Source organism: Sus scrofa, chromosome 3 (genome assembly GCF_000003025.6).
Source record: "Sus scrofa isolate TJ Tabasco breed Duroc chromosome 3, Sscrofa11.1, whole genome shotgun sequence".
Lineage (NCBI taxonomy): Eukaryota > Metazoa > Chordata > Mammalia > Artiodactyla > Suidae > Sus > Sus scrofa.
Window position 1 is genome coordinate 18,528,502 of NC_010445.4, and position 126,820 is coordinate 18,655,321.

The window sequence follows — 126,820 nt, forward strand, 5'->3', positions numbered from 1 at the left end:
AACACTGGATCCTTAACCCACTGAGCGAGGCCAGGGATGGAACCCGAAACCTCACGGTTCCTAGTCAGACTCATTTCCGCTGCACCATGACGGGAACTCCCAGATCAATCCTTAAAATGTGGATCAGAAAAAAAATAAAATAAAAACAGAAACAACACAGCATTGCCATGAGCTGCAGTGTAGGTCGAAGACGTGGCTGGGATCTGGTGTTGCTGTGGCTGTGGTGTAGGCCGGCAGCTACAGCTCCAATTGGACCCCTAGCCTGGGAACCTCCATATGCCACAGGTGCAGCCCTAAAAGGCAAAAAAAAAGAAAAGAAAGAAAAGATAATCCAGGAGTTCCCAGGGTAGGAGAGTGGTAATGGACCTGACTAGTATCCATGAGGATGTGGGTTCCATCCCTGGCCTTGCTCAGTGGGTTGGGGATCCCGAGTTCCTGCAGCTGTGGTGTAGGCTGGCAGGTACAGCTCCGACTCGACCCCCAGCCTGGGAATGTCCATAGACCACCAGGGCACTCCCCCGCCCCCCCAAAAAAGACAAAAAAAGAATCCAAACGCCTCCCTGTGGTCCGCAAAGACCTGGCCCCTGCCTACCTCCTTGGCCCTCATCGAGGATGCTTCTCCTCCCTTCTCTCCCAGCCTCACTGTTGTACCTCAGGGTCTTTGCAGGTGTTCTTCCTTCTCCCTGGAATGCGCTTCCCTGGAGCTTTCCCCAGGCTTGTTCCTTCTCATCTTTCTGGTCCCACCTCAGACGTCACCTCTTCTATCACCCTCTTTTTTTTTTTTTTTTTTTTTTGCCTTTTCTAGGGCCACTCCCACAGCATATGGAGGTTCCCAGGCTAGGGGTCGAATCGGAGCTGTAGCCACCAGCCTACGCCAGAACCACAGCAACTCGGGGTCCGAGCCGCGTCTGCAACCTACACCACAGCTCACAGCAACACCAGATCCTTAACCCACTGAGCAAGGCCAGGGATCGAACCCGCAACTCATGGTTCCTAGTCAGATTCATTAACCACTGAGCCACGACGGGAACTCCCCATCACCCTCTTCTCAGTGGTCCTCCTTGATTTCTTTTTTCTTGCTGTGGCTGTGGTGCAGGCCAGCAGCTGTAGCTCCGATTCAACCCCTAGCCTGGGAACCTCCATGTGCCGTGAATGCAGCCCTAAAAAAGCAAAAAAAAAAAAAACCCAAAAAAGGTACGAAGTAAAAGGCAGTTGAGAGGCAGCCTACGTGCATTGGCCACACATGGCTTCCTACAACAGGCTACACTTTGAAGCCTGAAACCAGAGGGAGGAAGATTGGCAGACTCGGGGAAGGAGGTGTGTGTCGAGTCAGGCAGCACCTTGGTGAAGGTGGAGTACTTTAGCTGCCGGTGTTCTGACTGAGCGATGATGGAGCGAAGCGTGATTGAGAGGGGCAGGAGGTGTGGCCAGAGCACCAAGGGATGAATTTGACCTCCCAGAAAAGAGGACAAAATTAGGGAATCTCCAAATCTTGGGGCGGTGGAGGCTCCAGATGATCTCTAGAAAGAGAATCCCACGTGCAACCCTTCCGTCAGAGACCTGGGTTTTCCTTTGAAGGAAACCTGCCATGCTCAGCGCATCCCAACCTCAGAGGATGGGTCCGCAATCCAGTGTTTAGCAATCAGCCTAATCTATCCATCACAGTCATCATTGTCCATTCAGGGTTAGTTTTGTCTTTTAGGGCCACACCCACGGCACATGGAAGTTCCCAGGCTAGGGGTCCCATTGGAGCTATAGCTGCCAGCCACAGCCACAGCAGCTTGGGACCTGAGCCGCATTTGCGACCTACACCACAGCTCACGGCAATGCCAGATCCTTAACCCACTGAGCGAGGCCAGGGATCAAACCCACGTCCTCACGGATGATAGTTGGGTTCGTTAACCGCTGAGCCACGACGGGAACTCAGGGTGGGTATTCTGTCTCAACCTCCAGTGGTTTACTGAAGTTGAGTTCTGGCCCGGAGTTAGCAGAGACCCCACAAGTTAAGGACTCACTCCTCTGCCAGCTGCGAGTGAGGTCCCTCAGCCATCTGTACCTCAGGCCAACTGCCTACATCTGGGAGTTTCCCATAACCACCCTCAGGTTTGATAATTGGCTAGAACAACAGACGGAACTCTGGGAAAGCTTGTATACTTATGATGATGAATATGATTACATTTTATAATAAAGGATACAGCTCAGGAACAGCCAAATGAAGAGATAACAGGGTGAAGTCCACAATGAATCAGGACACATCACCTGACATATCAGTGTCTTCACCAACCAGGAAGCGCCACTGAGGGGCTTCAGAGTCCAAAGTTTTTATTGCAGTTTCATCACTTAAGTGGGATTGATCAAATCACTGCAATGTGATTGAGCTCAATTAAAGCCCCCTTCCTCCCTGGAGGGCAAACGGGCTCAAAATCCCAACTCTGTAATCACAAAATTGGCTTCTCTGCTGATCAGCTCCCATCTGAAGGACTTGCCATTAGTCACCGCATCAGCAAAAACTCAGGTGTGCTCAGAGGGGCTCGTGGCTAACAGACACTTCAGTCACTCGGGAAATTTCAAGTATGTGAAAAGCTCTGGGCCAGGAACCTGGGACAAAGACCAGACAAATTCTTTATTATACAAGAGATAGGCGGAGTTCCTGTCGTGGCTCAGCTGTTAACGAACCCGACTAGGAACCATGAGGTTGCAGGTTTGATCCCTGGCCTTGCTCAGTGGGTTAAGGATCCGGCGTTGCCATGAGCTGTGGTGTGGGTCACAGATGCGGCTGGGAGCTGGCATTGCTGTGGCTGTGGCATAGGCCAGCAGCTGTAGCTCTGATTAGACCCCTAGCCTGGGAATCTCCACATGCCGCACGTGTGGCCCTAAAAAGCCAAAAAAACCAAACAAACAAAAAAAAAAAACAGGCTTTAGGTGACCCAAGCTCAGCTGATGAGACACAGCCCTGTCATACCTGCTGAAATTACTGGGAAAGCTATGCTCTTTTTCTGCTAGGATTAGGAGGCTGGTAGGACGTAAGCTTGGAACTCTAACCCTAACCAGCTGGGAACCAGCCAGGTGGCTGTCTTGCTGCCTATGAGGAGCCGATCTGCCTGAGAAGAAAGTCCAGAGCAAAGCAGAGCTGAGAAACTGAGAGCAAGTTCAGGTGGACACTGTAAGCCTCTCCTCCAGCCATGCCTAATGTCATTGTATCTCTGCCTTTTAAATTCTGCAAGTCAATAAACGCCTCCTCTTTTAAACTACCTTAAATGGCCTATTACTTGCAGCTGAAAGCATCCTGCTTATCACAGGTCCCTCCCCACCCCACTCCCCCAGCCCTTTCCTAAGCAGGAAGACGTGTTTCTCCCTTTCTTATTAATACTGTGCCTTAACCAGGGTGCTGGATCCCAGCCATCTCACCTTCCCCAAACTTCCCTCCTTCAATTATCCTTTCTTTTTTTCTTTTTTGTTGTCATTTGTCCTTTTTAGGGCTGCACCCGAGGCATAAGAAAGTTCCCGGGTTAGGGGTCAAATCAGAGCTGCAGCTGCCAGCCCACACCACAGCCTCAGCAACTCCGGATCCGAGTGGCATCTGCAATCTACACCACAGCTCTCGGCAACGGTGGATACTTAACCCACTGATGGAGGCCAGGCATGGAACTCGAATCCTCATGGATACTACTCGGATTCCTAGCCACAATAGGAACTCCAGCATTTTTATTTACTTATTTTTTCCTTCTTTGGCTGCATTCTCTGGCATATGTAAGTTCCCCGGCCAGGGATCAAATCCGAGCCACCTCTGAAGATGTATGTTGTCCAGGCATATGTAAGTTCCCAAGCTAGGGGTTGAATCAGAGCTACAGTTACCTGCCTACGCCACTACCAGGTCCCAGCCGCCTGCGATCTACACCGCAGTTCGTAGCAATGCTGGATCCTAAACCTACGGAGCAGGGGCAAGGATCGAACCCACGTCCTCATGGATACTAGTTGGTGGTTCGTTACCACCGAGCCACAGCGGAAACTCTTCTTTTGGCGCTTTCATTCAGCTGTTGAAGAAGCTTGACCCAATGGCTAGAGCCAAGAGACTCCTTTATTGCTTAGGCCAGCTGAAGCTAGGTCACTGTGACTTGACTAGGATTTCATCGTGCTCATGATTTCAACAGCCCTTTACTACACCTTAATGAGTCTCCGTTTCTATATTTGGCCTTAATGTCTCTCCTGAGCTCCAGCCTATAGGTCCACCTGCCTCCTGATGTCCCACCGGCACACCCCAAACGGACCTCATTATTCCTGCGCCCATCTTCATCCCCCAGCTCAGAGACGGAACCTCCTAGAACCTCCAGGACTTTTCCTCAGAGAGGCAAGGTCGTAAGTTCAGACTCTGCCTCTCCACGGGGCCTCACCAAGGTCACCTGCATCTTTCCTCCCCCAGCTCCTTAGGGGCGGTGTCCGCGAATCCCTCTGCAGCCAGACCAGGCGCTCTAGGCTGCAATGGGCGCTTCAAACAGCGTCAACTCGCTGGTTTCCGGTACCGGCGGCTCCTCTAGCCTCCGTCAGGGCCTCGGGACTCTATTCCCCTAAGGTGCCTTGTCTACGGTTGACTGTTCCCCTTTGTCCCGACTTGTCCTTCAGAGGGCGCTCTTGTGGGAATCAACCCCTTCCTCGGGTTGCTTCTGCGATCCCTTTTAGGCACAGCTGGAGAAGTCACTGAGCCCGCCGAGAGTCACACCCTCGGAGCCCTGGAAGGGTGGCCGAGAGTGGGAGGATGGCGGAAGTGAGCGCGAAGGTGCCCTTCCCTCTCCCCGCTCTTCTCTATGGTCTCTTCCTTCGGTGACGGGGAAAAAAGGGGTCCCGGCGCCTGCGCAGAACCGGACTGGGAGCCCGTCGCGGAGGGGGGCGGGGGGCAGGGAGCGGGAGCCGCCGCCGCCGCCGCCGCCGCCGCCGCCGGAGCTAACCGCAGGGACCGAGATGCAGGTGGGACCGGAACCGGAACCCCCCTCTTCAAGTCCCTCTTCCCTCTCCGCGACTCGGGCCCGGCGCCTGCGGGGAGCCCTGGGTGGAGGCGGGCGCGGGGGGCTCGAGGCAGGAGGGGCGCCCGGCCCCGCAGAGTGCGGCAGACAGGGCTGCGGCCCCGGGGAATGGGCGGGTAGAGGGTGTCCAGGGTGAAGGGGGTCGGGTCGGAGTGGATTGATCACCGGCTCCGGAGGGTCCGAGCCTGGAGCGGAGCCTGCACCCTCCACCACCCGGCCTTCGGGAAATAGCACCACTGAGCCAAGAAGCAGGTGCACTGGGAAAATGTGTCTGAGTCCCGCTTGGCAGAAGAGAAACTGAGTCACCAGCTCAGGAGCCACAGGGTCAGCGGGCCTGAAGGGGGCTGGGTCTGCCTGTGGTGCAGAGGGTTGGGTGGGCAGTTGTGAGCTGAGGTGGCCTCTGCCTGGAGATCGGTCTCTGCACCTCTTGGCTCAGTTCCCCTGTGCTCCATGACTCTTGCATCTCCTGGCTTCTTCTCGTTGTTTTGGAACTGTCCCTACGGTTGGAGCCATCTGAGTGTGTAGGGTCTATAGGCCAAGGAGAAGGGGAGGGAACGCTGACCGTGGGTCTGAGCAGGCGTCTGAGGTTTGGGGAGATTTGCCTGAACTGCCTTCATCCCGTTGCCAGTCAGAGCTTCCAGTAGAGGAAGGGACACAAACAGAAGAGCCAGGGGTTGTAAATTCCATGCCCAGCTCTGCCACTTGGTAGGAGTTGTAAGATCTTGGGAAGGCTCTTCCTTGCACTGATTTCTCTTGTAGAAAATTGGAACCCATAAAGATAGTGATAACGGCAGTCATCTATTGTGTGCTTACTTTGTGTCAAGCAGGGACTTGTTATTTCATTTAATTCTCCCAGTAGTTCTGGGGGTTAGGGATCATTAGCTCTGTTTTATAGCTGTAACAGCAAAAGCTCAGAGAGGACATGTAATCTGTTGAAGATCACACAGCTCTTAGGCGGCCGAGATGGAATTTCATCCTAAGTCTAACTCCAGAAACTCTGGCCTTAACCCCAGGCTAACCAGTCTTTAGGGCATGCTCCCCTGCGAGAGAAGAGGAAGGCGAGAAATCCCAAGGCCCCAGCTCCCTGATATGTTGTATTTGCTTGTGGCCAGCCAAGACTTGCCCAGACCCAACCCACAGCCTGTCCTCGCCTGGTGCTGCTGCCTCTGGACCCCAGACTGAAAGGGCACCAAAGAAGTGGGATGTGGCCACTGCAGGCCTCCTTCAGGCAGTGCCTGGGTGCGGGCTCCTGGGGTCGGCTTTCCAGACGGTCGTTTTCACCATCCATCCATCCATCCTCCTTCATGAGCAAGCTCCCTCCTCAGAGATGGACCTTGGGCAGCGAAAGGCAGGGTCTCTGAGTTCTGGGACAGTGAGGGGTGGTGACTGAGACTGGGACAGTCAGGCCCCGGGGGACCAGGACTGCGCGCTGGGGAAAACTAGTCTTGGAGTTCTGAAACTTGTTCTGAGCTTCGGTTTCCTCATCTGTTATAGAGGTTGTTAAAACCCATCCCAGGGAAAGGTAAGAGGGGCGCAGGGGAGGCAATGGGATAAGCATTGAAGGGTCATTTCATTTAGAGAAGGGAGATGGGAGTTCCCATTGTGGCTCAGTGGTTAATGAATCTGACTAGCATCCATGAGGACGCAGGTTCGATCCCTGGCCTCGCTCAGTGGGTTAAGGATCCGGCGTTGCCCTGACCTGTGGTGTGGGTCGCAGACACGGCTCGGATGTGGCGTGGCTGTAGCTGTGGCAGAAGCCGGCCGCTACACCTCCGACTGGACCCCTAGCCTGGGAACCTCCCTATGCCGCAGGTGCGGCCCTAAAAAGCAAAGGAGAGAGAGAGAGAGAGAGAATTGACGTAGGAAAGATTCCCTTTTAGAGGAAGGCGCGGCCCCGCTGTCTATCACACCTGGGTAGTGGAGGGAGTGGATCCAGGAGGCAGCAGGATGGGTGCAGGCTAGACATTGGGGAGCCGGCGGATTGGCCGGGGCTTGGGGGGGGCGGGGGCGAGGCGAGGGTCCAGGGAAGGGATGGAAGTGTTGCCCTCGGAGGAGCAGGAGCGGAGATCCGAGGAGGGAGTCCGGCTCGGGGTGGGGCTCTGGCCCCTGTCCCACCTGGGCAGTGACTCAATGTATGTGCCTCTTCCTTCTGCAGCTGCTGCCGCTCACCCCGTGTCTTCTGGCCGCTTCCCTCTTTGCCGCCCCTCCCCACAGGCTCCCCCTCTCCACCTGCTGGGGGCCATCATGAATGGTGCCCCTTCCCCGGAGGACGGGGCCTCCCCCTCCCCTCCCCCTCTGCCCCCGCCCCCTCCTCCCAGTTGGCGGGAGTTCTGCGAGTCCCACGCCCGCGCCGCCGCCCTGGATTTCGCCCGCCGTTTCCGCCTCTACCTGGCCTCCCACCCTCAGTACGCGGGGCCCGGGGCCGAGGCCGCCTTCTCCCGCCGTTTTGCCGAGCTCTTCCTGCAGCACTTTGAAGCCGAGGTGGCCCGGGCCTCCGGCTCCCTGTCGCCACCCATCCTGGCTCCTCTGAGTCCTGGTGTGGAGCTCCCGCCACAGGACCTGTCCCTTGAGGGCTGCAGGGCGGGCGGGCCCCTGGCTGTGCTGGGCCCTTCTCGCTCATCTGAGGACCTGGCCGGCCCCCTCCCTTCCTCGGTCTCTTCCTCTTCTACGACCTCCTCGAAGCCGAAGCTCAAGAAACGCTTCTCCCTCCGCTCCGTGGGTCGCTCCGTCCGCGGCTCGGTGCGCGGCATCCTGCAGTGGCGGGGCACGGTTGACCCCCCGTCCCCGGCGGGGCCCCTCGAGACCTCCTCGGGCCCCCCCGTGTTAGGTGGCAACAGCAACTCCAACTCCTCCGGCGGGGCTGGGACCATTGGTCGGGGACTGGTTAGTGACGGCCCGTCCCCCGGGGACAGATGGACTCACCGCTTCGAGAGGCTGAGACTCAGTCGGGGCGGGGGGGCGGTGAAGGACGGAGGCGGCCTGGTGCAGAGGGAAGAGCTGCTGAGTTTCATGGGGGCCGAAGAGGCAGCCCCTGAGCCAGCCGGAGTGGGCCGGGGAGGAGGGGCCGCGGGGCCGACCTCAGGGGGAGGAGGGCAGCCTCAGTGGCAGAAGTGTCGCTTACTGCTTCGAAGTGAAGGAGAAGGAGGAGGAGGAAGCCGTCTGGAGTTCTTTGTCCCACCCAAGGTGAGGCCCGGAGGAGGGTGGGCGACTGGGAGCCTGGGGCTGAGCAGCCGGGGGCAGTGACTCAACCCTCACACGAACCGGGCTCACCTGGGCTTTGGAAGCCAGCCCAAGTCAGGAGTTCCCGTTGTGGCCCAGCGTGTGACGGCACGGACCCAACTAGTATCCATGGGGATGCGGGTTTGATTTCTGGCCTCGCTCAGCCGCTGGAGGATCCGGCCTTTGCCGTGAGCTGTGGTGTAGGTCACAGGTGTAGCTCGGATCCCGCACGGCTGTGGCTGTGGTGTAGGCCAGCAGCTGCAGCTCCAATTCGACCCCCAGCCTGGGAACCTCCCATGCCGCGGGTGCGGCTCTAGAAAGCAAAGCACAGCAAAAAAAACAAAACAAAACCCAGCTCCTGACTCTGGGCAGGACCCAGAAAGTAGCATTGTTTGTCTGACTCCCTTAGCGGGTGGGAAGAATGACGGCTCTCTGAGAGCAGGGAAGTGGGTCTCTGCACACCGGAAACCGGGATCTCGTTCCCTCTCCCCGACCTAGGCGTCTCGGCCTCGCCTCAGCATTCCCTGCTCCACCATCACCGACGTGCGGACCACCACTGCCCTGGAGATGCCTGACCGGGAGAACACGTTTGTGGTTAAGGTAGGGGCCCCGGCTCCCCTGCCCGCTCGGAGCACTTGTGCTGGGGAGAGAGCTCTTAGCACCTTGCTGGAGCAAGGGATGCTGGTGGAAGGGGGGCCACGTGTGCCAGATGCCTTGAGGGTGTGTCCCCGGGGCGGCAGGTTTTCAAGGGGCGCGCAGCAGGGTTGGGGGAGGTGTTCTGGTTGCTGTTAGGGGTGAATTAAGGCCTCGAGACCTGGAAGTGGCCTGTGGGCCTCCTCTCATCCCCGTAGGTGGAAGGCCCCTCGGAGTATATCCTGGAGACAGCTGACGCCCTGCACGTGAAGGCCTGGGTGTCTGACATCCAAGAATGCCTGAGCCCAGGGTGAGGAGCCCAACTTCTGTCAGTCGAGGGGCCCAGGCAGTGGGGGTGGGGACGTCCCTCCCCGCCTGGTGACTCTCCTCCCAGCGCCCTTCTCCCTGTCTCCGCAGGCCCTGCCCTGCAACCAGTCCCCGCCCCATGACCCTCCCCCTGGCCCCCGGGACCTCATTTCTGACAAGGGAGAACACAGACAGCCTGGAGCTGCCCTGCCTGAATCACCACTCAGAGAATCTGCCCAGCCAGGGGCTGCTGCTGGGGCCCAGCGAGAGCAGCGACCGCCTGTCGCAGGGTAAGGGTGGAGCCAGAGAGCGCTGCGAACCTCGGGACCCACCGCGCCAAGACCCCAGGCCTTCAGGCCCGGGCCCTCTCGGGCTCTCCTGTGCACCCCAGTCCTGCTCCTCAGCTACCGAATGGTTGACTTTTGTCCCTAAACATGCCAGGCCACAGCTTAGCGTTTAGAACCATCGCTGCCCTACACGAGCCCCAAGCCAACTCCTATCCAGCCTTCTGTGCCCAGCCTTGTCACTTTTTCCATCAGCCTTGGGCCAGCCACCATTCTGGCTAGAGATGATGGTTCTCTTGTCCAGGCTTCCAGGATGCTCCATACCCATCTTTGCTTTCCCCCTGCATCTCTGTGCACCTGTTGATGGTACTAGATTTTCTTTGGATTGCACTTTTATTTTTATTTATTTTTAATTTTTAATTTTTTTTTTATTTTTTGTCTTTTACCTTTTTATAGGGCCGCTCCCATGGCATATGGAAATTCCCAGGCTAGGGGTCTAATCGGAGCTGTAGCCACCGGCCTACGCCAGAGCCACAGCAGCTCGGGAGCCGAGCCGAGTCTGCAACCTACACCACAGCTCATGGCAACGCCAGATCCTCAACCCACTGAGGAAGGCCAGGGATCGAACCCACAACCTCATGGTTCCTAGTCAGATTTGTTAACCACTGTGCCATGATGGGAACTCCCCTGGATTCTACTTTTAAATATGCCACCCACATTCCTAAACACAGAAAGACATGTCTCCCTGGCCCCAGCTCACTTTTCTCACCTCTACTGCACCCTTTCCTTCCGATCCTCTGTTCTGAGCTTCAGTTTCACTGTGCCCAGCACACAGGCTGTGTTCCATGGGTAAACAAACGAATTAAAGAATCTTAGCGCCAGAATGGACCTTACAGGTCATCAGGGCCATCTCCTCACTTCTCAGGCAGCTAAGACCAAGAGGAGAAATGGCTTTTCTGAGGTCATCTGAGAGTCACTGACAAAAGACAGAGGCCATGCCAGCTTGATGCCTGAGCCACAGTTGGCATTCTACACTCCGTATTTACCTGTCATCTGAGCACTACCTATGCATCACCTACCAATAGGCTCAAGCCGACTGCTCAGCAGACATTCAGGAATTCTCTAGCGTATCCCTGGCCCTGTGCTAGGCCCTGGGGCGGGATGGGGAACCCAGGGTGGCCCCATGGGCTCACCATCTAGCTGAGTTGACAAGACATCACTCCCTCTAAAAAGCAGAGCCTGGGAGTTCCCATCATGGTTCAGCAGAAACAAATCTGACTAGCATCCATAAGGATGCAGGCTTGATCCCTGGTCTTGCTCAGTGGCTTAAGGATCGGCGTTGCTGTGAGCTGGGGTGTAGGTCGCAGACGCAGCTGAGATCTGGTGTGGCTGTGGCTGTGGCTGTGGCTTTGGCTGGCAGCTACAGCTCCCCTTGGACCCCTAGCCTGGGAACCTCCATGTGCCAAGAGTGCAGCCCTAGAAAACAAAAACAAAAAAGCAGAGCCTGTGCTTAGTGTGCTCAGAGCTGCACAAGCAAGAAGCCTGGGAGCTCAGGGAGGAAGAGAATTCGGGGAAGTGGGCTAGACCAGGAGTCTGCACAGGGGAGGTGAGAAGAGCATGGCTTGGAGGGAGCTGATGGCGAGAGCAGAGACTGGAGATGGGGGGAGCCCAGGAGATCTGGAAAGGTTAGGTGGGGTAAGTGGGCTGCAACAGAGGACACAGGAGAATACAGGTTAACATGAAGATCAGTTTCGTTAGGTGGAGGGGATTCTCGGAAGAAGGATCTTTGATGCCTCTGAGGGTTGGGGCTTTGTTCTGTAGGCCAAGAAAGGAGGCCTTTTTGTTTTGTTTTGCTTGCTTTTTTTTTTTTAGGGCCGCACCGGCGGCATATGGAGGTTCCCAGGCGAGGGGTCTGATCGGAGCTGCAGCTGCCAGCCTGCGCCACAGCCACAGCAACGTAGAATCCAAGCCGCGTCTGCAACCTACACCACAGTTCATGGCGACACCAGATCCCCAACCCACTGAGCAAGGCCAGGGATCAACCACATCCTCGTGGTTACTAATCAGATTCGTCTCCAAAGTACCACAACAGGAGCTCCGAAAGGATCCCTTTTTAACGTGAGAATATTTGAGGGATTTTTACCCTCCCCCTGCCCCACTTCAACAATGGCTGTAACTTCAGCTGTTGATTCAGAAAAGATACAGGCACATTTGGATTCTAGGACCTTGTCAGAATAACTGCAGTCCTTCTGCAGTGTGTGAAGCACAAGTTAGGAGCTATTGATAAAAAACCATCAGGGCAGAGTTCCCGTTGTGGCACAGTGGTTAACGAATCTGACTGGGAACCATGAGGTTGCAGGTTCGATCCCTGGCTTTGCTCAGTGGGTTAAGGATCCGGCATTGTGGTGCACTGTGGTGTAGGTCGCAGACATAGCTGGGATCTGGCATTGCTGTGGCTGTGGTGTAGGCCAGCAGCTACAGCTCCAATTCGACCCCTAGACTGGGAACCTCCATATGCACCAGAGCGGCCCTAGAAAAGGCAAAAACACCAAAAAAAAAAAAAAAAAAAAAAAAAAAAAAAATCAGGGCTCACTGCCTGAAGAAAGATCCAGCATTTCAGCCAGCTGACTGCCAGTGCACACAGGGTAGCCTGGCTGGGAGGGAAGTGGGCCCAGGCAAACCAGCCCTCCCCAAGAGTGGCCTTGAGTTCTCACCTTTGCCCTCCTCGTTCCTTTCCAGGGGCGTACGGGGGCCTCTCAGACCGCCCCTCGGCATCCATCTCCCCCAGTTCCACCTCCATCGCCGCCTCCCATTTTGATTCAATGGAACTGCTTCCCCCAGAGTTGCCCCCCCGATCCCCATTGAAGAGGGACCCCCAGCAGGGACGGTTCATCCCCTCTTGGCCCCCTACCCACCCCTGGACACTCCGGAAACAGCCACAGGTACCAGAGGTGTGAGTGTGTGTCTGCCTCCAGGCCTGTTCGCCCACTCCCCGACACTCTTGTCGAGGGATCTGAGCTGGGGGGCTTGGGGAGAACGGAGGGGGTGCGACCTATGACGGGAAGGCAAGGCTCTTCTTCTCCCAGGACGGGGGAGGCTTCCCTGACATCCCTTCCCTCTCTCCTTCCTGAAGGGTCATTCCTGTTCCAGGGGGAGCCAGAGGGAGGCGAGGGGGACCAGCCCCTCTCAGGGTATCCTTGGTTCCACGGGATGCTCTCTCGACTCAAGGCCGCACAGCTAGTGTTGGCTGGAGGCACCGGCTCCCACGGTGTTTTCCTGGTACGTCAGAGCGAGACGAGGCGGGGCGAATATGTCCTCACTTTCAACTTCCAGGGCAAGGCCAAGGTGAGTGACCGAGAAGGCTCCGTTGTGGGCAGCGAGCCCGCGGGTCGCGTGGGGGGATGCCACCGTCGTGTGACTGGTGGGGCCTGGGCTCCTACTTCAGCCCGCTCCTCCTGCCCTCAGCACCTGCGTCTGTCGCTGAACGAGGAAGGTCAGTGTCGGGTCCAGCACCTGTGGTTCCAGTCCATTTTCGATATGCTCGAGCATTTCCGGATGCACCCCATCCCTCTGGAGTCTGGAGGCTCCAGTGACGTTGTCCTTGTCAGCTATGTCGTGTCCTCCCAGCGACAGCAGGGTGAGCAGAGCAGGTCTGCAGGGGAGGAGGTGCCCGTGCACCCAAGAAGTGAGGAGGTGTGTGTGCCAGAAAGGCGGGCCAGGGGGGGCTGGAGGAGGAGGAGAGGCTTGGCCAGGGAGACTGGGGTAGACAAGGGCCCAGGGTGTTGGGGTTTCGCAGGAAAGGAGTCCATGGGGGACACAGGAAGGCAGAGCGCTCTGTGCTGGAGCCGGGAGGAAGTGGAGAGCTGGGCTGGTGCATTCCCATTCCATGGACCCCTCTGTTCCATCATGCGTCTGTCTCCTGGATCCATCCTCCCCGGCCTTGTCTCTGCCCTTCACACAACCTCGCCTTGGGCCTGCCCTTCCTGGGGATGCTCGGTCTGGTCCCCCTCCCTCCTCCCCTGGTGTCTGATGTCCCTGTCTGATCTCTCCCTTTTCCCCACCCCGACGTCCCATCTGTCCCCACGTTGCCCCTCCCCCCCCCAGGCCGGGAGCAGGCTGGGAGCCATGCAGGGGTGTGCGAGGGAGATCGATGCTACCCCGATGCCTCCTCCACCCTCATGCCCTTCGGAGCGAGTGACTGTGTGTAAGTGTGGTCCTCCTCTCACCGCCGCCCATGATCCATCTTCCATGGATGGGGGGTTGCTCAGGAGACGGGATCCGGGGGAGACAGCACACGGCTCCTGGGGGGACGAGTGAAGGGGAGGCTGCTACAAGAGCTTGCCTCCCTCCACAATCAGTCTGTCTTCTTACTCTTTCTATCCAGAACCGAGCACCTCCCATGACCCACCCCAGCCCCCTGAACCCCCTTCGTGGACAGATCCCTCACATCCTGGGGCAGAAGAGGCGTCGGGGGCGCCAGAAGTGGCGGCAGCAGCAGCCACCGCAGCCAAAGAGAGGCAAGAGAAAGAGAAAGCGGGCAGTGGAGGGGTCCAGGAAGAGCTGGTCCCCGTGGTTGAGCTGGTCCCCGTGGTTGAATTGGAAGAGGCCATAGCATCAGGCGCGGAGGCCCAGGGAGGCGCTGAATCTGGTGGGGCCCCGGGGGGGACCCTGATGGTGCAGCTCCAGCAGTTACCACTAGGGGGCGATGGAGAAGAAGGGGGCCATCCCAGAGCCATAAATAACCAGTACTCCTTCGTGTGAGACACCCTCCCCCACCCTTTCTGCACTCTTCTTGCTCCCCAGCCCTCAGTTCCTGAGACTGGAGCTGTGCAGGGCCATAGAGGAGCCGTAGGCATCCCCTCCCCACATGCTTCCTGACCCTTGACGGCCAAGGGCAAATATGTTGGTACAAAAAGGTTCAAGAGCCCTGATAACTCCCCGGTTCATACACTACAGGTGCCCCGGTCCCCTGGGCAGGGGATTCAGGCTCCATTACCTCCCCAAGGGGCTCTTATGGTCAGCCCCACCCCTGGGGGCCATTTCCCCATAACCACCCCTCAGCCCAAGGAAGGGTGAGGGGGAAGGGCTGTCAGTTATATTAAGGTGGTTGTTGTTGTTGTTTTAAACAAAATGGAGAAGCATAAATAAATAAAAGGGTTTATCTCAGTTCCATCACGATGGCCGTGGCCAGTGTTTGTCGTGGAGGCTGGGACAGGCGGGTCAGGAAGGCAGCCCACTTGGTGTTGTGAGCTCCAGTGCTGAGAGGCTGGCGGCCTTGGTTAGGTTGAGTCCCTGTTGCCCCCCCTCCCCAGGCTTGTAACTGTCCAGTTTTTGTTTGTTTGTTTTGGTTTTTTGTTTTTGTTTTTTTTTTGCTTTTTAGGGCCACACCCAGGGCATATGGATGTTGCCAAGCTAGGGGTCGAATTGGAGCTGCAGCCGCCAGCCTACGCCACAGCCACAGCAACACCAGATCCGAGCCATGTCTGCGACCTACACCACAGCTCATGGCCGCCAGGGATTGAACCCGAAACATCATGGTTCCTAGTCAGATTCGTTTCCGCTGCACCACAGTGGGAACGCCGACCGTTCAGTTTCTTGAGTGGCACCAGCAGAGTCAAACAGTGCTTCTTGGGTCTCCAACCAAGTTCTTTAATGGGACATGACAGTGAACAGCAGGATTGATGACCCACAAGGCCCCTTCCTGCTCGGAATTCTTCAATCAAGGGTCCCTATCCCACAGTAAAAGCAGGCGGAGAGAGGTGGGCGGTGGGGGGCGGGGGGCGGTGTGCTGAGTGTGGTGGTTGTGTTGGGAGAGGTGGGGTTTTTTTTGTCTTTTTAGGGCCACATCCGTGGCATAAGGAGACTCCCAGGCCAGGGGTCAAATGGGAGCCACAGCTGCCAACCTGCACCACAGCCACAGCAATGCCAGATCGGAGCCGCGTCGGCGATGTACACCACAGCTCACGGCAACGGCAGATCCTTAACCCACTGAGCGAGACCAGGGATGGAACCTGCGTCCCCATGGATGCTAGTCAGATTCGTTTCTGCTGAGCCACTATGGGAACTCCACCTGCTGGGAGAGTTTTAAGGTGGCAGTGGTAGCCTGGCTGCAGAAGGGCCCGGGGCAGGCTGTCTGTCCCCCTTTTCAGAGCCTAAGCTGGTGACTAGATGATAAGGAGCAGCGCCGCTGGCTTCGCCTCCTGCCTTTGTTTCTCATTTGCTTTGTGCCCGGGGCAAGGTGTGTAGTGCCTCCAGGTCTCGATATCCTTACCTGTAAAATGGGAAGCTTTGGAGTTTCCGTCGTGGCTCAGTGGTTAATGAATCTGGCTAGGAACCATGAGGTTGTGGGTTCAATCCCTGGTCTTGCTCAGTGGGTTAAGGATCTGGCATGAGCTGTGGTGTAGGTTGCAGACGATGCTCTGATCCCGTGTTGCTATGGCTGTGGTGTAGGCTGGTGGCTATGACTCTGATTGGACCCCTAGCCTGGGAACCTCCATATGTGCAGGAGCGGCCCTAGAAAAGGCAAAAAAAAAAAAGGGGGGGGGACCCTTCATCTAGGTTGGAGTGGCCGACATGATTTGGTTGGCCTGGCTAATGTTTCTATTGAAACGTCACTCAAAAGTTCAGATTACTGGTTTCTTTTCAAAATCAGAGGCTGGAGTCTCACATGGTACCCACTTTCCGCATCGGCTCCATCCCCACCAGCCCCGCTTGGCTGCGCCTAGCAAGGACTGTGGGCACTGGAGTTGGCAATGTCTCCCCATCCCCACCCCCCGTCCCCCTCCCCCATTAGACCCAGGCTCTGTTCTCTGAACTGAACTGGGGCTCTGCCCTCCCCTGACGGGAGGCACCCCTGGGCTTCCCATCTCTGGGGGGAGGCTCTAACAAGGGGGGGCGGGGTTCTGAAGAGCCCCACCTATCTTGTTGGCCCTCTGCCTTCTCCCCTCTGTCCAGCTCTGCCTCTTTCCCCCTCGCAGGCAGTCTGGAGTCTATATGCCCCTCAGCCTCTGCCCCCACCTCCAGGAGGCCCTACCCGTGCTCATGACCTTGCTATTCTGGGCCTTGCGTCCTGTTGGGAGATGGACAGGAGACAGCTGGGCTCACGGGCCACCCAGGCCGGGGGCTAGCCGGGGGAAGCCTGCCGTCTCTCCTGGTTCTGTCTAATCCCCGGGGCTCCCCCAAACCTTGGCCTCAGGGAGGGAATTGGCCTGGCAGAGGGCGGGGCGGAGGGCGGTGGTGGTTTGGGGATCTGGATGCTGTGTTCTCAGAGTGAGATGGCGAGTGAAGGCGTTGACGCCCCAGGGTAAGCAGGACCTGATCCTCTTCTAATCTAGCAGCAACTGGTGCAGCGAGGCTCCCTCCCGCCCCCAAAACCCTGCCACCCTTCAGGGACTTGGCTTCTGAAGATGGGTGCGGGAAGGGTACAAGGACCCAACCCCCCCACTCCACCCCCACCCCACCCCACCCCAAATTTGCATGAGTTGGCTGCAGAAGCCTAAGAGACAGTCTCCTGTAAGCCGGTCTTTATGGATGTTCAATTGAAGTTCAGAACCGGTCGGGGATTGGCCAGGCTCTAGCTGGGTGTCCTTCCTCTCCCATCCTCAGCCGGGGAAGGGCACCTTCCAACTCTGGGCCTGGAGACCCTAGAGGGAGGGCTTGCCTCCATCCCAGGTCACACCCCAGCCTCCCTGAGGATGAGCCTTTTGCAGCTTCTTGGCTGGTGGCTTTCCCTCTCAGGCGTCTCTCTCCCCTCTGGGAAGTTGAGGGAGGCAGAAGTGAATAACCTTAAAGGGCCCCGTTGGCAGCTCTATCCTGTAAAGCCTGCCCCCTTCCCTCGGCCTCAGGTTCTCAAGTCCCTTGAAGCCCAGATCTCTTCCGTCTTTCCGTCCTCTCCCCCTTCTCCATGTTTGGGCATTTCCTGCTCTTTTAAGACAGTGCCCCTGTCACTCCTCCAGGTGGTGGTGGGGAGAAGCCAGCCAGCACCCACAGGAGGCTTGGCAGATGCTGAGCCTGACTCTGGCCTGAGAAGGTGGGTGCCTGGCCAGGTGGAGTTTCTGTGGATGTGACCCCAACACGCCCACCCCATTGTCTGAGCCCCCACCCTGGTCACAGTCACCGCAGGACTCGGCTTCAGGGAGGGGGTTGTTGGAACCACAAAAAGGAGTGGGGGAGGAGCACCGTGTCCTCAACTCACCCCAGAGGCCGCCACCCCCCCATCCAGGCAGAAGAAAGGATGGCTATGGTGGGGGGGGGCTGAGTCCTTCAGTGCCATCCATCCTGCTGGCTCAGTCACCGTCCCCCCCCCCAAAAAAAGCGGGGCTTCCTTTTCCTTTGCCCCGCTGTCTCCTAGGCCATTGCCTACTTAGGAGCCTGAGCACCAGACAGAGAAGCAGCCTTGAGAACCCCGCGGTCCATCCGCCTCCCTGTTCATTTCAGGAAACCAAAGCCTAGACCAAGGAAGGACTTGAGGGCAGGGCCCCGAGGCCGCTGCTTCCCCTCACCTCTTCCCATTCTCTCCCTGACCCTTTCTCCTCTCTCTGCCCTCCTCCTCCCCTGCCCACACCCCGTGCTACCCTCCGTGTGCTCCTGCTCCTGCCGCAGCTGCCCTCGTTGCAAACCAAAAGATGCCCCGATGCTGCTGGAGCAGAGGTGGGGGTGGGGCTGGCGTTAGAGCAGCTGCTTCTCCGAGGAAGCTGATACCCAGGCCAGCCGTTCAGCAACAACTTGTGGCTTTGCACCCAGCCCTGGGCCCCCACCCACCTGGCTGCCACATGCCAGCTCCCTGCCGTCCCTTTTCCCCACCGCTCCTCAGACTTCCCTCTGACCCTCGCGGCCCCGTCTCTCTGCCCCCTGCTCTGTCTGTCCTTATTTCCCCTAGACCTGTCCCCATCAATCTGCCTGCCGGCCATTCCTCTAGTCTGGAGCCTCTGCTTTACCCCCTCCCCCAGGGGCCCCTTGCCATGATGCCCCTTTCCTCCGGCCTCTGCCCACGGGGTGTGCCCAGCACCTGAGCATGCAGCGCTGGTCCTCGCTCGCTGTCTGCTAGCACAGCTACGCCACCTGGGGTCTGCCACGTAAACCCCGCATTTCAAAGACTGCCTGGGGTGGGATGAGGTGACCCTCATTCTGTGACTTAGGGTGACCCCTGCCCCCATTCGGAAACATTGATCCCTCCCCCTCTGCCATCAGCACATTCTGTAGGCTCTTGGATTACCCGGCTGTCTGGGTATCCCATTTTCTTGGTAGGGGGGGGATTCCCTGTCAGGGATGGGGGGGCCCAAAGGCTCCGTTCCCAGAGGCTGACTTAGAGCAATGGGGCGTGGGGGGGGGGTTGGGGGAGAGACAGGCCGTCCTGGCTTTGGTCACCAGGGCCTGGACACTAAATCCCTTGTTGATGGCTGCAGCAAGCCCTCCCTAGGGTAGGGTTACCATCTTCTGCCCTGTCCCCTGACCCTCTCCCCTCCTTCCTTCCCCTGGTCCCTCTAGAGCCACTTCCTCTCACCCCCAAAGGATGTTCTCCCTCTTTTCAAGTCCTGGAGGGTTGGAGTATCTCTGCTGCCTTTTCCACAAACTAAGGAAGGAGGAGACTGTGGCTGTAGGAACAGGTTCAGAGAGGATGAGGCAGCGGGGTGGGGGTGGGGGGTTGAAGGAGGGAGCGCAGGAAAATGAGAGATGAAGGCCTGAGAGGAGACGTGGCCTTAAGAAGGGGAGAGGGGGAGGTTGGAATAGGAAGTTCAGTGCAGCTGAAGAAGTCGAGGCAATTTCAGGAGGGCTCACCCCTGAAGACAGAAAGCGAAGTCTCTCCCTACCCCCCCCCTTCCCTGGGGCTGGGGCCACCTTAGCTTCCCTCATGAGTGACATCTCAGGCTGCAGCCCCACTGTTCCCCCTCTGTCAGCAGAAATATCTCTCTCTTCTGACCCCTCCTGCTGGAGTCTCAGCCAGCCAATCCCTGATCTGGGGGAGGGGGGAGCCTGCCCCCCCCACTCCCTCATAAGGACCAGCTGGGGGCTGGGGGGGGTGGCCGGCTGCTGCAAGTGGGACTGGGGTCAGAGCTTCGTGGAGGGAAGAATAAGCTGGGGGGGGTAGGAGAGAGAGAGGAAGAAACCCAGACGGACAGGCAGGTGGACACACTGAGGAAGGCCCCCCACGCGTGAGGAAACCCCCCCAGAAGGAACAGACCGCCCCCTGGCCCCCAGGAAGGGAGCACCATGGAGGCTGCACACTCCAAGACCACAGAAGAATGTTTGGCCTATTTTGGGGTGAGCGAGACCACAGGCCTCACCCCGGACCAAGTTAAGCGGCATCTGGAGAAATACGGCCACAATGGTAAGTGTCCCTTGCAGGAGAGGCCGGTCGTGCCCTCCCGCATCTGCACAACACACACATGGACTCACACTCACACACCAGGGCCTTGCGCTCCAGGGGATCCTAGGGAGGAGACAGGTCATGGACCAATGACTGCAGGGGAGGGGAGGATACTGAGAAAACAGGGTCCCTGAGACCCAGAGATTGGAGAAGTTCTATGGATAACCTTGGTGAACCTCAGCTGCCCTTTTGGTGGCCTGATTCTCTTACCTTAGCCACAAAGTCCTGGGTGCGGGCGGCATTGCACTGAATGCCAAATGAATGTGTCCTTTTCTTCTTTCTCTCTGGGCAGAGCTCCCTGCTGAGGAAGGTAAGTTCCACCTCTTCCCCTCTGTGCCCCACTCCCTTCTTCCTGCCCTCTCCTTCTGACTCCTGGGACAAATGTTCCTCCCCAAAGGTTAGAGCCTGGCCCGGGGCAGAAGTTTCCGGGCACTTTCTCCTTGAGGCATCCAGCCCTTGAACAACTGCCCACTCCTTGGAGGAGCCTGTTTTTGGACTCCTGGCCTGTTCCCTCAGCCCTTTTCTCAGCATCAAATGGCCTGCCCATCACCACAGACCCTTTCTGCTCCAGGCTGGATCCCAGCCTGCACCCAGAGTCCCAGCCGGTCATCTGTTAGACCTTAACCCCGAGGGCTCCCTCCCCTTGCTTCTTCCCCCAGGGAAGTCCCTGTGGGAGCTGGTGATAGAGCAGTTTGAAGACCTCCTAGTGCGGATCCTTCTCCTGGCCGCCTGCATTTCCTTTGTAAGTGTGGGAGGGCCTCTGGGGGCTGGCTGGGGCTGTGGGTTGGGGGGATCTGGAGAGTCTGCTGGCGACCGGCTCCAAATCATGGGTTCCTCTAGTCCGAGCCTTCAGCATCCTATTCTCCAGACCAGAACCGAGAGAGGTGGGGTGACGCTGATTTGCATATTCCTCTGTCCTCCCCCACACCCCACAGGCAGGTTTTATTTTAAGCTTTAGGGTGTTCTCAGCCAAAACATTGAAGCTAAGCCGCCCCCGGAGCTTCAAGGGCTCCGAGGTCTCGGGTTACCCCCCTAAGCGCTCCGCGGCTGGGCTCCACGGCTCACACGCCGCCGCTGAGGTTCCCAGGCCACCACTGCTCCCGGCATGCCGCGGGACGCACAAACCGCTCCACCAATCCCTGAGCATCCTGACACCCCGGCCCCGCCCTCCTGGCGCTGATTGGTTGAAGCAAAGACTCCCTCCCAGAGGCGGGAAAAAGCGGCTGGTGCCAGGGTGACTCCAAAAGCACCTAATGGCCCAGACCCCTCATCTGTCTCTGAGCTTCGCCTCCCAACTCCCCCCATCGGGGCTGGAACTCCGGGATCCCCCTCCTCACCCACCTGACCTGACCTGACCCTTCCCCCTCACAGCCTCAGGGCCGCCCCCACCGCCCTCTTAAGGCCCTGGCACCTCTCCTGCCCTGGAGCTCCCCTCAGCACCCACCATCCCAGCATCCAGCCTGCATTTGAGAGTTTCTTCCTTAACATCTTAGTTCTCAAAGACAAGACTCTGGAGGCCCCAAAGTCCCCGTGTCCCCTGGTCTCTATAGTGGAGGCCCCGTGGGCCCCTGAGTACTAGCTGGCAGGGCCTCCCTTCTCCTTCTCAGATTTGCTCCTTGACATTTGCCTGGGGCTGTTGCCTGGCAGTGGCAACAGCTGGGGTGGGGTGTGTACAGGAGGCCCCGTAACACTATCCCCCCCTCCTGCTCCCTCTTGAAATTGGAGCTTCCCTGCCTCGTCTTGCTGTGGGGGAGGGCCATGGGTGGGCCCAGCGCCTGCAGGGACCACAGGGTCTTGCCTAGCGCGTTTTGGCTCCTGTGGGATGGATGTGGCTCAGGGGGCAGTTGGCCTGGGTGTCCCCGGAGCTTCGTTTACAAGCCAACTACTTGGTCAGGGAAACCTGAAAGCATTCCCAGCTAATCCCTGAGCTGTGCATGTCTGTGCCCGCCTGTGCCCGCTGAATATCAGCAACCGCCGGGCTCGTGTGAGTCTGGGCCATGGAGCGTGTCGGCCCTCAAAGCGACGTGGGGCGGCGGTGCTCCTGTGATGCCCCGTCCCATTTGCTCCTGTGCAGGTTCTCACCTCCATTTCTTCTCCTCACCCCTGTGGGGGGGGGGAAGAGTGTGGGGGGGCTTAATTACCCATTCTCCTCCCTTCCCTTGTTCCCAGGTGCTGGCCTGGTTTGAGGAAGGCGAAGAGACAGTCACTGCCTTTGTCGAGCCCTTTGTCATCCTCTTGATCCTCATTGCCAACGCCATTGTGGGAGTTTGGCAGGTTAGCTTTGACGCTGCCTCATTCCTTCACATCCTGACACTGAACACTGAACGTGAGGCCAGCCTCCGTCCCCGTCTCCTCCTCCTCCTCCTCCTCCATCACCTCCCCTGGGCTTGCCTTGTTCTCTGGTCCTTTTGCTCAGTTTGGAAAAGGAACAGAACATTGGAAGGACGGGGGGGGGGGGGGGACTGGTCCCTACTGTCACTTGCTGGCTGTACAACCCTGGGCAAGTTCCTTCATCTCTCTGAATCTCAGTTTCCTTGTCTATAAAATGAGGCTCATCATCCCGGCCCTCAGAATTGTGGTGACACGTAACAAGACAATGAGTGTGAACGTGCCCAGCCCTGTGTGTGGCCTATGGGAGGATTTCTGCAAATGCTAGTTTGATGTCCTTTTTTCTCTTACCTTATACCATCCTCTGCTTTTCCTATCCCCTGCTTTCTGATTTTTTTTAAATTCTCCTTCCAAACTCCTCTGCCTGTTCTAGGCTGTGAGTCAGTTTCCTGAACACACACATGCACACACACACCCCTTCATGTTGGGTCGGGGGTGGGGGGGGGATTGTCTTCTTCCCTGGGCCAGGAGCCAGGACTGCATAACCTGCCTCCTTCCCTGTGATGCCCCCACTTCCCCCGGGGACTCCGGTCCCTACTCTTCTGAACCTACACCACTTGCATCCTCCAGGACCAGTGCCCTCTCATCCCACCACCTCCCTTCCTCTGCCAACCCTCCTCTCCTCAACCCTGTCCCCCCAGGAGCGGAATGCAGAGAATGCCATTGAGGCTCTGAAGGAATATGAGCCCGAGATGGGGAAGGTCTACCGGGCTGACCGCAAGGCAGTACAAAGGATCAAGGCCCGAGACATTGTCCCCGGAGACATCGTGGAGGTGGCGGGTAAGTGATGGGGACGAGTGGTCCAGGATGGGTCCGAGGCCAAGAAGATGTGTATGTGGAGAGTGGGGGCTGGTTGGCCCTTGATCGTGGTGTCCAGAAGGTAGCCGGGATGGTGGACTTTCTGCTTCTCCTTCCCAGACTCCTCAGGAGGTCACCCCAGGGCACGGTGGCCAGAGCACCCCCCCTCTCCGTCAGCGTCTCAGCAGGAACAGCCAGTCCTGTCCCTGAAGCTGCAGGCAGACCCCCTGCTCCCCCTCCTCTCCCCGAGCACTTGCAGGCAACAGGTGGAACCCAGGCCCTGCCAATGGCCCCGTCTCCACCCCCACCCTCCTGAGGCCTGGCTTCCCTCTCCTTCCACCCACCCCCAAGCTTGGTCAGCTTTAAATCTTGACCTCTCGGTGCCCTTGAGGCCTCTTGAAGGGGAAGGAGCGAGGGGAGAAGGGAGGAGGGGGGCCAGAGGCTCAAGCCCCCGACCATGTAAGGGAAACTCAGGCCCCGGGCAGAGAGCACGGGACCTGGGAGGAGGGGAGCGCAAGGAGGGCCCCGCCTCTCCGGTGAGGGACACTTAATGCCTGACCAGGGAGGGGTGGGGGCCGGGTGGCTAAGATTACTGGGATTCTGCCCCCTTCAGCGGTTTTTATATTTGCCCCGTGCAGGCCTTCCCACGTCTCCAGGCCCCTGGCATAGGGAGATGTCTCTTTCTAGGCCTGCTTCCCTCCACCGGACACCCAAGTCGCCACTCTTGGGAAGCTTGGAGTCAGGGAGGGAGGGCGGGCTGAAGACCCCGGTGCCCCATCCCAGGGCGGTCCTGCCGCGGTGATAGTTTGGAGTCAGCGCCATGCATGTCTATAAATATCATTTGAGCTTTGGTGACGGTGTCCCGCCCAGCTCCCTTGCCGCCTCCTCCCTCCTCTGTCAGCTTCCTCTGGCACAGGAGGAGCAACCTTAGGAACAGGGAAAGGAAAGCAGCCAAACCCCATCCCCAGCACCATCCTGGGGACCAGGCGGGACCAGGCGGGGAGGTGCTTAGCTCCGCAGGGGCATCTGAGTGGAGGGGGCGGGCATCCGCCATGTCCCCCAGGCGCTCGGGTTCCTGGTCTGACCCCCTCCTTCTGTGCATGTCCCTTGGCCTGCCCCCACCTTTCTCAGCTCTCTGGCCTGTGGGGCCTCCCCTGCCCCCCATTGCCCTGTTTCCTGCAGACTCCCCTTCTCTCCAGCCCATCTCCCCAGCTCGCTGACCATGGAGTCGTGCCGTCCCCCAGATGCTCAGCCCGGGGCGCCAGGCTTCTGATAGGCATCCTGGGTCCTCCGTGCGGACCTGCCCAGCCCGTGCCCTCTGCCTCCATCCGCTCCTGCTGTGTCTTCCCTTCCCCCGCTTTCCTCTCCTGCTTCTCAGCTTTTGCCTTGGTTAAGTGTCCCATATTTTCCCCTGTTTCTTGCTGCCTTCTCCTGCTCGTCTGTCTGGCTCAGTCTGTTTCCTCCGGTTCTCTCCCTGCCTGTCCCTCCTTATCTTTCTCGCTCGTGTTTCCCTCTGCTTTGCTGTCTCATCCTCAGTTTTTAGTTTCCCCTTAGATGACAGGATTGTCCCCAGTGTTGCCTGTAGTCATGCAGTGGACATTTATTGAGCACCTACTGTGTGCCCCAGCACCCCACCCCTGCCCTCAGCAGGCTCACAGGTTAGTGGGGAGAAAAATATTCAGCAGGAGGGGCCAACCATGGAATGAGTGTTAGAGGGAGATGCTGGCTGGGACGACAGGAGCACAGCCCAGGTGACACCCCCCCACCCCGCCCCCTCTCCCGCGAGGCCTGAAGGATGAGGTGAGGTCATCAAAGACTGGGTTTTTCTTAGGGAGGAAGAAAACTCCCTTCTCAACTGGTTTCGCTCTCTTGTCCTCTCTCCACAGTGGGGGACAAAGTCCCCGCGGACATCCGCATTCTCACCATCAAGTCCACCACCCTCCGGGTCGACCAGTCCATCCTGACAGGTCTGTTGGCCGGGTGGGAGGGTGCATCGCGGGGGCATGAGGACGAGGATGGGATGAGGGAAGAGCTGAGCGGACAGACAGGGACGAGAGAGGACCCCGGGCAGGGCAGTAGGGCCCCCTCCTGGCTCCATGGCGGTGGCAACGGCACTCCTCAGCTTTATTCGCTGCCTAAGCCTGGAACACAAGGGGTCAGGGACACGGCGGGACATTGGTGCCCATTTCAGATGGCCGTCAGCCCATCCCTTCCGCTAAGACATACGGACACCTCACCTAGACCACTGTCCTGTCTGCTCCAAAGCCCCCAGGAGAGGGAGCAGAGATCCTAGGATAAGGGTGGGTTCAGATGCACCTAAAACCGCAGCTTCTTGAGAGGTCCCATCGTGGCTCAGTGGTTAACAACCCTGACTAGGATCCGTGAGGATGCAGGTTCCATCCCTGGCCCCCTCAGTGGGGTTAAGGATCCGGCGTTGCCATGAGCTGCAGTGTAGGTCGGAGATTCCGCTCGGATCTGGCATCGCCATGGCTGTGGGGTAGGTCAGTAGCTGTAACTCCGATTCGACCCCTAGCCTGGGAACCTCCATATGCCATGGTGTGACCCTAAAAAAAAAAAGAAAAAAGAAAAAAGGTCCGTTCAGTTTAAGTGCAGCGGGTTTCCCATCTGCCTCTGCTGGCTTCTTCCAGAGTCCAGACTTTCTCCAGGGTTGTCTCGGGATCCTTCCCAGGCCCCATACCGCCGAGCGAGGAGAGAGTTGGAGTGGGAGGTGTGGGAGACGGACGCAAGGTCATCTGAAACCCCCTTGGTCTCCCCTTCTCCACAGGCGAGTCTGTCTCTGTCATCAAGCACACAGAGCCTGTTCCCGACCCCCGGGCTGTCAACCAAGATAAGAAGAATATGCTCTTCTCGGTGAGTGGTCTGGGACCAGCATCCAGGGTCAGCCGTCCGGGGCCAGCCGTCCAGAGTCAGCCATCCGGGGCCAGCTGTCCAGGGTCAGCCGTCCAGGGTCAGCCATCCAGGGCCAGCCATCCAGGGTCAGCTGTCCGGGGTCAGCCATCCAGGGTCAGCCATCCACGGTCAGCTGTCCGGGACCAGCTATGGTGCACCCGCGTCAGGGGCCCTGGTCTGGGAGAGATGTGGTGGCGTGGCGAGAGATGGTGCCCACAGCTGGGGTGGGGATGCAGCCCAAGGGGCATCACCCGACTCCTGGCTTCTCCTCCCCCTTCCCAGGGCACCAACATTGCCGCCGGCAAGGCCATAGGCATCGTGGCCACCACTGGGGTGAGCACCGAGATCGGGAAGATCCGTGACCAAATGGCCGCCACAGAGCAGGACAAGACCCCTCTGCAGCAGAAGCTGGATGAGTTTGGGGAGCAGCTGTCCAAGGTCATCTCCCTCATCTGCGTGGCCGTCTGGCTCATCAACATCGGCCACTTCAACGATCCTGTCCACGGGGGCTCCTGGATCCGGGGCGCCATCTACTACTTTAAGATCGCCGTGGCCCTGGCTGTGGCTGCAATTCCAGAAGGTAGGGCCATCTCTCTCTCTCTCTCCCCTCCCGTGTGCTCGTCTCATCTGCAAAGACCCATTACCTACAGAAAGTAACATTTACAGAGTTCCCACTGTGGCTCTGTGGTAATGAACCTGACGAGCATCCATGAGCACCCAGGTTCAATCCCTGGCCTCTCTCAGCGGGTTAAGGATCCAGCGTTGCCATGAGCTGTGGTGTAGGTCACAGACGAGGCTCGGATCTGGCGGTGTTGCTGTGGCTCTGGCGTAGGCCGGCGGCTGCAGCTCTGATTCAACTCCTATCCTGGAAACTTCCATGTGCTGTGGGTGTGGCCCTAAATAAAAAGACAATTAAAAAAAAAAAAGTGAAAGAGGAGTTCATGTCTTGGCACAGCGGAAACAAATCTGACCAGGAACTATGAAGATGCTGGTTCGATCCCTGGCCTCGCTCAGTGGGTTAAGGATCCGGCATTGCTGTGAGCTGTGGTGTAGGTCGCAGACGTGGCTCAGATCTGGCATTGCTGTGGCTGTGGTGTAGGCCAGCAGCTGTAGCTCCGATTCAATCCCTAGCCTGGGAACCTCCATATGCCTCGGGTGTGGCCCTAAAAAGACAAAAGACAAAAAAAAAAAAAAAAAGAGAGAGAAGAAAGTAACATTTACGAGTTCCACGGATCAGGACCTGCTATCTTTGGGGACCACTCTTCAGTACCCCTCTAGGTCTCCCTCCCTCCCCCAGGACCAAGCCCTCGCCCATATGCTCTCCTTCTCCCCACAGGCCTTCCTGCCGTCATCACCACCTGCCTGGCCCTGGGCACCCGCCGGATGGCAAAGAAGAACGCAATTGTCAGGAGCTTGCCCTCCGTAGAGACTCTGGGCTGCACCTCTGTCATTTGTTCCGATAAAACGGGCACCCTTACCACCAACCAGATGTCTGTCTGCAAGGTTAGGAAAGGGTGGCAGCTCCCACCCAGTTGATGGCCTTTGGGGCCAGATGAGCCCCGCCCCCCCAAAGATGGGGCTACCCCTTCATCCCTGGCAGCATCTTTTTTTGGGGTGTGCTGCACCCGAGGCATGTGGAGTTTCCAAGGTTAGGAGTCTAATCGGAGCTACAACCGCCGGCCTACACCACAGCCACAGCAACTCAGGATCTGAGCCACATCTGTGACCTACACTGTGGCTCACAGCAACACCGGATCCTTAACCCATTGAGTGAGGCCAAGGCTCGAACCCGCATCCTCATGGATCCTAGTCGGATTTATTACCGCTGAGCCACGACGGGAACTCCAACTGGCAGCTTCTCATTTGGGCCTGAGAAAGAAATGCCCAGAAGGCACAGAGAGTGTTGTCCTGCCAGAGGGAGCAGAGCAGCGCCCTGTCCCAGGCAGAGAGCTCCCTGCAGCCACCATCCGTGTGCCAGACGCAGCTGTGTGTGGTCCCTAAGGCCCTGCAGTGGCCCTGTCTGGGGAGGAAACTGAAGCTCTGGGAGATTCAATGCACACCTAATAAGGAGCAGAACTGAGTTTCAAACCCAAGTCTGTCTGGCCCCAGAGCACCTACCGATTCACTGGACTGCCCCCTCATTCATGATGGGGCCTGGGGAGCCTGGCCACTCTAATCCCAAACAGCATTTCCTAAACCAGGGCATCCCCCCTGCTTAAAAAAACTTATTTGTTTATTTATTTATTTATTTATTATTTTTTTTTTTAGGGCTACACTGTGGCATATGGAGGTTCCCAGGCTAGGGGTCGAATCAAAGCTGCAGCTGGAGCCTCCACCACAGCCAGGGCAATGCCGGATCCAAGCTGTCTCTGCAACCTACGCTGCACTTGGCGGCAACGCCAGATCCTTAACCCCCTGAGCAAGGCAAGGGATGGAACCTGCATCCTCATGGATACCAGTCTGATTCTTAGCCCACTGAGCCACAACGGGAACTCCTTAACCAGGGCTGTTCATCTTTCAGTGCTTTGGCGCCTTTGGCCATCCGGACCTCTACATTTCATATATTTAATGTATAACCTAAAACTCTCAGGATTCTCTTTTTAAATGACATCAGAAACCCATGATCGAAATACCAGCCATTGGAGTTCCTGTCGTGGCGCAGTGGTTAACGAATCCAACTAGGAACCATAAGGTTGCAGGTTCGATCCCTGCCCTTGCTCAATGGGTTAATGATCCAGCGTTGCCATGAGCTGTGGTGTAGGTTGCAGACGCGGCTCGGATCCCGCGTTGCTGTGGCTCGGGCGTAGGCTGGTGGCTACAGCTCCGATTCGACCCCTAGCCTGGGAACTCCATATGCCATGAGAGCGGCCCAAGAAAATGGCAAAAAGACAAAAAAAAAAAAAAGAAAAGAAAGAAATACCAGCCATCGAAATAATTTAAAAAGAGACCTGTGACTTGTGCGTTATGCTTCTTTATTAATGCAGTAAGTGGCAAGTCCAGCCGTGGAGCTCAGAATTGCCATAACGCTAAAGCTGCGATGAGCGTAAATGCTATTTTGAGAGCTCTGCAACCATGCAACGTGAGAGGAGACTATGTGTGATTATATTGGTGGCCAAGTCACAGGTTTTGCTAATACTAATGTGGTCCATTGTCCACATTCATAAAGTGGGAGGAAATGTTTACTGTCAGAGAGAAAAGACAAGGTGTCATTTTTTTTTTTTTTTTTTTTTTTTGTCTTTTGTCCTTTTAGGCCCGCCCCTGCAGCATATGGAGGTTCCCAGGTTAGGGGTCGAATTGGAGCTACAGCTGCCGGCCTACAGCACAGCCACAGCCCAATGCCAGATCCAAGCCGTGTCTTCGACCTACACCACAGCTCACGGCAACCCCGGATCCTTAACCCACTGAGCGAGGCCAGGGATCGAACCTGCCACCTCATGGTTCCTAATTGGATTCGTTTCCACTGCGCCACGACAGGAACTCCTCATTTTTGTTTGGCCGTCAAAGTTTACAGATCCCTTGGTCCAGTGCGGGGAGGGGGTGGGGGATCCTCCATGGACCCCAGGCAAAGAGCCTTGCCCTAAACAGACTTTGGGGGACTTTTATCCGATGAATAGAAACTGCTGTTCTGAGAATCAGGGGCTGTGCTGTCAGATCAGGCCAAGAAAGGATGTACCCCTGGGGAGACCCCCATGCCTCTTGGCATTTGAAAGCCTCAGGGAAGGCTGACCCTTCATAGAGAGGGTGGATTTCACTTTGTTTAACCCAGAGTTTCCCCAAATGACCTGGCCGCAGAAGCCTTTTGTCTTGGAACACGTCCTAAGGCCCCACACCTGCTCTGGTTCAGAGGGCTGCTCCCCTCTGCGTGGTGCGATCAACATCCCTCCAAAGCATTGGCTTCAAAGCCAGACTCCTAGGCTCCTGTCATGTTTCATAGGAATCAATGAATCACCCACATTTGAAACGTCAAGTGATTGCATAGGAAAATAACCAGAATTTCTAGTTCTTCCTACAAAACTGGAAGATCTGGGCACAGAGGCTGGGGCTGTAGATGGGCCATGTGCTCACAGGTGGACTGGTGGCCACAGTCCCCACTACGCCTTATGGTGCACGTCTTACTTTACCAGCTGACCTGATGGAACCTCCAGCAGGACCTGCAGTAACATTTTTTTGTGTGTGTGTATCTGTGTGTGTCTTTTTACGGCCATGCCCACGGCATATGGCAGTTCCCAGGATAGAGGTCCAATCGGTGAGGTAACCGCTGGCCTACACCACAGCCACAGCTACTCAGGATCTGAGCTGGGTTTGTGACCTACACCGCAGCTCATGGCAACACCGGATCCTTAACCCACTTAGCAAGGCCAGGGATTGAACCCACATTGTTACGGATGCTAGTCAGATTTGTTTCCACTGAGCCATGACAGGAACTCTGAAATAGGTCTTCCTTTTTTTTTTTTTTTTTTTTTTTTTTTAGGGCTGTACCCGAGGCCTGTGGAAGTTCCCAGGCCACAGCTGCCAGCCTATGCCACAGCCACAGCAACGCCAGATCCTTGACCCACTGAGCGAGGCCAGGGCTCGAACCTTGACCTGCAGTAACTTTTGAGGCCACTCGCACAGGGGAGACTAATTGCAGGGGTGCGGTGGGAAAGGGGAGGGTGCAGGAGGAAAAGGGAAGGACCAGTGGGGGGATGAGGGTGGGAAGTTGGCTAAGTCCGCGCAGAGGGCCGGACAGAGGCGCGCTCGGGGCTCGGGCCTCCCCAGGCTGCAGCCTGCCTTCAAGGATGGGCACAGTTAGACCTCCGCGTGCCTGCCCTTCTCTTCTGCAGATGTTTGTCATCGACAAGGTGGAAGGGGACATCTGCCTTCTGAACGAGTTCTCCATCACCGGCTCCACTTACGCTCCAGAAGGAGAGGTGTAAGTGCCCCCAGAGTCATCATCCTCATCCCAGTTCCTCGTGCCCCTCCCCCTCACACATACACCTCCTCTTTGTTGGGGGTTGGGGGGCGCCTCCCTCTAGTTTGTTTGGTTTTTTTTTTTTTTTTTGGTTTTTTAGGGCCGCATCCGCGGCCTATGGAGATTCCCAGGCTAGGGGTTGAATCGGAGCTGTAGCCACCAGCCTACAGCACAGCCACAGGCACACGGGATCCAAGCTGTGTCTGCGACCTACCCCACAGCTCACGGCAACGCCGGATCCTTAACCCACTGAGCGAGGCCGGGGATCGAACCCGCAACCTCATGGTTCCTAGTCAGATTCGTTTCCATGGCGCCCCCATGAGAACGCCCAGACTCCCTCTAGTTTGCCTTCCTGTTTCTCTCCTGTTCCTTCCCTGACCTCCTTCTCTCTCCCACTTATCTCCCAATGGGTGGCCATCTCCCGCACCGTCCCTGGTGGCGCTCCCTGGGTTCTCTCTGCATCTCATTCCCTCTCTTCTCCACCTGTCTCTTTCCCTTCCTTCCCCCGGCCCTGCCGCCAGCTTGAAGAATGATAAGCCAGTCCGGGCAGGGCAGTATGATGGCCTGGTGGAGCTGGCCACCATTTGTGCCCTCTGCAATGACTCCTCCTTGGACTTCAACGAGGTAACCTCTCCTCTCTGCTCCCGAGGCCGCCCCTCCTTCCCCCTCCAGCTGCCTCCGCATCCAGGCCTCCTCCGCAGGCCACAAGGCAGGGGGCAGGGGAAAGGTGTCCTTTGCACCAAGCCCTCTCCTGGGTGTCAGGGGACGACGGCGGCTGGCTCCCTTCCCCTTCTAGGTGGAAGGCGGGCGATGGGGTGGGATCGAGGGGCCAGGAGGACCCCGGGCATTTACATCCTCTTCTTCCTCTGCCCTCTCCAGGCCAAAGGTGTGTATGAGAAGGTGGGTGAGGCCACTGAGACAGCGCTCACCACCCTGGTGGAGAAGATGAACGTATTCAATACCGACGTGAGAAACCTCTCGAAGGTGGAGAGGGCCAACGCCTGCAACTCGGTGAGTCTGGGCTCCCTCCTCCCTGCAGGCCTTCTCCACCCCCACGCTGCCCAGGCCAGGACCTAAGGAACTTCAGGAAACACCACCCCTTTCCCCTGCACCCATCTGGCCCCAGCATAGGCAGGCGGCCTCTCCAGTGTGCTCCTTGGCTGACTTTGTGTTGGCTCCTACCCCTGCACCTGTACTGCTCTTCCTGGGGCCCAGCTGCAGCAGCCCTGAATGAATGGAAGATGACTTTTCCAGGAGTTCCCGTTGTGGCTCAGTGGGTTAAAAACCCGACTAGTATCCATGAGGCAGGTTCAGTCCCTGGCCTCACTCAATAGGTTAAGGATGCAGCATGGGCGCAAGCTGCAGCGTAGGTTACAAATGCGTCTTGGGAGTTCCCGGCAAGGCTCATGGGTTAGCAAACCCAACGAGCATCCATGAGGACGCAGGTTCAATCCCTGGCCTTGCTCAGTGGGTTAAGGATCCAATGTTGCCATGAGCTGTGGTGTAGGTCAGAGGCGTAGCTCGGATCTGGCGTTGCTGTGGCTGTGGTGTAAGTTGGCGGCTTCAGCTCCCATTGGACCCCTAGCCTGGGAACTTCCATATGCCGCAGGTGCAGCCCTCAAAAGACAAAAGACAAAAAAAAAAAACAAAAAACAAAAAACAAAAACAACCAAATGTGTCTTGAATCTGGTGTTGCAATGGCTGTGGTGTAGGCTAGCAGCTGCAGCCCTAATTCAATCCCTAGCCTGGCAACTTCCATATGCTGGGCATGTGTGGCCCTAAAAAAAAAATAAATAAAAAAGAGTATTCCTATCTGGCGTTGCCGTGAGCTGTGGTGTAGATTGCACGTGCAGCTCGGATCCTGCATTGCTGTGGCTCTGGCATAGGCTGGCGGCTACAGCTCTGATCAGACCCCTAGCCTGGAACCTCCAAATGCCATGGGTGTGGCCCTAGAAAAGGCCAAAAAAAAAAAAAAAAGGAGTATTCCTGTTGGTTCCCTCATTGAAAGGGATGGAGGATGGAGCTGGACACAGAAACCACAAGTGACCCATCCTGGAGCAGCCCCAGTTTCAACTCTGACCCGTAGAAACACACTTGAAACTAGAAATACACTTGTGTTTGGTGTTTTTTTTTTGACTTTTTTGCAATTTCTCTGGCCGCTCCTGTGGCATATGGAAGTTCCCAGGCTAGGGGTCGAATGGGAGCCGTAACCACCGGCCTACACCAGAGAAAACACACTTGTTTTGATCAGATCTCAAGACCTGATGTGGGATTTGGGAAATGTGACTGTTGCACATGCCTCTGCGTTCCCTTATTCCGATGAACAAGCTCAGTTCTGAATGTGACTATCTCCCTAAGTTTTTGCTACTAATATTTTTGAATGTCCATACTAAACCCCTTTGGGGTTTACCTTATATTCTCCACATTGCTCATTCCTTTTTCTTTTTGGTATATGCAAGATGCTCATTGCTGCTTTGTTTAATGAAACAAAAACAATGAAAATAACTTAAATATCTATCACTAAAGGATTCTTTTTTTTTTTTTTGTCTTTTTGCCATTTCTTGGGCCGCTCCCACGGCATATGGAGGTTCCCAGGCTAGGGGTCGAATCAGAGCTGTAGCCGCAGGCCTACGCCAGAACCATAGCAATGCAGATCCGAGCTGCGTCTGCAAACCTACACCTCAGCTCACGGCAACGCCGGATCCTTAACCCACTGAGCAAGGCCAAGGATCGAACCCTCAACCTCATGGTTCCTAGTCGGATTCGTTAACCACTGTGTCACGACGGGAACTCCAAGGATTCATTTTTAAAATTTACAAATAATATAAACATTACCTTATTTTTTAATTTTTATTTTTTTTGCACCTGTGGCATATGGAAGTTCCCAGGCCAGGGGTTGTGTCAAAGCTTCAGGTACAGGCCTGCACCACAGCCACAGCACCATGGCTTCGAGCTGCATCTGTGACCTACCCTGGGGCTGTGGCCACAGAGGATCCTTAACCTATTGAGCGAGGCCAGGGATCGAATCTGCATCCTCATGGATCCTAGTGAAGTTCTTAATCTGCTGAGCCACAGTGGGAACTCCCACCTTATTTTTATTTATTGTTTTTGTTTTATTTTGTGGAGAAACATCCAGCATACATTTGGTACATTCATCTTTATGGAGTGTTTATTACTGCGTACCAGGCACCAGGTCCATGGTTTAACAACCCCCGTCTGTAGAAGCATACCCGTGATTGTTTACATTTAAGTTATTTAATAAAAGTAAAAACTCACTTTTCCTGGGCTCCATACACCATATTGGACCATCCAGAATATTAAAACATCCCACCACGGATGGTTCTACTGGACAGTACCATGTTACATCATCCTGTTTCTTTCTTTCTTTCTTTTGCTTTTGAGGGCCATACTCACAGCATATGGAGGCTGGGGTCAAATCAGTTACAGCCGCCAGCCTACACCACAGCCACAGCAATGCAGGATCCGAACCACAACTGTGACCCACACCACAGCTCACAGTAACGCCGGATCCTTAACCCACTGAGCAAGGCCAGGGATCGAACCTGCGTCCTCATGGATCCTAGTCAGATTCGCTTCCACTGAGCCACGACAGGAACTCCACATCCTTCTGTTTCTATTGTGCTTTTAATTGGACACCGTAAGACAGTGACAGCCAGCCCTAGCCTTGGAATGTTCTTCATTTCTGCTGTAGGTGCCAGACTTAGCTTTATCTCAGACTTAACTTGGGGTCCACTCTGACCTCCGGATCCTTTTCGACTGTGTTTGAAGGGGTCTGGAACTCTTCCCTTCCAACACAGCATCATTGCTCTTTCCCCACCGGTCTCATGTCTCATGTCTGGCCTCTCCCTCCCTGTCTCCACTCTCCCAGGTGATTCGCCAGCTAATGAAGAAGGAATTCACACTGGAGTTCTCCCGGGACAGAAAGTCCATGTCCGTCTATTGCTCTCCAGCTAAATCCCGGGCTGCTGTGGGCAACAAGATGTTTGTCAAGGTCAGAAATCCGAGCGTGCCTCGGACCCCCCCTTCCTCCTAACCCCAAACCCCTGTCTTATCCCTGCTCCCCCGACACTGTGCGCTCGAAGGCACGTAGTCTCTGAGGACTGTGTCCCGTTCTCCCAGGGCGCTCCCGAGGGGGTCATCGAGCGCTGTAACTACGTGCGGGTTGGTACCACCCGGGTGCCGATGACAGGGCCGGTGAAGGAGAGGATTCTGTCGGTGATCAAGGAGTGGGGCACTGGCCGGGACACCCTGCGCTGCCTGGCCCTGGCCACCCGCGACACCCCCCCAAAGCGAGAGGACATGGTCCTGGATGACTCTGCCAGGTTCATGGAGTACGAGGTGAGCACATGGAAGCCTCCCGAGGCCTCCGAGGCACCCGCCTCACCCCCTCCACCAGCACCCCTGTCATTTCCTCCTTTGAGTCACAGGCCGTTTGAGTTTGAAAGAACTTTAGGCATCACCTAGTCCAGGGCTACTTTGTGTGTGGTCCGTAGACCTGTCTGAGATGAAGGGAGGTGCTCGTGCCAGGATGGAAGTCAGCCATGTGACTAGGTGCCGCTGCTGTGTTTCCACAGTGAGGTTTTCTCTTTTTTGTCTTTTTTTTTTTTTTTTTTTTGCCTTTTCTAGGGCAGCACCCGCGGCATATGGAGGTTCCCGGGCTAGGGGTCTAATTGGAACTGTAGCCACCGGCCTACACCACAACCACAGCAACAAGGGATCCGAGCTGTGTCTGTGACCTACACCACAGCTCACGGCAATGCCGGATCCTTAACCCACTGAGCAAGGCCAGGGATCGAACCCAAAACCTCATGGTTCCTAATCGGATTCGTTAACCACTGCACCACGACGGGAACTCTGACAGTGAGGTTTTCTTAAGACACGCATTGGGGAGTTCCCCTTGTGGCTCAGCGGTAATGAACCCAGATTAGCATCCATGAGGACACGGGTTATCTTTGGCCTGGCTCAATGGGTTAAGGATCTAACATTGCCGTGAGCTGTGATATCGGTCGCAGATGTGGCTTGGATGCCACATTGCTGTGGCTGTGGGGTAGGCTGGGCACCTCCTAGCCTGGGCACCTCCATATGCCTCGGGTACAGCCCTAAAAAAAAGCCAAAAAAAGGAAAGAAATAGTTGCATCGACCTTCTGGCACCAGCTCTTTATCTCGTAGTGGACCTGCTCTCTGCAGAGCACCAAAGTCCACATTTTATAGAAGCAGCAGTATGGCCTGACAGTGACATAGATTGGCTCAAAGGTGTAGACCAAGGGAGTGGCCTTGTTGGAAGCAGAAACCACCTCCCCCACTTCCAGCTCGAGTTCTTTCTATGAAAGACCCGCTCTGCCACCTGTGACGGGCCTGGTGCCGCCAGGCCTGCAGGTCTATCTGTGAACAAGGCACATTTGCTGCCCTCGTTCGAAGCCCCACTGAAGCTTGAACACCTGGCCCAGGGACAGCTTCCCCCCCACCCACCCCCGCTGCCCCAGCTCCCCCAGCCTTCCTCCCCCACCCTGTCGCTCTCCGCTCCCTCCCCAGACGGACCTGACATTCGTGGGTGTGGTGGGCATGCTGGACCCGCCCCGCAAGGAGGTCACGGGCTCCATCCAGCTGTGCCGCGATGCTGGCATCCGGGTGATCATGATCACAGGGGACAACAAGGGCACGGCCATTGCCATCTGCCGACGAATTGGCATCTTTGGGGAGAACGAGGATGTGGCCGACCGAGCCTACACTGGACGGGAGTTCGACGACCTGCCCCTGCCTGAGCAGCGGGAGGCCTGCCGGCGCGCCTGCTGCTTCGCCCGCGTGGAGCCCTCCCACAAGTCCAAGATCGTGGAGTATCTGCAGTCCTATGATGAGATCACGGCCATGGTGAGAAAACCGGAGTACATGGGGGTCTGGCGTGGGGTGGTCTGCTTAGTGTCCGGAGAGCTGACCGCCTTGGGGAGCTGGGGACCCCGGGAGGACAGGCCTGAGCAGGGGCCTTAGCAAGGGGCACAGAGAGGAAGGATTCGGTTCTGATGAAAAGTCTCGGGAGTTCCCATCATGACTCAGTGGTTAATGAATCCGACTAGGAACCATGAAGTTGCGGGTTCGATCTCTGGCCTTGCTCAGTGGGTGAAGGATCTGGCATTGCCGTGAGCTGTGGTGTGGGTCACAGACATGGCTCGGATCCCACGTTGCTGTGGCTCTGGCATAGGCCGGCGGCTACAGATCCGATTAGACCCTAGCCTGGGAATCTCCATATGCTGTGGGAGCAGCCCTAGAAAAGGCAAAAAGACAAAAAAAGAAGCGTCTTAAGTGGGATTTGCGGAAGGGGCTGCGTCCCACCTTCTCTCTCTCCCCACAGACAGGTGACGGTGTCAATGACGCCCCCGCCCTGAAGAAGGCCGAGATCGGCATTGCCATGGGATCCGGCACTGCCGTGGCCAAGACAGCCTCCGAGATGGTGCTGGCGGACGACAACTTCTCCACCATCGTGGCCGCGGTGGAGGAGGGCCGCGCCATCTACAACAACATGAAGCAGTTCATCCGCTACCTCATCTCTTCCAACGTGGGCGAGGTGGTCTGGTGAGCAGCTGGGCCGGCCATCCAGGAGGAACCCGGGGCTGGTGGAGGGAGGGGTGACCGCAGGCCCGGGATCCAGGACAGACATGTGACCGCCTCCTTCTGGCAGCATCTTCCTGACAGCTGCCCTGGGGCTGCCTGAGGCCTTGATCCCCGTGCAGCTGCTGTGGGTGAACCTGGTGACGGACGGGCTCCCGGCCACAGCCTTGGGCTTCAACCCTCCAGACCTCGACATCATGGACCGGCCCCCCCGGAGCCCCAAAGAGCCCCTCATCAGTGGCTGGCTCTTCTTCCGCTACATGGCAATTGGGGGTGAGCCGGATGGGACCCCACGCTCCTTCCCAGCCCTGGGGACGATCGCCTCTGTGGGACACCAGCCTGTCCACCGCAGCCACCTTGGCAGGGGGGGGGGCTCTTCCTCCACCAGCTGTCCACGAGGCCCTCTCGACTCCTCCCATCCCCCCAGCCCTGCCCCCCCAACTCCCATCTTCTCTCCACCACAGGCTACGTGGGTGCAGCCACTGTGGGGGCAGCAGCCTGGTGGTTCCTGTACGCTGACGATGGCCCTCATGTCACCTACAGCCAGCTGGTAGGGCAGGGCAGAGGAGGGAGTGGGGGGAGCGGGGGGGGGGGTGGTTGGGAGGCTCCTGCAAGGACCCCAGCTCACCCTCCCTCCCCCTGCAGACTCACTTCATGAAGTGCGGAGAGCACAACCCCGACTTTGAGGGTGTGGACTGTGAGGTCTTCGAGGCCCCCCAGCCCATGACCATGGCCTTGTCTGTGCTGGTCACCATCGAGATGTGCAATGCTCTCAACAGGTGGGCCCCCACCCCCTCGCCTCCTGAAGGCCACGCCCTCTGTCCTGCGGGGGCCCTCCTCTCCCTGCTCACCCCATCTCTCTCCTCGTGTCTCCACCCCCGGCCCCATCCCACCTCCCCTCCGACCCCGCAGCCTGTCTGAGAACCAGTCCCTCATGCGGATGCCGCCCTGGGTCAACATCTGGCTGGTGGGCTCCATCGGCCTCTCCATGTCCCTCCACTTCCTCATCCTGTACGTGGACCCTCTGCCGGTGAGCCTCCTTCCAGCCAGGGTGGCCTGCTCCCCACCCACACGGGCCCCTCCGCAGGGGTCCGCGCCCAGAGGTGCTGCCCGAGGGGGGGGGCTGGGGGTCCTCCGGCTCCTCCTCACTGGCTCCTTCCCGCCTCCTCCCAGATGATCTTCAAGCTCCAGGCCCTGGACCTGGCCCACTGGCTCATGGTTCTTAAGATTTCCTTACCAGTCATCGGGCTCGACGAGATCCTCAAGTTCGTTGCGCGGAACTATCTAGAGGGTGAGAGACTCCCCTCCTGGGAACCCTGGCAGCCGCCCCCCCCATCCCAACCCAGGCCCTGAGCACAGCCCCCACCCCCACTCTGCGCTGCGAAGGCGCCTGCCCCCCCTTGCTTTTCAGGTGGGCGAGTTTCCGCCCAGCAGGCCCACCCAGGTCCCCCCGACCTCCCTCCGAGCCCAGGGCAGACCTGGTCTCCTTGGCGCTCCCACCGCCTCCTCCCCTGGGTAACCGGCTGTCTCTCTGTCCTCTCTGGCCATAGGATAACCCGTTCCCCCTCCTCCACCTCTTTGAACCGTGTCACAGGTATCGCGCCCCTTTCTGCCCTCGCCCAGCTGCTGTGCCCCCGCCCGCCCCCTCTGCCCCTCGGGTGGCACTGAGGCCACTTGCCCTTGCAGCTCCACCTGGAGCCAATGCCGCCGCCACTGCCACGCTTCCGAGTGGGGGCGGGCTGCTGCTCTTACTCTATGAGGCCAGCACTGCCCGCCCCCGGGCGCCACCGTGTCTGCTGCGCTGCGCTGCGTTGCGCTGGCTGGGCGCTGAGCTGTCTGCTGCTGGGGCTGCGGTGGTTGGTTGGGAGGAGTGGGGGTCTGGGGACACAGGTGAGTTGGGGGGGTGGCTGGCTGGTGGAGGGGGCTCCAGGTGAGTATTCCAGGGGCCAGAGACAGCGGGGACGGTTCCTCTCCTGTCCTGCCCCGCCACCTGTCTCATCCTTCCCTTTGTCTTTCCAGATCCAGAAGATGAAAGAAGAAAGTGACCAGTCCTACTGCCCCCTCCACCCTCATAGTGATGCATCTTCAGCCAGAGCTGTGGCACAGACCCCTCCCCGTCCCCACCCCCACCCCCACATTCTTGTTTATAAACACGACGTCCCCTTCTCTTCTCCTCTCCCCTTCAGCGTCCCACACCCCCCTCCCCCGCCCCCGGTAACACCTCCCTCCCCAACCCCATGGGGCTTGCAGGGACAAGGCGACCGATTGAGCTGAGCTGCTTATTTATTGAAAATAAATGACAGAAAACTCTGGCCTCCTTGTCTCCGCACACATCTTGGGGCTTGGCTTGGGCCCCTGGGGACAAGCATCTTAGTGTCATGCAGTCCACGGAGCAGCCACTTGTCTGGGGTTGCATGTGTGGCGGGACCCGGGGACATGACCTGAGCCTCCCAGCCACCAACTCAGCTCGATGGTGGCTCGGGAAAGGGGACGAGTGGTAACAGGCGTGGCTGTTAGTGTGGCTGGGGTGGGGCCGGGGCGGGAGGGTCAGGACCCAGGAGGCAGCATAGCAGCCAGAAAGCTAAAGGCCTGAGCCTGCCCTTGGGCTCCCGCAGGGGTTGGGGACCCCCACCTAGGGGTCATCTTTGGAAGCAGAAGGCTCGGCCTCCCCAGGGAGGCGGCACACGAGGGACAGGACAGCGGTGGCTCTGTCACCTCAACCCCAGGCTTGGAGAGGGTGAAGACTCCATTCTGAGACACCCCCCCCAAAAGCCTCGGCCTCACAGTTCAGGAGTGGAGAAAGGCGATCTCCCCCACGGGTGGGCAGGTGCTGGCCCCTCAGGTGTCCTTGATGTCCCTGATGTCCCTGAGGGGCGCCTCGTCCATGATGCTGCGCACTTGCTCCAGACTCTCTGCCTGGCGGATCCGCTCCAGGCGCACCTGGGGGGCGGATGAGGGAGGCAGAGCGCCCCTGGTGGGAAAAGGCAGGCTCACCCCACCCGCCAGCTCCCTGAGGGGCAAGGGCCTTGGCACCAGCACCCAGGGCCCCCACCTCCCCCAACCCCCAGTGAGACTGGTTCAAGGGAAGAAACAGTGTCCAAAGACAGCAGCCTGAGGAAGGCTGGGCAGGGGCAGATGGGGCCACGGGCTTCGCGTGACCGACAAAGATGGACACACAAGATCGTCAACCTTTTTTTGGGGTTTTTTTGGTTTGTTTTTGTTTTGTCTTTTGAAGCCTGCACCCGCGGCATATGGAGGTTCCAAGGCTAGGGATGTAATCGGAGCTGTTGCTGCCGGCCTATGCCACAGTCACAGCCACGCCAGATCTGAGCCACGTCTGTAACCTACACCACAGCTCACGGCAACACTGAATCCTTAACCTACTGAGCGAGGCCAGGGATCGAACCCACAACCTCATGGTTCCTAGTCGGATTTCTTTCTGCTGCGCCACAATGGGAACTTCCCATCAACGTTTTTTTGACCAGGAGCTCAGAGGAAAGGACCGGGCCACGCTAGAGGGAGGAAGGGAGGAAGCCCTCCTCTGACTAGGGGACTGTCCTTGCCAGACCTGAGACAAGTCACCCGGAGTCAGCCTGGTGGGGCTGGCGGGTGGACACGCCATACCTGCAGGGCCTGGGACAGCCGTACGAAATCCCTCTGCACCTGCTCACTGGTCTCCAGCTCAGCCTGCAGCCGCAGCATCTTTGCCCTCTGTTCCGAGAGGAGGTCTGTGAGCTGGACCTGGGGACATAGGACACAGAGTGTGGCAGGGGGTGGGGTAGGTCTTGGGCCACCGAAGCAGGAGGTTTGGACGGGGGAACCCCTTCCATGCCACCCCTGACCCTGACCTCTTCTGTGCGGCCTGAGCCCGGAGGCTGCCCCAGGACTTCATGCCGCCTGGCCTGAGGGAGGCAGAAAGGGCCGCAGGGGCCGGCGAGGGTCTTCTCCACGCTGCCGCCCCCCCAGCCACCGCGATCCTGGCCCGGGTCCTGCCTCACCTTGCTCTGCTCCTGCTGGACCCGCTCCATCTCCATCCTCAGGCTGCACAGGGAGGCTGGGAAGTCAGGCAGGGCCAAGCCGTCAGGCCCACACCCCCTTCTTCCCCGCCCGCCGCCGCCAGGGTCAGGCTGCAGCCCAAACTCACCCTCTAACACCTCTGTGCGGAAAGGAGAGAAAGAGGCGGTCAAGACTCATCATCCCGGCACCACGTCCTCTCCCTCCCCTCCCGGCACCCAGGCCGTCTCCTGTGGGCTGGGGAGTCCGCCTGGGGTGGGGCGGGGTGGTGGCTCCCTCACCTGTCTCCTCCCGCTGCACCCTCAGCTGCCCCTCCAGGCTGGCCCTCGCCGCCGTCTCCTCCTCCAGCGCCTCCCGCAGCGTCACAATCTCGATCCGCAGCCGCTCCGCCTCGTGCTCCCGGGCCTGCTGCTGGGCCCGAGCCTCCTGCTGTGTGCGGAGCACCAGCTGCTGCAGCTCCTGGAAGGAGACAAGTCACTGGCTGGGGGGGTCAGCAGCTGGATGGGGATGCTGGAGGGGAGGGCAAGGGAAGCAGGGAGGAAGAAAACATAAAAGCGGAAACAACTCAAGACTGTCTATCACACGACAGTGGACAAACGCCTTGGGATGGGGGGTTCCTGTCGGGGCTCAGCGGAAACGAACCCGACTAGGATCCAGGAGGATGCAGGCTTGATCCCTGGCCTCGCTCAGCGGGTTAAGGATCTGGCGTTGCCGTGAGCTGTGGGGTAGGTCCCAGACGTGGCTCGGATCCCACGTTGCTGGGGCTGTGGTGTGGGCCGGCAGTTATAGCTCCGATTGGACCCCTAGCCTGGGAACCTCCATATGCCGCAGGGGCGGCCCTAAAAAGCAAAAGCAAAGCCAACCCCTTGGGATGGTAGTGAATATTTTCCCCCAGCACGACTCCCAGGGTGGAGGACCCTCAGAAGTGGTGCTGAGGGAAAGTTCCAGGAGATCGCCCAGAGCAAGATGCTGAGCTATTCTTTTCTTTATATGTGTTTATTTTTTGCTTTATAGGGTGGCACCTGTGGCATATGGAGGTTCCCAGGCTTGGGGTCAAATCAGAGCTGCAGCTGCCAGTCTACACCACAGACACAGCCACAACAATGCGGGATCCAAGCCACATCTGTGACCTACACCACAGCTCATGTCAACACCGGATCCTTAACCCACTGAGCGAGGCTAGGGATCAAACCCAGATGCTCCTAGACACTAGCTGGGTTCATTTCTGCTGAGCCATGACGAAAACTCCATTGAGGTGGGTTTTTTGGTTTTGTTTTGTTTTTACGTTTTAGGGCCGCGCCCGTGGCATAAGGAGGTTCCCAGGCTAGGGGTCTAATCGGAGCTACAGCTGCCCAGCCTATGCCACAGCCACAGCAACCCAGGATCCGAGGCATGTCTGCAACCCACACCACAGCTCACGACCTACACCACAGTTCATGGCAACACCGGATCCTTAACACACTGAGCGGGGCCAGGTATCGAACCCACAACCTTATGGTTCCTAGTCAGATTCGTTTCTGCTGCACCACAATGGGAACGCCTCTACTGAGTTTTTATAATGCTAAAGAACAATTAAAGTTAGCACTCCTTGGTTCAGGCAGACGTGTGTGTAGTAAAAAGGATGCCAGGGGTTCTTGTGTGGCTCAGCGGGTTATGGATCTGGTGCTGTCACTGCAGAGGCCTGGGTCACTGCTGTGACGTGGGTTTGATCCCTGGCCCCAGAACTTCCACATGCCACAGGTGCAGCAAAAAAAAAAAAAAAAAAAAAAAAAAAAAGAAAAGAAAAAAGAAAAAGGATACCAAAGAAAGGGACAGGAAAGATAAATCACAGGATGGCAGGAACAGAAGCAAGGAACAAGAGGGTTGTTGCACAGAAGGGCAGATAAGCTGTAGCAAGGGTGCCAGGTGATCACTTTTTTTTTTTTTTTTTGTCTTTCTGTGGTTTCTAGGGCCAATCCCGTAGCATATGGAGGTTCCCAGGCTAGGGTTCTAATCAGAGCTGAAGCCGCCAGCCTACACCAGAGGCACAGCAACGCGGGATCCAAGCCGCGTCTGCGACCTACACCACAGCTCACGGCAACGCCGGATCGTTAACCCACTGAGCAAGGCCAGGGATCAAACCCGCAACCTCATGGTTCCTAGTCAGATTCGTTAACCACTGAGCCACGATGGGAACTCCATGAGCTTTACATTTTTAATAAAGCCAGTCACAAAGACGATGAGCAAAACAATGATGACAGTTTGTTATGAACCAAAGACAGTGATGAATTCAATCTTGTGGATCGCATGTCACTTAAAATCACAAGCTGTGGAGTTCCCATTGTGGCACAGTGGAAACCATGAGGTTGTGGGTTCCATCCCTGGCCTCCCTCCGTGGGTTAAGGATCTGGCGTTGCCATGAGCTGTGGTGTGGGTCACAGACAAGGCTCGGATCCTGCATTGCTGTGGCTCTGGTGTAGGCCGGCAGCTGTAGCTCCAATTGGACCCCTAGCCTGGGAACCTCCATATGCCACAGGTGCGGCCCTAAAAAGCAATAAATAAATAAATAACAAGCTGGATGACGGCTTCCTTCGCACTAAGCGTCCTGTTTTCTCTCAGTACAGTGCTGGGAGGGGGTATGGTCCCATTTGGCAGTGGAGAAAACTGAACCTTAGAAAGTCAAATAGGGGAGTTCACTTTGTGGCTCAGCCATAAACGAACTAGACTCTGATCTGTGAGGATGAGGGTTCGAGAGGATTCAGAGAGCTCCAGACAAATCAAGAAAGGGCCGGGAGTTCCCATCGTGGCACAGCGGTTAACGAATCCAACTAGGAACCATGAGGTTGCGGGTTCGATCCCTGGCCTTGCTCAGTGGGTTAAGGATCTGGCGTTGCCATGAGCTGTGGTGTAGGTTGCAAACACGGCTCGGATCCCGTGTTGCTGTGGCTGCGGTGTAGGCCAGCGGCCACAGCTCCAATTGGACCCCTGGCCTGGGAACCTCCATATGCCGTGGGAGCGGCCCTAGAAAAGGCACAAAGACCAAAAAAAAAAAAAGAAAAGAAAAGAAAAAAAGAAAGGGCCGAATAGGACTGGAGCTCAACTTCTCTCCTAGAAACAACAAAATTCACAACTAAGGCTGAGCATTCTTCACCCAAATGGACCGGAAACCTTAAAAAAAGATCTCCTACTCCCGAAGACAAAGAGGAGGCCACATCAAGAGGTAGGAGGGGCGATTTCGAGATATAAACAACCCCATCCCTACCGGGTGGGAGGCCCCACAGACTGGAAACTAACTGGTTCACAGAGACTCACCTACAGGAGTGAGAGTTCTGAGCCCCACATCAGACCCTCACGTGTGGGGATCTGGCACGGGGAGAAAGAGCCCCGGAGCATCTGGCAGTGAAGGCCAGTGGGGCTTGTGCGCAGGAGCTCCGCGGGACTGGGGGAAAAAGGAGACCCCATTCTTAAAAGGTGCACACGGACTTTCACATGCACTGGGTCCCAGGGCAGAGCAAAGTCTCCATGGGAATCTGGGTCAAAGCTGACTGCAGTTCTTGGAGGACATCCTGGGAATGTGAACAGGGGTGAATGTGGCTTGTGGTGAGGGAAGGACATTGCAGGCACAGCTCTTGGGGGGAATATTCAGCAGGTGCCTTTCTCTGCAGGGCGCCATTTTGGGAAAATCTGGCCCCACCCACCAGTCAGCTGCTGAGAAGCCCCAGGGCAAACAACAATCCAGGTGGGATCACAGCCCTGGCCCCTCACTAAGCAGGCTGCCTAAAGACCCCTCAGGCACACAGCTGCCTCTAATCCCACCCAGAGACGAAGCCCCACCCACCAGAGGGAGTAGAATCGGCTCCACCTACCAGGGGGCAGGCATCAGCCCCTCCCATCAGGAAGCCTACAGCAAGCCCCCCATACCGACCTCAGCCACAGGGGGGCAGACATCAGAAGTAAGAGAGGCTACAACTCTATTATCTGTAAAAAGGTCACCACACCAAAAACCTATAAAAATGATCCATGAGGATGAGGGTTCGATCCCTGGCCTCGCTCGGTGGACAAGGATTGCTGTGGCTGGGGTGTGGGCTGGTGGCTATAGCTCTGATTCGACCCCTAGCCTGGCAACTTCTATATGCTGCAGGTGTGGCCCTAAAAAAAAAAAAAAAGGTCAAATGAGGAGTTCCTGTTGTGGCTCAGGAGGTTAAGAACCTGACTAGTATCCAAGAGGACACAGGTTCCATCCCTGGCCCCCCATGGATCAAGGACCCAGGGCTGCCGTGAGCTGCGATATAGGTCGCAGCCACAGCTCAGATCCCATGTTGCTGCGGCTGTGGTGTTCGACCCCTAGCCTAGGAACTTCCATATGCCATGGGTGTGGCCCTAAAAAGCAAAGGAAAAAAAAAAAAGAAAAGAAAAGTAAGAAAACACAGCTGGAGGTCCTGTTGTGGCTCAGTGGTTAACGAATCCGACTAGGAACCATGAGGTTGAGGGTTCGATCCCTGGCCTTGCTCAGTGGGTTAAGGATCCAGCGTTGCTGTGAGCTGTGGTGTAGGTTGCAGACGCGGCTCGGATCCCACGTTGCTGTGGCTCTGGCGTAGGCTGGTGGCTACAGCTCCAAATAGACCCCTAGCCTGGGAACCTCCATATGCTGTGGGGTGTGGCCCTAGAAAAGACAAAAAAAAAAAGGACAAAAAAAAACACAGCAAATACACAGCAGCCTGGGTCTGTCCCCAAGTGCCATGGCCCCAGGCCAGTGATCGCTGCGTGAGGAGAGGAAGGGCCCGCAGTGAGCTTACCGGCAGTGATTTGGGCAGCGTCTCCTCCTGGCCCTCGTCCGGCTCCAGGCCCCGGGCGGCTAAAGACGGCGGCTGCTCGGCCCGGAGCCCTTGGTTTTCCTCGGTCAGTCGCTTGACCTCGTGGCGCAGGCACTTGTGGGAGGTGGCCAGCTCTGCCTAGGGATGGACAGTGAGTGCAAAGCGATAAGGGGACTGGGGGCGTCCAGTTTCCCATGAGGCCAAACCTGGAACACTCCTCCCAGACTCTGGAAGGAGGGCCAGGAAGCCCACACCCTCCTCCTGGGCTGAGAAAGGAAGAAACACCCTTCAGTAAGCGTCCTTGGCTCCCAAGCTCTTTCTAGGCCCTCCTTGATGACTAGGGGGTCATACAGTGGCAGCCACAGGCTACATCAAGTGTTTATTTGGTTGATATGGGTGGGTTTTTTTTTTTTTTTCCTCTCTCTTTTATGGCCACTCTGAAGCATATGGCGTTCCCAGGCTAGGGATCAGATCTGAGCCACAGCTGTGACCCAAGCCATAGCTGCGGCAATGCTGGATCCTTAACCCACTGTGCCAGGATAGGGATCAAACCTGTGTCCCAGCACTCCCAAGACGCTTCTGATCCTGTTGCGCCACAGGAAGAACTGAGTGCTTTTATGTTTTTCGTCTTTTTAGGGCCACGCCTGCAGTATATGGAAGTTTCCAGGCTAGGGGTCAAATCAGACCTGCAGCTGCTGGCCTATGCCCCAGCCACATCTGTGACCTATGCTGCAGCTGGTGGCAACATTGGATCCTTAACCCACTGAGTGGGGCCAGGAATTGAACCTATATACTCATGGATACTAGTCAGGTTCTGCAGAGCCACAGCCGGAACTCCTATATGGGTGTTTTCAAACCTTAAGTGAATGCCAATTTTAAAAACTGGAAGACGGAGTTCCCGTCGTGGCACGGTGGAAACGAATCCGACTAGGAACCATGAGGTTGCAGGTTCCATCTCTGGTCTCGCTCTGTGGGTTAAGGATCCAGTGTTGCCATGAGCTGTGGTGTAGGTCACAGACATGGCTTGGATCCGGCATTGCTGTGGCTGTGGCGTAGGCCAGAGGCTGTAGCTCCGACTAGACCCCCTAGGCTTAGAACCTCCATATGCTGCAGGTACGGCCCTAAAAAGACAAAATAAAATAAAAACTGGAAGACTACACACACACACATTCAGGTCTCTGGCTATTCTCGACAAATGAAACTGGGCAGCATCAGGCCTACACTCCCACGCACTGCTGTCAGCGGAGTCGAAGGGGCACTAGCCCCCTTTTCCAGGGCTCTCGGTTTGCACTGCTGCTCCTTCCTGCCTCACACCTTGCCCAATTCAATGATTTTTCTCTCCTGTCTCATCTCAGGAAGGATCTGATTTTGCAAGACCTGCTTTTAATCCTCACGACTTGGAAGCGAGGTCCCGTGATCTCAATTGCAAGGCGACAAGGCTGAGGTTCTGAGCTTGTGGGATTAGCTCCAGATCACAGAGCCAGAGCATGGTGGGCTCTGTCTGAATGCAGTACCTGGTGCCTTTGAAACCCTTTTGCCCACCTGGCACCAACTCCAGAGTGAGGCCAGAGTGGCTGGTTGGGGGCGGGGGATGCTGGACAGGTGCCTCCACCTTCCACGCGTCCCCCCTCAACCACCTCCGGTCTCACTCCTCTCCCGCCCACCTGTCCGGGTTCCCAGTCCTCACCATCTGCAGCTGAACCCGCTCCTGGGCCTGGCTCACGGTCCCCTGCAGGGTCCTCAGCAGCTGCTCTGAGTTCTGGACCTGGGCCAGGAGCACCTGCATCTGTGGGTGGACGGGGGCCAGGGGTGAGACCAGGGTGGGGAGGAGGCAGGCAGCCCAAGTCCTCCGGGACTGGAGCCCAAGCCAAACCCACCTGCTTGGCGCAGTCCTCGTTGCTCCGTCTCAGGCCCTCCTGCAGCTCGTCCCGCTCCCGGCTGATGCTCTCCAGGTCCTTCTGCAGCTGCCGCCCCTGCCAGGGAGGCCAGCCTCAGCCTCGACCTCCAAGGAGAGGCCTTGCCTCCTCACCAGGCCTTGCGTGCCTCGCCTCCTGCCCCTCAGTGGGCAGTGCCATCATTCGCATGATCATTCAAGCCAGACGCCCAGGAATGGATTCTGGGCCTTCTCTTTCCTCCGCCCCCCAGGTCCAACCCACCAGCTAACCCTGCCCCGGCAGCCTCCAAAGTGGATTCCAATCCACTCACTTCTTTCCACCTCTGCTGCCATCTCCCGGTCCTGGCCACTACCTTCCTCTAAGCTATGTCAAGCATCGCCCTCCCAACCGGTCACCCTGTATCTTCTGCCGTCCCTTCCCCCGACTACAGTCCAATCCAAAACAGAGCCCCAGTGACCTGTTAAAAGCCTAAAGCAATCTTAAAAAAAAAAAAAAAAAAAAAAAAGCAGAAACAAATCCAACCAATATCTATGAGGATGTGGGTTCAACCCCTGGCTTCACTAAGTGGGTTAAGGATCTGGTGTTGCTGTGAGCTACGGTGTAGGTCGCAGATGCAGCTCGGATCTGATTGCTATGGCTCTGGCGTAGGCCAGCAGCTGTAGCTCCAATTTTACCCCTAGCCTGGGAACTTCCACACACCACACCTGCAGCCCTTAAAAAAAAAAAAAGGTCTCAAGCAGGAGTTCCCACTGTGATTCAGCAGATTAAGAACCCAGCACCGTGTCCGTGAGGATGCAGGTTCGATCCCAGGCCTCCCTCAGTGACTGAAGGATCTGGCGCTGTTGCAAGCTGCGTCGTTGGTCACAGACGTGGCTCGGATCTGGCATTGCTGTGACTGTGGCGTAGGCCAGCAGCTATTTGACCTCTAGCCTGGGAACCTCATTGGCTGCCAGTATGGCCGTAAAATACAGTAAATTAACTTTTTTAAGAGCCTAAAGTAGAGCAGGCCTCTCCCTGCCTTCAACACCACAGAGGCTTTCTGTAGCTCCTCGTCTAAAATGCCAACTCCATGGATGGCCCCAAAGCCAAGGCCGAACTCCTGCCTTTTTTTTTTTTTTTTGGTCTTTTCTAGGGCTGCACCCACAGCATATGGAAGTTCCCAGGCTAGGGGTCTAATTGGACCTGTAGCCACTGGCCTACACCGCAGCCACAGCAACACGGGATCCGAGCCGCTTCTGCAACCTACACCACAGCTCACGGCAATGCCAGATCCTTCATCCACTGAGCAAGGCCAGGGATCGAACCTGCAACCTCATGGTTCCTAGTCCGGATTCGTTAACCACTGAGCCACGACGGGAACTCCCCTGCCTGCCTTTCTGATCTCATCTGTCTTCCGATCCTTGGAGGCCTTCCTGCTCCCCAGACACACTGTGGTCTGTCTATCCTCTGGGCCTTAGAACCTGCGGTTCCTCTGGCCCCTGGTCTTCAAAGAGCACCTCTTTTTCACCAGCCAGGTCTGTCTCCCGCATCACCAGTCTCTACTGAGTTTCCTTCCGGGGGTCTCATCTTCCTCACGTGCCCCTGAGTCTGGCTCCCTGGCTAGGAGGAAGCTCCAAGAGAGCAGGCCGCTCTGTTTTCACTGCAGAATCCCTGGCTCTAGCTCAGGGCCCAGACACAGCTTGTAACTACTCAGTGCTCAGTAACTACTTGAAGGGGAGGCAGATTCGTGCCCGGCGGCAAGCCCCTCTGCCCGCTCCACTCACCTCCATCTGCAGCTGCTCCCACTGGTTGTCTGGGACGAGCTGGTACCCAGGAGGGGGCAGGTAGATGCCCTCAGGGACCAGGGTGCCCGTGGACACCAGAGAGGCTGTCTCCTCCTGCTCGGGGCTCAGGCCCTGGCGGCTACAGGGCAGGGAGGCGCTGCCGCTGGCCCCACCGCCCAGGGAGAAGGAGGAGATGGAGGCGCTGTCGTCGCAGTTGTGGGCGAAGGCTTCGGCCGCCGTGCCCCCGTCCCCACTCAGCTCCTCGAGAGGCTCCAGTGGCGGAGAAGGGTCCCGGGACAGGAGCAGCTCTGTGGAGCCTTGCAGGGAAGGAGGGGCCTGGGGCCGTCTCTAGGGAAAGGGGGCACGGAAGAGGCTGGGGGGCCAGGGTCCTGCGGCGCCCCTTCCTCCCGCAGCGCCCCCTGGCCACCCCCTCACCTGGATCTCCTGAATCAGTTCCTCTGCCCTCAGCAGTTTGGCCTTCAGCTCCTCAATCTCCTGCTCCATGGGCAGCACGATCTCCCGCAGCTTCTCCGAGTCCTCATGAGCCTGAGGAAGGGAGGTGGGTGGTGACAGCCCTCTCCCAACTACGGGACCCTCAGGGCTGATGAGAGCTTTACCTCCAAGCAATTAACTCTTCCAATCCTCCCAAGAAGGCGCTATCCACCCCCATTCATTCATTTTGCTTTTTAGGGCTGCACCTGCGACACATGGAAGTTCCCAGGCTAGGGGTCGAATCAGAGCTGCAGCTGCCAGCCTACATCACAGCTACAGCCACACTAGATCCGAGGCGCATATGTGACCTACACCACAGCTCACGGTAACGTCGAATCCTCAACCCACTGAGCAAGGCCAGGGATTGAACCCGAAACCTCATGGTTCCTAGTCGGATTTGTTTCCGCTGCGCCACAAACAGAACTCCAATGTCAGGTTCTTAACAATGGGAACACAGAGGCTCTGAGAGCTTACACGACTCGCCCCACCCAATGCTCCTAATACCTCCCTCCTGATACTCCCAGAGGCAATCTGAATGCAAGTAAGTAGCAGCCTCTGCTGGCAAACTAGGGGTTGGGAGCCTTCCTTTCTTGGGCTCCTGTTTCAATCTCTGCCCTTCTAACCAGGTGATTTACTCCATCTCCTAACTCACAGGGCTGCTGTGACGCTCAAATGAGGTAATGATGGGAGTTCCCCCCATGGCTCAGCAGAAAGGAACCCGACTAGGATCCATGAGGATGCGGGTTCGACCTCTGGCCTCACTCAGTGGGTCAGGGATCCGGCGTTGCTGTGAGCTGTGGTGTAGGTCGCAGACACAGCTCGGATCCTGTGTTGCTGTGGCTGTGGTAACAGCTCTAATTTGACTCCTAGCCCAGGAACTTACTTCCATGTGCCACAGGTGTGGCCCTAAAAAGCAAAAAAAGGAAAACCTGGAGTTCCTTTGGCTCAGCGGAAACAAATCTGACTAGTATCCGTGAGGACACAGGTTTCATCCCCGGCCTTGCTTAGCGGGTTAAAGATCCGGCGTTGCCATGAGTGATGGTGCAGGTCGCAGATGCGACTTGGATCTGGCATGGCTGTGGCTGTGGTGTAGACTGGTGGCTACAGCCCCAATCCAACCCCTTTCCTGGGAACGTCCATATGCTGCGGGTGTGGGCCTAAAAGACAAAAAAAACAAAAACAAAAAATGAAAACATATCTCTGCATTGACCAAATGGAAAAAGAAAAAAAAAGCTTTAAACACAACTTTGTAAGGCAGCTACATTCTAATAAAATTTTTTTAAAAGAAAAAATTTAAAAAAAGAACAAAGCTTTAGCACAAGTTCCCATGTGGTGCAGTGGGTTAAGGATCCGCCATGGCCACAGCTATGGCGCAGGTCACAACGGCAGTGCGGGTTCGATCCCTGGCCCGGGACACTTCATGTGCCGTGGCGAAAGCAAAGCTTTTAGGACCAGAGGGCCTAGATTTTAGAATTCCAGATCTGCTCCTTTGTATGTGCATTAACCTGGGGAGAAGTACTCAACTTCTCTGAGGCTCATCTTACTCATCTGCTGAATGGATCTAATGGACCTCTTTCAGGGGAAAGACTGGGGAGACGGAGTCGGTCAAGCAGGTGTCACAGTGCATGAGAGGTATCCTTAAGCGTTAGCTCCCCTCCCCCGGCAGGACTTTCCTTGATTTTGGAGGTAAATGCACTTGGCATCCCATTAGTAAGTGGCAAGCCAGGACTGTGCTGAGCACGGGGTTAGCAGGTGCTACACCTAGAACTATTACCGCGTGCCCTGTTGCCAGTGATACAGCTCTTATTTAAGCCAGACCGACAATCCCTCTGCTCCACTGTCACTGGCTCAACATCTTTCCAACCCCTCGGGGGCGGGGGCGGGGTGGGGGGTGGGGGTGGCCATCTCAACCCCAACCTTTTCCATCTGCTTCTCCAAGGAGTCCAGGGGGTGGGCCCGGGACAGCAGCTGCTTCAGGCGCCCCAGCTCCCGCTCCTTCTCCTCACAGTCCTGCTGCTGCTGCTGCCGCTCCTGCTTCAGAGCCGTGATCTGGGCTTCATAGCTGCTGATGGAGTCTGGTGAGGCAGGAAGGGCGGGGGAAAGGGAGCATCAGTGCGCTGGTCCTGCCTTGGGGGGCCGATGGGGGACTCTCCATCACTGCCACTCTCTGCAAGGCAATTCACTACAGCGGTGGCAGGGACAGTGATGACGCTGGGCTCTGCGGTGGGATGGTCCTGGGCTATGGGCTAGCCTTTCTGCATAATGTCCTCAGCTAACGATTATCCCACTGGCTTGTTAGAGGATCAAATGACATGAAACCTGGAAGGGGTTCAGCTCTCTTCCTGGTACCCATTAAGTGCTAAAGATAGGCTATCTGGGAGCTCCCTTTGTGGCTCAGTGGGTTAAGAACCCGACTAGGATCCATGAGGATGCGGGTTCAATCCCTGGCCTCGCTCACTGGGTTAAAGATCCGGTGTTGCCATGAGCTGTGGCGTAGGTCACGATGTGGCTCAGATCCGGCACTGCTGTGACTGGCCGACAGCTGGAGCTCTGATTGGACCCCTGGCCTGGGAACTTCCATATGCTTCAGGAGCAGCCCTAAAAAAAAAAAGAAAAAAAAAGAAAAGAAATGAAAATAGGAATTCCTGTTGTGCTCCATGGAAGACACAGGGTCGATCCCTGGCCTTGCTCAGTGGATTAAGGATCTGGTGTTGCTGTGAGCTGTGGTGTGGGTCCCAGACACGGCTCCGATCTGGCGTTGCTGTGGCTGTAGCATAGGCCGGTGGCTACAGCTCCGATTCAACCCCTAGCCTGGGAACCTCCATATGCCATGGGTGTGGCCCTAAAAAGACAAAAGACCAAAAAGAAAATAGGCTATCTGTTGCTATTAATACATACCAATAACAATCAGTATCAAATGACAGTCATAAATATTGATGATCCTGAGCTAGGCTCCGGAAATAGAGAAACGAATCCAACAGAAACCCTGACACCAGGAGCCCACAGTCCAGTGCGGAAGATGACGGTGGAAAAAAGCAGTGTGAGAAGAGCTCATGAGAGGACCATTCCTGGGCTTGTGGATCCCAGAGGAAGGAGCCCCTTGCTCTGCCTGGCTGGCCAGGAGAGACTCCAGCAAGGGGCGAAGGAGGGAAAGGACACATTAAGTAACAGGAGCAGAGACTCAGGGGTGGGAAAGTGGCTGGTGTGGCCAGGGCATGGTGGGCTTGTTGGAAGAACTGGGGTAAAGGTGCAGGAGGAGATGCTGGGAAGGGTGGCCGGGGATGGCTCCCAAGGCCTTGCAGGCCACATCAAGGAATTTGGCATTTATCCTACAGGTCCGTGGGAGGTTAAGGTGATGCTGGCTGGAACATGGTCATTTTTCACTCGCACAGTTATTTCTCTTAGCACGTGCTCACATTAGACGTAAAGCTTCCACTGCCAGACTGTCTGGGTTCAGATCTTCTGCTACCTTCTAGCTGTACTTTCTAAGGTCGTTAGGCAAGTTATCTGACCTCTCCGGGCCTCAGAGCTTCCTCTGTAAGATGGAGATGGATAGTAGTTCCTACTCCATGGGAACTGCTATGACGACTTAAAGCATTTAATTTTTAAAATTTATTTATTTATTTACTTTAGGGCTGCACCTGCGGCATATGGAAGTTTCCAGGCTAGGGGTCGAATCGGAGCTACAGCTACAGGCCTACAATGCAGCCACAGCAACGCCAGGTCCAAGCCGCATCTGCAGCCTATACCACAGCTCATGGCAATGCCGGATCCATAACCCACTGAGCTAGACCAGGGATTCAGCCCCACATGCTTGTGGATTCTAGTCAGATTTGTTTCCGCTGAGCCACAAGGAAACTCCCTAAAGCATTTATTTAAAAAATTTTTTTTTTCTTTTTACAGCTGCACCTGTAGCATATGGAAGTTTCCCAGGCTAGGAGTCATATCAGAGCTGCAGCTTCAGGCCCACACCACAGCAACACCAGATCCTTAACCCACTGAGCCAGGCCAGGGATCGAACCCACATCCTCACAGAGACTATGTCGGGTTCTTAACCCACTCAGCCACAGTGGGAACCCCTCATAAAGCATTTAGTTCACTGCCTGGCATATAGTAGGTGCTCAACAAATGTTAGTTATTATCACTATTAGCAATATTATTAATATATTATTAAATAATAATATTATTATTATTTAGGATATAGTTTCACATAGGGACAGAAAGTTCCCTTTAAAATAAATGTATGAGTTCCCTGGTGGCTTAGTGGGTTAAGGACCTGGCATTGTCACTGCTGTGGCTGGGGTCACTGCTGTGGTGCAGGTTTGATCCCTGGCCCAGGAATTTCTGCGTGCTGTGGGCATGGCCAAAAAAATTAAAACTCTACTTAGAGAACAAATATTAAGTAGGTAACAGGGTAAGTCACACAAGGAGACACCCATGTTACACAGGTGGTTCCTGGATGCCCAAAACGTGGGAAATAGGGCCCAGGGAAGTATGGAGCCAAGTGCGGTTGTTAGGGAAATGACATGGTGGGACAGGAATTGTAGGAAGTTTACTCTGGAAGTCAATGTCATGGCCAGACTCTAGAGGGAGACTGAGGAGAGCTTCCCTACAGCAGTGGCAGGGGAAGCAGAGGGGTGAGACGGGACTGGAAGCTATTACAGAGACTCTGGCCTCTGGCTAGAGGAGAAGGGGGACATAGGAGAAGCAGCTGGGGGATCTGGGGCAAGGGGAGCTGATGAATCCCAAGTATGAAGGATGTGAGGGAGGGAAGTCAGTGCGAGGGTGTGGTGGGAGGAGGGTATCTGCGGCCGGAGTGGTGCTTGGAGAAGAAAGGAAATAAGATGATGAGACTTACAGAGCCTAGTCCCAGGGCTGAGTCTGAAGGCCAGAAGCTTAAATGTGTTCTCAGGGAACTGAGAAGTTGGTCACTTTCAGGGTTGATCAGTCATCAGTGAGGGACAAGAAATGACACAGGGCCAGGGAACAGGTAGCAACTCAGAGCTAAACTTAGCTGGAACTGACAGAGCTGCTTGCTAGCACAGGCAGCGCCTCTATGCAAATGAGAAAAGGAAGCCTCTTCCTCTGAGTCCTTGGGCCGGCCCTGTGCTAGGCGGCCCTGCTAACCTACCCCATAAGTTATCTGTGCCCCCTGACCCTTTCTTGTCATGCACTACTACCCCTTACAGGGCTGAAAGAGTCTGGGAGGAGTGCCTGCCTCACCTTTCAGGATAGCCTGCAGCGAGGCCACCTCCTCTTGGCATTGCCTCTGCACTGCAGCCACAGCCTCGGCCTTCGTGCTCTCGCTCACCTCTGCCACAGCCTTCATGGTTTCCATTTCTGCCAGGGCGCCTGCCAGCTCAGCCCGGAGCCGGTCGAGCTCCCCTGACTCGGCCTCAAGCTTTGCCCCTTCTTGGAGTTGCGGGTCCAGCGCTGTGGAGGACAGGAATCAGCCTCCCTTCGCATCACTCTCGGATCCCCAACAATCCCAAATCTGCAAGTCCTGCAACTTACTATTGCAGCCGTGGCCCTGGCACCTTCACTCTAGCCCCGCCCCGCCCACCTGGCCCCGCCTTCTTCTCACCTACCACTGCCTCGTGTTGTCTAGAACCCCGCCTCTTCCTCCCTCGGTTCACCCAATCCCCTTTTCTCTGACACGACCCCCGAGCTCTCTCCCAGAGGCTCCGCCCCCTGTCCACCTGGCCCCTCCCCTCCCCCTCTTGGCCCCACCTCTAACCTGCCACTGGCCCTCCCCCTTGAGCCGCTAGGCCACGCCCCCTCCACCTCTTTCCTGGCGGCGTGGTCCCGCCCCTTTCTCCAGGCTCCCCTCAGCACCCCCCCATCCACCCGCGCGGAGCTCGGCCCCGCCTCTAGCCTCATCGCCCCTCGCGTGCATGGACGCACCCTCACGTACCGGTCCCCGGCTGTCGCCGCCGGCCATCCTCGCCCGCGGCCGCCGGCGCAGCTGCCGCCATCGCCTCAGCGCAAACGGCGGGTTCCCGCACTGCCTGGTGACGGCGCTCACAGCTTCCGGGTCCTCTCGGCTGTTTCCGGATCCGCTCGGCTGTTTCCGGATCGGTCCTGGGCTCGAGGCAGAGGCCGGAGTTGGGGGGGGGATGGCGAGCCTCGGCCGAAGATTTCCGAGTCGAAGCCGAAGCCGGACAGCGGCCCAGGCCCCGCCCCTTCTCGCTCTCTTTCCTGAGCCGCGCTGTTGAAGAAGGACACCTGTCCTTCAAACCCCGAAGAAGTTCTTTCATCGAAGGCTTTGTGGCGTCTCCGCGTGACCTTGGAAGCTGGGCTTAAATTACACCTCCTCTGAAACGCCCGCTGGCCTCGGCTTAAGGAGGGCGAAGTTCCTGTGGTTTCTCCTGCGCTCGGGAACCGGCCCCTTTGATCCGTCCCTGGCCACCCTTCCGCCGGAGCTTGGATCACGTTACAGCCAATTGTGGTCGGACCTTCCTGCACCTCTGCTCTGGTGGAGCGTTCTTCGGGGCAGGGCTGCTGGATCGTCTTCACTTTTTCTGGGCGCCTGGGTCCCCGCGTTGTCAGTCGTAGAAGTCAGAAACTTCCATGTCCCCACCCCCACTTTGATATTCAGCCAGTCACCGCTTCCTGCTAATCCTCCTCCCCTCCCAGTGCCTTTCAAATCCCTCCTTTCCTCTCTCGGCCACTGCCCTGGGTCAAGCTCTCATTATATATGTGACCTCTCCCTCCAACAGCCGGCCCGACATCTCTCCTTGGCTGGTGACAAGCAGCTCAGACTTACGTCTCAAGCCTTGATTCCCCTTCTCCCAAACCTGTTTCTTCCTCTGTTAAGTACACACCAGGCGGTTTTTCGTGTCCTCCTGCAAGCCGTGTAAACTGTACCTCCAAAGCACTAAATATTCCAGAATGGACTCCTTTGTCTTCATCCCCAGCGCTAACACCCAACCCCAGTACCCATCATCTCTCTCCTGAACTTCCACACTGCCTCTGCTCCCCTTGTGTCCCCTTTCGGCCCCATTAGTTAATTATCAAAGCAATTAGAGTGATCTTTGTAAAGCAGATCACGTCTCATCCCCGCTTAAAATCTGGTTCAATCCAATTTGAAAATGGGCACAGTACACAAATAGTCGTTTCTCTGATGTTGCAGATGGCAAATGTGTGCCTGAGAAGACATTCAACATCTTAGCCATTAGGAAGAGCAAAGTTCCTTTGCACACCTAGCATGATGGCTAACATTTTAAGAGGCATGATACCAAATGCTGGTGAATTGATGAAACTGGGTTTCTCATGTATTCTTGATGGGGATGTCAAATCAGATAGCCTCTGTAGAAAAGGGTATGATGGGGAGTTCCCGTTGTGGCTCAGCAGAGATGAATCCGACTAGGAACCATGAGGTTGCGGGTTCAAACCCTGGCCTTGCTCAGTGGGTTAAGGACTCGGTGTTGCCGTGAGCTGTGGTGTAGGTCGCAGACACGGCTCGGATCCTGCATGGCTGCGGCTGTGGCTGTGGCGTAGGCCAGCGGCCACAGCTCCGATTCGACCCCTAGGCTGGGAACCTCCACATGCCATGGGTGCGGCCCTAAAAAAAAAAAAAAGAGAGAGAGAAGAAAAGGGTGTGACAGAATCTTAAAAACTAAACATGAGCTTACTTGAACACACCAAGTTTTGCTCCACCCCAGGCCTTGGCTCAGAAGTCACCTGCTCAACGAAGCCTTCCCTGCCCACCCTCTCTAAAGCAGCCACCTCTATCACCTGTCCACAATTTGATCACATTAAAGATTTCTCATCACCTGAAATTGCTTGATTGTTTGCTTACTTTTTAAAGCCACACCTGTGGCATATGGAAATTCCTTGGCTAGGGGTTGAACCGGAGCTGCAGCTGCCAGCCTACACCATAGCCATAGCGATGCTGGATCCAAGCCGGGTCTGCAACCTACCCTATAGCTCACGGCAATGCCAGATCCTTTAACCCAGTGAACAAGGCCAGGGATTGAACTCGAATCCTCATGGATACTAGTGGGGTTTGTAACCTACTGAGCCACAACGGGAACTCCCCTGAAATTGTTGGTTAACTTGTTTATTATCTGTCCCCCTTTAGCCTTGTGTGGCCCCAGGGTTTGAATGGAAGCTCCATGAGATTAGGAATCTTGGCTTTCTAGTCCCCTATTATTTCCCCAGCACCCCACAGAGTGCCCAGCAGATAAACAGTAGTAAACATTTGGTGAATGAATGAATGAACACTTTCCTTACTGATCTCTCTGGCCTCCCTCCAGCCCCCCTACTTCCCCACCACATGGCAGCCAGGGGGGATTTTATTTTATATATTTTTAAATTTTTTTTTTTGTCTATTTTTATTTTGTCTATTTAGGGCCGTACCTACGGCATATGCAGTTTCCCAGGCTAGGGGTCAAATTGGAGCTGTAGCCATCACAGTCACAGCAATGGGGGATCCAAGCCACATCTGTGACCTACACCACAGCAGGATCCTTAACCCACTGAGCAAGGCCAGGGATCAAACCTTCATCCTCATGGATACTAGTCAGATTAATTTCCGCTGAGCCATGACAGGAACTCCGGGGGGCGGGGGGGGGGGGAGATTTTAGAAAATGCAAATCTGCCCATGTCTATTGATGGCTTACAAATCCCCTAGAGCTTCTTGCCCTCAGAATAAAGTTCAGGCTCCTGTGTATATAGTAAGATTTATGGGGGAGGGGAGAAAATGATGTCTGTAAATCAGGCTCCAGTCAGCAATGAGGCTTGGTATCCTGAGGCCCTGGGAGTCACTGAAGGCTGTAGAGCAGGGGAAGCACAGGGAAACCCTCTGTGTGGAATGCAGATGGGAAGTAAAAGAGATAGAAGACAGAAAGTTGGAGTTCCCGTCGTGGCGCAGTGGAAACAAATCCAACTGAGAACCATGAGGTTCAGGGTTCTATCCCTGGCCTCGCTCAGTGCATTAAGGATCTGGCGTTGCTGTGATCTGTTGTGTAGTTTGCAGACCTGGCTTGGATCTGGCGTTGCTGTGGCTGTGGCATAGACCAGCGGCTACTACAGCTCACATTTGACCCCTAGCCTGGGAAGCTCAATATGCCTTGGGTGGGCCCTAAAAAGCAAAAAAAGAGAATCCACAAAAGAAGCTGTTAAAATGGTTCTGGTTGAGAAGGAAGGAGTCCAAAAAGAGGAGAAAATTGATTCTAGAAATATCGAGGATAGAAAATGGACTAACTTTGGTGACTAAGTGCATAGGGGAAAGAGAAAAGAAAGTTTTCTTTCATTCTTCTTAACTTCTTTCTTTTTTAAAAAATTGAGGTATAGTTGGAGTTCCTGCTGTTGCACAGTGGGTTAGGAATCCCACTGCAGCTGCTCGGGTCGCTATGGAGGTGTGGTTTGGATCCCTGGCCCAGGAGCTTCCATGCTTGGCTATAAAAAAATAAAATAAAACAGGAGTTCCCATTGTGGATCAGCAGGTTAAGAACCAAACATAGTATCCATCAGGATGCAGGTTTGATACCTGGCCTCGCTCAGTGGGTTAAAGGCCCGGCATTGCTGCAAGCTGTGGCAGAGGTTGCAGAGGCAGCTCGGATCTGGTGTTGCATGGCTGTGGTGTAGGCCGGCAGCTGCAGCTCGGATTTGACCCCTAGCCCGGAATTTCCACATGCTGTTGGTGCAGCCCTAGAAAGAATAGAAAACACATAAAATAAAATTGAAGTATTGTTGATTTACAATATTGTGTTCGTTTCAGGTGTACAGCAAAGTGATTCGGTTTTATTTTTATTTTTTCAGATTATTTCTCTTATAGGTTATGACAAGATATCGACTATAGTTCTACGTTATACAGTAAATCCTCGTTGCTTATCTATTTTATGTACAGTAGTTCATACCTGTTAATCCCATATGCCTAGTTTATCCCCCCCTTCCGCCTTTGGTAACCATAACTAACTTCCTTCCTTTATACAACAAATACTTATTGAGCACCTACTGAATGCCACTGAACACAGTAAGACCTCTGTTGTAGCAGAGTGAATATTCTAGGACAGGAGGCCAATGAAAAGACTGAAAAATAAACAAGCGGACTTTGGGATTGGGGTAAATGCTGGGAAGGAAATAAAACAGTCATGTGAAATTCAAAGTACTTGGCGGGGGGGTGGAGTTCCCGTCGTGGCTCAGTGGTTAATGAATCCGACCAGGAACCATGAGGTTGCCGGTTCGATTCCTGGCCTTGCTCTGTGGGTTAAGGATCCGGCGTTGCCCTGAGCTGTGGTGTAGGTTGCAGATGCGACTCGGATCCCTGCTGGCTGTGGCTCTGGCATAGGCCAGTGCCTACAGCTCCAATTCAACCCCTAGCCTGGGAACCTCCATATGCCGCGGGAGCAGCCCAAGAAATGGCAAAAAAAAAAAAAGACAAAAACAAACAAAAACAAAGTACTTGAGGGGGTTAAGAAAGGCCTCTCTGAGGAAGTGACATTTGAACTGACTCTTGAGTGATGGACAGAAGCCAGTGGAGCGAAGAGCCGAGGGGAGATCCAGGAAGAAGAGCAGCCAGTGCAAAGGCCCTGGGTCAGGGGCAGCGTGGCGGAGGGTGGGTGGGGGGGACATGTCATCAGGGGCAGCCTCCCTCAGGCCTTTGGAGGCCATGGTTTGGAGTGTTTTCTTTAGGCAGAGGAAAGTCAAGGGATGTTCTAAGCAGGAGCCGACGTGCTTTAGCAAGAAGATGCTGCCTGTGAGGCAGCTGGGAAGTTAGGGAAGGGATCAGAGAGATTCTGTTGAATGAAAGGCAGGTGGGTCTTGTCCCCTCAGCCATCCATGTCCCCACACCCTACTCTTTCCCCTCCCAGCCACCCCAACCTGACCGAAGGGAAATGGGGGCCCTGACAGCTGGAGGGTCCCCTGGGGTTTGCCTGAGGCAAACAGGAAGCCACAGCCCAGCAAGATGGGCCTGGGAACCGGCAACAGAGAAAGCATGTCTCCTGGGTCCCTGGCCCTTTTCCCTGGGTGACTGCAGCAGTGACAGACACAGAGAGTCACATGCACAGAGGAAGAGAGAGAGAGAGAGGTGTTGCAGAAGAATAGATTTAAGAGACAGACAACAAGAAGTGGCATGATGAACAGTACAAAAAAGTCCTGTTGGGGGACAGCCCGGAAGGCCCACCCTTTTGGAGGCATGAGAAGGGAACTGTCTTTGAAAAAGTAGGGAATAGGAGTTCCCGTCGTGGCTCAGTGGTTGATGAATCCGACTAGGAACCATGAGGTTGCGGGTTCGATCCCTGGCCTTACACAGTGGGTTAGGGATCCAGTGTTGCCGTGAGCTGTGATGTAGGTTGCAGATGCGGCTCGGATCCCACGTTGCTGTGGCTCTGGCATAGGCTGGCAGCTACAGCTCCGATTAGACCCCTAGCCTGGGAACCTCCATATGCCGCGGGAGTGGCCCAAGAAATGGCAAAAAGACAAAAAAAAAAAAAAAAAAAAAAAAAAAGGAAGAAAGAAAAAAAGAAAAGAAAGAAAAAGTAGGGAATGGAGTTCCCATTGTGGCACAACGGAGACAAATCCGACTAGTAGCCATAAGGATGCTGGTTGGATCCCTGGCCTCGCTCAGTAGTTTAAAGGATCCAGCATTGCCATGAGCTGTGGTATAGACACAGCTTGGATCCCAAGTTGCTGTGGCTGTGGCTGTGGCCTGCAGGTGCAGCTCCTATTCAACACCTAACCTGGAACTTCCATGTGCCACGGGTGCCACCCTAAAAAAACCCAAAAAAAAAAAAAAAAAAAGGAAGGAAGGGAGAAGGAAAGAAAGAAAAAGGAAGAAAGGAAGGAAGGAAGGACAAAAGAAAGAAAGAAAGAAAGAAAGAAAGAAAGAAAGAAAGAAAGAAAGAAAGAAAGAAAAGAAAGAAAGAAAGAAAGAAAGAAAGAAAGAAAGAAAGAAAGAAAGAAAAAGTAGGGGTTGAAGACAAACAGCCAAATTTTGCCATCAGGAAGTGTGTCAGGGTTCAGTTAATCAAGAAGGGAAAAAAACAAAAACAAAAACAAAAACAAAACAAAACCAAAAAACCCACTTTGTACCTAAAGATGGTGGCTTGAAACTTATTGAAAAAAATGATGAAGTTCTGGTTGCTGGATTTGGTCACAAAGTTCATGCTGTTGGTGACAGTCTTGGAGTCTGCTTTAAGGTTGTCACAGTAGCCGGTGTCTCTCTTTTGACCTTATACAAAAGCAAGAAGGAAAGACCGAGAACATAAGTTTTGATGGTAAAAGCACAATAGTAATTAATATTCATATGCCAAAAATTATTTTTAAAATAGGGAGTTCCCTGGTGGCTCAGTGGGTTGAAGATCTGGCATTGTCACTGCTGTGGCTCTGGTCACGGTTGTGGCGTGGGTTTGATTCCTGGCCTGGGAACTTCTGCCTGCACGGGCGTGGTGAGAAAAGAAGAGAAAAAAAGAACAAATAAAATAAGATAAAATAACACTGTAAAAAAAAGTCAGGACCCTGGGTTCTGGTGCTCAATTATACCATCAGCCTGATCTGTGATCTCAGGCAACACCCTGCCCTTCAGGGGAGGGGGAACCCCAATTTTCCCATTTCTAGATGGGTTCTTTCCATAACCGAAGCAGGGGCTTCGAACTCACCTTCTCATGGATACCAGTCAGGTTCTTAACCTGCTGAGCCACAACGGGAACTCTTCCATGAACAATATTTTGATAGTACTATCATTATCCCCAGTTTACAGAGAAAGAAACTCAGGCTTTTTTTTTTTTTTTTTTTTTTTGGTCTTTTTAGGGCCACACCTGTGGGGTTAAGTTCCCAGGCTAGGGGTCAAGTTGGAGCTGCAGTTACCAGTTTATGCTGCAGCCATAGCCACACCAGATCCGAGCTGCGTCTGTGACCTACACCACAGCTCAGGGCAACGTCGGATGCTTTAACCCCCTGAGGGAGGCTAGGGATTGAACCTGCATCCTCATGGATACTTGTTGGATTTGTTTCTGCTGAGCCATAATGGGAACTCCTGAGGCTTAGAGAGATGAAGACATTTAGCCAAGCGACGGAGGTGCAGGATTCCAATTCAGGTCTGCCAGATCTTGCTCTGTGTGTGTGTGTGTCTGTGTGTGTGTGTGATGAGCTGGTTCTATGGAGGCGGAAGAAGGCCCAGGAGATGTTGGTTGAATGAAGGGTGTGTGTGTGTGTGTGTGTGTGTGTGTCTGTGTGTGTGTGTCTGTGTGTCTGTGTGTCTGTGTGTGTGTCTGTGTGTGATGAGCTGGTTCTATGGAGGTGGAAGAAGGCCCAGGAGATGTTGGTTGAATGAAGGGTGTGTGTGTGTGTGTGTGTGTGTGTGTGTGTGTGTGTGTGTGTGTCTGTGTGTCTGTGTGTCTGTGTGTGTGTCTGTGTGTGATGAGCTGGTTCTATGGAGGTGGAAGAAGGCCCAGGAGATGTTGGTTGAATGAAGGGTGTATGTGTGTGTGTGTGTGTGATGAGCTGGTTCTATGGAGGTGGAAGAAGGCCCAGGAGATGTTGGTTGAATGAAGGGTGTGTGTGTGTGTGTGTAAGGGAAATGAATTCAGAGCCTGAGTCTGAAGGAGGGCGGAGCGGGGGAAGGAGGGACGCCTAGACTCCCTCACTCAACAATTATTTCTTGGGCACCTGCAAATGCCAAGTTCCGTTCCCATGCAGTGTGTGTACAGTCATGAACAAGACAAAGTCTTTGCCACAAAGGGCTTACGTTCTAGTCGGGGGACGGGGGAGGGAGGGACAGAAATTGATCAAGTAACTAGACACGCAAATATGAACATTTCACATGGTGCTGGGTGCTGGGATGAAAATAAAACCCGGTAGCAGGGAGGAGGCGAGTATTGTGGTTCTAGAGGGTTGCCTGGAGAAAGGGCTTGAGGCGTGACCACCCCTTCCTCTCTGGGGGGACTGCCCGCCCGCCCCCACAGACGCCCATGGTTCAGTGCCCACCAGGTCCCCGCCTGCCCCAGCATCCCCTGCGCGGCGGAGCTGGGTGCCACGGGGAGTCTGGCCACCATGCCACCTCCTCTCCTCCTCTTCTCCCTCCTCTTCTCCTTCTTCTTCCTTACCCCTGTGGAAGCCCGGCCCCAGGAACCATACCTAGTAGAGGCTCAAGGTATGTCCAGAGGGTAGTGATGGATGGAAGGGCGGGGGACCTGGGTTCCGGCTGGGCGCCCTCGGCCAAGTGGCTTACCCTCTCTGAGCCTCCATTTTCTCATTTGTAACATTCAGGGAGGGACTGGAAGGGCTCTGAGGATTCATCCACTCCCAGCTGGCAGGGTCGCTGGGTCTATAACCCAGGGAGCGGAGTGAAGGGGGCTGGGTCTCCCCCCACCTCATCCCTCTCTCTCTCCGCAGAGGGAGGCAATGCTGTACTACCGTGCCTCGAAGGTCCCTCAGAAGGCCCCCCTGAGCAGCTGGCCTGGTTTCGGGGGTCCCAGTCCACACCCTTCTTAGAGCTGAGCCTAGGGTTACCAGGCTTGGGCATCCATGTGGGGCCCCTGGGCACCCTGAAGGAGCCCCAGGGAACCCTGCTCTTTATCTTCAACGTCTCCGACCAGATGGGGGGCTTCTACCTGTGCCAGCAAGGCCCCCCTCTTGACCAGTCCTGGCAGCCTGGCTGGACGGTCAACGTGAAGGGCAGCGGTGAGGTCCGGGCTGGGGCAGGGAGGGCTGAATGAGAAGGGGGCACCCCATGTTGGATGGAGGGGGTCTAGCAGCTAAAGGGGATCCTGAGGGAGGGGCTGGAGGGTCGGAGGGACAAGCTGGGAGCCAATTTTAGGTGGCTTCTAAAAACCCCCGTGGCTTCCTGACGTCAGTGCTGGGCTGCTCCCTCTCACTCTTTCCTCTCTGCGTGGACGTTTCTCTGTCTCTCTCTCGGGGTTTTTTGTCTCTATTTGTCTCTGCCTTTCTGTCTCCTGGATGTCTCTGTATCTGGTTCTGGGTATCTTCCCAGGGGAACTGTTCCGGTGGAATGCTTCAGACCTAAATGACCCAAGCTGTGACTTGGGGGCCAGGTCCTCAGAGGGTCGCAGGTCCTCTTCCAGTCACCCCACAAGGTCCAAGCTGTATGTATGGGCCAAGAACCAAGCTAAGGTCTTACACACAGACCTCACATGCCCCCCACCGAACAGCACTGTGAACCAGAGCAACAGCCACGGTAAGGTGCTGGGACGGTGTCAGAAAGTGGGGGGATGGAGACTGGGAACTGGACGGTCCTCAGGGGAGGAGAGCCCCCCCTCCAGGATTACACTTTCCTAGCCTTGGCTCTCCCTGCCCCAGACCTCACGGTAGCCCCTGGCTCCACACTCTCCCTGTCCTGTGGGTCGTCCCGTGCCTCACTGGTCAGAGGCCCCATCTCCTGGATCCACGTGCGTCCCAAGAAGCATGTGAAATTGCTGAGCCTGAACCTGACGGAGGATGCCCAGCTCAGGGAGATGTGGGTCATGGGCAGCCTCAGGGGAAAGGCTGTTCTGTTGCTGCCCGAGGCCACAGCTCAAGATGCTGACACCTATCACTGTAACCATGGCAACGTGACCACCCAGATGCGGCTGAAGGTCACTGCTCGGTCAGGTAGCGTTTCTCCTAATTGTGGGGTATCTGAATGGGGCTACCGGGGAGGACTGGAGGCCAGGGCCCCCCTGACCTGAAGGCTGGTACCAGCCTCATCCCTAACTCTAGCCTCCACACTGAAGACTGACCCTAACTCCTTCCTCCCTTGCTTTCACGATGCTGCTTTTCTGGGTCCTCTTCTTCTATCACTTGTTGCGCTTTCCCATCAATTTAGGAGAGTCTTTTCTTCCTTACTCCTCACTGTTGGAGGCTTGAGCCCTCCTCTTATTCCTGTCTACACCCGCTTGTCCTTGTCTACACACTCTTCCTGTTTGACCTCGTTTACTCCCATGTTTCCTTAGGCCATCATGCCTTGGTGACTCAGTTCCAGGGGCTAGACACCCCACACCCGGGGCCACCGCCTGGAATTGCCACCCATAGACACCGCAGGCTCAACATATACAAGATCAAACTCAATATCTTCCCCAGAGTTGCTGTCGTGGCGCAGTGGAAATGAATCCGACTAGGAACCATGAGGTTGCAGATTCAATCCCTGGCCTCGCTCAGTGGGTTAAGGATCTGGCCTTGCCCCAAGCTGCAGTGTAGGTAGAAGGCGCAGCTCGGATCCCTCATTGCTGTGGCCGTGGCGCAGGCCAGCAGCTGTAGCTCTGATTCGACCGCTAGCCTGGGAAACTCCATATGCCATGGGTATGGCAAAAAAAAAAAAAAAAATCTTCCCCAAGCAATCACAGTCTTCTGAGTGATCCTGCGTAAGTGAAGGGCACTACCACCTGCTTATGTGTCCCAACCAAGAACCAGGGCATCCTTCCTTTTCCTCACCCATCCATCCAATTGGTCATAATGCTCTACCCATTGTGTGTGTCTCTTTTTTTTTTTTTTGTCCTTTTGCCTTTTCTAGGGCCGCTCCCACGGCATATGGAGGTTCCCAGGCTAGGGGTCTAATCAGAGCTGCAGCTGCCAGCTTACGCCAGAGCCACAGCAACACGGGATCCGAGCCTTGTCTGTGACCTTCAACACGGCTCACGGCAAGGCCGGATCCTTAACCCACTGAGGAAGGCCAGGGATCAAACCCGCAACCCCATGGTTCCTAGTTGGATTTGTCAACCACTGCGCCACAACAGGAACTCCCATTCTGTCTCTCTTAATTCAATCCTACCTTGCTACTGTAACCACAGTTCTCAAACTCAACCTGAACTTTCGCTTCAAACTTGACCTCTGCACATTGCTGCACCCCACCTCTAACCTTGGTAACTCTGCCCTTCGTGGGGACCGTGGCTGTCCTTGGCTGGAGCAGGAATCTGATCATCATGCTCCCTTTAATCCTAACATTGCGTCTGACCATAGTCATAGTTTGTTCATGGTCTGCTTAACAGATGCGGCTCCAAACCCTGGGTCCGGCTCTGGGGCACCGTCCCCATCCTCAGAGGGAGGGAAGGGAGCCTTCCTTGTAGCTTGAAATGTCGAGGGTCTGTGTCTTGCTCCCTGGGCCCCCCGACGTATGGCCCTTTGAGGTCCTAAAGCTGGGAAGCAAGACACCAGCCCAGAGGGTTCCTCTCATAGCTCGTTCCCTCCAGCAGTATGGCATTGGCTGCTGGAGACTGGTGGCTGGCAAGTCCCTGTTGTGACTTTAGTTTATCTGATCTTCTGCCTGGGTTCCCTGGTGGGCTTTCTTCATCTTCGAAGAGGTGAGTCACATCCCCCAGCCTGTCTTCCCAAACCCTACCCCTCCTTCCTCAGGAGAGCCCATACTGGCTCCCCTGACAAGCAACTTTCTTTCCTCCCCCACCTCCCCCACTGACCTGTCCCCCACCTTCTGTAACCCTCCCCCCACCCAAACTACCCAAGCCCTTTGGAATCTGAACTCCTATCTCCTCCAAGTGACGTCCTCAGTGTCCTCCAAATCTTCACTCTTGAGCCCCACCCCTCTGATCACTCCCCTTAACTCCCCCCAGCCCTGATCCTGAGGAGAAAAAGAAAGCGAATGACAGATCCCACTAGAAGGTAAGGATGCCAGCAACCTGCGGGCTCCCACTCCTGCACGTTCGCTTTATGCGAAGAGTGTCATTTCTCCATCTTTATGGTTGAACTACGGACCAACCTTCAAAGCCCAGCACCAAAGCTACCTCCTCTGTGAAGTCCTCTTTAGAGTACCACAGACGACCCCCCGCCCGCGCCCCCCTCCCCCCGCGGCCCCCATAGATGCTGTCCCAGAACAGAAGCACTCATGACAACGGAGCACATTTTAACCTCTGAGAGTCTAGCCTAAATCTTTTTTTTTTTTTTTTTTTTTTTTTTGTCTTTTTGCCTTTTCTAGGGCTGCTCCCGCAGCACATGGAGGTTCTCAAGCTAGGGGTCTAATTGGAGCTGTAGCCGCTGGCCTACGCCACAGCCACAGCAACGCCGGATCCGAGCTGCGTCTGCGACCTACACCATAGCTCACAGCAACGCCGGATCCTTCACCCACCCACTGAGCAAGGCCAGGGATCGAACCCGCAACCTCATGGTTCCTAGTCGGATTCGTTAACCACTACTCCCTACGGGAACTCCTAGCCTAAATCTTGAGTGTCTCCTCCAGGCCTGGCCTCAGTGCAACTCCCCTTCCTCCACCAGGTTCTTCAAAGTGACGCCCCCTCCGGGAAATGGGGCCCAGAACCAGTACGGGAACGTGCTCTCCCTCTCCACGCCCCACTCTGGCACGGGTAGGAAGCACCCCCAGGTCCCTGACCCAGAGCTAGCGCCCCACCCGTTTTCCTCATCCCTCCAGTCTCCCCGGCTCCAAGCTTTCCGGAGCTCGAAGCTCCGCCTTCCGAAAAGAGCCCGCCCCCTCATGCGAAGTCCTGCCCAGACTTGAGCCCCGCCCCCAGGACCAAGACCCGCCCCCAGGACGCGAGACCTGCAGTGCGGTTCTGAGAGCCCGACCTCGCTGGAGACTTCAGGCCACGCCCCTTAGTTTTAGATCCCGCCCCCTTGGCTCAAGGCTGGGTACCTAGGCCATGGAGTCCTCCAGCAGGGCCTGAAGCATCCTCTGCCCGCCCACCTGACCGCCCCCAACCCGGCCCACTCGATGTTCCTCTGCCAGGACGCGCCCTGCGGTGGGCTGCAGGCCTGGGAGCCGCCGTGCCCTCCTACGGAAACCCGCGCAGCGACGTCCAGGAGGCCAGAGCCGCGGGGTCCCGGAGCCCTCCAGGAACCGGTGATTGAGGGGGGTCATTACTCACATGGGGGTGCTGGAGCGGTCTGTGGCAGGAACAGTGGGCTGGGGCCTGGCGGAGGGGAGCCGTGACCCGGTTCCCACCTCCAACTCCAAACCCCAGGCCCAGAAGAAGAGGAAGGGGAGGCCTACGAGGAGCCGGACAGTGAGGAAGGCTCCGAGTTCTATGAGAACGACTCCAACCTCGGGCGGGATCAGCTCTCCCAGGGTAAGACGCCATGGCTCCCTCACCTTCTCCTTGGCGGTGGGCTTGTGGGCCCTCGCTGGATGCCCCCTCCTTCTCCACCAGATGGCAGCAACTACGAAAACCCTGAGGAGGGGGTCTTGGGTCCTGAGGATGAAGACTCCTTCTCCAACGGTAATTTGGGGGGGTCCTTGTGGGGCCTCAGAGACTTGGGAGGACCCTCAGGGCTCTGGATGCCCCGCAGGAGAGAAGTGGTCCCTGGAGTTTGCTCTTTTCTGCAGCAGCTGAGTCTTATGAGAATGAGGATGAAGAGTTGGTCCAGCCGGTTGCCAGGACGACAGGTGTGTGTGGGGAAGATCACAATCCTGTGGGAGGGGGTGTGTGGGAGGATGACTTGAAGGCCAGGAGGAATAGTGACTTCCCTCTTCCTTCTCCAGACTTCCTGAGCCCCCATGGGTCAGCCTGGGACCCCAGCAGGGAGGCAACCTCCCTCGGTGAGAAGTGCTTGGAACCTGCCTGTCTTGCCCAGATTGGGTTGATGTGGCCTCATCTCTGACTTCAGGCCCAACCTTGACCTTGGCTATGACCCCAAACCTGAGCCTAATCCTGACCTTAGGTTTGACTCCTAACTCTAACCTCAACGGTGACCCCAACACCCATTCTGATGCCCAGTATGGACTGCATCCCCTGTGATCAATATCAGCCCTGATCCCAGTTCAGTTCCAGCCTGAACTTTGACCTCCAGCTCAGCCCATTGCAATGCAGACCTCAGCTTTGACCCCAGCTCTCTCTACAACTGCCTCATGACTCTGACTTTGACTCCATTCAGTGCCATTCTTGATTCTTTCACTGACCCTGACCATAACCATAATCGAATCCACACTTTTTTTTTTTGCCTTTTAGGGCCACACCCACGGCAAATGGAGGTTCCCAGGCTAGGAGTCTAATCGGAGCTGCAGCTGCCGGCCTACACCACAGCCACAGCAACACAGGATCTGAGCCAAGTCTGCAAACTACACGACAGCCCACGGCAACGCCGGATCCTTAACCCGATGAGCAAGGCCAGGGATTCAACCTGCAAACTCATGATTCCTAGTCAGATTCGTTGCCACTGCGCCACGATGGGCATGCCTCAAATCCACACTTGATCAAACCCTCCAACTAACAAGGGCACAGAACCTGATGCTAATTCCGTCACTCTTTCTTAGTACCTGAAACCTCCCATCTTCCACTGCGCCCTAAGATTCGCTCCATATCTTAGGCTGCACTTCCCTTCCCCAAGCCCCCAGCATGGCTCCCGGGCCTCCAACTCTCCATCCCCTGCCCAAGCAGGGTCCCAGTCCTATGAAGATATGAGAGGGATCCTGTATGCAGCCCCCCAGCTCCGCTCCTTTCGAGGCCAGCCTGGTCCCAACCACGAGGAAGGTGGGTGCTGCTCCTGCGTTCTCCTGTTGTCTTCCGGGGCTTCCTCCCAGCCTACTTCCAGCTCCACCTGTATCTTACCCCTTCCTGGTCCTAACCAGATGCGGACTCTTATGAGAATATGGATAATCCTGATGGGCCAGAACCAGCATGGGGAGGAGGGGGCCACATGGGCGCCTGGAGCACTAGGTGATGTATTTCAGGTGAGCTGGGAACCCGCCCTCTACGGATGGGAAAGAAGGAGGGAGATGGGTAGGGATGGAAGTGGGGTGCTGGCTCCTGGACCCCTCCCCATCACCGTATCTTCTATATAGTCTGGGGCCCTGAGACCCACACCTGACTCTGGTACCCTAAGCAGACAGTGTCAGCCTGTGGAATGATGTTACTCAGGATATGCATATCTTTGTGTGTGTGTGTTTGTGTCTGTGTGTGTATACACACAGGTGAAACTTTGGCCCCCTTAGCACTCCCCAAATAAACTCAGCAAGCTCTTCCAATCTGGTGGCCTTGTGTGGGAGAGAAAGGGAAGGTGCCGTTGGGTGTGCTCCCATCCCCTCTTGAATCCAGTGGAGAATGGAGAGCGGCTTCTCGGGTACCACAGGGCCTTTTCCCTCCTATGGCTTGGCCTGCACTCCTCTCCCTCACTTGCCTGCCACTCCCACCATCTAGTCATTCAGCCGTTGTTCATTCAGCAGTTGTATGCTGGGCGCCAGGGAAGAGGAGCCGTCCTGTAGCTGGCAGTCATCACTGCCATTTATTGAGCATCTACTGTGTTGAAACCCATTTAATCATTCTAATAGCCTCACAAAGTTGTGGAGTGCTTATGTGCCAGGGTTGTGTCAAAGTATTGTACGGGGAGTTCCTGTCGTGGCTCAGCAGAAACAAATCTGACTAGTATCCATGAGGACGCAGGTTCGATCCCTGGCCTCACTCAGTGGGTTAAGGATCTGACATTGCCGTGAGCTGTGGTGTAGGTCACAGACGTGGCTCGGATCTGACGTGGCTGTGGCTGTGGCGTAGGCTGGTGGTTACAGCTCCAATTCCACCCTCCTAGCCTGGGATCCCCCATATGCCTCAGTCGAGGTCCTAAAAAGACCAAAAAAAGTGTTATATGTATATTTTGTGTATTACTTATATGTACACATATATGTGTGTGTCTATATATCTGTATTTATTTATATTGGCTCATTTTTATCTTCACAAACAACCCTATTTCATAGATGAGGAGACTGAGGCAGAGACACTAAATTACACATCCCAGGCTAGCCTAGTTAATAAATGTTGGGGTGAGGAATTAAACTCTGCCAGTCTAATTCCAGAGCCTATATCATTCTTGACATTCTCCCTTCCTAGGTGAAGTTCTGTCGATGGAAACCACATGTCAAACCGGCCAAGTAACAAGTCTGAAAGTACACAACGAGCACTTCACAGAGCTGGAAGTGGATCCAGAAATCTGGCTGCAGGTCTAGCCACTGTGCCTACCACCTAATAAACAGTCCTAAGCTACAAAGCATGAACACAGACTTCAGAGCTAGAAGTCGCCAGGCCCTGAAACCATCACTGTGTAGCAAGTGCCATCACACCCAAATTCCTGTCTCAGGCAAAGGTGGGATCGGTCACTCATAGTCCTGGCATCTCCTCCCTGTCTCTCCAGCGCCAGAGCTCTTCTGAAACCTAGGACTGACATCTAAAACCCAGTCCCTCTCCTGCCCCAGAAGTTTCGATGCTCTCTGTAAGACTACCTAGACTTTTTCAGCATCTACATTTTTTTTCTAGAATTCCTTTTCTTGATGCTCCTATTCTTTCTTCATAATGTCCTGTGTTTGTTCTTGAGACTCTATTCTTTTTTTTTAATCTCTGAAACTTTATAGCTTACTTTAGCTGTATTAATGCTATTATGATATGCCAGGCATTGCTCTAATAAATACTTTACAAGTAACATCTCATTTTCTCTTTATGATAATCCTATGAGGAAAGGTATGCTAAAATTATTATCACCTTATGGCTGAGAAGACATAGACACAGAGAAATTAAATACTTCAATGGCTAATTGACTTTAGGCACCTTCCTTAAGATCAGTGATGCTCAGGGAGTTCCCTTTGTGGCTCAGCAGTTAACAAACTTGACTAGGATCCATGAGGATGCAGGTACAATCCCTGGCCTCGCTCAGTGGGTGAAGGATCTGGTATTGCCGTGAGCTGTGGTGTAAGTTGCAGACGTGGCTCAGATCCCGCATTCCTGTGGCTGTGGTGTAGGCTGGCGGCTGTGGCACTACTTCAACCCCTAGCCTAGGAACCTCCACGTGCCACAGATGCAGCCCTAAAAAAAATAAAAAATAAAAATAAATGACCCTCAGTGTCCCCAGTTATAGAGGAGGCATGTGGTTGATTGCTGTCATCTGTACAGTGGGGTAGAGTCTCCCAGGGTGGTGTCACCATAGAAGGGTTCTTTGACTTCTTTGTGTTTTTCCTGCGAAGGTCCCGGGAGATCCCTAGGCTCTGCTCACATCTCCTGGGGCCAGCTTGCTTTGGCTTCTGCAGCAGTTTTACAGGCTACGCAGGTTTCCAACCATTTTATTCATGGGTTTCTCAGAGCAGGCTTTTTTGCCCCAGAGGTTTGGTCTGAATCCAAGCCCATACTCTGGTGATCCTGGAGATTCTGATTTCCTGCAGTGACTTTTTCCAAACTGCATCCCAAGGCCTGTGGATGGACTCCCCACCCCTCCACCCAACCCCCATCTTCTCTGCTCAGAGGAGACAGTCCTTTCTCAGCTCCCACTTTGGGCAGGGGGGCTTAGTTACAGCCCCCTGCTGTTCCTGGGCTTCTGCCTTGACTTCTGTTCCCATGTGAGGGTTAAAACTCCATTCCTAGGGCTCCCGGCATTCCCATGGGCTGACCTCATATGGCTGTGGCTTTTGATTTTCTTTATTCCTAGCACTGGGAAGATTCTGTCCTGCTTTTGAGCTCAGGTCTATACTAAGAAAAAGGAAACAGGAGTTTCCGTCGTGGCGCAGTGCTTAACAAGTCCAACTAGGAACCATGAGGCTGTGGGTTCGATTCCTGGCCTCACTCAGTGGGTTAAGGATCTGGCGTTGCCGTGAGCTGTGGTGTAGGTCGAAGACGCGGCTCAGATCCCACATTGCTGTGGCTTTAGCGTAGGCGGGTGGCTACAGCTCCGATTAGACCCCTAGCCTGGGAACTTCCATATGCCGTGGGAGCGGCCCTAGAAAAGCCAAAAGCCAAAAGCAAAAAAAAAGAATAAAGGAAAAGAAGAAAGAAACAAAGCAAGTGATGCTTCCTGTGATATTTGCATAGTGTAAGTTTGGAGTGTGTGGAGGGGTGGGAAATGAAACTTCAGCATATCCTTGGGCCTCCATCATGGATGACACAGTCCATGTGACAAAAATTAAAAAAAAAAAAAAAAAATCCTAGCTCCAGCTCAGGATTCACATCCCCACCTTACCCTTCAGCTAACATAAGCTTTCCACATTGCCATAGTCCCCACCACTCCCTATTGCCTCTCACCTGGCCTGCTTCCTTCATGTGAGTTTCCACCTGTGCCTGAAGCATTTAAACATGTGAATCTTGGTGAAAACATCCACCTTCTTGGGGGTGAATCCCTCTCTGGGTCTCCCCTGTGTCCCCGGTACCTAGTCAGGAGATGGCAAAATCAGGGGCTCAGAAAGTGAGTTGGGAGGAGGAGGGAATGAAGGATTGTGGCAAGTTCTGAGACTCAGGAGGCAAAGGATGGAGCTAGTCCTGTGAGCTCTGCCACCCAGGAAAGTCTTGGAGAAGTTGAGGAACAGAATGTGCTGACTCCAGCCCAGTGTTCTGGACTCAGACTGTCTGGGACTCAGACTATCTGGGTTTGAATCCCAGCTCCAGCCCTTTCTGGCTGTGTGACTCAAGCTCTCTGCCTCCGTATCCTAGTCTGCAAGAGAGGGATAATAATGATAGCTGCCGGACTTCCTCTTATGGCTCAGCGGAAAGAAACCCGACTAGTACCCATGAGGATGTGGGTTCGATCCCTGGCCCCACTCATGGGTAAGGATCCCACGTTATTGTGAGCTGTGGTGTAGGTTGCAGGTGCAGCTCAGATCCTGTGTTGCCGTGGCTGTGGTAAAGGCCGGCAGCTGTAGCTCTGATTGGACCCCTAGCCTGGGAACTTCTGTACGCTGCAGGTGCGGCCCCAAGAAAAACAAAAGACAAAAAAACCCAACAGCTACTTTAATGAGTCTTTTTTTTTTCTTTTTCCTTTTTCTTTTTAGGGCTGCACCCATGGCACGTGGAGGTTCCCAAGCTAGGAGTCTAATCAGAGCTACAGCCACTGGCCTATACCACAGCCACAGCAATGCCGGATCCGAGCTGTGTCTGCCATCTACACCACAGTTCACAGCAAGGTGGGATCCTTAACCCACTGAGGAAGGCCAGGGATCAAACCCGCAACCTCATGGTTCCTAGTCGGATCATTTCCACTGTGCCTCGAGGGGAACTCCCTTTAATGAGTCTTCAATGAGATATAAAGCACATGACAGTGGCATAGTAAACACTCAAACATTAGATAGTATTATTTGGTATTTATTAAGGCCCTACTGTGTGCCAGGAGCCAGAGGGCCCCCAGGCCATTTGATTGGGATTTCCTCTAGCACAGAGAGCCACTCAGAAGAAAGCCACACTTCAAAGCTTCCCAACTTCCCACCCCATGGACAGGGCTTTGACCACTTGGAGCTCTTGGACAAGATTTAGGGAGAAGAGTTCAGGCCTGCAGGGCTGCCTCTGATTTGCAGTGGCCTCCTGGGTGGAACTCAAAGCTGCAGAAGGGCTTTTGGTGCAATTTCTATGCTTCCAGCCTGGCAAAGAGTGGCTGAGGGTTTCCTGGGGCTGGAAGGCCCTTGGAGTGCCCTCTGCCAGAGCTAGAGCCTCTGTTCCTTGGGAGACTGCCCCACCTGCTGGGTTGTGTGCCTGCAGTCTTGGTCTTGGCTGAGTCTACTCAGAGGAGTTTGGAGGACTTGAAATGTGGGCTGAGTTGGGGCGTGGTTGTGGGGGATTTCAGTGTGGCAAGGGAGGGGAATGGGATGGAATGTGGGTGGTTGTCAAGATGTTCTACTGGGAGTTCCCACTGTGGCTCCGCGGCTTAAGGACCTGATGTTGCCTCTATGAAGACACGGGTTCAATCCCTGGCCTTGCTCAGTGGTTAAAGATCTGGGGTAGTTGAGGCTGTGGCGTAGGCATGCAGCTGCAGCTCCAATTCTATCCTTAGCCCAGGAACTTCACATGCTGCAGGTGTGGCAGTAAAAAGAAAAATAAAGGGGGAGTTCCGGTTGTGGCTCAGTAATTAACAAACCCACCTAGAATCCATGAGGACGCAGGTTTGATCCCTGGCCTTGCTCAGTGGCTTAAGGATCCGGCGTTGCCGTGAGCTGTGGTGTAGGTTGCAGATGCGGCTTGGATCCCACGTTGCTGTGGCTGTGGTTGTAGGCTGTTGGCTACAGCTCCGACTGGACCCCTAGCCTGGGAACCTCCATATGCCATGGATGCGGCCCTAAAAAGACAAAAAAAAAAAAAAAAAAAAAGGAAGAAGCCATACTGGGAGTTCCCTTGTGGCTCAGCAGGTTAAGGATCTGGCATTGTCACTGTTGTGGCTCTGGTTGCAGCTTTGGTGAAGGCTCAGTCTCCTGGCCCAGGAACTTCCACATGCCAGAGGCACAGCCAAAAAAAAAAAAAAAAAAAGACCCTATACTGAATGGATGTGTGAAGTACAAGTTAGGGGAACATTATGTGTGTGAGAGGTAGGTTGTATTGGGTGTATGCTATGTGGGTATCATGTGTGAAGTATGTTTATTTATTTATTTATTTTTGTCTTTTTGTCTTTTCCAGGGCTGCACCCGTGGCATATGGAAGTCCCCAGGCTAGGCATCTAATCAGAGTTGTAGTTGCTGGCCGATGCCACGGGCGCAGCAATGCCAGATCCAAGTCTTGTCTGGAACCTACACCACAGTGCAGGGCAAAGCTGGATCTTTAACCCTGAGTGAGGCCAGGGATTGAACCCGCAACCTCATGATTCCTAGTTGGATTCGTTAACCACTGAGCCATGATGGGAACTCCTTGTGTGTGAAGTATGGTGTGGCATATCTAATTTGAGGTGTCAGGGGTATAAAAATTAATAAAGGGAGAAGTTCCTGCTGTGGAGCAGTGGGTTAAGGATCCCGCATTACTGCAGCTGTGGCGTAGGTGGCGGCTGTAGTTCAGATGTGATTCCTGGCCCAGGAACTTCCATATGTTGTGGGTACGGCCCAAAAAAATGATTTAAACATCATTAAAATGGAGTTGGAAGGCCGGAAGAGAGGGCTTTCATGCACTACAGCTTGTTCTCAATTATAGAAAAAATTGTTAGTTAAAGACCCCAATAGAAGAATCATGAACCGGAAAGAATCGCCAGCTACACATCCCAACAGGAAAAGATGCACTCTGCATCGCGGACGAAATGAACGACCCCAGCAACCCAGCCAATGGGAAACATCGTTATCCCAAACTCTCGCTTTTCTCCAATGGACTTCTCTTCAAAACCACACCTCTCAACATCTTCCTTTTTCTTTATAAAATAATGTTCTTCAGGAGTTCCCAGGTGGCTTAGCGGGTTAGGACCTGCTGTGGTCACTGCTCTGGCGAGTGTTCAATCCCTGGCCTGGGAACGTCCACGTGCTGTGGGTGTGTCCAAAAAAATCTGTTCTGGGAGTTCCCTTTGTGGCTCAGCAGAAACAAATCCGACTTGGTGGCCATGAGGATGTGGGTTCAATCCCTGGCCTCACTCAGTGGGTTGGGAATCCTGTGTTGCTGTGGCGTAGGCCGGCAGCAGTAGCTCTGATTGGATCCCTAGCCTGGGAACTTTCACAGGCTGCGGGGGCGCCCCCAGAAAGAAAAAAAATTATGTTCTTCATTTGCTGGATTTGCTTATAGCTTTTGCTATAGCTTGCTTGTCCCGAATTCAATTCCTCTCCTCCTCTGAAGTAAGTTTGCTGGTAAAATAACTGACTCTTATTTCTTTTCCTTTCTTTTTAAAATTTTTTTTTTTGCTTTTTAGGGCCGCACCTGTGGCATATGGAGGTTCCCAGGCTAGGAGTCCAATTGGAACTACAGCTGCCGGCCTACACCACAGCCACAGCAACGTGGGATCCGAGCCGTGTCTGCGACCTACACCGAAGCTCAGGGCAACACCGGATCCTTAGCCCACTGATCGAGGCCAGGGATAGAATCCACAACTTCATGGTTCCTAGTCGGATTCGTGTCCACCACACCATGATGGGAAGTCCTGACTTTTATTTCTAAGGTTAACAGGGGTCATGCTGTTGGAGGCAACACGGGACATGTGACTTGCAAGAGGGGTGTGTCTGGGCCGTGTTGGGATGTATGTTGAACAGGGGTTGTGAACATGATAGATACAAGGAGGATGTGTAGCCTCTGATATATGTGACGTCTTTGGTGGTGGGTGTGTTGGAGAAATATAATGAAAAAACAAAACCTTCCAACCCAGAAAACCTCTCCGCAGAGCCAGTAGAGACAGACAATAGTTTTATTTATTTATGTAATTGTATTTATTTATTTATTTATTTTTGCTCCGTAGGGCCACACCCATGGCATCGGGAAATTCCCAGGCTAGGGTTCGAATCGGAGCTGCAGCTGCGGGCCTACGCCACAGCCACAGCCACGTGGGATTCGAGCCACATCTGTGACCTGCACTGAAGCTCACCACAATGCCAGATCCTCAACCCACTGGGTGAGGCCAGGGATCGAACCTGAATCCTCATGGATACTAGTCGGGTTCCTCACTATTGAGCCACAACAGGAACTCCAACAGTTTTGTTAGTGAATGAGCATTCCGCAGAATGTGATGCACATCACAGGCCCTAAAGGACTGATGGCAAAAGCAGAAAGAAAGCTCATCCTTTTATATAGCCAAGAAGGCACCACCCACTAGCCTGTTTTCAATATAAATTTTCAAAACCCATATCTTGGAGTTCCCGTCGTGGCGCAGTGGTTAATGAATCCGACTAGGAACCATGAGGTGGCGGGTTCGGTCCCTGCCCTTGCTCAGTGGGTTAACGATCCGGCGTTGCCGTGAGCTGTGGTGTAGGTTGCGGACGCGGCTCGGATCCCGCGTTGCTGTGGCTCTGGCGCAGGCCGGTGGCTACAGCTCCGATTCGACCCCTAGCCTGGGAACCTCCATTTGCCTCGGGAGCGGCCCAAGAAATAGCAAAAAAAAAAAAAAAAAAAAAAAACCACAAAAAACCAAAAAACCCCCCCATATCTTGTGGGGTTTTTGTTTGTTTGTTTGCTTGTTTTTGCCACACCCTCGGCATGTGGAAGTTCCCAGTCCAGGGATTGAACCAGTGCCCCAGCAGTAACCAGAGCCCCAGTAGAGACAATGTCAGATCCTTAACCTGCTGAGCCACCAGGTAACTCCCCCATATCTTGTTTTCAAGATAAACAATAACTAGGCCTCCACTAAGAGGGCTTGACACCACTTTTAGTCACGTGTAGTTCATCCTAACTTTATCATGGTGATTGGCTTTTATCCAAGGGCAAAACAAACTTCTGATGACTTTTTGTTGGGAGGTGGTTTTGTGTATTTCAGCAGAGCCCCAGGAAGTTAAACTGCTTTTCCCCTGCTGGAGCTGGGAGATTGGGAGGTCTGATGCTCGAATTTCAAAGAGTTGGCTTCCGAACTTATTTACAAGTCAGAAACAGACTCACAGACATAGAAAACAAATTTATGGGGAAAGGGAGAGGGAAAGGATAAATTATGAGTTTGGGATTAGCAGAGACAAGCTACCACAGGAGTTCCCGTCGTGGCTCAGCAGTTGGCGAACCGGACTAGGATCCATGAGGATGCGGTTGGATCCCTGACCTCGCTCAGTGGGTGAAGGATCCCGAGTTGCCGTGAGTTGTGGTGTAGGTCGCAGACGCGGCTTGGACCCTGGGTTGCTGTGGCTGTGGCGTAGGCTGTGGCGTAGGCTGGCGGCTGCAGTTCTGATTGGACCCCTAGCCTGGGAACGTCCATATGCTGCAGAGGGTGTAGCCCTAAAAGACAAAAAGGCCAAAACGAACAAAAAACAACAAAACAAAACAAAACCAGAGACAAACTACAAGGTCCTCTGAACAGTGCAGGGACCGCTGCCCCAGTTTCCTCACCGGCTCTGCCTTGGTACACACTTGGTCCCTACAATCGCATCTATCAAGGAAAATAATATGAAAAAGAAAATATACATAAAACTGAATCACTTTGCTGTACACCAGAAAATAATACAACATTCAAAATCTACTATACTTCAATTAAAAAAAAAAATGGCTCCCAGGTCCTGGAGTTCTGAGACTGGCAAGAGGCTTATTTAGCCATTATAGAGATAAACGTACATTTTGAAAAGGACACAGAAAGAAATTGTGAAAGTAAAGGGAGAAGGGGGAGATCACTTCCCTTATTGCATCTCTAAGTGTTTGTAAGTCGGGTTGTGCTTAGGTATATGTTGTAGGAAGGTGTTGCAAGAGTTTATGCTGGAGTTCCCGTCGTGGCGCAGTGGTTAACGAATCTGACTAGGAACCATGAGGTTGAGGGTTCGGTCCCTGCCCTTGCTCAGTGGGTTAACGATCCGGCGTTGCCGTGAGCTGTGGTGTAGGTTGCAGACACGGCTCGGATCCCGCGTTGCTGTGGCTCTGGCGCAGGCCGGTGGCTACAGCTCCAATTAGACCCCTAGCCTGGGAATCTCCATATGCCGCGGGAGCGGCCCAAGAAATAGCAACAACAACAAAAGACAAATAAATAAATAAATAAATAAAAGAGTTTATGCTCTGGGAGTTCCCGTCATGGAGCAGTGGTTAACGAACCCGACTAGGAACCATGAGGTTGCGGGTTCAATCCCTGGCCTCGCTCAGTGGGTTAAGGATCTGGCGTTGCCGTGAGCTGTGGTGTAGGTCACAGACGCGGCTCGGATCCCATGTTGCTGTGGCTCTGGCGCAGGCCGGTGGCTACAGCTCCGATTAGACCCCTAGCCTGGGAACCTCCATATGCCGCGGAAGCGGCCCTAGAAAAGGCAAAAAAGAAGACAAAAAAAAAAAGTTTATGCTCTGTTGACATTGCCCGTGAAAAGCGTCTGCCTAGATGTCGGGCGTGAGGGAGGGTATGTATGCGAAGTAATTCGCAGAGCTGCGTGATGTTGAAGTATTAGTACGTGAGGAGAGGCATGTGCTCAAGGTTGCGTTTAAGTAAAAATAGCCCACCAAGCGGTTGGGAGAAAGAATAATGGGAATACCCGCGGAGTCCGCGTTTTTCAAAAGGAATTCCCAGCCCGCCCCCATCCACTCTAGCCTGTGGGCTTTCGGACTACAATTCCCAAGATGCCTCGCTCCTCCACCAACCAGGAAAGGCTGCTCAGGACGAGAGACAGCCCGGCCAATGGGCCAGCCGGGCCGAATCGAAACCTGCGCTGATTGAACCGAGTCTGACTGGAATCTTTGGCGGCTTGGTTTCAGTGGTGAATGCATGATGGGCGGGTGTGCAGCGACCAGTGAAAAGGCGGAGGGGTGGATCCGGAGAGTGTGGGCGGGGAGAGGTGCTGACTAGCAGGCGGTTCGCCCAATGAAGGGCGGAAGCCCCTGGACGCGGTCGGGCGAGTCTACTAGAGGCGGGCGACTGCGGGAACCGAGTATGTACCATGGCGGAGCCACTGAGGAAACGGGGCCGGCGGTCCAGAGGCGGCGGTGTTGGCCGAGGGACTCGGGGGTCCCGGGGCGGCCGGGGCCGGCGACCTCAGTCCCAACGATCTCCAGCTCGACGCACCCTGGACCCAGAGCTTGTGGACTTGGTCAGCGACAGCGATGAGGATGTTTTGGAGGTCGCCACGGCGCGCGGCGCTGCGGACCCGGCCGAGGTCCCACTCCCCGAAACCCCGGTGCCGGCCGCGCCCCGGGACGACAGCGACAGCGACAGCGAAGGGGCGGACGCAGGGCCAGCTGGAGCCCCTCCGATCCTGATCAGGCGGCGGAGGCGGCTGTTGCTGGATCCGGGGGAGGCACCTGCGGTTCCAGTGTACTCCGAGAAGGTGCCGCCGGGTCCCCGGGAGGGTTAGCGCGGAAGAGTGGGTTCTTACAGTGCCGAGGGTAGGATTTTGGGGTTGGTCTTGGGGACTAAAGGGAAGCAGGGGCTAGGGCCTTGGAGGCAGAGAGATGCAGGGTTTCTGGGGTTTCTGCACATTGGGAAGGTAAAGGGATCTGGAGTGTGTCGAGAGTTTGGGAATCCCCGGGAGCTGGAACATCGCGGGTAAAGAGAGGCTAAGGCGCTGGGATCCCTGGTGCTTCAGAGAAGGGCTTTGAGGACCTGGGGCTGGGATATAGGGCATGTTGGATTTTAAGGCTGGGACCCATTGCTAAGGATCCAGGAGGATGAGGGCTGGAGTCTGTGGAAATTCACAGAGGACTGGGGATCCAGGAGGCTGGAGTCCCCACGTGGTAGGATGAGCAGGGGTGGGGTGGGGTGCTAGGATCTCCAAGGATTCTAAAGTAGCGGGATGGCTAGCACCCTCATAAAAAAAAGACCTCTAAACTTGCACCCTTAGAGTGCATTGGCCAAAGGGGTGTGGGAGTCAAGGTGTCCAATTTTGGATCCTGGGGAAGCTGAGCCTCCTGAATCTCCGGGGTAGGGTTGGGGTGTCTGCATCCTTAGGGAGGAAGTGGGAGCTGGAGGAGGCCTGAGTGTGGGGGAAGAGTGGGCCCCAGTTTTCGCCTTTAAGTGGGGGGAGGATTTGATCTATTGTTTCTTTGCAGGTGAAAAGCAGCCTCCACCTCATCCCAGATCACGTGTCCCTCCTGAAATTCTGTCCCCCAGAGACTGAGGAAGGTAAGGGAGGCCTTCCAGGGAGCGGCGCCCACCCTGGTCTCTCCAAGGAGACTTCCTGGAGTTTACATCTCTGCAGTTAGTTGTTTCCCAAGTCTCAGGGGAAGGACCTGGGAGAGGTGACTAGCCTCTCTGACTAGCACCCTAGCCAGAAAAAGCTGTTGTCCTGAAAGGAGCTGGATGGGGTGTTTTGTGTTTGTTTGTTTGTTTGTTTATGGCTGTACCCGAGGCATGTGGAAATGCCCAGGCCACGGATGAAAGACCAAACCCACATCGCACCTGCGACTAGAGCTGCTGCAGTTGGATTCTTAACCCACTGTGCCACTGCGGGAATTCCAGGAGCTGGATTGTTAACCAGAGGGCACCGAAAGTACTGTCAACACCCCCTTCCCCTGGCGTTCCCGTCGTGGCTCAGTGGAAACGAATTTGACTAGCATCCATGAGGACGCAGGTTTGATCCCTGGCCTCTCTCAGTGGGTTAAGGGTCTGGTGTTTCATGAGCTGTGGTGTATGTAGGTCACAGACGCGGCTCAGATCTGACATTGTTGTGGTTGTGGCGTAGGCCAGTGGCTACAGCTCTGATTCAACCCCTAGCCTGGGAACCTCCATATGCTGTGGGTGTGGCCCTAAAAAGACAAACAAACAAACAAACAAAAACCCTTCCCTCAACTCTTAACAGGCATAGGAGTGTGCAAATATACAAATTCCCCGGGTGCCATCTACAGAGATCCTGATGCTGTAATCCTGGAAGCAGGGGAGGGGGAGGTGGTGAGAATCTGTAACATTTTGTTACATCTGCCACAAGTCTCTGGAGCCAGCAGGGTGTTCTTTGAATCATATCAGGGCCGCCCAGCTGATGTCCTCCCCCAGGGATGGGATTTTTTTGCAAACCACTCAAGGGCAGTGAATAGAAATCAAGTCTAATAGGACAGTGATCTCATGGGCCCACACAGGCCTTGGACTAGGACTTTTTGTGCCATGAGGGAGTATGGTAGGGTGATTAAGAGCTGATTTAGGGGAGTTCCCTTTGTGGTGCAGCAGAAACAATCCAACTAGTATCCATGAGGATGCTGGTTCCCTCCCTGGCCTCGCTCAGTGGGTTGGGGATCCAGTGTTGCCATGAGCTGTGGTGTAGGTTGCAGACATGGCTTGGATCCAGTGTGGTGTAGGCGGGGCAGCTGCAGCTCTGATTGACCCCCCAGCCTGGGAACCTCCATATGCCGCAGGTGAAGCCCCTAAAAAGCAAAAAAAAAAAAAAAAAAAAAAAAAAGAGCTGATTTAGGAACCAACAGGCCTGGGTTGGAATCCCAGCTCTACCCCTTCGTAGCTGTGTGACCTTGGGCAAGTGAATCTCAATGCTTCAATTTCCTCATCGGCAAAATGGGGACAAATAATGGATGTATGTCAAAGGATTTGGGTGAGAATTAATTAAAGAGAATATATAGAAATCCCCCTCTTGGGCTACATATATGCTGTAGGACAGTAGCGGGTACACAGAAATACAAAGGTACCTCTGTCCTTGCTACTCAAAATGTGGGCCCAGGAGTGCTGGGCATCCTTCAGGAGCTTGTCAGAAATGCAGAGTCTCAGGCTTCTGGAAGCTACGAGGATGGGGTTTCTCAACCTCAGCCCTCCTGACGTTTGGACTGGATAATTTTTTTTTTTTTTTTTTTTGTCTTTTTGCCATTTCTTGGGCTGCTCCCACGGCACATGGAGATTCCCCGGCTAGGGGTCCAATCGGAGCTGTAGCCGCCGGCCTACACAAGAGCCACAGCAACGCGGGATCCGAGCCTCATCTGCAACCTACACCACAGCTCACGGCAACGCCGGATCCTTAACCCACTGAGCAAGGCCAGGGATCGAACCCGCAGCCTCATGGTTCCTAGTCAGATTCGTTAACCATTGAGCCACGATGAACTGGATAATTCTTGGACTGGATAATTCTTTGGGTGGGGCTGTGTCTACACTGTGTGATGTTTAGGAGATCCTGACCTCCGCTCACCAGATGCTAGTGTTACACCCCAACCTCCTCTTCCCCGCCCCTTTGTGACAACCAGAATTGCCTCTAGACATTGCCACCTGTCCCTTGGGAGGCCAGATTGCCCCTGGTTGAGAACCACTGCTCTAGGATTTATCATCACTGTTTTGTAGTCACAATATTTTTTTTTTTTTTTAAATAATCAATGATGATCTTTTATTGTGGCAGGCAAAGGGAAAAGTGCTTCTATATCCTAGAATAATACCTGGTTTCCTTTTATAAGACATTTAAGTTAAATGGAACAATGTAAAGAAATATATTAAGTAATACAGAGATATGGCAAAATATGATCATGTCATATGGAGGAAATTTGAGAAATGTGGGTTTAGAAGGACTGTATTTATCTCTCCCTCATTCCCTCCCAGCTGTACACCCTGCCTCCCACCCTTAGACTCACGTAGTCTTGCTGTGTCCATCACATTGCGTGTAGAAAGAAAATAAAATAATTTTTTGGGTTTTTTGTGTGTGTTTTTAGGGCCACACCTCTGGCATATGGAAGATGGAAGTTCCCAGGCTAGGGGTCAAATCAGAGCTGCAGCTGCCAGCCTACACCATGGCCACAGCAATGTGGGATCCTTAACCCACTGAGTGAGACCAGGGATTGAACCTGCATCCTCAAGGATACTAGTTGGGTTATTTGCCACTGAGCCACCGTGGGAACTCGTAAATTTTTTTTTTTTTTTTTTTTTTTGGTCTTTTTGCCTCTTCTAGGGCCTCTCTCGCAGCATATGGAGGTTCCCAGGCTAGGGGTCTAATCGGAGCTGTAGCCGCCGGCCTATACCAGAGCCACAGCAACTCGGGATCCGAGCCACATCTGCGACTTACACCACAGCTCATGGCAATGCCGGATCCTTACCCACTGAGCGAGGCCAGGGATCGAACCCGCAACCTCATGGTTCCCGTTCGGATTCATTTCTGCTGTGCCACGACGGGAACTCCTGCCTTTCTCTTTCTGACCTCCTTCACTTAGTGTGAGAGTCTCATGAGTTCTGTCCACGTTGCTGTGCATTTCTCTTTTGACTCACACCCCTCATGCCTTTCCCTGGTGGTCCTGTGTGTCTGGGGCCCCCTTAGTCTCCTCCTTTCTCAGAACCTTCTGGAAGGCCCCCGACTTGTCTCTCCTTGGCCTCCCACTGCCCTCTCTCGGCTAACCCTTTCCCCTTGCCCCTCTCTGTCCCCAGAGGCGGAGTCCGTGGACGTGGCCGATGCCAGCAGTCCCCACAATGAGGATTCCCCATGTCCAGCTTCTCCCTGGAAGAGGAAGCTGAGGAGTATGGATGGAGAAGAGAAGAAAAAGGTGTTGCTGTGAGTGAGGCGAGGGCCCCGGGGCCGTCCCGGTTTGGCTGAGGCGGGCAGGCCCCTTGGGTGGCTGCTGGAAGACTAAGGAGAAGGCATGGAGGGAGTCTTGAGGTTCAAGGTAGAGATGGAAGCTGTTGGGAGATGTGGTCCCCATGGAAGGATGACAGTGGACCCTCAGGACTGCCCAGGTCCTTTTTTTTTTTTTTTTTTTTTTTTTTTTTTTTTTTTTTTTTTGGTCTTTTTCTTTTAGGGCCGCACCCGTGGCATATGGAGGTTCCCAGGCTAGGGGTCCAATCAGAGCTGCAGCTGCCAGTCTACACCACAGCAACACCAAATCTGTGATCTACACCACAGCTCACGGCAACGCCGGATCCTTAACCCACTAAGCGAGGCCAGGGGTCGAACCCGTGTCCTTATGGATGCTAGTCAGGTTCGCTAACCCCTGAGCCATGACAGGAATGCCCAGGACTGCCCAGGCAGTGGAGTTTTGTTCTCAGATGGTAGTAATGCAGGCGTGAAGGTGTGGCTCTGTGGTTCAAATATAGCAGCTATCTCTTAGCCAGCCTCTGTACTTCCACTTCATGTTTCGTAAAGTGGGGGTAATAGTGGTACCTGGGTCAGAATTTGGGGGTAAATTCAGAGTGAACCCTTGCCATATAGTAAGTGCTTGGTGAAATTTGGATGTCATCAGACATTCACCAGGGAAGTAACTTATCTTAAAAGTTAGGCATTCTTGGGAGTTCCCGTCGTGGCTCAGCAGTAACGAACCTGACTAGTATCCACGAGAATGCAGGTTCGATCCCTGCCCTCGCCCAGTGGGTTAAGGATCCAGCATTGATGTGAGCTGTGGTGTAGGTCACAGACGCAGCTCGGATCTGACTTTGCTGTGGCTGTGGCGTACACTGGCCGCTGCAGCTCTGATTGACTCCTACCCTGGGAAATTCCATATGCGACTGCAGCCCTAAAAAAAGACAAAGAAAAAAAATTAGGCATTCTTGGAGCTCCCAGTTTGGACAACAGGATCAGTGGCATCTCTGCAGGTTCAATTCCCAGCCCTGCACAGTGGGTTAAAGGATCCTGAGTTGCTGCCGCTGCAGCTTTGATCACAACTGCAGCTCGGATCTGATCCCTGGCCCAGGAATTCCCTATGCCCCGGGGTGGCCAAAAAAGACAAAAAAAGCTAGGTATTATCCCTCATATTTGGATCATAGAAATATAAAAATAACTCGGTTTTCCCTGTCCTTACCTCCTCCTATCTTCCCATAAAATGGATGTCACCAAAAGGTGCTCCCTCTGGATTCTCCAGGTCCCCCTCTGATCCCCAGGGGTCCCTAGCCCATGAGCGGTGTGGGGCTGGGGTCTCACCTCTTTCTCCATCCTGACTCTCTTATCTCTGCAGGGTTCAGGACGCCTCTCCTGTGACCCCACCTCCGCCACGGACCAAAAGCAGAAAGCATAGTCGGGCGCTCCAGAAGTTAAGGTACCAAGCGGCCGGGGGCTCTGGGCTGGGGTGCAGAGGGGCAGTGTGGAGGGGGGGCCCCCACCCTGGCTGACCCAGAGCTCTTTGCGCACCCCAGGGAGGTGAACAAGCGCCTCCAGGATCTCCGTTCCTGCCTGAGTCCCAAGCAGCCTCAGGGCCAGGACCACCTGAGCCAAGAAGATGAGGTGGTCCTCGTGGAGGGGCCCCCCCTCCCAGAGAACCCTCGACTCTTGCCACTCAAGATCCGGTGCCGGGCCGACCTGGTCAGATTGCCCGTCAGAATGGTAAGTGCCTGAAGGGGCTGCAGAGGAGGGACTCAGGAGCTGCCTGCGGAGAGACTGCGCTGTCTTCCTTCACCCCTCCTGCTGTCTGGAGCTGCCCAGTGCTTTTTGCCCTCCACGCCATTGTGCTCACTGTTCCCTTTGTCCAGGCTTTACCCCCCCCCCTTTTTTGGTCTTTTTGTCTCCTTAGGGCCGAACCCTCGGCATATGGAGGTTCCCAGGCTAGAGGTCTAATCAGAGCTGTAGCCTCCGCCGTACGCCAGAGCCACAGCAACGCGGGATCTGCTGCTTGTGCCACTTATACCATAGCTCACGGCAACGCTGAATCCTTAACCCACTGAGCGAGGCTGGGGATCGAACCTGCAACTTCGTGGTTCCCAGTCGGATTCACTTGCTGCGCCATGGCAGGTCCTACCCCTCTCTTTTGGCAAGCTTTCCACCCTTTTTTTTTTTTTTGGCCACATCCATGGCATGCAGAAGTTTTTGGGTCAGGGATCAAACTTACGCCACAGCAGTGACAACACTGAATCCTGAGCCGCTAGGCTAAGGTTCCCCACCAGGGAACTCTCCCACGTCCTCGCATTCTTCAAGCCGCCACTAAAACGTCCTAAGAAGCTTTGCTTGGTAGCCCCTCTCCTGGGTATGCACCCCATCTCTTTCCTTCCCTCAGACCCTGTGCTTCTGTCTTGTGCTTGCTTTGCGGCCTTAGACACCCAGATGTCACTTGGTCATTCGGTTTCCCCTAGCTTCCTGGCGAACACTAGTTTTTTTTTTTTTTTTTTGCCTACCCCATGGTATATGGAATTCCTGGGACAGGGATCAGATCCAAGCCACAGTTGAAATGTACGCCACAGCTGCAGCAACACTGGATCCTTTAACCCACTGCGCCAGACTGGGAATCAAACCTGTGTCCTGGAGTTCCCATCATGGTGCAGTGGTTCCTGACTAGGAACCATGAGGTTGCAGGTTCAATCCCTGGCCTCGCTCAGTGGGTGAAGGATCTGGTGTTGGTGTGGCTGTGGTGTAGGCCGACAGCTGTAGCTTCAACTGAATCCCTAGCCTGGGAATCTCCATATGCCATGAGTGCGGCCCTAAAAAGCAAAAAAGAAAAGAAAAGAAAAACCTGTGTTCTTGTGCTTCAGAGATGCTGTGATCCTGTTAAGCCACAGAGGGAACTCCAAGACTATTTTTTTGGCAGAAAGACCCCAATTTTAAATGAAAAATGATAGCAGAAATGACCATTTATTTAACAGTAACTGTGCATGGAGCAAGCAACTAAGGCAGAGCTTGCAAACTGGCAGCCGAGGCCTTATCACTATGCATCTTCTTTTGCACTGGACGTGCTTTTAAAACATGTGAGTTTATTGCCAGCCTTTTTTTTTTTAACTCTTTAATGCTGAACCCGTGGCGTATGGAAATTCTCAGGCTTGGGGTGGAATTGAAGCCTATGCCACAGCCACAGCCACAAGGGATCCAAGCTCATCTGTGACCTGTACTGCAACTTGCTGCAGTGGATCCTTAACACACTGAGCGAGGCCAGGGATCAAACCCACATCCTTATGGATTCTAGTCGTATTCGTTTCTGTTGCCACAGTGGGAACTCTTGAACCTCTTATTTATTTTATTTTATTTTTGTTGTCTTTTTATGTTAGTTCCCAGGCTAGGGGTCAAATCAGAGCTATAGCTGCCGGCCTACACCACAGCTACAGCCACACAGGATCTGAGCTGCATCTGCAACCCATACCACAGCTCATGGCAACCCCGGATCCTTAACCCGCTGAGTAAGGCCAGGGATGGAACTTGTGTCCTCATGGATGCTTAGTCGGGTTCTTTACCACTGAGCCATGACAGGAACTCCAGCCAATCCCCTTAATGACATGTTTTTTTTTTTTTTTTTTTTTCGGTCTTTTTGCCTTTTTCTGGGGCAGCTCTTGCAGCATATGGAGGTTCCCAGGCTAGGGGTCTAATCGGAGCCGTAGCTGCCAGCCACAGCCACAGCAATGTGGGATCTGAGCTGCGTCTGTGACCTACACCACAGTTCAGGGCAATGCCAGATCCTTAACCCACTGAGCAAGGCCAGGGATCGAACCTGCAACCTCATGGTTCCTAGTCAGATTCATTAACCACTGAGCCATGACAGGAACTCCCTTGACATGCTTTTATTCTCTGCCTTGTCAGGTAGATATGGTGGAGCTCACAGCTGAGAAGTTCAGCGAGTAGTTAAGGCCAGAAACTGGGGGTAGGGGTGCGGGCGGGGGAGCACATCCAGGCAGGAAGGCCTCCTTTGCTTCTTGTCCCCCTCCCAGTCGGAGCCCCTTCAGAGCGTGGTGGACCACATGGCCACCCGTCTCGGGGTGTCCCCAAGCAGGATCCTCTTGCTCTTCGGAGAGACAGAGCTGTCCCCTACCGCCACCCCCAGGACCCTAAAGCTTGGAGTGGCTGACATCATTGGTGAGAGGAAGGCAGGGAGGCTTGAGGAGGCTCTTGCCACAGGGAGGGGATGTGGGGAGAGGCCCCGGAGGACCAAGCTGAGGCCTGGCTTCCCCATCCTGCCTCCCACAGACTGTGTGGTGCTCGCAAGTTCTCCGGAGGCTGCAGGGACGTCCCAACTGATCCAGCTGCGGGTGCAGGGGAAGGAGAAGCACCAGATGCTGGAAGTCTCGCTGCCTCGCGTGAGTGGGAGAGCTGGCTCTCCGTGCCCTGGGCTCTCTCTTGTCAGCTGGTGGAGGATCAAGTCACTGTCCTCGGTGGTGTGGGGTTCGTGCCCATCCGAGGTCGTGGAAAAGGCCCCGTGTTCAGCTTCCTTCCCCTTCTGCTGGGAACCTGGCTCTGATCGCCTAACTCACTTTAACTGGCTAAAGTGAATATTGCTCTTGGACTGTAACTAATAAAACCCATTGAAATTACAGTAGAAGTGACAGTCCCTGTTCTAAGGAGAACTCCTTCCCATTCAGGATATTATTGAGTTTCACAACAACCTTTTTTTTTTTTTTTTTTGTCTTTTTGCTTTTCCTAGGGCTGCACACGCGGCATATGGAGGTTCCCAGACCAGGGGTCCAATCAGAGCTACAGCCGCCGGCCTACACCAGAGTCACAGCAATGCAGGATCTGAGCTGCATCTGCAACCTACACCACAGCTCACAGCAACACCGGGTCCTTCACCCACTGAGCAAGGCCAGGGATCGAACCCGCAACCTCATGGTTCCTGGTCAGATTCGTTAACCACTGAGCCATGATGGGAACTCCTTTTTTTGCTTTTTTTTAGGACTGTACCTGTAGCATATGTAGGTTCCAAGGCTAGGGGTCCAATCGGAGTTACAGCTGCTGGCCTATGCCACATCCACAGCAACGCCAGGTCCCAGCCACATCTGCGACTTATACTACAGCTCATGGCAACGCCTGATCTCAACCCACTGAGCGAGGCCAGGAATTGAACCCTCAAACTCATGGTTACTAGTCGGATTCATTTTTGCTGCACCCCAAGGGGAACTACAGCAGTCTTTTTTTTTTTTTTTTTTTTTTTTTTTTACCATACCTGGAACATGAAGTTCCCAGGCCAGAGATCAAACCCAAACCACAGCAGTGACTTGAGCCACAGCAGTGACAGTGCTGGATTCTTTTTTTTTTTTTTTTTTTTGTCTTTTTGCCATTTCTAGGGCCGCTCCCGCGGCATATGGAGGTTCCCAGGCTAGGGGTCAAATCGGAGCTGTTGCCACCAGCCTACACCAGAGCCACAGCAACTCGGGATCCGAGCCTCGTCTGCCACCTACACCACAGCTCACGGCAACGCCGGATCGTTAACCCACTTAACAAGGGCAGGGACTGAACCCGCAACCTCATGGTTCCTAGTCAGATTCATTAACCACTGCGCCACGACGGGAACTCCTCTCTCTCTTTTTTTTTTTTTTTAAGGGCCACACCTTCGGCATATGAAAGTTATTCTAGGCTGGGGTCAAATTGGAGCTGCCACGACTGACCACAGCCACAGCAACTCAGGATCTGAGCCATGTCTGCGACCTACACCACAGCTCACGGCAACGCCAGATCCTTAATCCACTGAGTGAGGCCAGGGATTGAACCCATGTCCTCACTGACTAGTAAGGCTTGTTACTGCTGAGTCACCGTGGGAACTGCTGTGGCTTCTCTTCCTACGCAGACACCAGTCCTGTCACCTTAATGCCCACCGGAATCAAGTATAACCTCATCTTAACGGGACCACATCTTTCCAGTGAGGTCAAGTTCACACTTACAGAGTAGGACCACAGTTATCTTTCTGAGGGGACACAATCAACCTGTAACACTTGGCTCGGTTTTACCCTAAAAGTTCTCTTCAGCCCCTCTTTTCAAATTCATTTTGTTGTTGTTGTTGTTTTCATTTTTGCCACACCTGTGGCATGTGGAAGTTCCCAGGCCACATGTGGATCGAGCCGGTGCCACAGGAGTGACCAGAGCCAGCTCCTTAACCTGCTGTGCCACAGGGGAACTCCATCAAATTCTCACACCCATGTTTTCTTCTCCATGCAGGATTCTCCTCTCAAGACCCTCATGTCTCGCTACGAGGAGGCCATGGGACTCTCAGGCTGCAAGCTCACCTTCTTCTTTGACGGGACAAAGCTCTCAGGCAAGGAGCTGCCGGCTGATCTGGGCATGGAATCCGGGGACCTTATCGAGGTCTGGGGCTGAAATCCCACTCCCTGTTCGGAGGCCTGGCCTGGACTTGGGGGAGAACAGCTGCCCCCCTTGGGCCCCCTAAGGGCTCGCCGAAGCTGATGTGGGACTTCTCTTCAACCTGAAGCAAAGTTAAGGAGTGATCTTTGACCCCCATACCCCGCTTTCCTGTCGACCCCAGTTTCAAGCCTTTAGTTCCCCGGTTAGTTGTGTGGTTGTCCTTGCTGCCTTGGGTGGACTGTGGTTCCATCCACAGGGTGTGCTGACTTTTGCAGCCACCTGCTGGGACATGGAGAAGGCACCCTCCCCCTCCTTCTCCCCCCCCATCACCCTTTCCTTCTTTGAAATGTTTATTTTATGAAGCTGCTCGTGTTTACAGGGTGGGTTGAAATCAGGAAGGATTGGGTATGGGATTCCAGGCCCGGGATCTAGGCCCCATCTAGGAGCAGCGGTGGCCTCCGTGTCCTCTGGGGATGAAGTGTGCTCGAGGCACGGACAGGGCTGTGGCTTCCCGGCCAGCAGGACACTAAATGATCAGCCCACACATGCATTAGCTTGAGTGGAGGCAGACGATGGCTCTTCTTTTGAAGAATACAAGGTAGATTCTCAGCCTTGCATGTCTTCCTCGTCCCAGGTCCCTTTCGAGCCACCTTCCTGATGCACAGACTGTGGAAGGCATAATTGAACACCCTGAGCCCTTTGGTTTCGGATCTCAGGATTACAGTCCACACCAGGCTTCTCTGGTCTTAAGGCTTTTCTTCTTCCTTCACGCCATCCTCTCCTGTTAAGCAGCCTTTCTCAATTACATGTCTTTGAATGTGAATGTATCCTTGAAAAATGCTGTATGTGTGAATATACCTTTTCTGTATGTCATATTATTATTATTCTTACTTTTTTGTCTTTTTGTCTGTTCAGGGCCGCACCCATGACGTATGGAGGTTCCTGGGCTAGGGGTTGAATTGGAGCTGTAGCTGCCAGCCTACACCACAGCCACAGCAACGTGGGATCTGAGCTGAGTCTGCAACCTACACCACAGCTCACGGCAACGCCGGATCCTTAACCCAGTGAACGAGGCCAGGGAACGAACCTGCGTCCTCATGGATGCTAGTCGGGTTTGTTAACTACTGAGCCTTGACGGGAACTCCTAGATGTCCTATGATGCTGTAGATCTTGCACTGTTCCTTTGTTTATTCAACATGAATTGCTTGTACTCCATCAGCTTCATTTCTTGGAACTGCTCTGAGGTTTTATTTTTTCGGCTGCGCCCACGACATGTAGACGTTCCCCGGCCTGGGATCGAACCTGTGCCACCATAGTGACAATGCTGGATCCTTAATTACTAGGCCACCAAGGAGCTCCCACAGTGCACATCTTTTTATGTGTCCCCTTTCGGGCTATGGAACGTTCTCCAGCAGAGGTACCCAAGATGGGATTATGGGTCAGACAGGTTAATTTCTCTATTTTTTTTTTTTTAAGAATGGTCATTGAAGAGTTCCCGCTGTGGCACAATGGGATTGGTGGCGTCTCCGCAGGGCCAGGATGCAGGTTCGATCCCTGGCCTGGCACAGTGGGTTAAAGGATCTGGTGTTGCCACAGCTGTGGAGCAAGTCAGAACTCCAGTGGGCCTCTGATCCCTGGCCTGGAAACTCCATATGCTGTGAGGTGGCCAAAAAAAAAAAAAAAAAAAAGAAAGAAAGAAAAGAAAGGTCATTGACTCTCCCACTTAAAAGCTTCCTGTTTCTCCTTAGCCTGACCAGCACTTGTCACCGCCCAGCTTTCTAACTTTTGCCTCTATTGGGTATAAAGTGGTGCCATGTTTTAATGTACATTCATCTGCTCACCAGTCCTTTGGGGAATTTCTTCATACACCTGTCAGCCTTTCTGGTTTCTCTTGGGGTGAACTGCTCATGTATCTTTGCTCATTTTCTCCTGGGGGCTTCTTACCTTTTTTGTGATTGTTCATTTGTTTATTCTCAAGGATTGCTTGTATATTCCTGGGAAGTTGCAAATAACTCTCTGAATGGCATTTGTATATCCACGAGGGTCCCTCACTGACTAGAAATTCTTAATTTTAATGTAGATGAAGTAACTATTTTGTTCATATCATTTGTTGCTTTTTTTATTTCTTATTTAAAAGTAGTTAAGATGGCACACATTTTCCTTGCTTGGTTTAGTGGCTTTTTTTTTCACATTTAGGGTACTAAACATTGGGCAATAGTCTAGCTTACACACTAGTGTGTGTACTGGCTGGCATCGACTCTGCCTGGTCAAATATTTGTTCTCATTGGTTGATGCTGGGCCATACTGGCTGCTGAATATTGAGTATTAATTTTTTTTTTTTTTCTTTTTAGGGCCACACCTGACAGCATATGGAGGTTCCCAGGCTAGGGGCTGAATCGAAGCTGTAGCTGCCGGCCTACACCACAGCCACAGCAACTCGGGATCCGAGCCATGTCTGCAACCTACACCACAGCTCACAGCAACATCAGATCCTTAACCCACTGAGCAGGAGCAGGGATTGAACCCAAGTCCCCATGGACACCAGTCGGGTTCATTAACCGCTGAGCCACAATGGGAACTCCTGAATGTTGAATGTTACTTTTAAACTACTTGAGGAGTTTCCCTTGTGGCTCAGGAGGTTAAGAACCTGACATAGTGTCCTTGAGAATTTAGGTCCAATACCTGACCGTATTCAGTGGATTAAGGATCCGGTGCTGCTGTGGCTGTGGTGGAGGCTGGCAGTTGCAGCTCCAATTCGACCCCTAGCCTGGGAACCTCCATATGCCGCAGGTGTGGTTATTAAAAAAAAAAATTAATTAGCAAATAAACTATTTGAAGTTCACCTTTGTCTATGAGATCCGGGTTTTAGTTTCACTGTCTAATAAGTCCATTTTCTCAGCACTGTCTACTAAGAAAGCCATGAATTTTCCAGTGATACATAGTCTAATTTTGACAAAAGCATATCATTCTCTTTAAAAAGTTTCTCTGTTGGAATGTGGCATTCCTTTGCACTTGAAATGTGGGAAATAGACAAAGACATTTTTTAAACATGGAAATAACTCATAATATGGTATAACTCATTTTTTTCTGCAGCTAGTTTATGACCATTAACAAGTCTGAACACATGAAAATGATACATTGAATCTTAACAGAATAAACGGGAATACATTCAGCATGTGTGTATTTGAGGATTTTTGTCTCTGTGTCCCTCCTGTGACTCCCTCCCCTGTGGCTTCCTGGACCACTCTTCCTTCAGTCTTGGAAAGTCAGTGAGTGCCTGTCCCCCACACCTGAGGTCTTATTCAGGGTCTTACTGAGGACTATTGCTCAGGAGACAGCCTCTCAGTGCTGAAAAACTGCTCCAAAGAGGTAAGCAACAAGGCTATTTGACATGTAAATCTTTTTTTTTTTTTGTCTTTTTGCCATTTCTAGGGCCACTCCTGCGGCATATGGAGGTTCCCAGGCTAGGGGTCGAATCGGAGCTGCAGCCGCCGGCCTACACCACAGCCACAGCAACTTGGGATCCGAGCCATGTCTGCGATCTATACCACAGCTCACGGCAATGCTGGATCCTTAACCCACTGAGCAAGGCCAGGGATCGAACCCCCAACCTCATGGTTCCTAGTCGGATTCGTTAACCACTGAGCCACGACAGGAACTCTGTAATTTTTTTTTTTTTTTTGGTCAGGGAATATAGGCCATCAGCATACATTCTGGTAAAAAGATGCTAAGAATCACAAAGAACAGTTTTCTCGACTTAATGATTATAGTGCTTTTCTACACATGGGAAGATGGAAGAAGTGGGGTTCATTAAAATTCTTCCTGAGGAATTCCCATTGTGGCGCTCCCGTTGTGGTGCAGTGGAAACAAATCGGACTAGTACCCATGAGGATGTGGGTTTGATCCCTGGCCTCGCTCAGTGGGTTAAGGAGCTGGCGTCGCTGTGGCTGTGGCGCAGGCCGCCAGCTGCAGCTCTAATTGACCCCCCAGCCTGGGAACTTCCATATGCTGTGAGTGTGGCTCTAAAGGGCAAAAATTAAAATAAAATAAAATAGTAAAACAAAATAAAACAGTAAAATAAAGTAAAATAAAATAACATAGTAAAGCAAAATAAAATAAAATAAATTCTGCCTGAAAGGCCTATGAACTACTTAACAGCCTGTTTGTCCAAAGCACATCCTTTTTCCAGCCTTGATGTCTTCTCTGAGGCACAGGGTACTTTATCTGGTTATTGCCTAAATCCCTGGTCTGCTGCACTGAGTGCTCTGTCAGTCAGCAGCTACAGTGGGTTAATCTTTGGAGACTTGGATGGAGCGTGAAATGCTCTTTGCTCTCCTTTTGTTGGCAGAGTTCAAGGACCGCTCTCAGAGAGGCTCTCAAACCTTGTTGACCAGGTCAAATGCCCCTGCTATCCGGTCCTTATAATACATACCAGACTCGGAGTTCCCGTCATGGCGCAGTGGTTAAAGAATCCAACTAGGAACCATGAGGTTGTGGGTTCAGTCCCTGCCCTTGCTCAGTGGGTTAAGGATCCGGCGTTGCCGTGAGCTATGGTGCAGATTGCAGACGTGGCTCGGACCTGCGTTGCTGTGGCTCTGGCGTAGGCCGGGGGCTACAGCTCCGATTCGACCCCTAGCCTGGGAACCTCCATATGCCGCAGGAGCGGCCCAAAGAAATAGCAAAAAGACAAAAAAAAAAAAAAAAAAAAATACATACCAGACTCTTTTGTGCTACTTGTCATAGAAATTCCCCAAGAAATTCCAGGAGTACCTGTTGTGGCGCAGTGGAAACGAATCTAATAACCATGAGGTTGGGGGTTCAATCCCTGGCCTCGCTCAGTGGGTTAAGGATCCAGCGTTGCCGTGAGCTGTGGTGTAGGTAGCTGGCAGCTGTAACTCTAATTTGACCCCTAGCCTGGGAACTTCCATATCCCACAGGTATGGCCCTAAAAAGAAAAAGAAATTCCACATGTACTTATATTCCAGAAATACAATTCCAAAGCAAATGGAGCAAAAACTTGGCTCTACTTGAAACCAATAGGTCTGTATGGACAAAGTGATTTTTCTGACCTTAAAGGAAATTTAATTTTGAGATCCATCTAATTAAAAGGGACTTGTGGAGTTCCCGCTGGGCTGCAACAGGATCAGGATTGGTGGTGTCTCTACATTGGATTTCCAGGCCGGCACAGTGAGTTACAGGATCTAGCACTGTTGCAGGTGCAGCTTGTATCTGATTCCTGGCCCGGGAACTCTATATGCCATGGGGTGACCAAAAAAGAGGGAGAAAAAGGAACCTGTACTTGGAGAAGAGCCAAATATTCTTCCCATTTGGCAAAACCAAGTAGCATAAAAATACTTGCCTTTATAACCAGAGTTTTATTTTCATTAATGTCCAGAGGTATTGTGTTTGGACCTCAGGCTTTTTTTTTTTTTTTTTTTTTTTTTGCTTTTAGGGTCACAACCTTGACACATGGAAGTTCCCAGGCCAGGGGTCGAATGTGAGCTGTAGCCACTGGTCTACACCACAGCCACAGCCACATCAGATCTGAGCCTCATCTTTGACCTAAACCATAGCTCACGGCAATGCTGGATCCTTTAACCCACTGAGCAAGACCAGGGATCAAACCTGCTTCCTCATGGATACTAGTCAGGTTCTTTTTTTTTTTTTTTTTTGTCTTTTTGCTATTTCTTTGGGCTGCTCCCACTGCATATGGAGGTTCCCAGGCTAGGGGTCGAATCGGAGCTGTAGCCACCGGCCTATGCCAGAGCCACAGCAACGCGGGATCCGAGCTGCGTCTGCAACCTACACGACAGCTCACGGCAACGCCGGATCGTTAACCCACTGAGCAAGGGCAGGGACCAAACCCGCAACCTCATGGTTCCTAGTCGGATTCGTTAACCACTGCGCCACGACAGGAACTCCCTAGTCAGGTTCTTAATGCTCTGCTCCTCAAAGGAACTATTTTAAATCTACAGTTCAATAAGTTTTAGTGGACGTATACATCCTACAGACGTTTCGGGTGCCTCTTTGTACCTCTCCCTCCCCCTGACCCTAGGCAACCACTAGTCTGCTTTGTCACTTTAGTTTTGCCTTTTCTGGATTTTTGTACAAATGGAATAATACTGTATGCAGTCTTTTGTGTCGGGGTCTTTCACTTGGCACAATGTTTTTGAGATTTATCCATATTATGTGTAGCATTGATGGATATATGCTTCACCTGTTGATGGATACTTGTTTTTTTGGTTTTCATTTTATGGCTATTACAAATAAGGCTTCTAATGAACCTGAATTTTGCATACAGGCTTTTGTTTGAACATGTTTTCATTTCTCATGGATAGCTACCTAGTAGTGGAGTTGATCGGTCACATGGGAAGTGTATACTTAATATTTTTTTAGTGTCTGTTTAATTTTAATTTTAATTTTTTTGTCTGTTTAATTTTTAAAGAAAAACTGCGAATTCGCTTCCCAAAATAGCTGTACTATTTGCAATTCCCATAAATACTGTATGAAGGTTTTAGTTTCTCCATATCATTTCCAGGATTTTATCAGGTCCTTTATTTTTTCTTTGTTTAAGCCATTCTAGTATAGTAGTATCTTAATGTGGTTTTAATTGTATCTTCCTTAATGACCAATGGTGTCATATTCTTGTTGGCCATTCATTTATCTTTTGCGAGATGTCTGTTCAAATCTTTTGCCCACTTAAAAAATTATGTTTTTTAGTGTTCGTCGTGGCTCAATGGAAACAAATCTGACTAGTATCCATGAGGATGTAGGTTTGACCCCTGGCCTTGCTCAGTGGATTAAGGATCCGGCATTGCCGTGAGCTGTGGTGTAAGTCACAGACGCAGCTTAGATCTGGCGTTGCTGTGGTGCAACGGGATCAGCGGTGTCTAAGGAGCACTGGGATTTGGGTTCCATACCTGGCCCTGCAGTGGGTTAACGATCTGGTGCTGTCACAGCTGAGGCTTGGTCTCAACTGCAGCTCAGATCTGATCCCTAACCTGGGAATTTTACATGCCTCGGGGCAGCCAAAAAGAAAAAAAAAAGTTCTTTAGGGAGTTCCCATTGTGGCTCAGCAGGTTAAGAATCAAACAAGTATGAAGATGAAGGTTCAATCCCTGGCCTCGTTCAGTGGGTTAAGGATCTGACATTGCAGCAAGCAGCAGCGTAAGTCACAGACAAGGCTCGGATCTGGTGTTGCTGCGGCTGTGGTGTAGGCTGGCAGCTGCAGCTCCGATTTGACCCCTAGTCTGGGAACTTCCATATGCCATAGGTGTGGCCCTAAAAATAAAATAAATAAGTAAATAAATAAAAGTTCTTTATACACCTGGATATAAGTCACTTGTTGGATACATGCTTTGCAAATACTTCCTTCCAGTCTGTGGTTTGCCTTTTCATTTGACAGGTGCAATTTTACATGTGTATGGATAGCTGTCCCCTTCAGATAAGCTCCAGATAAATCTGCATTTGCCTGACACCGGATACAATGCCAGGCATAGAGTACACGCTCAACAGTACTGAGGAAATTCAGTGAATACAATCTGAAATCCCTCTCCATCTCTTTCTTTTAGGCCCACATGGCAGACTAGGCTTAATGTTCTGAAACATGAAGTACCTCCTGGGGCAATACCAAGTAGGTCCGGGACTCAGGTTTCAGGTAAGGCCTCTTGGGGGCCTCAAGATCTTAGGAGACTAGAATTTCAGCAGAGGGGCTTAGAGGTCTGGTTGGAAGAGGGATCTTGAAGTTGTATTTGCATAGAACTTCACTAATTTTACTTAGAGTGTATGTTTATCAGCTGTAGCTTGGTGATTGGGGCAGGGAGGTGCCAAGCAACCAAGCTGTTTTGGTGCCAAGGCTCTGTAGTCTTTGAGCCCAGTCTGCAGCTTGGCCTCCTGAGCCCCTGACTGTTCCAAGAGAGACCATTAGAAGGCGCAAGGGCTTCGGTCCCGTTAGAGGTGAGGGAAAAACCGACTCCACACGCGGTGGATAAATTCTGGGGAGGCTTTCTTCAACGCCTGCAGGGAAAGCTCAGGGGTTTAGAGGGAGCTGACCGGGGCCAGGCAAGAGGCCAGGACTGGGAGCCGCTGTTCACCATTCATTCATCACTGAGCATGTATGAAGCCCCAAACGGACACAGAAGGTAAGAGCGTAAGAACTGTTCCTTGCATATGGAGTTCCCAGGGGTCGAATGTGAGCTGTAGCCACCGGTCTACACCAGAGCCACAGCAACGCGGGATCCGAGCCGCGTCTGCGACTTACACCACAGCTCACGGCAACGCCGGATCCTTAACCCGCTGAGAAAGGCCAGGGATCGAACCCGCAACCGCATGGTTCCTAGTTGGATTCGTTTTGGCTGTGCCAGGACGGGAACTCCAATTTCCAGACCCTTTTAACATTCCATTATCTAATCTGATCTCGTTCGATAAGAAGCAGGCCTTGCAGATAAGGAAGCCGAGATTCAGACGGGCAGGGACTCGCACTAGGTCACCTAGACTCCTTTAGGTCGTCTGTCGGTCCTGCCTGAAAAACTGGGTGGAGAGCTCCCGCTGCGCCCTCAGTCACGTGATGCGAGAGCGGCTGAGAAGCCGCAGGGGCGCGCGCGGCCTCCGTAGTCGCGTCGGGGCTGACCCACCTTGGCGTTCACCGCCCCCAGCCCAGCTCTGGTGTCACATGACCGGCTCTTAGGCAACATGGCGGCGGCCGTGGGGCAGAGCCGGGGCTGAGGGATCGCGAGTGGGCTCCTACCGGGGGTGAAGGGTGCCTCAGCTGGGGGAGTAGGGGACTCGAACCTCAACCCATTCCTGTCCCCGACCTCACCGGGTTCCACTCTTCTCCTCCGCGCGGTGTGTCTGCCGGGGCGGGGACGCATGATAGAGCCCGGGTTCCATCCCCGGTGCTCTGGGCTTCGGGGCAAGCTCCTCCCGGTCTCCCGGCGCACCTGCTTTGCCTGGGTTCCCCCTCCATCCTCCTTTCTCCAGCCTCCTCCCCACGCAGGGATCGTCAGTGGGACCGGAGCGCGGGCGGGCGCGACCCCCCGGGACCATGTCCGGGTCCGACTCCACGCCCTTCCTCAGCCAGGCGGATGACACGGATGACGGACCGGCGCCCGGCATCCCGGGCTTGCCGGGGCCCATGGGGAACCCGAAGTCCGAGGATCCCGAGGTCCTGGACCGGGAGGGACTGCAGCGCATCACGGGCTTGTCTTCAGGCCGCTCGGCTCTCATAGTGGCGGTGCTGTGCTATATCAACCTCCTCAACTACATGGACCGCTTCACCGTGGCTGGTACTGACTTCAGGGAGAAAGTTAGAAGAGGGGAAGGGAGCGGGTTTCCGAAGGTGGGGCGGCCTCGGCCAGCGCATCCTGAGTCTTCTTCTTCCCAGGCGTCCTTCCGGACATCGAGCAGTTCTTCGACATCGGAGACGGTAGCTCCGGCCTCATTCAGACCGGTGAGTGGAGGTTCCCTCCTGGGGGCACAGCAGATCTTTTATCTTGTCTACTCCAGTTGGGGCTGCATCCTGGCATGCCTGGGGAGTCATTTGTGCGAGGTACCGTGGCCAGAGGGCTGTGATTTTTGCCCTGAGGCGGTCCTGTTGAGTTAGGAGCCATATTTACAGAGAATTAAAGAGGGAGTCAGTTCATTGTCACGGTGAAGTCAGACCTGGGTTTCAATCTCAGCTTTCCACGTAATGTGATCGCTGGCAAGGCTCTCAATCTCTCTAAGCCTCACTTTCCTTGTGGGTGAGATGGAGTTCGTAATAACCCAGCTCACCCCTTGGGACCGATGTGAGGGTTAGATGAGATAGTGCTGGTGAAGTGCATAGGACAGTGTTGGAAAATGCTGGGCACCCAGTAAATAATGGAGCAGAGTGTCTGGAAAGGGGAGAGGTGAGTTTTACTTGTTCAGAACTTGGGATTTGTGGGAGGGCCAAAGCCAGGGCCAAGTCTCTTTTCCTTCCTTCTCTCCTTCATTTCTGTGCTGGTAGCAGGTGGAGGCCCTGGAGCTAATAACATCCAAAGAACTTGGCCAAACCTTTTACACCCATTGTCTTCTAATCCTTTTATCAGCCAAGGAATCCTTATTATTATTTTATAGAGGCAGTAGGTAGTATTATCTGCATTTATATAAAGAAACTGAGGCTAGGAGAAGAGTTAAGACTTGCCTGGGGTCACACAACAAAAGGCAGAAGAGGAGTTGGAAACCAGGTTTTGCAGTGTTTTTTTTTTTTTTTTTTTTTTTTTTTTTTTTTTTTGCTGCCCTCCAGGCTGCTAAGGAACTGGAGGTATTTAAGCCAACGTTCCATGGAATGAAAATGAGATCATAGGTCCAGGTCTGCAAAGCTCTTAAAAGTTGTTGAGTTTAGGGGAGCTCCCATTGTGGCTCAGTAGAAATGAATCTGACTAGTATCCACGAGGATGTGGGTTTGACCCCTGGCCTCACTCAGTGGGTTAAGGATCCGGTGTTGCTGTGAGCTGGGGTGTACGTCACAGACAAGGCAGCTTGGATCTGGTGTTGCTGGGCTGTGGCATAGGATGGCAGCTGCAGCTCCAACTCGACCCCTAGCCTGGGAACTTTCATATGCTGCAGATGCAACTCTAAAAAAAAAGAAAGAAAGAAAAAAAATTTTTTTTTTTTTTGGTCTTTTCTAGGGCCGCTTCTGCGGCATATGGGGATTCCCAGGCTAGGGGTCTAATCGGAGCCATAGCCACGGGCCTAAGCCAGAGCCACAGCAACGCGGGATCCAAGCCGCGTCTGCGACCTACGCCACAGCTCACTGCAACGCTGGATCCTTAACCCACTGAGCAAGGCCAGGGATCGAACCCGCAACCTCATGGTTCCTAGTCAGACTCGTTAACCGCTGCGCCACGACGGGAACTCCAAAAAGTTGTTGAGTTTAGATAAGAAACAGGTTTTTCTCAGCAGCCCCGTTCATGTTTTCATGCAACACAAGTGTGTTGAGCACCTGTTTTGTGCTGGGCAGTAACTGTTCAGTAAAAGAAGACAGAACAAATGTGGTAAAGACAATGGATATGTGATGGATGGGAAGGTTTCTGAGCTGAAGGTGAAGGAGCTTAGTTAGGTCTGTGAAGCTCAGAGAAGAGGAGAGACCATTCCAGACAGTGAGGACAGCAGGTGCCCAAAGCCTTAAGATGGTATTGAATCTGGCAGTTGGACCTTTGGGAGGCAGCGAGGGATGAATGTGAGGTTGAGAAGGTAGCGAAGGGCCAGATCAGATAAGTGTGTTTTGGCCAAGATACGGAGTTTGGATTTTGTTCTCGACTGGATGAAAGTGAGGCGTCAGCTGCGCCATCCCTTCTACGGTGGAAGATTTGAAAGATGTTTCAGGAGTTCTCTTGTGGCTCACGGGGTGAAGAACTGGCTAGTATCCCAGAGGATTTGGGTCCAATCCCCGGCCTCGCTAGGGTTAGGGATCTGGCGTTGCCATAAGCTGCAGCGTAGGTCACAGATGCGGCTCCGATCTGGCATGGCTGTGGCTGTGACCAGCAGCTACAGCTCCAATTGGACCCCTAGCCTAGGAACTTCCATATGCCACAGGAGCACCCCTAAAAAAAAAGACAAAAAAAAAAAAGAATGTTTCAGATGGGGCCGGGCTCCCCGCTCCCTGCCACCACACTTAGGAAGCTCTGGTAGTTTCTGGGTGGGAATTATTTCCCCCCCGCCCCCGCTTCTTCCCTGAGCTGGGGTGGGGGTTGGGGTAGGAATACTGGGGCTGGGCTGTGACTCTCTGCTTCCCCCCAGTGTTCATCTCCAGTTACATGGTGTTGGCACCTGTGTTTGGCTACCTGGGTGACAGGTACAATCGGAAGTATCTCATGTGCGGGGGCATTGCCTTCTGGTCCTTGGTGACACTGGGGTCATCCTTCATCCCCAAAGAGGTGAGGTCCCACGCTGGCTCCTGCTTCTGCCCCCCACCCCACCCCCGCCTCCTCCATCAGTCTTTGCTGTTGTTCTTTGGAGTCACTGAAGACAGGACCAAGGGAGCTTGTGCAATTTCCTTGGTCCAACTTCTATCCCCTCCTTGCCTGAGTTATCCGCCTATCCCCTCCTCTCCCCTTTTATTCCAGAACCTTCTTCCGTCCGTCATCCCTTCTCCCCCTGACCATTGACTCTTCCCACTGCACACTTAAAACACTCAGGTTTCTCTGCCACGAGAAGGACCTTATCGACCGCCCTCTCTCCATCTTCCTCTTCCCGAAAGGACCCCTGGACTAGCTCCAGTCTGGGTGAAAGAGCAGCCAGAAGGAAGCTCTTCTTTGCCTGCCCTTCCTCTCCTCCCTCTCCCCCCTTGAGCGCTGCTGGTTAACCTGCCCCCACCTGGCCACTGCCAAAGTCAACAGCGCCCTCTCAATTGCTAACTGTAGCTCCTATTTCCTTGTCCTGTTGTTGCTAGACCTCCTGAGAGCCTCTGGCTCTGTTGACCCACTTCTTCCTTCCAGAAACTCCCTTCACCTTCCTCGATGCCCCTCTTCTGGTGTTTGTCCTGCCTCCCTAGCTCTTGCATCTTTGCCCCTTTGAAATCTCCTCTGTCTGTTGTTCTCACTCTCTGCCCTTGGACTCTGTCTCCTCTGCCCCAGACACAAGATAGGCTCATTGAGCGATTGTGCCTTGTCTTGAGCTTCTGGTGTCCTTGGGAGACGAATAAACCCCCACCTAAGATCATTATTCACTATTGGGGTGTCTTAGGTGGGTTGGGCAAGACAGAAGCTAAGATTGACTTGTGCACCTGCTGGGTGCAAGGTGATGAAGCATCCTTTGGTTGTCCAGTTCTCACACTAGTTATGTGAACAGTTGTTATTATTCCCCTTTTGCAGATAAGGAAACAGAGGCTCAGAGAGGTTAAGTTGCTTTCTCAAAGTCACAGCTAGTACGTAGTGGAGCCAGGATTCAAGCTCAGGTCTGTTTGATTTGAAAACCCAGGCCTCTCCTGCCATCCCCATCACCTTCTCAGAGCTGGCTGGTGAGGTTGGCCGGGAGGCTGGCCGCCAGGTGGGGTGCCACTTCCCCCGTGTCTCGTTCCCCAGCGATTCTGGCTGCTCCTTCTGACCCGGGGCCTGGTGGGGGTTGGGGAGGCCAGTTACTCCACCATCGCGCCCACCCTCATCGCTGACCTCTTCGTGGCAGACCAGCGGAGTCGGATGCTCAGCGTGTTCTACTTTGCCATCCCGGTGGGCAGGTGAGGGGACCTCGGGCATGGCGGGGAGGCAGAAGGGCTTTGCCTGGGATGTGACTGACCAGCTGTCTCTCCCCAACCCACTGCAGTGGTCTGGGTTACATCGCAGGCTCCAAAGTGAAAGATGTGGCCGGGGACTGGCACTGGGCTCTGAGGGTGAGTCTGGTCACAGCCTGGGAGAAGCTCAATAATATGCTCATTGATTCCTCCTTTTCTACCTTCAAACATCCAGTTTTTAAGGCAGTGCTCACTCTGCCAAGCCTGCAGGAAGCCTAGCTGCCCTCACCATGAAGCCATATGATAGACCAAACTCTTGGTTGCAGATGACAAAAAACCCATTGTAAAACTGTAAGCCCTCAAATGGGACTGTATTGGCTCTGATAATAGAAAGTCCCCAGAATAGTGAGCTTCAGGTGCAGCTGGATCCAGGACTCCCCCCCGTCACAACTCTGCTTTCCTGTTTGTTATTGTCCTTCTCGAGGAAGTGAAAGCTCCTTGTGTTTAACTTCCCATTTAGAAACTTGAGCACCCTGGATCCTTGAGCAATAGTCCTGGATGGTGTCTGATTAGACAAACATGGGTCATATGCCTGCCACTGAATCTGTCTCCGAGGCCTGGGAGATGTACATGACTCTCACTGGCCAAGTCTGGGTTACAAGCCGCACCCTATTTGAACCACGTGGGTTGAGAGAAGTGGGCGAATATTAGGGTACTGTTACCAAAGAGGGAACAGTTAGGCTTGCAGAAACCCCAGTGGCAGGGGCCTTAGTGGCATTCGCCCCCGCCCCCCAGTCACAAGTTCAGCTTCCTTGAGCAGGCACTCGCTAGGAGTTTGAGGTCTTGGGGCCTGAGTTGCCTTTGTATATCCACACATTCTCTCGGCCCCTACGGTTGAGTGTCGCCCAGTCTCTGCTTTTTCTGAAGCCCGCTCTTTCCCCAGGTGACTCCAGGTCTAGGAGTGCTGGCCGTTGTACTGCTGTTCCTGGTAGTACGGGAGCCACCAAGGGGAGCCGTGGAGCGCCACTCAGACTCACCACCCCTGAACCCCACCTCATGGTGGGCAGATCTGAGGGCTCTGGCCAGAAAGTGAGTTTCGCTTGTTGCTAGCACAACATGGGAGGCCCCCCCCTTGGGGCACCAGGGTCTACGTTGAGATTTAAGTGGGTGTGGTCTTTGTTCAGTTTGCTGTCAGCTGGCTCTACCCCACTGCCAGGAATTTGGCCACTACTGCCCCCTTGTGGCCTATGCTTGAATTACAGGCCCAGATTCTTGGGAGCCAGGACAGCCTCCATAACCAAGTGCCCTGACTATTCAATAAGCCAGGGGAGTTCCCTGGTGGTTCAGTGGCTTAAGGATCCAGCATTGTCACTGCTGTGGCTCTGGTTACTGCCCTGACCTGGGAACTTCCTCATACTGTGGTTGTGGCCAAAAAATTTTTTTTAATCAGCCTGGAAGGGAGAATAGAAGTCCCTGATCCCGATACCTCAGTGGAGTCTGACTTCCTCCCTCCTAATTGTCTGAAGTCCTAGTTTCATCCTGTCTCCCTCGGCTTCACTGCTGTGGCCTTTGTTACGGGCTCCCTGGCTCTTTGGGCTCCTGCTTTCTTGCTGCGTTCCCGTGTGGTCTTGGGTGAGACCCCACCCTGCCTTCCTGGAGACTCCTGCTCTTCCTCTGACAGGTACCCAAATGGGGGCTGGGCTGGGTGGCCTGCAGATGGCAGGGGATGAGGTGGCGTGTCTGGGATTCAGACTCAGGCAAGGAGAGTTTGGATCCTTTGTCTGCAAGCTACTTCCTCCCCCGAGTGTCAGTTTCCCAGTCTGGGAAATGGGTGCCCTCCTCTAGGAGCATTGCGAACATGGGGTGCTGTGCCTGGACAGACCTGGTCGTGAGGGTGGCTGGGATGGACCATCTTTCTCTCTGGGCCATGGGGGGTGAGGCCAGGGGGCTTTGTGGGCAGAGGGACTAGCCCCCCCCTCCCCCTCCCCCCAGCCTCATCTTCGGGCTCATCACCTGCCTCACCGGGGTCCTGGGTGTGGGCCTGGGTGTGGAGATCAGCCGCCGCCTCCGCCGCTCCAACCCCCGGGCTGACCCGCTGGTTTGTGCTGCTGGCCTCCTGGGCTCCGCACCCTTCCTCTTCCTGTCGCTTGCCAGTGCCCGTGGTAGCATCGTGGCCACCTATGTGAGTAACCAGCAGGTGTCTGAGGGGGCCTTCTGGGTCCAGGGTGGAGGAACAGTGCCCTGGGGCAGGACCAGGATCAGAGCCAACTCTGGAGGGGAAACACCTGGCTCTGGGTCTCAGCTCTGGCGCTTCTTAGGTGTTTGACACGGGGCAAGTGCCTTAACCTCTCTGGGCTCCGTTCCGTCTGCAGTAACATGGGAGTCATTGGTAGCACCTGCCTCCTGGGGGTGTCGTGAGGGTTAAGCGAGCTAAGAGGTGGGCCTGGTACCCGGCGACCCTCCGTGTGTCTGCCTTGCGACGAGCCTAGTGCCCCACCTCTGGTCCCTTCCCTCACGGCCTACCTCCCATCGCCCAGATTTTCATTTTTATTGGAGAGACCCTGCTGTCCATGAACTGGGCCATCGTGGCTGACATTCTGCTGGTGAGTAAGGGCGCCGTGCTCCAGGGTTACCCCAGAGGCTGATGGGAGCAGGGAGCGGGGCCAGGAGGCCCCACTTGCCTTGAATGCCCTTCTTCAAAACCCAGCCCTGGGAGTTCCCATTGTGGCTCAGTGGTTAACGAATCGGACTAGGAACCATGAGGTTGCAGGTTCGATCCCTGGCCTTGCTCAGTGGGTTAAGGAGCTGTGGTATAGACTGCAGACGTGGCTGGGATCCCGCATTGCTGTGGTTCTGGTGTAGGCCGGCGGCTACAGCTCCAATTAGACCCCTAGCCTGGGAACCTCCATATGCCATGGGAAGCAGCCCTAGAAAAGGCAAAAAGACAAGAAAAACCCAAAAACCCAGCCCTGGACTGAGCGCTTATGCCAGCCGTTATGCCAGCCACACCTCTGGGCTGGGCTTCACCTGATCTCTGCCCAGGCTGAGCCTTGACCCTGTCCTCGCCCTCTGCCCCCTGCCCCTCTCCCCACCAGTACGTGGTGATCCCCACACGGCGCTCCACTGCCGAAGCCTTCCAGATCGTGCTGTCCCACCTGCTGGGTGATGCCGGGAGCCCCTACCTCATTGGCTTGGTGAGCACAGCCCCTCCACCAGGCCTGGGGTCAGGCTCGGGGGACCCTGAATTATTTCTAGCACCGATCAGTGGCCAGAGGTCTGGGCACAGGTCGCATGAGAGGGTCTGGCCCTAGTGAGGCATCCGAGTCCTCTGGGCCCCGTCACCCATCACCTCCGATCTTCAGCGAGGCGGACAGATTTCCACGAGGGAGGCCCCTGGAGGTCCAGGCCTAAGTCTTCATTCTTCGGGAACTTGGGGGCTCCCTCTGCGTGGCTCTTTCTCCTGACGTTTCTTTCCTTGTCTCCCCACAGATCTCCGACCGCCTCCGCCGGGGCTGGCCCCCCTCCTTCTTGTCCGAGTTCCGGGCCCTGCAGTTCTCGCTCATGCTCTGCGCCTTCGTGGGGGCGCTGGGCGGCGCCGCCTTCCTGGGCACCGCCGTCTTCATTGAGGGCGACCGCCGGCGGGCCCAGCTGCACGTACAGGGTCAGTGGGGCCTCCCCTCTGTCTGTCCACAGCCCCTCGTCTAACTTCACGATGCCCCCTGCTTGTCTGTCCATCTCTCCGCCCGCCTGGCCCCGTGTACCTGGCAGCTCTCAGTCCACAGCCCTCCTGTTCCTCGGGCGTCGCATCTGCTGTTCCACAAGCTGATGCTCCTCTGTGTCCGTAGCACGGGTGGCTCTGCTGCCCCGTCCATCTGCCCCTGCCTGTGTGTCCCCTTCCTGGCCCTGTGTCTGTCTGTGCATCCAGCCCTGGCTCTGCTCCCTTTCCCGGCAGGTCTGTTGTTTGAGGCCGGGCCTGCCGATGACCGAATCGTGGTGCCCCAGCGAGGCCGATCCACCCGGGTCCCCGTGTCCAGTGTGCTCATCTGAGGGGGGGTCACCGCTTGCTACCTGCACACCCACCACGGCTGGCCCCGGGCCCACCCAGGAGGGGCCTGGGCCCAAGCTCTCAGCCTGGCCCATTTCTTAGGAGGGGCTTGGCCCATGTTCCGGCTCCCACGCACTACATGGGGAGCCAAGAGGGGATGCTCCCCATCCCCACTGGAGCAGCCCCAGGGGCTCGGTGCTATTTGTAACTGAATAAAATTTGTAGCCAGACCCCAAGTGCCTGCTGGAGTCTCTCTGGGTGCTAGTGACCTCTGACCTCTGGATGGCAGGGGACGCCCCCTTTCTAGACCCAGTTTTCCAGGGGCCGTTGGGTCACTCCTGTGGCACCTTGGGCAAATCCCTGTCCTTCTGGGCTGGTGAACGAGGGGGTGGAGTGAGCTGGCTCGTGTGACCATGAGTCACGCCCATGTCTTCCCTGGAGCCCGCCCGCCCTTGGCAGGCCGGCCAGGGCGAGGTGGGGGTGGGCACTGCCCTGTGCCCCTCAGAGGTCCCGCTGTCTGAGCCTCCCTCCTCGCTGCCTCCTTGAGCCTTGGCTGTGGAGGCCACGGCGGCCACAGCCTGCAAGTATCTTCCCCTTCTCTCCCTGCTGTGAGCTGCCTCTTGTCCGGAGACCAGAAGACCCTTCTGGAGGGCCCGGTGGTGGGGGTGGTGGCTCCTGAGGCCTCCTTCCCCTCCCCTCTGGCTGGGTGGGGGTGGGAAGGGGGCGGGTGCAGCCGGCTGAGGAGCCCTGATGATTTCCTGCCCTCACCCGGCGCTTACCACAGCTTCCTGCCGCGGGCAGGCAGGCAGGCAGGCAGGCGGGCAGGCGCTGAGAGAGGCGGGCGCAGAGCCCAGGGGCAGGTACGGCTGGGGCGCAGGGTCTGTATAGGGGCGCCTGGTGCCCCAGACTCCAGCCCAGCCTGGCCTGACCTCCCTGGGGTCAAGGGCCTTCCAGAACCGGCGCTGCCGCCCACTCAGCCCATTGAGGGGAGGGGGCGCGGCTGCCCCTCTACCAGGCTCCCAGCCTGGTGCCCGCCTGGCCCCTGCCCCTTTGCTGGCCTGGCCCTCGCCCTGCAGCAGCTCTGCTCTTGAGGGCTGTGCAGCGAGCAGCTAGGCCAGGTCCAAGCCCCCTCCTGCAGATGGAGGCGGTCAGCCTGATCCCCTACGCACTGGGCCTCCTGCTGCTGCCCCTCTTGGCCGTGTTGCTGATGGCACTGTGTGTGCGTTGCCGAGAGCTGCCAGGTGAGTGGGTGCTGGTGGGGTGATTGGATGCCCAGACACCCCCCACCTCCAGGGATCCTCACCCCACTCCCCAACCCCTTCATCCCTCTTTAATCGTCTCTAACTGTTTCGGAGACGCCGAGCACCCCAGGGTCCCTCTCCCTCTGCCCCCGTCACCCCCTTTTCCTGCCTCACCAGCCCTCTCTTCCCCAGGCTCATATGACACTGCTGCCCCCGATAGGTGAGTCTGCCCAGGTGACCCAGTGTGTGTGTGTCTCCCTCAATACCCACGGTGGGCCCGAGGGGACTGGGGCGGGGGCTGGGGCCTCTGGCAGCCACTTAGCCAAGCCGTGTCTCTCCCGCTAGTTTGACCCCAAGTAGCATCGTGATCAAGCGGCCTCGTAAGTACACGGTGGGGCCCCTCCTTCGGGTGTGGGGAGAGGGTCCCCTGGTGCCGGAGAGTATGTGCCTTTGTTTAGTTCCCCCCTATGGCTGCCCACATGGCCTTGACCTGAGCTGGGGATGGGGAGGAGATGGGGGCACCCCAGGGCCTAGGGGTGTTGGGGGTCAGTCTGCCCTTTGAGGCCATGACTCGGGTAAAGGGCATGATGTTTGGAGTCATTTCTTCAGCTTGGTCCTGTGTCCTCAGCCACACTTGCCCCCTGGCCACCAGCCACTTCCTACCCGCCTATGACCTCCTACCCACCCCTGAGCCAGCCAGATCTGCTCCCCATCCCGTAAGTAGCCTCTCTCCCTCTGAATCCTCCTTTGCGGCCCCTTGCCTCCTTGGAATGGGGGCCTCTTAGCCTGTCGCAGTCCCTCTTGCCCCAGAGCCCCACTCCAGCATGACCACTGACCTTTGACTCCTAGGCGATCCCCGCAGCCCCCCGGAGGCTCCCACCGCATGCCTTCTTCCCGGCAGGACTCAGATGGTGGTAAGCGGGGCGCGGGGCCCAGGGGCTGGGGCTGGGCAGAGCCCAGGCCCGCCTGAGCTGAGTTGATTTCCCTCTCGCGCTCTCTTGGCAGCCAACAGTGTGGCCAGCTACGAGAACGAGGGTGCGTCTGCGATCCTGGCGGCCCTGGCTGGGAGGAGGCCAGGGCCCGCCCTGGGCTCTGCTGACCCTGTGTCGTTCCCCCCAGAGCCAGTCTGTGAGGATGCGGACGAAGACGAGGATGAGGAAGACTATCACAACGAGGGCTACTTGTGAGTGGCCAGGTGGGAGGTAGGGGCTGAAGCCGGGGGGTCCTTGCTCACCCCATCCTTGACTTTCCTCAGGGTGGTGCTTCCCGACAGCGTCCCAGCCACTGGCGCCACGGTCCCAGCAGCTCCTGCGTCCAACAAGCCCGGCCTCCGAGACAGCGCCTTTTCCAGTGAGTTTGCCGTCTGACCACCCCCTGCCCTTGGGCTGCGAGCCCTTGGCTCTTCCCTCTCCTCCTGGATGCCTGCTCCCCCTTCATTTTCTCTCTTCTCTCTTTCTGGCACGTCTGTCCTTCAGATAGGGGACTTCCGGCTCCCATCTTCTGATTTTCTTACCATTTCTCTCCTCTTTTCTCGTTGTCTTTTCCCTTTCTTGTCTGTGAGATTTCCTTGACTTGATTCTTCTTTGGACTCTATGCTTTTATTTTGTCTGGCCTGTCCAAAACCTTTCTTCATCTCTGAATGTTCCTTTTTCATAGCCTCCTGTTCTTGTTTCACGAAGGCAATATCATCTCGTAATTCGATAAGGATGTTGATTGTAGGTGGTCTTTTGAGGGGGGTTGTGGGGGTTCGTTTTCTTCTGCTTTCTGGATTGTTTTAATTTCCCTTGGGCTGCTTTTCTCTCATTTTAGTCTCATCCTGCCTGTTAGAGGCTTTTGTCGAGGTCTCATCATCATTAGTGCCCCGTTACCCGCCTTTCTGTCTCTCCTGTATTCTCTCTCGACTTGTTTTGGGCCATCACGTCCACACCCGGCTTCATTTGCCATCCAGATTCCTAACTCACCTCCTCTCTCCTGAGCCCCAGACTTCTCTGTCCAAGGGCTTATATTCACTTATATCCATTCACTCATTCGTTCATCCATCATATTTCCTGGGTGCCTGGATATAATCATCATATTTCCTGGGTGTATTTCTTATTTATCATGAAGTACAGTCATGATAAATAAGAGCTGACATTGTCAAGGGCGTCCTATGTGCCCTGCTAAGAGTGTTATGTGTTTTAACGTATTACTATTAAACCACACAATTCCCAGCTGCTTTGGAGCCTGGCCCTTCCCCGCCTGGCCCTCTTTTGCCCCATCGGTACAGTTATTTTTTTTTTTAACAGAAGCTTGGCAGCCCTTCCTGTACCACAGGCCCTGTTTTAATTCACTGCTTTAGTTTTCACGATGCCTCAGTGGGTACCATTCCTCACCCTATTTTACAGGTGAGAAAACTGAGGCCCAGAGAAGTGAGGTAGCTTGTCTGAGGTTACACAGTAAGTTAAAGCTGGAGCTGGACTTGAACCTGGGCAGTCTGGTTTGGAAGCCTGCCTTGTCTACATCCTCGTGGAGAAATAAGTCAGCACGAATAAAATGCCGACAATGGCGACAGGTGCTAGGAAGGGACAAGGACAGGAGCGGGTGTCTGGGCAGGCCTGGCTAAGGAGGAAGGGCAGCGGGGCTAATGGCGCCTTTAAGTGAGCCCAGCCCTGGGTATTGTTTTCTTCACACATGGCACCCAGCCCCATCACCCTGAGCTGCTCCCCAACCTGGAGGACATGCTAGGGGGTCACCTGGAGGTCTGCTGTCTCTTCTCCCACAATTCTATTCCCTCTAGTCGGTTTTGACCAAGGTATCCTACTTTCCTCCATCGCCACCAGCATCTCCGGTCCAAACTGCCCTCCCCCCACCCCTCTGGGACTGACTGTGGGGATGGTCTCTGGGGGCAGGGGGTATCTGTGTGTAGGAGTCTCATTGGTCTGGTCACGTGGAAAGTCTTTGATGGCTGTGGTTGGGAGTCTCGGGGTGTCTGTACTTGGGGGCTCTGGGTAACAGTGCCGGGGGCACTGGTGCTTTTGCTACAGTGGAGTCCGGGGAAGATTACGTGAACGTTCCTGAGAGTGAGGAGAGTGCAGATGCGTCTCTAAGTGAGTGGCTGAGCCCCCGGCGCCCTCCTGGGGTCTACCTTCCCTCCTCACCCTCATCCCCAGCACCCATCCCCACGCTCACCCCAGCCCTGGGATGCCCACAGCCCCCTGTGACTCCCTCACCCTCTGATCGGGTGTCCTCCTCTCTCACCCTCAATGGGGCCTGCCGCCCTTTGGGTATGGCCGTCCCTCCTTCTGACCTGTCCCCACAGATGGGAGCCGGGAGTATGTGAACGTGTCCCAGGAGCTACAGCCCGTGGCCAAGACCAAGCCTGGTGTGTGTTGGGGGGACGTGGGGCAGACACTGGGGGAGCTGCCTCTGCGGAGGTGGGGTGGGGATTGCCAGCTGGAGACCAACCTCCGCTTCCCTCACAGCCACCGTGCGTTCCCAGGAGGTGGAGGATGAAGAAGCTCCAGATTACGAGAATCTGCAGCTTAACTGAGGGCCTGGTGAGAGGCCCCGCCCAGCGCAGCCCTGCCCTGAACTTTCGGGCCCTCGACCTTCCCTGCCCTCCCGCCATCTCAGCCCTCTCCTCTCTGACCTCTACCAGCCTCCTGACCTCATCACCCCTCCCTCTCTCTCTGTCCTATTGTGTTTCAGTGTGCCTGTTCCGGAACCAGCCTTGCCCAGGAGTGCTGAGCCCAGCAGCTGGCAGTGGCTTTGTAGAGCCCCACCCTGCCCCGGCTCCAGCCTGACAACAGTCTGAGAATTTTTCCCCTAACTTATTGTCACTTCGGGGTCCAGTCCATGTGGCCCCAATACTCCGCACCTTCTGACGCAGCCTGAGAATGAAGTACCCTGGCCCCAGCCCTACTCTGTAATAGAATAAAGGCTGGTGTGGTCTGCAGTGATCTTGGCTTTGAGGGGGTGCCTAGTGGGTCAGAGTCGGAGCGAGGGTGGGCGGGGTCTGGGGGGGTCTGTGTGCGCATGCGGGAGTGTGTTCGCGCATGCGCAGGCGCCTGTGCGCATGCGTGCTTCTGGGTCTCCATCCTCACATGCTCCCGGGTCCCTGACTGGGTGTGTGTGTAATTGAACGAAGCGTGGGACACGTCACCTCTCGAATGAGGCAGTTCCAACCCCGGCTGGGCCTTCTGGGCTCTGACATGTCTCTCCACGAGTTAGTCCTCGGAAGGGAAGCACTGGGTGGGCGTCTAGAGGAGACCCTTCCCTGCTGGCCCCCAGTTTCTCCCTCTTTAAAACAAGCGGGTGGACTTGACAACCACAAACGGCTTTCTTAGGGCCTACATTTTGTGGTTCTTAATAAAACAGAACTTTAAAAATTGCCTCCGCAACTGAAAAAGTTAATGGACAGTGACGTCCTCTTCAGACTTGTGCAGGCGGCTCCCCTGGGGGTTTGGCTAAAATGCAAACTCTGCTTCAGTCGAGCTGGGATGGAGCCTGAGACTCTGTGTTTCAAAGGAGCGCCCGACTGGTTCTGCTGCTGCTCCGAGACGCCCGCCCCACCCCCCATCCCCAGTAGCAGGATCTGGAGGACATCCTGGTCGTTGTGACTGGTTCCGACGTGAGCAAGTGACCACCTGGCCAGAGTGAGGCCCAGCGCTGGACATGGGCAGCAAATGTCAGGAAGAAGCAGCTCTTTCTCTTCACGGCAGTCGTGCAGCTGGGGAATGTGGTCCTTGGGGCCCATGCCTGGAGTGCCTCCTGAGAATGATGGAGGAGAGACAGCCCGGAGGCGGGCAGGGCTGGCCGGCTTCCTGGTGGTGTCAGAACACCTGGATCCAGTCACACCTGAAGCAAGATAGCCCCTCAGACTTCAGTTACTCGGGCCAATAAATGACCAGTTTTCTTCCATCGCCTTGACTTGGGGTTTGTGTCGCATACAACCAGAGTAGTCCTGAGTGAGACGCAAAGTTGTTGGCATCCTCTGTGGGCACCAAAGGTAATAGAAACAGCTCCCTTGTGGAGTGCCTGCCGCATTTCCATGCTTCTGTAGTTGTTGTCACGCCCCTTGTTGTGGATTACTGTGCGTTTCCCGGTTTTGTAGGTGAGGAAACAGGCTCGGAGAGGAGAAGCGATTTGCCCAGAGGCACACAGCCAAAGTGGCAAATCTGGGCTGAGATCTGTGCCTCTTGGCCTCCGGGATTATTGCCACCAGCGCCCTTGCTCTAAGTGGGGAGGTTGTGAGAGGCCCTTTGGAGAAGTGGGGGAGGGATGTCTGGGGAGGGGCAGAGACAAACTAGACATCAATAAGGGATGTTAAGGAGTTCCCTGGTGGTGCATTGGGTTAAGGAGCCAGTGTGGTCACTGCTGTGGCTTGGGGTCGCAGCTGTGGTATGAGTTTGATCCTTGGCCCGGGAACTTCGACATGTTGCTGGTGTGGCCAAAAAAAAAAAAAAAAAAAAAAAAAAAAAAAAAACCGTGCTGTTAAAATATTTTATTCGGAGGAAATAAAAAAGGGCAGAGGCACTTTTATGCCTGGGCCAGACGGTTTACCAACAAAGTTATGTTGGTACAACCACTCGGAGGATAATCTGGCAACATCAGCAAAGCTGAAGATGGTGTGTCCCCTTGCCTAGCAAATTCCTGGGTATAAATCTGGACAAACCAGCAGATGGACTAAGGCTAAAAAGGTGGATCCAAGGGGCTCGGAGCAGATTATAATTGCTGACAACTGAGAACAGCAGACCCTGTCACTCAGGAGAGCGGTTACTGCAGGCCAGAGGCGAAGGATGCCTGGGAACGAGTTCAGGGACCCTCGATGGTACGTGTCATGTTTGATACTTAAATGCAGGTATTTGATACATGATTCTTTCAAGTGTTTGCATATCTGAGTGGTTTCGTAAGAAGAGAAACTGAGGCCTAAGTGGGGAATGGATGGGGGCAGGAAAGCAGGGCAAGTTTAGGAGGCAGTAAATAGGAGGCTGAGAGGTGCCAGTCTGTCTGTGCCAAGTGGGTGAGTTGCATATGGTGTGCCAGGCCTCGGGAGCAGCATATGCAAAGGCCCTGAGGTGGGATCAGTGAGGAGGCTGCTGGAGTAACCCACGTGAGAAACAGTGGGCTAGCTGAAGGAGCCGCAGGGGCAACGGAGAGAGGTGATAGAATGAGGAGAAGTTTGGGAGGCGAAAGGAAGAATGTGGCATTGGGTTGGCTGTGGACTGTGAGGCTTGGGGAAGTCCAAGGGGACTCTGGCCAAGGTGACTCTGGTCCTTGCCTTGATGGATTGGGGGGTGGGGGTGTTCCCTGAGGCACTAAGCAGTTTCCCATTGGTGTTTCTTGGATCAGCAAGAGGATGTGGCTTTGCTTCCACCACTGGATGAGCCAGGTGGGACAGTCAGTGAGGTCTGTGGCCCTGGGGCTGGGGTTCTCAGCACAGTGAGGTGGTCCGTAAGTAGCATTCCTGCAACTGGAAGCCAAGGAACACAAGTAGATTTTTTTTCTTGAAGTCTGTTGCTGAAGGAAAGGTAGACTTAGTGATAAGTGAGACAGAATGTTTCTCGGAATTGCTGGGGGAGACAGTTGGGTGCTTCTAAAGGCCACTGGGGAGTTCCCGTTGTGACTCTGATAAGGAACCTTATTAGTATCTATGAGGATGCAGGTTTGATCTCTGGCGTTGCCCAGTGGGTTAAGGATCTGGCATTGCTGTGAGCTGCAGTGTAGGTCACAGATGAGGCTCGGATCCTTCATTGTTGTGACTGTGGTATAGGCCAGCAGCTGCAGCTCCAATTTGACCCCTAGCCTGGCAACTTCCATATGCCGTGGGTGTGGCCCTAAAAAAATAGAAAATAAAGAGCATTGGGAAGTAAGCTTTCTGGAGTTGGGGTCTCTCAGAAGCAGTCCTTGAGACAAGCGTCCCAATGCAAATAGTTTATTTGGGAGGTGGTCCCCAAAACACTGGCAGGGGAGTGAGACAGGAAAGAGAGGGCAGCCCGCAAAGGGTACATTGTAGAGTGGGTGGGTGTGAGCCATCTTGCCTGGAGAGGAAGCAGGGATATTAGTACAACCTCTCCTGGTAGTCCCCAATTGAGGGCTGCTCTGGGGAGGGGGCTGTTCATTCTCCAGAACTTCTAGCTGCCACTCTTGGTGGGCCCAGTGGGCCTCAGTGGCCCAGGCAAGCCTGGAGCAGAGGAAGGCAGGTACTGGCAGGTCCCTGGGCCAGTGAGCCCTGAAAGGGCGGGGGGGGGAGACACGGACAAGGCATCCACAGTGCCTGCTACGAGAGCTCAGGCTTGGAGGTCCCGTCGTGGCTCAGTGGTTAACGAATCCAACTAGAAACCATGAGGTTTTGGGTTCGACCCCTGGCGTTGCTCAGTGGTTGGGGATCTGGCATTGCCATGAGCTGTGGTGTAGGTCACAAACGTGGCTTGGATCTGACATTGCTGTGGTTCTGGTGTAGGCTGGCAGCTACAGCTCCGATTCAGCCCCTAGCCTGGGAACCTCCATATGCCGCGGGTGCGGCCCTAAAAAGACAAAAGACAAAAGAAAAGGAAAGAAAGAAAGAGCTCAGGCTGTTTGTGGTGTTCAGTGCCGTTTCTCCCCAAATGCACTGTGTGGGACATTCCCTGGTGGTGCAGCAGGTTAAGGATCTGGCATTGCCACAGCTGTGGCACAGGTTGCAGCAGTGGTGTGGGTTCAATACCTGGCTTAGGAACTGCTGCGTGCCGCGCATGCAGTCAAAAACAACAACAAAATGTACTGTGTGGCTCATGCGTCCTGAGAGAAGCTTTTCAAGAAAGCATTCTGCCTTCAGGAGAGTTTGGGAAAAGCGCATTCCCCAAATCCTGGCAGAGTCAAATGCTCTGTGGTGGGTTCATGGCTCTGAGAGGTCCTGTGATAAACCCTTCTCTTTGCCTAACCTAGTATTCCCCAAGTGTATTTGATTTTAGCACATTTAAAAAATGTTATTTAGGAGTTCCCGTCATGGCTCAGCGGTTAATGAATCCTATTCATATCCATGAGGACACAGGTTCAATCCCTGGCCTCCTTCAATGGGTTAAAGATCTGGCGGTGCTGTGGCTGTGGTGTAGGCCAGTAGCTGTAGCTCTGATTCAGCCCCTAGCCTGGGAACCTCCCTATGCTGTGGATGCAGCCCTAAAAAGGAAAAAGAAAAATTGAGTCCTGATAGCCTGTATAAGCACCCAGATCCAATGCGCCTGAAGGCATTACTCCCGAATGAATGAACCTTTTTTTTTTTTTTTTTTTTTAATTAGGCCAATTCAAGCCAGGCTTTCTTTCCCTTGCCACCAAAAATTCCTAATGGATAATTATGGCTCCTGTCATTTCCACCAAATGAGCAATAATTGCAGAAAGAGGACTGAGTTTGGTGGCAAAAGCACTGGAATATCCGTGAGGAGACTTAGGTTTGAGTTTCAACTCTGCCACCAGGCTTCCGGGCTTTGGGAACCTTTGAGGATGTTGAACTTAAAATCTTGGAGTTCCCATTGTGGCTCAGCGGAAACAAACTTGACTAACATCCATGAGGATTCGAGTTCGAAGCCTGACCCGGCTCAGTGGGTTAAGGATCCAGCGTTGCTGTGAGCTGTGGTGTAGGTTCCAGATGCAGCTCGGATCTGGCGTTGCTGCGGTTGTGGCGTAGGCCAGCGGCTGCAGCTCCAATTTGACCCATAGCCCAAGAACTTTCCATATGCTGCACCTTCGGCCCTAAAAATAAAACCTTCTGATTCTAGGGTCCCTAGCCCCCGATGATGTCCCTGACAGTGAATGAATAGGATCCCTTGTTGCTGAGGATGGTGGAACTCAGGTACGGCTGGAGTCAGAAGCCTAAGTGTTATCACCAGCCTCCAGCTTCTCCTCAGCTCTCCTTTCTCCATGGTCTCCATTTTTCACAGTCCCTCCCTTGTGGGCTTGTGATGGTTCCAGCAGCTGCAAGGAACATATCCTTCCAGGTTCCCATCCTGGCTGTGGGCGGCAGGGCTCCGATTTTTCTTTTTTCTTTTTTGCTTTTTAGGGCCGCACCCACGGCATATGGCGGTTCCCAGGCTAGGGGTTGATTCAGAGCTCCAGCTGCCGGCCTGTTGTAGAATATCCCAGAACCTTCAGCAGAAGCCCTACACTTACTCTGATGGTCCTAGTTTAGGTCACAAGACTCCCCTGACTGGTCACTGGCCCGGAGAATGCCATGGCTAAATGACTTAGGACCGGGTCATATGCTCCACTCTGAGGGACTGGAAACAGGGAAGGCACCCGGGGAAAATTAGGGGCTCTTGTTGGTAGAAGGGAGGGCGGCTGTCGCGATGCATTTATTCCCCACTTACTGTGTGCTGCACTCATGAATTCATTGAGTCTCACAACACTCTTGTCCGTAAGGTGTGAGGAACCCCTCTGGTAGAGAAGGTAACAGGTTCAGGAAGGTGAAGTGATTTGCCTAAGGTCCCTCAGCAAATCCCAGAGTTACTTATGGAAGTGCCACCTACCCAGGAGTGAGGGAGGGGGAGGGAGACCATGTACTCATTAAAAGTTGGTGCAAAAGGGAAACCCAACGAGGCAAACCAAAAGAGAAATCCTACGGAGAGCAAATTCTGCTTGGCACAGGGACTCTTGCTAGAACTTTTGGGAATAAGGTTCTTTCTCTCTTCCGGGACCCCTCGACAAGGAGGATGTGGGCCGGGAGAGAACCTTATGAAGGGGCACCTGTGCGGGAGAAGGGAGCATGGAGGTGAGCAGTACCAGGAAGGGGGAGAAAAGTTTGCGAGAACCTGGGTTGAGGTCCTGGATCCACTGGTTCCTGACGCAGGCTCCACCTGTCAACTGTGCAGTTACACGAGGTAATTAACACCCTTGGTTCACTTGGCTCAGCTCCAGCTGGGTTTCTGTCATTTGCAAATGAAAGGGCCCTGACTCATCCAGACAGGATGCTGTGGAGCTTCGACCTTCAACAAGGCCCGCCTTCGGGCACTGACATAGGCCACGCAAGGTGCCACACACTTCACAGATGTTTGGTGGTTACTGTGCCTCTGAGTATGTTCTTCTCTTTATCACCCGTTTGCAAGTGAGGAGACTAAGGCTCGGGGAAGGCAGGTGGCCAGATCAGGCAGGGACTGGCTCTCCCTCCCTGAGTGGTCCAAGCAACCCTTTTTCCTGAGTACCACCTTCTATGCCCACCATGACCCCCCCCATCCAGGCCTCTTTGTCCTCCTCTGTCACTAAGCGGGGGCGAGTCGCTGAGGCCGTTCAGAGCACACTCCTGTGCCAGACTTCAGACTGGGGCTGTTGGCTCTGGAGCTCTGGACAGCTGGGCCTGAGCCAGGTCCCTCTTCTCTGGGATATGTGAGCTACGTGAGCCCGAGGGGTGGATACTGTGGGCATCTGTGGCCCTATGGGGTTAAGAGCCCCAGACATGGGGACTCTGCTCTCCTCCCCCGGGCCCCCTCCTGCCTCCATGCTCGGGTCCTCGTCCCTGTCTGCCTCCTCATGCACCTTGCTTGGCTGGGCCTTTGAGTGTTTCTCACCCTCTCCCAGCCGGCTCTCAGTCTTGCCACTTGTCTTTCTGTTTCTGGGTTCCTGACAGCACCCCACACCCCGCTCTGACTCCAGCCCCCTCTCTCCCCGTCCCACTTGCCACTTTCATTTTTGCCTCCGTCTCAGTCTCTGGGTCTCTCCCTCCCCGTCTCCCCTTGTCTCTGTGTGTCCCAGGGTCACCGCCCCCTTTCTGACTCTGCCTCCGTTTCTGTCAGCCTCAACCTGGGTCTCAGTCTCTTAGAAGCTCTATCTCTCATCTGTCTCTCTGTCTCTGGGTGTCTCTGTCACCTCTGTGGCCCTCTGTCTCTCTGTGACCTCTCTCTCTCTCTCACGTTCTCTGTCTCCCTCCTCCTCCTCTCCCTGCCCCTCCCTCCCCACATCCTGAGTTGTCTTTGGGGAACCGGAAATTTGGGGGATCAGAGAGATACCGGGAGGCTCAGCTGCTGCCGCCTAGAGATAATGCGGGGGGTGCTGGGGCTGGATGGGGGTGGGGGAGCCCACAGTCCACTGCACCCTCCTCCCCGCCCGGTTGCACGCAGAGACAGACAGGAATTATGTCACCCCTTTGGGGGCTCAGTCCTGCCCTCTGTGGCCTGGGCCTGATGGACCCACCGCCCTCTTTTGGTTGGCGTGAGAATGAAATTAAGAAGCCCGGCCGAAGCCAAGCGGGGCTCAGGAACATTGGCGAGCAGGGAGGGCCTGCGCCTGGATAATCCAAGGGTTCGACTGGCTGTGGCTGGTGATGGCCTGAGGGAAGGGAGGCGCCCCGTTGCTCTGAGCCTGTCCTTTCCTCTCCCTGTACCTCGGGGGTCCCGCTGGTACCGTGAGAGTGGCCTTGGCCTTATGTGTTTAACAGACGTTTGGCAGCGTGTACTCTGTCACAGGTCCTGTCTGCTATTCGTTGCTTTGATCCTTACGACACCCCTAGGAGGTAGGTTCTGTTATTCACTCTTTATGTAGAGATGGGAGGAACCCAGATACAGAGAAGTCAAGTGACCTGCCCAAGGTCACACAGCTGAAACCCTCGCCATGACAGGACTCTGGCTGAATTAGATTGGTCATTGCTAGTGTCTGGGTGCATTGTATATATGCCCATTTTTTTGTTTTGTTTGTCTTTTTCTTTTTTAGGGCCACTCCTGTGGCATAGGGAAGTTCCCAGGCTAGAGGTCCAATTGGAGCTGTAGTCGCCAGCCTACACCACAGCCGCAGCAATGCAGGATCCACAGCTTATGGCAACGCTGGATCCTTAACCCACTGAATGAAGCCCGGGATCAAACCCGCAACCTCATGGACTCTATGTCTGGCTCTTAACATGCTGAGCCACACTGAGAATTCCTACATGTCTGTTTTAAAGGCAGCACCAGAGTTTCCACCATGGATTAGTGGGTTATGAACCCAACTAGTATCCATGAGGATGTGGTTTGATCCCTGGCCTCTCTCAGTGGGTTAAGGATCTGGTGTTGCTGTGGCTGTGGCGTAGGCTAGCAGCTGCAGCTCTAATTCGATCCCTAGTCTGGGAATGTCTGCCCACATGCCGCAGGTGCCGCCCTAAAAAGCAAAAAAGTAAAAAAATAAATAACCAAAGCAGCATGATTCACCTTAAATCCTGGAGAGCTGGAGTTCCCTGGTAGCCTACCATGTTAAGGACCTGCCGTGGCTTGGGTTGCTGCTGTGGTGCAGATTTAGCCCGTGGCCTGGGAACTTCCACATGCCTCAAGTGTGGCCAAAAAAAAAGAAAAAAGGGAAGAAAAGAAAGAAAGAAAGAGAAAGAAAGATCCTAGGGAGAGAAAGGCACATTCTTCTCAATTCTGATTAGGGTTCTGGGGTTATGGAGGAAGTCTCTTCTGGGTGCTGCTATTTGCTGCTGTTAGACACTTAATAATCTCACTTTTTGCACAGAGGGAGGAAGCCTCAAGCTGCCCTGAGCTGGCAGCTGGATGAAATTTAATCATTTGTTTTGATTTTGCTGGATTTGTTTTTTATTTAGGGCAAGCAAAACTGGTTCTCCATTTAGGACTGTGGCATATAGTTGCCTATGAGATGGGTTGGGGTTTCAAAAGAAGGTCATTTAAAAAAAAAATCAACAAGGTTGAGTACAGGCAGTTGTGGCTGTGTGGTCCTGAATGTGGATTTAGAATTGAGTTTTAGGAAACCCAGAGCCAGTTGGTGACTGAGAGCCCTTTACTGGCTCTGCCATGTCCCTCCTAGCCTGTCAGAGCCTGCGATGGTCTCTCCCAGACCACGTGGCCGGTCACTAACAGAGCGGGACCCCAGCAGCCATCGCAGAGGCACTGCGGCCTGGGAGACCCTGCACATCCCGGAGAGCTCCTGGTAGCAAGCAGCAGAAACCAACTGGTACTGTTTGATTCAAAGAGACTCACTGGAGGGGGAGCCAGGCCCAGAGGATCACGGGAGAGGGCTGAAGTAGGCTTGAAAAACCACCAGGTCGCAGATGCGCCTCAGATCCCGTGTGGCTGTGGCTGTGGCGTAGGCTGGCAGCTGTAGCTCCGATTCAACCCTGAGCCTGGGAACTTCCATATGCTGAGGGTGCGGCCCTAAAAAGACCAAAAAAAAAAAAACAAAAAAACAGCAGGAAGTGAGGGGTAGGTCCTGCTGAGCAGGTGACCGTGCCCAGACACTCCAAGCCCTGCCAGCAGGCCACTGGCTTGATCCTCACCTGTCCCTCCCAGGCCCCACACTCACGCCCAGGCTGCTGGAGGGGGTCCCTTCTCCACATAAGGGGAGCTGGGGTCAGGGCCCTCCAGTGTCCCACAATTCAGAGCTTCTCCCATGTAAGGGCTAGGCCTGAGAGATGCTCCTTCTCCAAGGCCCCCACCCTTGAATGGGGCGCCAGATACCCCCCACCCCCAGGCCTAACTCCTGCTCTGCCCTGGCCTTACTTGAAACCCCTTCTCTGCTCTGGGCTTCGGTACACCCTTCGGCTGAGTGAGGGTGATGGCACCCAAGCCGATCAGTGATTTTTAAATCGCTCCAAGGATAAAAAAAATTTTTTTTCAATAAATAAAATATATTTAAAAAATGAAGTAAGTCACTCCAAGGAACTAATGGAGAGATTCAGCAGACATTGACTATCTGGAGCAAATAGCCTCTGAGGGGCATCTGTTGATCCAGCCTTTCTCTAGGACAAAACCATTGTTATACTTTATTTTTTAACCATAAAAGAATGATGCATCTGAACTCTCAAATAGGTTTATGCTGCTAAAAGACCGTTTTTTCTCTGTTTCATGTACGTGGGCCCGCTGGCAGTATTTCAACCCTCCGCCTCCCCCTTGCTCTCTGAGTCACTCGCCCTGGCCTTCCTGCCTGTCCTCCCCAAACGGGCCAGGCTCATTTCTAACCCCCCCAGGTCTCTGCACTTGCCCTTCCCTCCTCCTGGAGCTCCTCTCATATGTCTTCACACAGCCCGCTCCTTCCCTCATTCAGGTCTTCAAGTAATCTTGTCCCCCTCCCAGGCACCCTAGAGCCTGTCGCCCCAATGAATTGGCATCGCAACACTGATCCTTTTTTTTTGAGGGGCTTTACAGGGCTGCACCCATGGCATAGGGAGGTTCCCAGGCTAGGGGTCAAATCAGAGCTACAGCCGCCGGCCTACACCACAGCCACAGCAACGCCAGATCCAAGCCGCAGCTGCGACCCATACCATAGCTCACGGCAATGCCGGATCCTTAACCCGCAGAGTGAGACCAGGGATCGAACCTGCGTCTTCATGGATACTAGTCAGATTCGTTTCCACTGCGCCACAGTGGGAACCCCCAACACTGATCTTTTTATGCATTTGGTGTGTATCATTTTTCCTCCTCTAGATTGTGAGCTAGTTTCCTAGTCATCTCTGTTGCTCCAGGACATAGCATAGATCTTGGCCCAGGGTAAGAGTTCTCTAAGTACTGTGGAATGAATGAATTAAAAGAGAGCTTAAGACAAGCATGTGAGGAGTTCCCCTCGTGGCTCAGTGGGTTAAGAATCCGAGTAGTATCCATAAGGATTCAGGTTTGATCCCTGGCCTTGCTCAGTGGGTTAAGGATCCGGCATTGCCGTGAGCTGTAGTGTAGGTTGCAGACGCGGCTCAGGTCTGGCGTTGCTATGGCTGTGGTGTAGGCCGGCGGCTGTAGCTCTAATTCGACCCCTAGCCTGGGAACCTCCATATGCCGCAAGTGTGGCCCTAAAAAGCAAAAAAAAGGCAAGTGTGTGAGCCCTTACGTGACAAGTTCCCCATGTCCCCCGTAGCCCTAACCTGTGGTACATTCAGCCTCAGGGAAGCACTGTCTCAGGAAGAGATTGCAACGCAGTGGCTCACTGCAGTGTTTAAACTTTTTTTATAATTGTGGTTAAAGAAAATACATAACAGAAAGTTTGCAACCTTAAGCATTTCTGAATGTACATTTGAGTAGTGTTATGTTCTCATTGTTGTACAGCAGATCTCCAGGACGTTTATACTTTGCAAAACTGAAACTGCATTAAACAACAGCTTCCCACTCCCCTTTCCCCCAGCCCCTGGCGACCGACCACCAGTCTGCTTTCTGCCTCTGTGCATTTGACTTTAGGTATGTCATATAAGTGCAGTCAGACAGTATTTGTCCTCCTGTGACTGGTTTATTTATTTTTATTTTTTATGTTTTGTCTTTTTTTTTTTTTTAGGGCCGCACCCGTAGCCTATGGAGGTTCCCAAGCTAGGGGTCCACTTGGAGCTACAGTTGCTAGCCTACACCACCGCCACATCAACGCCAGATCCAAGGCGTGTCTGCACCCTACACCACAGCTCAGGGCAATGCAGGATCCTTAACCCACTGAGCGGGGCAAGGGATCGAACCCGCATCCTCATGGATATGGGTCGGGTTTGTTAACCTCTGAGCCACGACAGGAACTCCTGTGACTGGTTTATTTTACTTAGCATAATGTCCTCAAAGTTGATCCATGCTATAGCATGTGGCGTGATTTTTTCCTTTCTTTTTATGGCTGAATAATATTCCATTGCATGTATACACAGCATTGCATTTATCCATTCATCTGTAGATGGACACTTTGGTTGCTTCCACCTACCTCTTGGCTATTGTGAATTGCTGGATCATATGGTGATTCTACTTTTAAAGAACTGCCATACTGTTTCCATAGTGGCTGCACCATTTTGCATTCCCACTAACAAGGCACAGGGGTTCCAGTTTCTCTACATCCTCCCCAACGCTCATTATTTTCTATTTAAAACTTTTTAGGAGTTCCTGTCGTGGCGCAGCGGAAACGAATCCAACTAGGAACCATGAGGTTGTGGGTTCGATCCCTGGCCTCACTCAGTGGGTTAAGGATCCGGCGTTGCCGTGAGCTGTGGTGTA

The 126,820-nt window shown here is 54.3% G+C and overlaps 7 protein-coding genes and 1 long non-coding RNA gene across 23 annotated transcripts; 6 read left to right on the forward strand and 2 right to left on the reverse strand.

Moving 5' to 3' along the window:
- On the reverse strand, positions 2,276 to 4,728 carry LOC100516669. Its single transcript, XR_115809.4, has 2 exons — positions 4,392 to 4,728; positions 2,276 to 2,598 (listed from the first exon to the last, which is right to left on the reverse strand). It is a non-coding gene; the product is annotated as an uncharacterized LOC100516669 (long non-coding RNA).
- Positions 4,781 to 14,632, forward strand: SH2B1 (SH2B adaptor protein 1). The gene is given in 11 exon segments (XM_003124516.4): positions 4,781 to 4,962; positions 7,174 to 8,201; positions 8,736 to 8,837; positions 9,089 to 9,180; positions 9,288 to 9,466; positions 12,200 to 12,313; positions 12,316 to 12,402; positions 12,594 to 12,805; positions 12,926 to 13,097; positions 13,565 to 13,664; positions 13,845 to 14,632. Coding segments are annotated over 11 exon segments (2,265 nt in total). The 5' UTR covers positions 4,781 to 4,802; the 3' UTR covers positions 13,864 to 14,632.
- ATP2A1 (ATPase sarcoplasmic/endoplasmic reticulum Ca2+ transporting 1) lies at positions 16,563 to 39,811 on the forward strand. 2 transcript variants are annotated; one of them, XM_021085681.1, is made up of 24 exons: positions 16,563 to 16,763; positions 17,416 to 17,489; positions 18,947 to 19,787; positions 20,119 to 20,136; positions 20,486 to 20,568; positions 21,996 to 22,100; positions 22,856 to 22,994; positions 24,899 to 24,979; positions 25,798 to 25,883; positions 26,205 to 26,502; positions 27,259 to 27,425; positions 30,746 to 30,834; positions 31,395 to 31,497; positions 31,753 to 31,884; positions 34,763 to 34,885; positions 35,014 to 35,232; positions 36,427 to 36,762; positions 37,241 to 37,461; positions 37,568 to 37,770; positions 37,962 to 38,047; positions 38,143 to 38,276; positions 38,410 to 38,527; positions 38,671 to 38,788; positions 39,517 to 39,805. In XM_021085681.1, the coding sequence occupies exons 3-24, from the start codon at positions 19,670 to 19,672 to the stop codon at positions 39,540 to 39,542; spliced, it is 3,003 nt and encodes a 1,000-aa protein (XP_020941340.1). In that variant the 5' UTR covers positions 16,563 to 16,763; positions 17,416 to 17,489; positions 18,947 to 19,669; the 3' UTR covers positions 39,543 to 39,805.
- RABEP2 (rabaptin, RAB GTPase binding effector protein 2) lies at positions 39,763 to 57,758 on the reverse strand. 7 transcript variants are annotated; one of them, XM_003124519.4, is made up of 13 exons: positions 56,369 to 57,424; positions 55,678 to 55,887; positions 52,372 to 52,529; positions 50,398 to 50,508; positions 49,963 to 50,310; positions 48,182 to 48,277; positions 47,992 to 48,090; positions 46,287 to 46,442; positions 41,793 to 41,970; positions 41,642 to 41,653; positions 41,496 to 41,551; positions 41,122 to 41,238; positions 39,763 to 40,437 (listed from the first exon to the last, which is right to left on the reverse strand). In XM_003124519.4, exons 1-13 carry the CDS (start codon positions 56,709 to 56,711, stop codon positions 40,336 to 40,338), a joined length of 1,986 nt encoding a protein of 661 aa, XP_003124567.2. In that variant the 5' UTR covers positions 56,712 to 57,424; the 3' UTR covers positions 39,763 to 40,335. The 7 variants fall into 7 exon arrangements, 6 of the variants coding, with proteins under 6 accessions (XP_003124567.2, XP_020943709.1, XP_020943711.1 ...); XM_021088051.1 differs by having other exon boundaries at positions 39,766 to 40,468; positions 56,369 to 57,679; XR_002342912.1 differs by having other exon boundaries at positions 39,767 to 40,437; positions 41,496 to 41,538; positions 56,369 to 57,648.
- On the forward strand, positions 64,284 to 72,772 carry CD19 (CD19 molecule). Of its 8 annotated transcripts, none has more exons than XM_013995589.2 (15): positions 64,284 to 64,552; positions 64,795 to 65,082; positions 65,393 to 65,596; positions 65,719 to 66,009; positions 67,584 to 67,694; positions 67,962 to 68,010; positions 68,620 to 68,708; positions 69,089 to 69,202; positions 69,324 to 69,428; positions 69,510 to 69,578; positions 69,686 to 69,745; positions 69,842 to 69,898; positions 70,737 to 70,829; positions 70,928 to 71,029; positions 72,180 to 72,772. In XM_013995589.2, exons 1-14 carry the CDS (start codon positions 64,453 to 64,455, stop codon positions 71,017 to 71,019), a joined length of 1,722 nt encoding a protein of 573 aa, XP_013851043.1. In that variant the 5' UTR covers positions 64,284 to 64,452; the 3' UTR covers positions 71,020 to 71,029; positions 72,180 to 72,772.
- NFATC2IP (nuclear factor of activated T-cells 2 interacting protein) lies at positions 81,442 to 95,649 on the forward strand. 2 transcript variants are annotated; one of them, XM_005662047.3, is made up of 9 exons: positions 81,442 to 81,919; positions 82,641 to 82,713; positions 85,930 to 86,053; positions 87,447 to 87,527; positions 87,625 to 87,811; positions 90,115 to 90,259; positions 90,371 to 90,480; positions 92,333 to 92,429; positions 93,111 to 95,649. In XM_005662047.3, exons 1-9 carry the CDS (start codon positions 81,533 to 81,535, stop codon positions 93,155 to 93,157), a joined length of 1,251 nt encoding a protein of 416 aa, XP_005662104.2. In that variant the 5' UTR covers positions 81,442 to 81,532; the 3' UTR covers positions 93,158 to 95,649.
- On the forward strand, positions 101,145 to 109,941 carry SPNS1 (sphingolipid transporter 1 (putative)). Its single transcript, NM_001243020.1, is given in 13 exon segments — positions 101,145 to 101,760; positions 101,859 to 101,924; positions 104,237 to 104,373; positions 105,520 to 105,671; positions 105,758 to 105,824; positions 106,609 to 106,754; positions 107,192 to 107,207; positions 107,210 to 107,346; positions 107,658 to 107,847; positions 108,203 to 108,268; positions 108,761 to 108,859; positions 109,155 to 109,326; positions 109,618 to 109,941. Coding segments are annotated over 13 exon segments (1,584 nt in total). The 5' UTR covers positions 101,145 to 101,519; the 3' UTR covers positions 109,713 to 109,941.
- On the forward strand, positions 110,491 to 115,852 carry LAT (linker for activation of T-cells). The gene is made up of 11 exons (XM_005662061.3): positions 110,491 to 110,951; positions 111,144 to 111,171; positions 111,297 to 111,331; positions 111,580 to 111,667; positions 111,801 to 111,865; positions 111,957 to 112,134; positions 112,207 to 112,301; positions 113,975 to 114,037; positions 114,250 to 114,312; positions 114,413 to 114,487; positions 114,639 to 115,852. The coding sequence occupies exons 1-10, from the start codon at positions 110,849 to 110,851 to the stop codon at positions 114,478 to 114,480; spliced, it is 786 nt and encodes a 261-aa protein (XP_005662118.1). The 5' UTR covers positions 110,491 to 110,848; the 3' UTR covers positions 114,481 to 114,487; positions 114,639 to 115,852.

Bases quoted from the DNA above. Each gene is read 5' to 3' on its own strand.
- RABEP2 (XM_021088049.1), bottom strand. From the start codon at position 56,711: ATGAAAGAACTTCTTCGGGGTTTGAAGGACAGGTGTCCTTCTTCAACA. The intron at 50,509-52,371 runs GTTGGGGTTGAG...TCCCTTCCTCAG, and splicing joins TGGAGAAGCAGATGGAAAAG to GCTCATGAGGACTCGGAGAA. The intron at 48,278-49,962 runs GTGAGTGGAGCG...CCTCCCTGGCAG, and splicing joins GGGAGCAGCTGCAGATGGAG to GGGCGGCAGCTGCAGAAGGA.
- CD19 (XM_021085877.1), top strand. From the start codon at position 64,453: ATGCCACCTCCTCTCCTCCTCTTCTCCCTCCTCTTCTCCTTCTTCTTC. The intron at 67,695-67,961 runs GTGAGTCACATC...AACTCCCCCCAG, and splicing joins CTTTCTTCATCTTCGAAGAG to CCCTGATCCTGAGGAGAAAA. The intron at 68,011-68,619 runs GTAAGGATGCCA...TTCCTCCACCAG, and splicing joins ATGACAGATCCCACTAGAAG to GTTCTTCAAAGTGACGCCCC.
- NFATC2IP (XM_005662047.3), top strand. From the start codon at position 81,533: ATGGCGGAGCCACTGAGGAAACGGGGCCGGCGGTCCAGAGGCGGCGGT. The intron at 82,714-85,929 runs GTAAGGGAGGCC...CTCTGTCCCCAG, and splicing joins TCCCCCAGAGACTGAGGAAG to AGGCGGAGTCCGTGGACGTG. The intron at 86,054-87,446 runs GTGAGTGAGGCG...TTATCTCTGCAG, and splicing joins GAGAAGAAAAAGGTGTTGCT to GGTTCAGGACGCCTCTCCTG.
- LAT (XM_005662061.3), top strand. From the start codon at position 110,849: ATGGAGGCGGTCAGCCTGATCCCCTACGCACTGGGCCTCCTGCTGCTG. The intron at 111,668-111,800 runs GTAAGTAGCCTC...TTTGACTCCTAG, and splicing joins CCAGATCTGCTCCCCATCCC to GCGATCCCCGCAGCCCCCCG. The intron at 112,302-113,974 runs GTGAGTTTGCCG...CTTTTGCTACAG, and splicing joins CCGAGACAGCGCCTTTTCCA to TGGAGTCCGGGGAAGATTAC.
- ATP2A1 (XM_021085681.1), top strand. From the start codon at position 19,670: ATGGAGGCTGCACACTCCAAGACCACAGAAGAATGTTTGGCCTATTTT. The intron at 22,101-22,855 runs GTTAGCTTTGAC...CTGTCCCCCCAG, and splicing joins CCATTGTGGGAGTTTGGCAG to GAGCGGAATGCAGAGAATGC. The intron at 38,277-38,409 runs GTGGGCCCCCAC...CCGACCCCGCAG, and splicing joins ATGTGCAATGCTCTCAACAG to CCTGTCTGAGAACCAGTCCC.